We start from the raw sequence: 114,063 nt of genomic DNA, 5'->3' as shown, positions 1-114,063 counted from the left end.
TTTTTATTAGAAAAACAGATATACAGAGAGGAGAAAAGACAGAAAGATCTTCCATCCGATGATTCACTCCCCGAGTGACTGCAGTGGCTGGAGCTGAGCCGATCCTAAGCCAGGAGTCCAGAGCTTCTTCTGGGTCTCCCGCGCTGGTGCAGGGTTCCAAGTCTTTGGGCCCTCCTTGACCTTTTTCCCTGGCCATGAGCAGGGAGCCGGATGCAAAGCAGGGTTGTGGGGAATAGAACTGGCGCCCATTAGAGATCCCAGCGTGTTCAAGGTGAGGACTTTAGCCACTATGCTATTGCACCAGGCCCTGAATAAATAATTGTTAAAATATTGAATAAAGAGAAGAATAATATCCCTGAAATGTATAAGAAGATACATTTGTAACTGTAGGCAACAGCGATAAAGCATCAGAATTTTAGGCCCCGTTCCATCTTTGAGTAGGAAAACAAAATGAGTGTTGGGAGTAAGCTCTTCCCCGCACGGGTGTCAGCGTAACCTACCTAGGACTCCGCATTTCGGTTGCTATAAGGGAAAACGCGAACATGTCCAGGAAACAGAAAAATCATCTTACTCTATGCATTGCTCCAAAATGATGAATCACATTGTAGGCAGGCTTAAACTCCCCAGATTTTTATTTATTTATTGGTTTGTTTGGTACCATCTTCTCCATGATCTCATATTTCTTAGCAACTTTCTCACAAATTAAAATGCATATCTAGGGACAGCTTTTTTTCCATAATGAATAAACATGAGTGCAAATTTCTGAATACACTTGCAGAGTGATTGCAGTATAAACCTCTCCACCCTGTCCCCTGACCCTTGTCTAAAATTCCATTAGACACAGAGCCGTTTGCTTGCTCTCCTGTAATCCACAGGGACTCCTCTAAGGACTTCTTGTTTGCCTGACTTTCTGAAGGGACTTTCCTTTGACTAATTTGGCTGCCGTCAGAAACAATCCCCAGTACAAGGCTGAATTAAAGCAGGTATTCAGGTAGACTCTACAGAGATCAGAGTGGACAGACACCTGTGTTCTTCATGCCCTCATGCACTGTTTTTAGCTAGGGGGCAGGAGCTCTCTGCTGTTTCTAGAAGCACTATAAGCACTACCAATGATCTAGTGTCCTACAGACCTTTCCAGTTTGCTTTTTGGATGGAGAGGTACCACCCATACCTCACTAAACAATGCAAATGATTATGGCTAATAGATTCTAATATCCTATTTATATGTGCTTTGGTACCTTTAAAATATCTTAAAATGCGATTACATTTGCATGCAATTCTGAAAAAATATTCTTTGAGCATTGTGGCTGAGGCAATTCTGTCTCCTTTCTTAGCGGAAGTAGGTAAGGCAAATATGAAACGTATTTCAAAGGATCATCATCACATTAATTCAACCAGGTTAATCAGGCATTAGCCAAGGCCTCTGGGCCCTTGTTGCAATTGATATGTAGCACACAGAGTCATCTTCAGCAGTGGATTGAACCTCTACCTGACAAAGTCATTTTCTTATAACCACAAATCTCAATTTTTTTGAGATCATCTCAAAATGATTTTATTTGAGATAAGTGTCTTGTTGAATATGCAATTAAAAATCATTTTGCAGCAGAACTTTCTTCAACACGTACCCATATATAATTTGTTGGCTGAAGTTCATATAAATTAAATAAAAATAAAAATCCCTTGGCAGTTCCTTTACACCTAGATAGTGCTACTTATAAACCTATAAGCCTCTTATGACTTGGGGCAAATGACTTAGTCTTTGTGAAACTTGCCTGGGCTCAAGCCGTGGGACAAGTCTATCCATGTCTGAGTGTGTTCTAAGCAAGTGAATGAGAAGGAAGTGGCAGGGGCCCTGCAGGTGCCAAGGCAGGACATGTCTGCCTGGTGCCTTGCCAGAGGCTGACACCGGTACGCCGCTCACACGGCCGAGGCTGACCAACAGCTGTTCCTCCCCGGGGATGATTCAGTGTCTTGCTCACAGCAGTCTGAAACACCAAGTCTTCTTTTGTTTTCTTGTGAGTAAAAGGCAGAAGCTGGAATCAATGAGCTGCCAGGTTCTTCCCAAATGGGACATTTGTGTGATTCCAGGAACCCTCCCTCTCAAACCCCGGAAGTGTCCCATCATGCCTGTGTTCTGTTGAAGTCCCATTGCCACAGGAAGGGGACGACGTGGGTTTCAGGAACTGTTGAGCTGTTTGTCCAGAATATACAAGCTAGAGGATCCTCATGGCTCGACTCTTCAGTGAGTTTGGAAAAATGAAATGTGCCAGTGAATGGTTAACAGACAGGGGACATGCTCAAGTTCTTGTGTCTGTATAGACAGATTACTGAGTAATTCTTACTCCAGTTGCTGCACTCTAGAAGAGGAAAATTTCTCATCTGTGAATCATGATTCTAATAAAATCTCCGAGGGCTGGCGTAAATACTTTTAAAAACACTGGTGCTTATTATTTCATGAGAGTTGTTGAGAAGATAAGGCGATGTTTATAGTTACAGCAATATATGTAGGAAAATTCAACCCGCACTCCCTTCCCTTTCTCCTCAGACTCTGACGCTGGGAATATTTGTCTTGGTTAAACACGATTCCAAAATAACGACTCAGAGTTCAAGGCCTTTCACAAAGCTGTCCTCTCTGTTGGAGAACAAGAATCAAGAGGCAGATGTTCAGAAATGCCAGTTCAGGTTTTGTGTTCTGTGTTACCTGCTGTTTGTCCGGCTGGTGTGTGACTTCGACCTGTCACACACTGACTGATGGGTTTGCAAGCCTCTGAGGCCAGTGGGTGCCACATCCGGTGGGAGCCGTCAGCTGCGTGGGGACTAGCTGCATGTTCGTCATTGAATTCCTTGACTTGGGTTTGTGGGAAGTTGTGTGATTCCTAGGATGTTGTGAGGAGGAGAATGGGTACACAGCATGCAGGAAATCCAGAGCCTGTGATTCAACGGCTGGGCCTTTGACACAGTCAGCCACTGCTTGGAAATGACACGGTCAAGTTCGTAAGAGGCAAAGCAGAAGCTCCACGGTAAACTGATCATGCTGATCAGATTTTAAACATGCTGCTACCTAGAAACGGAAAACACCAAGACGGGATAGATCACAAACTACCTGTCAACCCCAGGAGTTCTTGCCTGCTCTTCTTGTGGGTGGCATAAACACAAGTCCAGTTTGGCCTATGAAGAATCAGCAAGTCCAAGAGGCTTCCTGTAGAGAATGCCTTCTCTTGTCGGCTAGCCCTGAGGTTTCTGGCCAGCAGGGTCTACCCTTGCTGGCATCCATTGCCCAGGCTCTGTGTTCTTTCACTTGGTCCCGTCTCACCCCTGGTGTGTGCTGGCACATGTGGGTCAAAGCTTCTGCCTCTTTCCTCCACTGACATACCACCAGCTAGATGCACACGAGAAGCAGCCAGCAGTGAGAGGAGGTCAGGTGTTGGGAGCAGCCTGCAAATGACACCCATGCTGGGCAGCCTCACCCTGTCCTCACTTGAACCTCAGGCCTTCTCCAACTCACAGAGGTTCCCTCACTGCCCAGGCAACCATAGCTTGGGGGTTTCCTTCCCTCACACCACACATTAAGAAATTGTGGAATTCTTCACAGGAATTCTGCCTGCAGCTTTGAAAGTCCCATTATCATTTTTTCTGCTAACTCCATCCCTGCCTGCCTGCCTGTGACTGGTGCCAGTGCTTGGCCAGCCAGGACCCTCCCATGCCTTGGAATCTATGTGAGCTTCACTCTTTGTACTCTCACAATCTGCTTGGGGGTTGACAGAGTCTGAAGATGTTTCTGGTTGGTACAGCTGGTGGCCACCTGGCAACTGTGGGTAGAGAGCAGAGCTCCTTCGAAACATCCTGTCGCATGCAGGACAGCCCTCTTGCACAGAAGCTAAAAAGAAACTTCATGGTCAAATTCTGGGCAAATTTATTTTGGGCTGTCCTCCTCTGCAAATTACCTATGGCACATCATTTCCCATCTCATTTTAAGTTTCTAGGAGGGACAGTTAAGTTCCAGGAGAACCAACAGCCCAATTACAAGGGCCATGTCGGGGTGTTTATAGTTCAGAGCCTCAAAAATATATCCCAACAGGGAAGAGAAAATGGAGGGCTGGATTTGTTTGGCTGGAAGAGAGTTGATTCCCATCTTCTGAGCTTTTACTGCATGACATGAATAGCCCTTGTAATGAAGATGCAGGAATCTCCAAAAAAGGGTCTTGTATATTTCCAAACTGAGAGCATTCACTGTTCTGAGAGATGCTGGATTTCTACACACTGGCAAAGGCACACTGGCTCTGGGACGGGTCTATGTGGAGCTGGCACTCACGGGGAAACACAGGGTCATTTCTGGATTCATTTCTCAGTCTTTCCTATATCCTGGAAACTAACTCTAGAGGATGGTTACCAGTAGGTAAGTCAATGGCCTTGCTTGAACATCTCAACCCAGGTGGCAGCTGTGTTTCAGGGTGATCCTGAGAAAAGACAAGGGAATTGTTCCCATAACCTGTATGGGTTTCTTTTCATCAGACAGTTTTGCAAGACTACCATGAGTTTAAAATAACAAAGTTCACGCTGAAAATTCACTTTATTATGTTTTGATTTCACAGAAAATGTAGACTTGTAAATAACAATAGTTCTTTGTAACAATCTGTGTGACACTTTTATTAGTTTGTGCAAGTGGGAGGCTTGGTTAAACAGGAATCCATGTGAATATCAGGAGGGGAAGAAAAAGTTAAAGCTAGAACAACTGTGATTTAGAAAAATAATGATCACGTTGGGCTCTGTAAACCACCTGTCACCTTGCTGATCCCAGAAGAATGTCAAGGGCATCTCACGGATGAGTGAGGATTGCCTGCCTAGGTAAGGAGAAGGTCAGAGCCAGCCCATTCAGCTGTCAGCTCACACCAGCAGCTTGCTTGTCAGAAATGCAGCTCACACCTGGCTGAAGCTACGGCCCAGCCTGGGATTAGGTGAGGTTTATCTGTTGACGGCAGCTCTTGCTTTTAAGATAAGGCAACCCACACTGAAGCACAGTAACGACACATGAAGGAACAGTCCTGGTTCCTGGCATCCCTTTGTGAGCCTTTATTTTGAGAGCAGGCAAGGAATGGAGCACAACAGCAGCCATTTAAAGCCAGGCTTTCCTAAGTGCAGAGGAACGCTGTCATAGAGTGTCACCTGGCAGAGCACAGACATGGTCAAGCCGATCTGGTGATGGCCCTGCTCTGGGTCTGAAAGTCCATGTGAGGTCCCTTGAGACACTGACATGACTCCCGAAAGTCAAGGGGAGATAGCACTTTCCGATTTGAGAACCACTTGCCTGGAAAGAGACATGTGACCCTGGCTTTTTTGCAAGATTTGTAATAATACCAATAAAAAAGAGTAAAGCTGTGCAATTTCGAAGCAGTTCTTGAAATTCATATTAGCCTTCTTGCATGGAACTCCACAGCCGGTGAGGAGGATCCCAGCCAGGGCCTCGCTCGCTGAGCCCTGTGGCCGCAGGAAGGAGGTGCTGGCTGGCAGGCACGGGGCAGCAGCAGCAGACAAGGTGGGGAATGCCAACAGGAGCAGTGCATCAAGCTTCCCAGCAAGGTGGCCAGGCACCTCTCAATAGCTCCTTCCTCCTCTGCCCCCTGCCACCATCTGGCCCAGTCACACTGTCCTGGTACCTGGCAGATCCTGTTCATATGCTTGCTTCCATCTGGGGTCACCCATAATAATCCCCCACGTTCTGGGGGATTATTAGCCTTGAGTCTCCCATTTCTGTCCTGAAGTCTCTGCAGCCAGGGCCATGGCACAGCCGGTGCTGACCACGGCCTGGGCACTGCGGTCTGTCGTGCTAGAGCCATTTTGCAGGGCTAAGTGGGAGTGGCCGAGGCAAGGCAGACCCTCTTCCCAGATGTGCTGGAGCCTGTCAGGGTACAGCAGCAGGAAAGCACCTCAACAGAGGCTGGTTTCAGGACACAGGCAGCTGGCAGCCAGTGCCACAAACCAAAGTGGGGAAGCAGAGCTGTTGAAGAGAGCTCCTCCCAGGCTGGTCCCTAGGCCCACGTGTGGATCACATGGTTATTGCCAAAAACTCAAGGAAATCAGACAAGATCATCTATGCCAGATGATCCTCAGATACTCAGAAAATGGATGACATTGTCTTGGGCCTTCCAAATTTCCATTTTTAACATGATTGCCATTGGAAGGGGTTGGAAGGGGATCTGACTTGAGAATTGTCCACTGTTCTTTTCTTGGATAATTTATGCCATGAGTTTCCTCAAAAGCCTCAGGTAACCAGGAGTTTAAAGGGTCGTTTAGAATCCTGGCATAAGGATCTTCTAGCAGACTCTAAAGAAAACTAGTTTGAAGTTATCGTCCCCCATTTCTAAGTTTTTCCCCAGCAGGAAGAAGTCCCTGTTTTGGAGCTCAAGGCAGAGAAAGGTATTGCATCCTCTTACTTTGTCCAGTGAGCTCCTTGGCCTCCCTGAGGTGACTGTTGTCTCCCTTAGAGATGAGACCACTGAGATGTCTGCAGGCATAGTCTTGAGCCCTGCGTCTCTAAAGGGCAGGATGTATTTTAATGGGAAAAGAAAGTCAAATATTTCCTGGATGGAAATATTTGGTATCTCTTGGGTGGTTACCTGGCTTGCAATCCACAGAGCTTAAGCTTCTCGGGGTGTGGGTCCCTGTGCTTGGAGCACTGGGCTGTTGAGAGCAAGGCCGGAGAAACTCAAGATCAAAGTATGAAAGGATGAGCAAGCCTCAGTAATCTGGCAGCAGATGCACAGGGAAATAGCCTGTTAATCTATGTAACTTGGGAATGAGGCCATATGTAGAACAAGAACCACACTGAACAAGGTGTGAAGGAAGTTTCCTGTCACCTATCTTCCAGTTCATGTAAAAAAAAAATGGGGAGGCAACCTATTTTCTCTAAATGTCATCTTTTGGCTGATGGCAGAAGCCAACCACTATTTGCATATTGACATTCCCATAATTACAGTTGCATCCCTTAAACACAGTCTCCAAGTTACGATTTGTTTGCAATATAATATAGTAGGATTACCAACGTGTAAGCAAGGCTATGTGTCATTTGCTTTAGGCAAAAGTATCACGTCATCTTCTCAGCATCAAATAAACACAATTAAAAATGACAGGTCTTTCAAATGTACTGGAAGGGTGACAGGCTCGGTTGTCGTTCCTCGGCCTACGTGGCTGACTTCTTGAGGTATCTGCCCGAAGGCTGTCCCAGGCCTGAGCTGGCTCTGGAAAGCTCTCTGTCGGCATTTGGGTTCATTGGTTCCTGTCATTCCAAGTTTTCATTCTCAAGGAGGTCTCAGTTACTACATTCCACGGGTCACACGCCTAAGCCCAGAGAGGAGTTTTATTCCCCCTCGCCTTGCGCTTCTTCACGTTTTGTCAGAATCCACTCATCATTTTCCACCACGCTCACCCAACAGTTACAGAATACGGCCAGATCACCCACTGTCTCTTCAGTTACACTTGAATCCTAAAACATCTATAGTTTCTTTGTATGGAGGAGACAGCAGTGCGAAGCAGTCGCCTTCTGAGCCTCTTGTGCCAAGATTCAAAAGTCCACACACCAAAGGACACACAGTCCCACCTTATTACATTAGACTCTGCTATAGCAATAAGTCCCTTGAAAACATGCATTTTAAACCTGAAGTTTATTGAAAGCCATCCTTCCCCAGGCAGTGACCAGTGATCACGGAGGGGGTGGGAGGAGGGGGAGGGGAGACTAAGGGTAGGGTCAGGTGGTGTATGGCAAGTACTGATTGCACAAAAGCCTTGCTTGATCTTTTCAAGAATTTAAGTTAATTCTTCCCACCCTGAGAGAGCAGTAAGTGTTTGTTGGAGGACACTGAGGAAGCTCCTTTGATATACTCACTGTCTCCTGGGCCAACTGTTCTAGAAAGAGGAAATGTGTAGAAGGGTAGAGATGCTGACCTCCGCCCTCCACCCTCCTTCCCACATCCCAACACAGCCTGTTTGCAGAGAGAACTCCCCAGGAAGAAAGGAGACCCCAGAGAACCAGAAGGTGGACAGAACAGGGCATACACTGTGTGCAGCACATGGCCGCCCGGGCTGGGGTGGCCAGGGACGGGAGGGACTTCTGTGGTGACAAAGGCCACACTCCTTAAGAACTATCCCTGCTAAGAGAGTCCAGTGTCCCCGCAGATCCAGTGGAGTCCTTGCAGGAAGGTTGTGGACGGTGTCCTTGGCTGGGGTCATGTGGGGTTCGTCCAGTCGGCACTCTTGGGAGCCTTGCACGTGTGCACGTCCAGGGACTCCAGGCAGTCCTGGCAGCGCACGGCACAGCACCAGTGGAACTTACACTCACACTTGGTCATCCGGGTGACGCGGGAGGTGTCGTAGCCTCTTCCGCAGCACATGACTTCACAGCTATCCATGCCTCGCGAAGTCAGGTTGCACACACGACCCGCTGTACCCGGGGAACCTGGAAGACAAGGCAGTGAGGTGTCACTGCAGAGGTTTGGGGCGAGGATGTAACAATGCCCGGGGAAGAGAAAGGCCACGAGGTCATCCTGCAGGACGGGCTCCCGGCTCTGCCTCTCCACCGCCAAGTGGGAACCCATGCTGTGTTCATCTCTGTGCCAGCCGCGGCAAGCGTGGTAATGCTGGGGCCGAGCTCAGGAAGGACAGACGTGAAGTGTTGCATGTGCCTTGAGCACCCTGAATCTAGCTCGCCCACTTCTGACCTGGCGACTTGTCAGATATGCCTGGGACTGATGGATCATCAAATGACTCAGGCCAGAACAGGCCTGGCTCCCTGGCTCCAGCCCTCAAACCACAGTGAGGAAACATTTAGTGCTCTCGGAATTGGCCACAGCATGGAACCCTGCCTCTCCTCAGACTCAGTGACGTGGGCTTCCTAGAAAGAGGACAGAATGCTTCTGGCTGGAGGGAGGGTGGCACCAGTTGGGGGCAGAGCCTGAGGAGCAAGGGCTCAGCCAGGCTGATTCATCACACGCAGTTTCTATCCTGCCACAGTCTAGCAGGACAGAGAACTGTGTGTGTAAGGCTGGATCCTGGGCCTTCAGTGAACAAAGCCAGCATTGAACACCTGCTGCTGACTCCCTACAGAACACTGTGGCAAACTGGTGAAGCGGCAGCCCAGATGGAAGTGTTCTGGGGAAGCATGTGGAAGAGCACCAGGGTTCTTTTACTGGGGCATCACACGATAGAACTAAGTATCATGTTGGATGTTTTAGGGGCACTTTTCTTGATTTGTAACAATCCTTGCCTCTTCTTCCTGTCCCAGAGCCCAGTGTCTGGCAGATGTTTGGCAGCACCGCCACCCTGCCCACCAGTGATTGGCGCTGGCGGGCACCTGATGCACACTGGGCCCATCAGGTGGGCTTCCCTGGAACAGATGTTCAGAGAGCGCGCGGTCCCGATCCCACACCACCGCCTCTGGATCTGCTTTTGTTTCTCCTGCAGTCCAGGCTGCACCTCCGCCTCCCTACAAGCTTGGTACATTTCTGTAGATCTTAACCTGCTCTGGTCCGTCTCACTTGCGATCCACAAGGAAAATGACAGTGACTTCGTTGATTGTCAGTCCCTCCAGCTTGGGATGAGGCCTGCCTCTCTCGTCCCCATAACCGCCTCCAGGGCCTCGTGACTCCATGTTTATCTCAGTCCACTCTGCGACCGAGTTATCTGCCTAAATGTCATGTTCTCCTGCTGTCCAGAGTGGCCAGGAAAGCAGTGAGGTTCAAGTAGGGGCATGGGGTCAAGAAAGGGAGAGGGTGGGGCAGGACTGACTGCGCGCTGGGCTGCGGAGAGCAGGAAGACAGGCAGGGAATGTCACGCGGACAGGAAGGATGGCAAAGGGCTGGGGTCGGGGTGGAGGGAGGGTCAGCCAGGGACGGCCCCATGCCTGCATCATGCTGGAGGAGCAAAGGCTTTGGAGCGGCAGCAGCTGGGCCTGCACTTGGGCAGCCCTCGGGACAGCACTCAGAATCACTGATTGTGCAAAAAGGATGCCCTGCCAAGGGCTGCCTCTTAACAGCTCACCCATTATTTCATTGAGTAAACATGTAGTGAACACAAACATGGGTAAGACACTTTGCCGGCTGCTGCGTAGGGCTGTGGAGGAAGTGGGGCGGGGGGAGGGGGGAGGTGGCAAAATAACTGGGACTCAGTTCCTCCTCTGGAGCAATCACAAACAAGAGAAGAGAAATCAAATCTGTAAAGAGAGATGTCCCCTGCTTTGGGGTAACTGTTCACTTACCAAAGACTTCAACCTTGGCAGGGTTGGGGAGTGGAAAGAGGGTTGGCAAAGAGGGGGCAAATCAGAATCCAACCCTGGCTTTTCCATGTGTAAACTGTGCAGCCTTGACCTTCATTGTGCCAGACTTGAGTTTCATCTGATACAAAGTTTGGATAAAGACAGCTCCTTCCTCACAGGGCTGGTGGCTGGGGCGAGGGAGCTATGTGCTGAGTATACGGCTCTGGGAGTTTGAACAAAGCCTGTATCCTGCCCTGTGAAATTTTCGTCCTAGCAGCTGTGAGCTATGCGTATTATAATGCTATTCCCTCATATTCATAGCTGCACCCAGGATTAGGAAGAGAGCCTGCAACAGCTCACAGGCTGAAAGGGGAGGATGAGTGGCTTTGCAGGGGAAGAGTGGGTGAAAGGCACCCCAGGCAGGAGCCAACCACTTGATAGATGTTCCAAGGGCAAGTTCACGAGAGATAGAGGTTCACTATGGCCGAAGCACAGAGGGTGTACAGGGCAAACAGCAGTGAGAAAATCGGAGCAACAGGTTCAAGCCTTGTTACCCTTTGAGCTTTATTCCTCTGTGGGTGGTGGGTCCATCCAGATCAATGGAGGCAAAAAAAAAAGTATTAAATGATGAGTCTGGAAGGGAAGCTTGGGGGTAGAGAGGTGAGGCTCCAGGCATAGCCAGGGGCAGGCGCAGTGAGTGGAGGCAGAAGGAGGTCCAATGACATGCACAGTATGCTGGAGAACAACACCTGAGAGGCTCATGTGATTCATGGAATCAAGAAGCTGGGCTGGAGGCATCCTGTCGGCAATGACAGACATGCTCATGAGCTCGGCAGCAAGGAGGGGAGCCAGGAGGACTGTGGTCTCAGGACGCTGCGGGTGGATGCAGTGGACTGAAGAGTGGATGCCAGGAGACAGCAGCAGCGAGGGGAGATCAAAGGTGGTGTGGCAGCAAGGCCTGGCATGGCCGTGGGGGTGGGTACTTCGGACAGCACCAGAGTTGTGGGATTGTTAGGCAGCAACAGGTGCCCTAGCCAGGACTTTCCTTTCAGACTAGGTTTTTGTTTATAGAACCAATCAAGGCTGCTGTAAGTCAGAGAGTCACAACTTGTCATGAGGGCAGACAGAAGGAACGGGAGAGAGGCTGACCAGGGGCACAGGTCACATGGGTGTGTTCATTTGAGAAAATGCATTGAATTGGCTGCATGCAATTTCCTCTTCCCTTCTGCCCCCTGCCCTGTGCATAGTAAGAAAAAGGGTGGTGGAGGAAGAGGAGGACGAGCACCAAGGGAAGGAGGAAGAGAGATCACAGGTGCAGTAGGTGAAGAAGACCAGAGAGATGCCCTGCAAGGCTAGAATGCAGGGCTGCCTGAGAGAGAGTGGCAAGAGAGGCGCAGGACAGGTGAGGGGAAGCTGCCTTGTGTGAGGGGTGAAGGGGCAAGAACTGTAGCTCCAGGGCAGGAGAAGGCTATTGAGGAGCCCGACCCACAAGAGGAGAATGATTGGATGTGGACTCAGTAGGGTCACTGTGAGCCTGAGCGGAGGCACAAGGCCAGAATGTGGGCCAGGGGGCCAGTGAGAGAGGCGTAGGCGGGGACAGTCATGGATGAGAGGAGTCAAGGGGCAGCCCGTCCCAGCAGGTGTTTGAGGGGATGGATGGAGAGAGGATAGGAAGTTCCGGGGGGGAAGGTTGTCGGGCTGGCTGCTCCCTGAAGCAGGGGACATGCAACAGGGCAGGCTTGATGGACAGGTAATGAGCAGAGTTTTCATACTGTGAAGTTTGCAGTGACATAGAATGTCCAGGTGAAGATTGAAAATTTGCTCTGGGACGCAGGAGAGAGGGTGGGATGTGGGAGTCTTTTGCCAAGAGGTAGCAATGATGGCAAAGCTGTGAACATGCTCTCACATGGTGCCCCAGAGTTCTGCCTTTTAGGGTTGTTTCTATTACCACGAGTTAGAAATCCTTATGGCCTTGGGGTTGGGGGTCTTTTACCACATCTGACTTGCTCGTCTTTCCCCCGTGGGCTGAAGCCTGGTGTCAGCTGAGCTTATGGTCCAACTCAGTCTCGGGCAATGGGCGTGGTGGCTTTTTATCGCAACAACACAGAAGATGGCACACCACTGTCTGAACAGAAGGCTAGCTCAATGCTGTCACAACTCAGCCAAGCAGCAGACCACACAAAGACCAGGGAGAAAGCTTAAGGCGGACGTGGCTGCAGTCAAGGAAACAAAGTTGGGACAATGAGTTGGCCGAATAGGTCAGCCTCAGTATACGCAGGAAACCACTATCCATTTGAATTTGTTTTTTTCCTGGCCACTCAAACAAGATTTTATGAGTCCCTGGGGATGAAAGGATTTTGTGAAAATTGAGACCACTGATTTTGAGAGCAGTGTTGAAGCCACAGCCTAGAGCCATAACATACTATTCTGAAGCATGGGGAGGGGAATGCCAAGCAAAGGGCCACAGCGAGGGGAAGGCGGCCCCTGCTGGGAGGACAGCATGGTGCTGCACACAACGGGCTGCACGTAGACCCTGCTTTGGTGTTTGGATCTGAGTCTGTGAAGTGGCAGACTGTGGGGCCCCAGGACTGACTGATGTCTGCTGTGATCTTAGTAGAACACAGAGCTATTTCATCAAAACTCTGCAAGAGCGGTTCTAGAGGGTAGAATCTGCAACACTGACTGGTCTTGTTTTAGAATATATTTAGGACCATGGGATTATCCTCAAAACCTGTTATTATTGATGGCGTTAGCTTTATCCTGCCTTAAGGATCTCCCATTAGTCTTTCCAACAGAGAGCATCACTGTGCCTTAAATCAAGGTTAAGACTGTGTGTGTGTGTATGTGGCGTGAGTGTGTGTGTATGTTGGGGATGATGAAAGGGAGCTACTGAGTTTCATAATCTGCTTTTTTCTTAACAAAGATTTATTTATTTTTATTGGAAAGGCAGGTATACAGAGAGGAGGAGAGACAGAGGAAGGTCTTCTGTCCATTGATTCACTCCCCAAGTGACAGCAATGGCTGGAGCTGAGCCAGTCTGAAGCCAGGAGCCAAGAGCTCTTCTAGTTTTCCCAGTGGGGGCAGGGTCCCAAGGCTTTGGGCCGTCCTCGACTACTTTCCCAGGCCACAAGCAGGGAGCTGGATGGGAAGCGGGGCTGCTGGGATTAGAACCGGTGCCCAAATGGGATCCCGGCGCGTTCAAGGTGAGGACTTTAACAGTTACGCTATCGCGCCAGGCCCTGCCTGTTTGTTTAGTTCAAAGTATTTGCAACACATGATCTTAGTCTTTTTCCCTCAAATAATATAGCAATTTCCTAACTGATGAGTCACTCTCCACAGCTTGGGCCACAGTAGAACCACTGGGAGCGCCAGCCAGTCTGCACCTGTCAGCCCCACAGAGCCGCGGTTTTGGAAGCTAGATAGAGTAGAAGGTCATGTGCCCTTTCCTCTGTGTTCTCCCTGAATTCTTCTTTTATTTTTTTCTCCTTTCCATCCACCTTTCCTACTCTCTCTCTTTTTTGAGTTCCTGATTGGAACCAATATTTACAGAAAAGCTACATGAGCTAAAGCCTGTGACAAACATTATGTCCGTGTTGCCTTATTTAATTCTCACAAGCTTTATAAGGTAGATACCATCATCATCATCAACGTGGAAACAAGGAGGTGAATATTGAGGAAGGTTAAGCTACTTACTCAAGAACACACAGCCAGCAGGTGGCAGGCTCAGAGCTGGAAACACAGTCTGCCTGCAGAGGTCAAGCTCAAGGCTGCACCTGCGGGAGCTCACCTGGGCCCTGCCAGGTGCTGGGGCAGCACTGCAGCATCTTTCCTGTTCTCTCCTTGAAATCTTTTTAAAATACATATGTATATGTTTTAACTTAAGGGCGAGTGGAGGAAGAGAGACTGAGAGAGAGTGTTCTCATCAGCTGTTCACTCCCCAATGTACCCACAATCGCCAGGCCTTGGCCAGAGCGAAGCCAGGAGCCGGGAATTTTCTGTGGGCTTCCCATGTGGGTGGCAGTGGCCCAGCTACTTGGTCCGTCACCTGCCACTACCCGGAGCATGCGTTAACAGGAAGCTGAACTTGAGAACAGAGCTGGAACTTGGACCCTGCTACTCTGATGTGGGATGCGGGAGTCTTAATCAGCGACTTAACGGCTAGACCAAATACCTGCCCCGGAAGTGTGTTATCGCATGAAGAACTTGCCAAGTTCCTATCATTTAGCTTTTGGAGAGGGAGACCTTTTTTTTTTTTTTTTCCAGCTCACAACATGCTGCAGTTAAGATGCCTCAAGTTACGTGAGGAGGGTGGGTTGGGGGAAGGCTCATTAACATGGTGTCAGCAGTTCATTCTGCATTTTTCCTGAGCAGACATTCCTACCAGATTCTTGTGCACTTTTTGAGGAGTGAGAACCGTTTCTTTGCAATGCCAGCATGCACAACTTCACATGGGCCTTTGACGTGACTTTGACATCTGTCGTGGATGTGGCCCTGGATGAAGATGTTGGCAGAACTCCTACAAGCCAGGGAAGCCAATCGCATCCATTGTTTCTCATCTAAATTCCAATCTGACAACACCGAGCCTGCTCATCTACCTCTCTAGATTTTCAGGTTCTCTGAGCCATACAGGAGCTATAATAGCATATGTGATGGCTCCAAACTATTCCACATCAGACAGTTAATCATTGCTAAGAATGGTTTGATCATTGAAATCTCCCAAGCTGACATTTTTAGAAGGATAAGCATGTTTTTGGATGCTTCACATTTAACACAGATTCACAAGGCTGTATTCCTCTGTAACAAACTTCTCTCGGTACACTTTGACCTAATTAGATAGCGCCAAGGTGCACACTTGCTTCCTTTGGTTGTGTTCAGGAAGTGTGCCTGGATGCATGGCCCTCTGTGGAGGGGATAGGAAAGGAGGGAAGGGACCCGCCCCAACCCCAGGCACAGTGTTACAGACTCAGACCCCAACCTTCTTGTCATCAGTACCCCAAACTCCTAGGAGAGTGCCTGCCCATAAATCCAGGCAGGGTCTGGAAGGTTCAACCAGCATCTGTGCTGGCCAGCAAGGCACTGCATCCAGCTGGATATACCTGTCTCCTCCCTGTGTGTACCACCCTCATCCTGCTTGGCCCAAGAGCTGGCTCAGACTTGGGGAGAAGGAAGAGGAAGAAGCAAATCTTGCGAAGATGAGATGCTGAGACCATGTGGGCAGAGGGCCGCATCGAAGGGACCATACAGGACTGAGCATCCTGTCCCCAGAGTTATAAAATGAGTACTGAAGTCTGGGTTTCCAGTATAAAAACATTTCTGTCTCCACCAACATGCATCTTCCTGACAGCAGGGAGGAGCAGGGCTTCGGTTAATAGTTCCCAGACCGCACCTCTGGTGTCTCTCTGTCTCTGTCTCTCTGTCTCCCCCACCCTGCCCCCCTTCTCCGCTCCCTCTCTCCCTCTCTCTCTGGGCCTGTGTCTCTGGAAATTCTTTGCTCTTCAGCCTGACAAAGGCCCATATGTTGACCATTAGGGTGTAAAGCAAGATTCACTTAAGCCTGTCATCCAATAGGCTGTTTCTCCTCTGGTTGACTTATACATTGTCATTAATGACATAGATTTATGGGGGGAACACAAGAATGTTGAGCAAACATGGGGGGACCGCATATTCATCTATTTGCAAGGCATACCTCTTCCTCACATTTAGGATTGCACAGCCCAAGTTCCTTAGCAAAGGCACTGTCTCCACTTAGCTCACATGACTCAAAACGTTCTCCTGAGTCAGAGCAGCCTGACTGCACAGGACAGCGATTCTCATTAAATGAGCAAATCCTACATGGGAAACAAAGTCGTTATGATGAGGCCCTGTGAGCCTTTCAACATCTGGCAGCACAGAGCCTACCCTACGTGATCTGTCACAGCCCCACCTGCACCCTCCAGCCAGACCTTCTCCCCACTCTCCCTGAACCTCCACCTGACTCTCCAGTGTCACAGCTGTGGAGACAGTCTCCACAGAGTCCCCTGTGACTCTCATATGCTCCCTCCTTCCCATCCTTGCTGACCCAGCCCTGTGCAGCATGTTCCACAGGGCACCGCGCTGCTGCATGCCTTGCTATAGGGCTCGGGAACTGCCATTTCTCAGGCATCTGGTCTGCCCAAGGGCGGGGCTTAGATCTCATCCTTTGTTCTGTACTCTATATGGTGCTCAGGTGGTCAACAGACATGCTCTGATGTCTTAAGAACAATTTCTTAGAAATTGAGATCAGTCCTCTCCTTGCTCGATGAGGGCACGCTTGCTTCTCCCTGGAGGGATGTGGGAGAGTCAGGGTGTATCTTGTAGTTATTTAAATCTCTGGGTCTATAGGGAATACACACAAGACATGTGGCCCATTTAAAAATATCAGAAACCCCAAACAACAGGAGTTCATAATTATAGGAGTTTGTGGCACAAATAACAAAATTCTATGATTCTAAAATTAGTTAATAATTCCTCCACTTATTGAATTATAGGAAACCTTGAGATTGAAGAGATGAAAACACCTATAACTGAATAAACCAGACTTTAATCTGTCTTGGCTACCGAATTAGTAGTCAGCATAAACAGCAATAGGTACAGTCTCCAGCACAAAACACTTCATTGAAAACTCAAGGCTTTCCCTAATAATTTGCCTAGCTTTGAAAAAACGATTAAGCTAGTATAAAGTAGAGTTTGTGTGAGAAAGCTTCAACAAAATAGCCAAATTCTTTCCTTTAAGTATGCCACCCTTTTGTTGTACCACATGAATATGTTAATTTGAAAAAATGAGGGTTTTTTTCTTGCTTCCAAAAAAGACTTCTATTCAGTAAATTATTTTCTGTTGGTAGTTCCAATTGTGATGAATAATTGGATATAAGAAAATGAACAACCTTCCTTTTACTGGAAAGTTGCTCAATTCAACCTGACTGGCCCGTCCATGAATTCAAAAGAGATTACATTTCAGTGACTCCTTAACATACAGTTATTCTGCTAGGTCTATATTTTGAAGAACATCACAGATTTACAGATCACACCAGCCACAGAAAACAGCACTGGTGAGATGCAGTTTACTTATGCTAACGATAACATCAGTTGGATGACCTAGTGAACCAAGAGACAGCGGCCAATGAAAAAGGACCCTCCAGCCTCAGAGAACAGGGATTGCTCATTTTCTTCCTTAAGCCGTGGCACCTCACCAACACACCTAGGAATTCAGCTGATCCGAGCAGATTTTGTGTGGTTTACAATTGGCCGTTCCAGGGCGCATGACACGTATGGTCCCAGCTATCACAGTGGCTCCAGTGGAGCTTCGTGGGGCAGACAGGTGACACAGTAACATCTAAACAAACGCACGAGGCACTGAGGCCCGTACTTTGAATGAAAGAACAGTGCAGTCTGGGTCAAGCCAGGGAAAGTAAAGATGGAAAAAAGCAGATGGGTCCTTGGTAGAGGATTTTTTTGTTTGTTTGTCTCCTCTAAATTTAAGTGTTTTTTTTTTTTTTTTTTAATTTATGAGACAGGAAGAGAGAAAAGGAGGGTAAGAAAGGAGGGAAGAAGCTCTTATTCACAGGTTCACTCCAAATGCTCTCAGTGGCTGAGACTGAGCCCGGCTGAAGCCAGAGCCAGGAACTCAATCTTGGCCTACCATATGGGTGACGGGAATCCAACCTCTTGAACTACCTGCTGCTTCACAACATGTGAGCAGGGAGCTAAACTCCAAAATGGGATATGGAGAGGATATATTTGTCTTGGCTCATTTGAGGTTATTAATTTCTATTAAGTCTCAGAGTAGAAAGAGATAAATAACTTGTTATTTACATTGCCCAAATGACAGATGTAATAACTTTTGACAGTGATGGAGCAGGGACTGGAATCCTGTTCCCTCTTCCTCATGACTGTATTCTCTGGGCTTCTCTAGTTCTGACACACAGAAAGATCTTACTAACTATTCAATGAACATGCACAGAAGAGACCCTGATGGAGTTCCGGACTCCTGACTTCAGCCAGTCCCACCGCAGGCATTTAGGGAGTAGGTAAATAGATGGAAGCTCGTTCTCATGTGCGCTTGTGCACTCGCTCGCTCTCTCTCTCTCTCTCCCTCTCCTTCTCTCTCTCTCTCCCCCTTCCCTCCTTCTCTCCCTCTCTCCCTCCCCCCTCACTGAAATGCACAAATTCTGTTAGCTGCTGTCATGTTTCCTTGATTCTAACCATCTCATGGACCACAATCAGTGTTCATGATGTCCTGCAAACTGGGTCACACTGTAGGGCCTGTCTAGAATACCAATCCCTGGCCACCACGAGAGGGACTGCAGTATAATGGGTTGTGAGTTCTGTTTGCCAAATATGGCTTATGTGGACAAAACAAGGTGATCGGAAAGTTTATATCTCATAGTCGGTTCTTATCCAGGTATCAAATGCTCAGCAGGTAACAAGTTCAGCAGCCATTGAGCTCTTTTTGGGCTGGCTGGCTTTCTTTCTTTCTTTCTTCCTTCCTTCCTTCCTTTCTTTCTTTCTTTCTTTCTTTCTTTCTTTCTTTCTTTCTTTCTTTCTTTCTTTCTTTCTTTCTTTCTTTCTTTTTTTGAACTTGACTGAAGACGTGGAAGGTGGCTTGTTTTCTGAAGTCAGAGGGGAGACCGCGGGGTGACCTCTGGCCCTGGTCAGGGGCTTTAGCATCAGAGCCGGGGAAAGTGGCCTGTGATTAGGTGCAGATGCTCGCTCTGGAGAGGAGGCAGCATTCCTTCGTGAGAGATGAACCTATCTCTTAACTGAAGGGCTCCTTTGATTTACAGATGCCTGGGGCAATGACCAGAGTAGATAACCACAGAACCACCGCCTGCTCAGCCCAGAAAGCCCAGCCTGTGAGATCTAGCCTCCGATTTGGCCTGCAGAATGTCACATGCACATCCCACGATTGCGTGGACTCTTCAGATCCCAGCTGCACGGGCGGGCATTGACAGTGGAACATCTTAGTGCTTGCTTTCTTCACTTGAAGATGAAGGGAAGAATGTATTTTTCTGTTGCTCTTGCCATAACCTAGCCAGTTTTGGGGTTTATCACTTCTTAGGAATGATGAAAGCTCAGGAGCTTCAGGGCGACCTGGAGTAAACAGGGGTGGACTCTTCATTTTATGGATGCCTCCAGTAGGTTGCTATGTCCTTGTGCTGCTGTTTATTACAAGGTCCTGCCTCTCCCACACACACACACCCCATATTGCAGGAGGTCATTGGTATGGGGAGGAAGGTCTGGGTTTTTTTTTTTTTTGCTGCTGTTTACCACTTCCAGGCCATGAATTCTTGGGTAAGTTTCGTACATTTTTCAGGGCCTCTTCTCTGTTGTGACCAGGAAGAGGCACAGTGTGTAGCCCTAGATCCAACTCTGAGTACGATCTCCATCAGTGTGGCTCCCTGTCTTGCCCTAACGAGGTCTGTCTTCACCCGGAGAACACCCTAGGTCTCTGACATTCTTGTCAGCTGCATTAATTCTAGTATCATTATTGTAGGGCCTTGCTATAGGGTTGATGTGACCCCTGTCAAGCAGATTTCAGCAAAAGCTTTGATAGCCCAAATCACTGTGATGTGTTTAATTGTAGGAAAAGAGGGGGTATGAAGGTACAGTGTGTAGGTGTGAAGGTAGAACTTCCCCCACTGAGCAAGGCTGGGTAGGGGACATTTTGGGGTGATGTTTATCTAGCACTCCTTAAATGAAGGAACTTTTTTGATTTAACGCATGCTTTCTCCTGCACACGCTGCCCAAGGAATGGTCTCCCTGGATTTTTTTCTTACCTGCTACTTAGGGGAAGCCAGAAAGCACAGACTACTGAAATCATCGCTGATTGTTCAAACTTTGATGTGCTTAAAGTTGCAAAACATAGAGAACATCAGAACAGCCCGCTGAGGCTCCCGTCCGCTCGGTGTCTGAAGGGGCACTGACTTGGAAAGCAGTGCACTAGACCTACAGACCTCCACTGCAGGGGCCTCACAGAACCAGCCAGTTACACAAACAGGAAACAGGTTGCTGACTGGCAGGAGTCTTCAGTTTCAATGACCCTTGTCTTATAGCACCCAACTCACTGACACCATGGTTTTTCCAGTATTGACAAGGAGAAAGCACCCAATAAGCTGAATATTGACTGGGCATGATGTTAAAGCAAAAAAAAAAAAAAAAAAAAAAGGCCAAAAAACAAATAACAAAAAACAAACAAAAGCAAAAAACAAACAAAAAAAAAAAAAGAAGAAAAGTGATTGCAATAAGCAGACCCTGAGTATGAGAGTATGAGATGTAACATAGGAAAGGGTAAATATCAATTTTAGAGAAAATGAAGAAGAAATTATATGAGCCTGAGTTTCACATTTTTTACTTGAGAAGCAAAGACAGGTCAAACAGGCCAGTTAAGTCCCCGTTTCCAACGCGGGCCTCCGGTCGGGCCCAGGACAGGTCAAACAGGCCAGTTAAGTCCCCGTTTCCAACGCGGGCCTCTGGTCAGGCCCAGGACAGGTCTCCCACAGGGCTGGCAGGGACCCAGCTACTTAAGCCTTCATTTGCTGCATCCCAGGGTTTACATTCGGGAGAGTTAGAAGACAGAGGTGAGAAGTGAACTCAGGTTTTATGTTGTGGGGTGTCTTAGCCATCATGCCAAATGGCCACCCCTCTTCCCTGCAAGCTTTTAGTTTATTTTGGGACCTGGCTTTCCATAGTGGCAACCCATTTTGAACATGTGAGAGTTCCACTGACCAAGAATGAGACTTTTTTCAGAGAGGGTCCCTCAGAAGAGTGCTCCACTCAGTGAGGAACCTGTGCCCATGGAGTAGTTCCTTGGGCTGGGGAACATCCAGCCAGTGGGCTATCTAAGGCTATCAAAATCATTTGAACCCTGCCACCTGGGGCTTGCAGGTATGTCCATTATGTTAGGATCCAGAAACAGAATTTTGTTCTAATAGTCAGAGAAAGCAAAGCATGCAAGAAATTACTTAATCATGTAACCAGGCGATGAGGATTAGATTCAGAATCCTTTCTGTGGGGTAAGAGAATAGTAGGGTCCTTATCTCATCGTGTATCTATGAGGGAGTAGACCTCCATAATGTATAACAGCACCACTGTGAACTCTTGCAATTCAATAAGTCAGAAATGACATGCTGAGGAAGATACAGGCCTTACGTTTGAAATAAGATGTTTGTTTCCTCATAAGGCTCTTTACACACCCACCCAGCACTGGAAAGAGAGAGAGGGGCACTGTATAATGTTAGTTAGGGTCAAAGCAAAGGCTACAGGCTCAGGTACCCACCAGCTCCTAAAAAGGTCATTCACTTCTCTGAGTTTTGCAAGGGGGAGGATGAAGTCCAGGAATGCTGACCTGACTTCAATGACTTGGATGTAAGTTTGGTTCCTGGTTGATACAGATCAAACAGGAGCCGCCGCCTTTAGGTTAGGTTGCCGCTTAGGTCACCTGCTTCCCATTCCAGAGTATGGGTTCGAATCCCAGCTATTCTGCTTCTGATATAGCTTCCTCCTAATGCACCAGGGAAGGCAGCAGATCATGGCCCAAGTACTTAAACTGTGTCACTCATGAAGGAGACCTACACAGAGTCCCAGGCTTCTGACTTTGGCCTGACCCAGTCCCAGCCTTTGTGGCCATTTGGAAGTGAACCAGTGGATAAAAGGTTAATCTCTCACTTTCTTTCTCTCTCTGCTAGGAATACCTTTCACATAATAATAATAAAAAACACTTTAAAAAGAGATTATGGGTGTAGCAGCCTGAGCCCAGTGTGCATACAAGTTATTCAACACCTAGCACCTGTAAAGGATCCAGATATCACTACCCCATATTTGGTTTGAGGAGGCTGGAGGTAAACTGCTAGCTAGTGGCAGTTAGGAAGCCAGCCATTGGGACAGTCCTGTATTGAAGTCTAGGTTTCTGGATGGTTCGGAGGAATGTTGGACATGACAGGTTGGATGAGTCCTCAGTGGTCCCCAGGCACGTTAGGAATGCATGGGAGTGCAGCATCAGGTTCTGCTCAGTGCTGCTCAGCCCACGGGCTCCACGTCCTCACTTGCTCAGAGCTGCAGAGAACACGCTTGTCACACCATGAAGGAAGGGCAGCTACTCGGGGGCAAACATGAGGCCTGCATGTTCTCCGGACACTCTGTGGTCAGCTTGCTTCTTGATCAAGCTAATGTTAGGGGCTCACGGCCATTAGCACTGTCTGAGCCCCTCTGTGGTTACTTAGTTTACAAAGTTAGAATTTGCATTTGAGGGCTACTACTTTTCTGATGAATGAATTATCTTGCATTCCACCAAGTGTGAGAAATTGGCTTGAGCCAAAGTGAGCTGTGGGTTCCTTTCAGTTGTTTCCACTCATCCTTAGTGGTTCCATACTATACAAAGAACCAGCTAAGGCTGGAGCTCAGTGTCAGCTAGGAGGGATGAGAGGTGGCCAGAGCACGTGTGTGAAACCAGATGGCGGGTATGTTCAGGACAGAGACGAGAAGGTGCCATCTGGAAGGGGTACACCTGGAAGTTTAACAAATTAGTTGCCTCAAACACAGTCCTTATCACCAGGAGAGAGGATATCAATTCTTGATTCTTTATATCTGGCAACTTCAAGCATACAGAAAAGGCACAAGGGCATGTGACGTAGGGAAAAGTTGAGAAGAGGCTCCCTGGAAAGCCTGGGAACCTCATCACGGAAGAGGGGGGTTGTAGGGTGGAAAGTCATGCGGCAAAGCTCCCACTGCTGGGCTTCAAGGTCATGGCCAGGTGGCCAGGAGGTTAGGTGGCCACCCAAAGGGTCCACGGGTCCACTCATCAGAATTCTGCTAATCTGCGTATTTGGACATTTTGGGTTCCCAATTCTCCAGAATTCACACATTATCCACCCATCTCCCAAGCTGCTCTAGAGAGCACTTTCGGTGTGAATCAGAAGGAACATGAGCCTGAGGGCCGCAGGCTGCACTTAGGGAGATGGCCCTGAAGATGCAGAACCCCACACGGACTGTGGGGGATCTCACTGTGAGGATGAGGGGCTGTGAACAGAGTGGCTTTTTTTTTTGAACTTACCTGCCTCTCGGTCCCTGATACAGTAGTCTGGAGAATTCTCGAAATACACGAGGTCGTTTTTGGTCGGCTTCTTAAACTTCTTGTTAGCCACAGTGAACCCAGTGCCATCCTGGTTCATGACGACCTGGATGGCCCCATTGTACTTCTTCCAGAGGTAATCGCCCGTCTTCCTGAAGTCAGACATGGCCAGCCAGCAGGTCCTCAGTGTACACGAGCCGCTCACACCGTGACACTTACACTCTTGCTTCAAGAAGCGCTTCACAGCCTGCCGGGGAGGGTAGGGAGAAGGTCAGTGAAGGTGGCCCCACACCTGTGGCACCTGCTACAACTCTCCTTACCACCGAATGAGTAGGATGCTGGGTCCTGGAGCTAAGGACTGGAGGGCGACGAAGACTAATCTCTTGTCACCGACAGTTCCCTTAAGCTAGGCTGTGCTACAGGCAGAGAGGGTTAGTGCTTCACTGGAAGCCCCTGGTACTCGAACAGAGGCCAGGGCTGGTCTGAAGAGTGAGGGAATGAATTAGAATAGCTTCTAAAGAAATAAAGCTTTCTGAAATTAAAAAAAAAAAAAAGAGGAACTACTAAGTGATCTTTCAATGACCAGTACAAGTGATTGGCACTGGCGAAGGGGGTGTTGTCCCTGGTGGAGGCCCTGGGCCAGGGCATTATACCCACCTTCCAAGTGACCTGTGCTCCCAGTGTGGTGCAGCTATTCTGGGATCAAGAGTTAGAGAGGTTACAGCACCTATCCAAAGCTGCACGCTCGGGGAGGGCAGCATCGGGCAGGCCCGGCAGGCTGGTCAGCAGCCCTGAGGCTGCAGCTCCGTTATTCAGAGAGCTCACACTGGTCAGTTCGAGCCCAGGCACTCAGCTTGTCTGACGGGACCGAGTTGGGCATCTCCTTAGAGAAGAAGGAAAGGAAGGGCTGTCCTGGCTGGCAGGCTTCCTCTTAGGGACGCGAGCACTGTGCACAGAGGAGGGGACAGGGCAATCATTAGAGTCATCCAGTTGGACAGTGGCAGCACCATGATATGACTCAGACATGCCCCAGCCTCGGGTCTATGTTCTTTGTATAAGCACACTTCATATCTTAATTTGCATGGTGACTTTCTGAAAATGTGAATCAGGCATCCTCTCCTTCTCTCCTTTCTCATGAGTAGGCAAGAGCTGACTGGATTAACAAGATAGCCCTGTTATGGTGGGGGTTCTTGGCAGGTGTAGAGAGAAATAATGGCATTTACATTGTGTGTTTAGAAATATCAAAATCTTACCACACAATGAGTTCACAGAATACAAAATACTAAGAGACATACACAAAAATATTCAACTTCTCTCATAGAGAAATGCAAACTTAAACAACATGATACCACGATGCTCATTTTGTCTAGCAAAGAGCCGAAATAACTGATGAAATAAGCATTTGGTACAGCAGTTAAGTCTGTGCTAGGCGTGCCCACTTTTCCTAGCTGAGTGGTCAGGTTTGCTTCCCATCCAGCTCCCTATCAGCGTGCACCTTGGGAGGCAGGAGGTGACAGTTCAAGACCTTGGGTCCCTGCCACCCACTTAGGAGACCCGGATGGAATTCTAGACTTCTGGTTTAAATATGGCTTAACTCTTGCTGTTATGAGCATCTTATCTGGGGGTGAACTAACAGGCGGTCTCTCTCTTTCTTCCTCCTGCTTTCTCTCCTTTAGTCATTCTGCCTTTCAATATAATTTTTTAATGGACAATCCTGCTAATATTTGATGTTGGTAAGAGTCCGGGGAGAGAGATGTGTTAACTACTAGGGTGCAGTATATTGCTCCACCATTTCCTCGGAGAGTACTTGTGTAATACCTGTCAAAATTTTCAATTTTGATTTCACCTGATTTCTCTCTGGAAATACCCGCACAAGTTTTGAAGGACACACATCTACTGAAGGTTCATTGCAATGTAATTAACAACAGCAAAATCTCAGCAAAAGCCCAGAAGAGATCAGCAGGAACATGATGAAGTGAACTATGGCCTACACTCCATCATGGAAGAGTATACAGTACCTGACGAATGGGGAGGGGCAAATTTACAGGCACGAAAGCAAATCAAGTGACCAAATCCTCATGCAGAGCCCTGCCCATAGCAGGCTGCCCTTTTAAAGGCCTGCAGATGCCAGCATGCAGAGGAGGAAGGGAAGAAGGGATCCCATGGGCTGGAAAGAGTGGGAAAGGAAAGGCTCACACCACTCCGTGTAGAAAAGCAACAGCAGTTTGCGATGGCTGGATTGCTTGCTGGCAAGCGGGAAGAGCAGAGCAGGGCATCGCATGCCCAGCTACACATTAAAATCACCTGGGAGTCGTTTCCAGCCTGACTAAATCAGAACATGGAGCAGGTGTAAGTCCCCAAACATTTGCTGATCCCCTAGGCAGGGCTGTGGGTGGTATAGCCAGGGCAGACAAGGGCATTGGAATCCAGCGGACGTGTGTCACAGCAGGTAAGAAAGCCCAGCCAGCGGCAGGCATGCCCCATGTGAAAGGGGCTGGAGGCTGAGAGACCTCATTTAGTGAGCTGGTGTTACATTCCTGTAAAAAAGGGGTGGGAGGAGCAGATTCTTGATTACTTCCTACCACCTGCCTTCTGAACTCCAGAAAACACCTCCCATAAGCAGCATTTTCAGCTGGAGCTGTTTGGGGGCGGGCAATGGCAGATGGGTGGAGACTGATGACCGGTGGGTGGGTGAGTGTGTGGCTGGCACGTGGGTCATGGCTGGGCGGGTTGATGAATGGTGTGTCGTGTTTGGGTGTGGGTCATGAGTCATGGGTTGTGGTTCGGCTGGTGGGTGATGGGTCATGTTTGGGTGGGTCATGGGCACTGGGTTGTGGTTGGGTTGGTGGGTGGTGGGTTGTGGGCAGCAGCAGAGAAGGAGCCTGTGCAGGGCTGTTCTTGGTGGTCTCCAGTGACTTTGGGTGAGGAGTGGTGGTTATCCTTCCTCAGCTGCTCCTGGAGGAGCTGAGGACATTTTATTTGGGTTATAAGAGGAGAAATCAAAGTGAGGACCTCTATACTGTAGTTGCTGTGAAGTCTCCCACAATTCACCCAGAAGGTAATTTTCAAAATTGAAAACGAGAGGCGTCTGTGTGCAATTTCGTCAGGCCTCAGTAACTACAGGTCCTAAATGCATGGAGCAAGTTGCAAACAGTTCTAGAAAGTTCCTAAAAGCAAAAGGACTTTGTGGCTCCCCAAGCACTGCTCTAACTCTGTGGGAAAGGCACCACGCTTGGGTACTCGCCCTTGCGGCGTGCACATCACAGATCCTGTCTCCCTCTGCCCTTGTGGTTTGGAACATTGTTGGCCTTCCACTCCAGTGTACTTAGCCCTATGCAGGTTGCACCTGTATTAGCATGCACAGATTTTTTTTTTTTGCTAGCATTCCCTGAAGAATAGGGTAAATCAGCTATTTACGTAGCGTTTACATGACAGTATTATAAGTAATGCAGAGACAATCTGAAGTGTAAGAGCAGCAGCATTCTTTGTGGTTTGATCTTTGCGGGAAGTCCAGGACCCGAGCCCCTGTGAACAACAAGGGCTTGCTGTGCTGTTAAATGCATGGCCAAGAGCTGTGCCGCGACTGCCTGGTGATCTGGTCCAATACCGCAGTCTGTGTGCAAAGGCTACTCAGGGATTTCTCATTGTTTTTACTACCGTTCACACTGACTGCACCCTCCTGTATTCCGTCCTGACAATCACTGCATCAGCCCCCAATGCCCTTTCCCTCCCCTTGTTTCCTGGTGGCCTGTGGTCCTGGGCCTTCTTCCCATCTGAGCTGGTGCTACAGCAGAGCCCCACCCTCACACCCTCCTGGATCCGCCACTGTGCTGGAAGCTCCATTTCCCTTGTTTGGTCTGTTTCTTCTTTTTGCTACAGCACATTCTTGAGTAACTCCTTCAAGGTGCACTGAGGATGCATTCTCTGAATTCTTGCGTGTCTAAGATGTGGTCATTCAGCTTTCACACTTGATTAATAGCTTGGCTGGGTATAGAATTCTGAATTGAAAAGAATTTTCCCTCGAAACATTGAAGGGCTATCTCCACAGGCTCTTGGCCTCCAGTGGTGCAGGTGGGAAAGTGTGATATCTGACTGATTTCTTTGCAAATGGGTATTTTTTTTTTGGAGGAGGGGTCTGTTTTCATTCCACTTTGTGCTTTGTTCCCTGTAAAAGCTTCTCTGATTCTCCCTTGTTCTTACTGTTCTGAGGCGTCATGGCGACAGCTTTCTCGCATGTATTCTGCCCAGCACCCAGCAGACTCCTTTCCTGTGAGCATGCATGACCTTCACCGTGAAGACATTCTCTTTTTCTCCTCTCCATTGTTTAAAAGCATTCTTTATGGCATCCTCATTGGTGGTTGATCCTCTAGGTCTCTCTTATTTTCTATCACAGTTTTTTCAACGTTGATTCCCTGGCTTCTTGAGAAATAAATTCTATCCAAGTGACACAGCCTGGCCCTCTCCATACTTTTCTTCATTTCTCCCTTGAGCAGAAGTGCCAGGTCTGGCTAGTGCATTGAGAGAGAGGAGCAGGACTTGGGGGCTGGCTTCTTTCTCCCTGGGAGACTCTGACTTATGGTCTGTACCTGCCATCCGGCAGGGGACGCACTACCGAGCCTAGGACAGGAGGAGCAGCCTGTCTGCTACACCCTGCAGTGCAGTAGGGTTTTTTGGTTGTTGTCTTCTTTCCCAGTAATGAAGGTGACATTCTTTACTCCATCTATCCGTTTTCCACTTGGTTGCAAACTCAAGTGAAAAGGGGGAGAGGGCTGTTTATGAACACCCTTAAGCTCCATTTGTCTTTTGAGCTTTTTGTTTTACTTGTGGAAGTTTTCCTTGGCTTTCTCCTCCAAGCTCATTCTTGTGCTGCAGTTGTCACTATTCCAAAGCCTCCATTCTTATTTATGAATGTGGATATCTTCTTGTATCTTTGGGAGGAGTCTAATTAGGCTCTTTTGAAATTCTCTTCTTGTCCCTACAATTACTGCTTGTTCTTCTGGAGTCATTTTCTTGCAATTCTGGGTGCTTTCCTTTCAGGCTGTTGAATTTAATCTTAACAGATGACCGTGCCTAGACCGTTTCTTCGTGCTTAAGAATGGAGTAGAAAGAAGGCAGCTCCGGCAATGTCGATGAGGCTTGGCAACCAGAGAGAGCTGCTTGCTGGTGAGAGGAGAGCATGTTGACTCCGTGTTGGGGTGGGGGTGGGGGAGTCTGGGAAGTTCAATGCCAGACTGCAAGGATCTGGGTAGGACTGAAGGAGACACAGGCCTCCGTATGCCTTTGGTTTTTCAATTAACCCCAAATTTCAGATCTATGCTTCTCTCCTGTGCTTTTTCCTGCACTGGGAAATGTTCTCAGAGAATCTTCATGCCCATGTTGGTTTCTGCCCATTCCGATCTGCCTTCTCCCCACCCGCCCACCCCATATTTATTCATCTGGATTTTGACTTCTCCAACGTGTTTTATCTGTTACACATTCTTCGTTTGCTTTCCACGTTCAGAAACTCACTGAGTGCTCTCACTTGGTTGACTAGTGTCCTTGTATTGACAGAAGCCATTTTATCCCATCACTGTCATGTCAATGTAGTTTTGGGAGGAAGAGACTTCCAGGGCACTTAAAAAAAAAAAAACAGCATCTGAGGAAATGAAATTTCAGGTATCTTGTTTTGGTGGTGGTGGGGAACTACCTTTGCAATCCATACATAGTTTTCTTCTTCTTTTTTTTTTTTTTGGTAATCTTCATTTTCCATGAACCTTTTGAGACCCCTTTGTATGCATGAATTCCAAGCATTTTGCACCAAAACATCCTTGGTTTTCATTCTATTGCCCACAAACTTTTGGAAACTCCCTTGTATGTCCTACCTGCAGCCTCGAGTCAGGTTGCTCTTTGCAAAGCTCTGAGAGTAGACAAGGATTGTGAGGAAGAAAACGTTCCCATCTTAGGCTGCACATTTTTGCACTGTCCATCTTGTTGCTTTTGTTCATATGGGCATGCAGTGTGGTTTGACAATAGGAAGAGGAAGAAGAGGAAGAAGAGGAAGAAGAATTCATTACCAGGACTTGATGTCTCTCTCCAGTGTGTAATGCTGACAGCTTTGTTCAGAACCATGCCCATGACACAGATTGCAGTTTCCTAAGCTTTTTCTAAATATCTCTTATTTTGCTTTCTTCTTCAACTCTTTAAAAAAAAATGGTTATTTTTATTGTAAAGTTGGATATACAGAGAGGAGAGGAGAGACAGAGAGGAAGATCTTCCATCCATTGATTCACTCCCCAAGCGGCTACAACAGCTGAAGAAGCCAGAAGTCGGAGCCTCTTCTGGGTCTCCCAAATGGGTGCAGGGTCCCAAGGCTTTGGGCCATCCTTGACTGCTTTCCCAGGCCACAACCTGGGAGCTGGATGGGAAGTGGGGTCGCTGGGATTAGAACCAACACCCATATGGGATCCCGGCACATGCAAGGCGAGAACTTTAGCTGTTAGGCTACCACGCTGGCCCCCCTTCTTCAATTCTTAATGCAAGTTGCTGTCAAGACTCATTTCCAGCCTTCTCTTGGGCTCTTCTCAATTCTCGCAGCCGCCATGACCCCTATGTCATTGCACTGGCCAGAACTCTTCTTACTCAGCCTGTTTCCCCTTAACATGCGCCTTCACCTTATCCAATTCTTCCTCTGTTGTGCCCTGTAAATACATTTGGCCAGAGTAGTAGCAAAGGCAAATAAATCTGATGTTTCTTAAGGACAGTGGTATTCATTCAGTGTTTAGCTTCACAGGAGCCACTTTTAGTTTAATACCTTTGCTCATTAAAATCCTTCAATAGTAGCTGGTATGGCACATTGGTTTAAGCTGCTTCCTACAATATCGGCATCCTAGATGACTGCTGGTTCAAGCCCTGGCTGCTCCACTTCTGGTCTAGCTCCCTGCTATTGCTCTTTGGGAAGAAGAGCAGATGTCCCAGGTAGTTGAGGCCCTGCCACCCATGCAGGAGTCCTGGCTGGACTCTAGGCTTCTGGCTTCTGCCTGATGCAGCCCTGACTGTTGTAACCACTTGGGGAGTGAATCAACAGATAGAAAATATCTCTCTTTGACTTTTCCTCTAACTCTGACATTTAAGTAAATACAAATAAATCTTGAAAGTTAAACAATTTTTCAGAAGGCTCTTACCTGCTTCAGTGCTAGTACCTTCTATATCTGAGCCTTCTTCCACTCTTGATTTTAACTACTTAAGCCTTCCGTCTGCACAGGACTGCTTTGTACTTTGATCATTTAAGAAACTTAAAACAAAGTTCTTTTATGAGAAGAAACTTCTAGACAATAGAAGTCTATACCACAGAGACAGAAATCTGAATGTTAAATAAAGAACTATGGAAGAACAAAATATGTGCATAAATAGGTAAGATTTTTTCCCACATTTCTCCACTCCAACTTACTAGTAGAGTATAATAATAGGGTAGAAATTTCAGCAGGTTCCTACCATGGTCAGATCATGCTAGGCTCTGTATATGAAGTTTTATTTCACCCAACTAAACATAAGTTTCTATCTACTAGGACTATTCTTATTTTATAGACAAGGTTATCAGTGCAGGAACTCACTGTGGATCTCATAGCAGCATAGACCCCAACCCTGCCTGAGATCAGGGTTTACACAGTAAATCCCTGCCTAGAGTTTCTCCTTTGCTTGGTTTGTGAATCATCAGGCTCATGTTTTCTGTACTTGATGAGTTCTATGAGTTTATATACTTAGTGTTTGCATATCTCATTAGAGACTGTAAGATTTGCTTTGCCAGTTATAAGGACAAACTTCTTCCAAGGAGGATGGGATTGTGGTTTCTTCAATCAGCTTTTTTGAAAACTGAGCTTAAGCAGCCCTTAGGGAATCCCCATGAGACTTCTTTGCAGAAAATGATAATTTGTTTTCTTACAGATACTATGTTTTGCTAAGTTTCCAATCCCTGTATGTGGCATACTGATTCTCACCCTATAGCAAAGAAGGAAATCCACTTTATGCTGTGTGAAATTCAGGCCCCCTTCATAACTAATCTTGTCCCAGAAATCCTGTGTAAGTACTACTTGAGTCCCTTCTATACTGTATTTAAGTAAATTGCTTAAACTTAAGCACTTAGGGAAATGTTAGTTCCTCACTTCATAATTGGGTGTATTCCATAAAACAGTTGACATACGTCTGGTCCTATAAGTTTCCCTGGGGGAAGCACACATTAAAAACATATTATTTAATTTCCAGGGGCTGGCTTAAAGCCAAATACATTTATTAACAGTTAGATCCTTTTTGACAGGTCCACATCTCTTAAGATGGGAGTTACTGAAAATTGAATCAACTTACACCCTTCAAACATACATGCTGTGGACTGTGAAAACAAGAAATACTTATTAGCAAACTGTGTAGCTGATTTGCTCATGCAAGCATTTATGAACTCCAATCACACGTTATGATTTTTGGGGCATTGTCATTCTTTAAAAACAGTGACTTGGGTGGGCTTAGCTAGAAAATATAAGGTGTAGAATCTATTTTTGTGGAATTCAAGAACATTACAGTTGACTAACCTCATATATAATAATTCTTATTGACTGATGAGGCAAGTCTACAAATTATTTCCCATCAATAATGTAGCTTTCCATGGAACTGTAACAATTTTATTAACGTTATTCCCTTTTTGGGGCTTTAATTTTGGCTAGCATATTATTATTATTATTATTATTATTATTATTATTATTATTATTATTATTATATTGCAAGACCTGCTAGAGTAGCATGTACATGCTATTTTGGGGTCCACCAAGACAGAAGTGAGGCTGACAGAAGTGATATTATTTTTAAAAAGTATTTAATTGTATAAACTAGGGAAGCCAATGAGAAAACAAGTGTCTGAGTTTCTACTGAGGGAAATATGTGCATCATGTAGGTGCTCAAGGTAAGGGAAGGCAGGGCCAAGATGAAGGGTTGTTCCAGGACCATGGCTTTGCAGCTCAGCTTTATTCCACTGTCTTAACTAGCCAAGTGTCCTGCTTTGTAGGAGTGTGATTTCTGTTTCATCACACCCTGGTTCTCTGAGAGCAGACCAGCTATCCATTTATTATTTATTTTAAGTTGCATCAAAGGATCTAGTCTTTGAAGTCTTTATTAGAACTTAGATTTATTTGCCTGTTAGGCTGTGCTTACATTTTGTACAGCGTCTTTATTCTGTTTACTTTGGAGGCATTTCCTGTGGATGGGAATTAGAAGTAACTGCTTTGTCCCACTGTCCCAGAAGGCCGTGCTTAGGGAGCAGGACCCAGTGCTGCTGGTAGAATGGGTTTGAGCCAAGCATATAGCAAGAAACTCTGGATTTCCTTAAACCCAGAGCTGCTCTCACACAAAGGACAGGAAGCTTCCTTACCTTTCATTTCAGATAGCTTCACTGAGCAAATGTATTTAATTGATTTGCTAATTCTCACAATCTTATTTATCTCATTATATGCAAAATAAGGGATATGTGTGTTCTAGTTTCTGTTCCGTCCTCATTAGGCAGCTTAAGATGCACTCAAATATTAGTGCTGGTCTCTTGACAGCTCTTCCCTCTACACTGCCTCAGTCAAGGTTACAAACTTAGCTAAGAACTCCTAATGAGTAAGTTGATAAGAATACTAGCCTTTAGATTAGAAACATAAATATCAGGGTAGGTATTTGGCATAGTGGTTATACTACCACTTGAGAAGCCAATGCCAGAGTGCTTGGGTTGGAGTCCTGGCTGCAATTCCAATTCCAGCTTCCTAAAAATGAGCATCCCAGCAGGTAGTAGGTGATAGCTCAAGAGTTGGGCTCCTGTCACTCTTAAGGGCTGTTTCCAAAACCCATCTTCAGTCTGACCCAGCCCTGGTTACTACAGGCACTGGGGAGGGAACTGGCAAATCTCTTTGCTTCTCATATGAAGTACATATATGAAAATTTACTTAAAAGTGTAACTATCTACTCATTACTATGTCAATTAATTCCATAATGATGTAAATTTTGCTGATGGTATGTTGGAGCTTTCAATTGACTGGGATGATACTCTGCTGGCTCTGTCATCAGACCAGAGAGGGTATACCTAAGAAGCCGTTGAACTTGACGGGACAATAAAAAAAAAAAAAAAAAAAAAAGTGTAACTATCAAAAGCTGCCAAATGCTCTTAAAAAAAAAGATCCGTTTGTTTATTTGAAATAGAAGAAACAGAGATCTTGAACTTGTTTATTTCCCAAATGCCATTAAGAGCTAGGACTAGAACCCAGCCACAGTCAAGAGCCCAGAACTCATTCTGGTTTCCCATGTGGGTAGCAGGGACCCAGGTACTTGGACAATCATCTGCTGCTTTCCCAGGTGCACTAGTGGGAAACTTGGCTGGAAGCAAAGTAGCCAGGGTTCAAACAAGTGCTCCGATAAGGAACTTGAGCGGCCTAAGTGTCAGCTTAATCCACTGTGCTACAAGACCCTCCCCTTACAAGATCACTCCTTCCATGTATATTCAAGGTTAAAAATAAAATTCAAGGAGATAGAAATTTTTCATAATTTTCCTTATTTTTTTCCTAAAGTCGTTAATTCAAACAGAAGGATTGAGCTTTGATATTTGTCACTTTTAAGCGGACTCCAGAGGCATGAAAAAATGCACAGCAACAGGACTTGGATGATTTTTCTCTTACGTAGTTGAAAGCCTTCCTCACGTTCACGGTGCCGTCTGGGTTCTGCAGGCCCAGCTCCTGTCACTCTCAGCTTCATCTTCCAACTTTACGATGTACTCTCAACTTCACGATGTACTCTCAACTTCAGTATCTGTCCCTGACTGGGAGTATCTCCTTTTGAAAGGCATTTTTCCCATTTCATCCATGGGAAATCTTTATCTCCAGCTCAAACGGCCATAAAAGTTAAGGCCCAGCCTTTATCTCCTCGGCTAAGTGGACTCTGGCTCATGTTTCTCTTACACCACTTAGCATCCACTGCTGGCATGTACTTCCGTGGGACTTTTCTCCCTCCTGGAAATCTGGTTTCCTTTGGTCAGGGACCACTTGGTCTTACTCTTGTCCACATTTGACTTGATATCCCCCAAAGTGCGCTTACCAAAGTGATTCCCAAAGAAGTTATACACTGAATCCAGTTTAGTTCAATCACACATCAAAATAGCATCCTCAGACTCAGAGCCCTGAGGAAAAATTTTGTGCAAGCCCTCACTAAAGCTTCTTCAGGTGTGCTCGCAGGGACAGTGAGCCTTTAGCATTAAGCCTGTCCTTTCCCTGCTGTCTCAAATGCGCATGCATTTCAAGGAACTTGTCAGGACACACAAGGGAAAAATCTGTTAGTAAAACATCTCCTAGGGCAACTTTTGTTTTCTTGGTTGAAAGAAAAGCTTTTCCTCAGAAATTACTTTTTTTTCCAAGATTTATTTATTTTTATTGGAAAAGCAGATTTACAGAGAGGAGGAGAGACAGAGAGATCTCTGTTTGATGTTTCCCTCCCCAAGTGGCCACAATGGCTGGAGCTGAGCCAAACTGAAGCCAGGAGCCAGGAGCCTCTTCCAGGTCTCCCACATGGGTGCAGGGTCCCAAAGCTTTGGGCCGTCCTCAACTGCTTTCCCAGGTCACAAGCAGGGAGCTGGATGAGAAGTGGGGCCACCGGGATTGGAACCAGTGCCCATATGGGATCCCGGCACATTCAAGGCAAGGACTTTGACTGCTATGCACCAGTGCCAAGCCCAGAAATTCTTAAGAGGCAATACAACAAGTGCATGTGAGTTTAAACTACCAAGGCCAGCAGTTCAGGATGACTTATTTCATCCCTCTGATGCCCAGATTCTCATATGAAAGGCAGACATAGGTGCCAGTGCACCTGGGAAAGCAGTGCATGAGGGCCCCACTTGCTCTCAGGAAAGATTGAGATGGAGTTTCTGGCTCCTGGCTTTCAACTGGTCCAGCCTTGACCACTGCAACCATTGCAGCATTTTGGGGAGTGGACCATTAGATTGCAGGTTTTTTTCTGTATGTCTCCCTTTCTCTCTCTCTCTGCCTTTCTGGTAAAAATAATTTAAAAAAATAAAGTGGGCCAACATAGTGACATACTGAGTAAAATCTCTGCCTATAAGCTGGGATCCCATAAGTATGCCAGTTAGATTTCCAGCTGCTCTACTTCTGATCCAGCTCCCTGCTGATATGCCTGGGAAGGCAACAGATGGCCCAAGTACTTGAGCCACTGCCTTCCACATGGGAGATTTACATGAAGCTCCTGGCATCAACCTGCACTAGCTCTGGCTTTTGTAGCCATTTGGAGAGTGGACTAGCAGATGGACAATCTATTTGTAACTTTGCCTTTCCAATAAATAAATAAATCTTGCAAAAACAAACAGAAATAGTAACATCATTTTTTTTATTCCTATAGGGGCTTTGGGAAGATTAAATTATAAAATACTGGACAGTAATTTGCAAATGAGAAAGCACTACCTGGTTGTAATTTGTTAGCAGAAGAGCCCATGCATTGGTGAAGCAATGAATTTGAATCCTGAGTTCAAATTGGTTTGACTCCAACTCTGTTACCTAGATTACAAACAACCTTCACCTCACCAACGGGAAAGGACTAGCTGTTTTTTTAAGTCCGTACTACATTCCAGGTTTTGTGCTATTTGCCTTACACTTGTTTTTCCCATAGTACCACAGACAGAAACAATGAAATTCAGTGAATAAAGCCACTGATACTGCAAGGTTCAAACTAAGTTGGGTCTGATCTTAAATCCAGTGTTCTTTCTTTGCTCTCTCTAGTAAGAGACTTTGTGAGAGTGTTTTTATGAAATTCCTATTATTCTTATGGAAATACTCCTGTAGAAATTTCCAGAGAGAATGAAGGGCATTATTTGATTAGATACATGGCTTATCTTGAGATAGATATTCCTTGTAGTGTTTAAAAGCCATGATGATTTCACTTTCAAGGAAAGAGTGGGCTAACTTAAGAGCCATTTACAAGCTCATGAAAAGCAACCAATAGTGCAATAGACCAGATATCTCTTGTGTGTTGTTCACTTACACCCAACTTAAGTAACAGTTTGAAAGTTCTCAGAGCATGGCTTCTTTAGACCTAAAAAGAGAGGCTGAGGGAAGCTGTGGAATTCCCTTCTTGATAGAATGTTTATTTTGAACAAAGTATGCTATCTTTTTAGGATTTGTTCATAGTCCTGTTAGAGGTAGAAAACTTGACTCTACTGGGTAAACATGAAGACGAAAGTAAATTGTGTAACTATGATTAAAATACATTATATTTCAGCAAACAGGGACCAAGATGATACTACAGTACAGAGACACATGAGGGTGCTATAACCAGCTACTATTAAAAAAGATGAGTTAAGCTGTTCAGATATTGGGGAAAATGAGGGCCTACTGTGATTGGCAGCGTTGACATCTGACTTTTAGAACTAGCTAAAACTAAATTAGCTACTGTTAGAACAGACAACTCTCTCTTAAATGTATCAATCTTGCCCTGCCTCCTCCACCAATGGTCCCCAGTTTCACAAGCAGAAGCTGTTCACATTGGACAATGTGAGAAGTACTGAAAAAGCACCAAGAAAACAAAAGGTTGTCAATCCTGAGAGGCTGCAGTTTGCTCAAGTCAGGCCGGCTGGAGGCTTAGCTCAAGAGGCTGACCTTTGAACAGCAGCCCAGCCCAGCCCAGCCCATGCACATCTTGACTGCACAGGCCTACTGAGGGTGGTAGTAGGGGGAGTGGGAAGAGGGGATCTGATGACCGCAAGGAGAGAATTAAAGACGCATGTTTATCTCAATACATTTGCTCTCATTAAAGTTCATATTCACTGACATCATACATCTCCTTGAAAAGGCCTGCCCACCCACCATTAATTAAAGCCACATTTGAAAAAGTCAGTGTGTGCACTTTTATTGCAATCAAAAGTAGCCTCCTAGGTTCTGCAGGGTAAGCAGGAGAATATCTGAGGCCTGACAGCTGTTCACCTCTGAGCAAGGAAGAATCATGTGATTTACATTAGAAGGCATGTTTATTCAGGACCTAAAATACAATGGCTAAGATCTATGATGCTGAGCAGCTGAGACGTCCAATACCTAACAGCCTACTGAGCATAAATAATTAGCATTTATTTTGATAAGTCAATGTTCTTTGGGTACAGTATATGACCATATACCTTTATCTTCCCAAATAATCAGAGAAATCTAATTATGTCCCCTGTTTGAATAATTAAGCAGCACACTCCTAACAAAGACACCACACTTTATAACTTTTACATATGATATCTATTGTCAAAACAGAGGTCAATGTAAATTTTTTTCATTCAAATCATTGCACAAACAGTAATGACCAATAGTTGTATGATTGCACAACCACATTCTATATTCTTGGCAGTGGTTACTGTAGTTTCATAAATTCATAAAAATAAGAAATGTTGACTTTTAAAGTTCAAGAAAGGTACTATTTGTAAACAGTTCAGGTCACACTCATCTTGTTTCGTTTTTCCCTTCCAACTTCCTTTAAATGATATTTGTTTTCTCCAGGAATCTACGAAAATGGTTTTCACCCAAACTAATCTTCATTCTTTTCCCTTTGAATCCCACCAGCCCTTGGAGACTTTACAATTTTATGCCGATCTTCCTTTCTATATCGCTATCCAGTACATTTCTATATTGTAGTGACAATAGGGAAACTATGGCTATCTCTTCCCATTAGTTTATTCCAGAAAAATTCTGGTCAACTGTTTCATTAACCCAGCCAATTTATTCTTTCTATGTAGAGGCATATCAGGCAGGATTCTGGTCCTGCCATCATAAAGAGATGGGTCATCAATAGATCTGAGCACTGGCACTGAAATGGTTTAATGCTAGGTCAGAAGAACTGAAACCTGAGTTCTAGCCCTTATTTTTTCTAACAACTTGCCAGGTGACATGAGGCTCTGTGGCTCCATGTTACAAATAGGTGCTAAGGGATGACTACTTGATCATAGGCCCACAGCTCAGGAAGTGAGTCAAGACTAGCAGATACGGCACCAGAGTACCCCTTGGGGGCTGTGTCTTCCCTAGGCCACTTATTCTTCCAGCATAAAACAAAACAAACAAACAAAACCCAGTTTTTATGAGTGACAACTGCATCTGGTTCTGAAAGAGCATTCCTGAATAAAGAAGCCAACAGACCATGCCTGGTGAATTTCACAAATCGTTTGTGAGAAAATGGCTCTGGGAATTGCTAACTCTTACACGCAACCATCCATTGTACCATCACTATATGGGAGGAAGCACTAGCGTAGTCCACAGACTAAATCTGCTTGAATGAACTAGGATCCAAAGGGACCATAAAACACTTGCCTCAACACAATGCCAAAAGCAATGGGTGGACTCCTCCAGCTCAGCTGTGGGAAGAAAAGTGGAGTGTGGGTGGGGATCTTCTAACCCAGCCGGTGGTATTCTTTAGAACAAACAGCCCTGTGCTGGGGGACAGTGGAAAATCTCTACAGCACTTTATCAGTATAAGGAAAGTTTTAGAGAATCTCTGCTCAAGTGATGACCAGGGCCACACGGCCTACAAAATAAGCACCACGGCATTTCCATACCTTCCTGCCAGCTCGGTTGTTATGAAGATTCATCAGGGCTCTGGCATCCTTTCCTTTTCTTTCCTTGGCATCCACAAATGCCCGGGCAAAGCGGATGCCATAGTCAATGTTGTCACTGCAGCCGCCCCAGTCAAAGGTGCCTTTGCTGTCCTTGGTGGTTCCCTTCTTCTTTGGATCACAGGAGCAGGATTTTAATTCTCCTTGGCTACAGGCCCTGGTGATGGCAAATACAACTCCGGCTGAGGAGATGGCGTAAACAAAGGCAGATTCCCGACTACCTGCAACAAAAATGCTTTTCTTAAAAGTGGTCAAGTAGCACTAGTCCTGAAGAACTCTCACACGGTGACTGTAATATTTGATCTGGCCCTGACATCCTTTGATGCTAGACAACAGGCTATGGGTATACACTAGAAGATTCCATTTCTAGAGCCAAGGTTTGTTCTTTAATATTGTCACCTAAAGAGGGTTTTGTTGGTTCAGATACCTGTAGAACAATGCTTCTCAAAGTGAGTAATAAGCGTTAAAGACAAAAAAGGCCTAGCCCAGTTCCTGGCTTTCAATCCTGGTTTCATACATGACATCCCACCTTACTTTCCTCATCTTAAAATACATGCTACAATGTGATTGTTCCATGATATTTATGGGGGGATTCACAGCTTCTGTTGGGAAAACCCCCTGAACTTCTGCACATGACCAAAGACACTCATATGCATTTAAATCATAGACACAGAAAGACTGAATTCAGAGAAAGTCAGGGGCTGAGGTGGGAAGGACAATTCCGGCAGTTACCAGCTCCTGGCGTCAACACTGAACTTTGGCTTGGCATCAACTTTCACAAGTAATTGAAAGATTGTTGAAGGCAATATGCAATATCCTTGAGTTACATACTATGTCTAACTATTAAGGTGAATTTACTCTCTTCTGGAACACCTGCACTAATCACTGCTATTGGGGAAAAGACAGTGAAAAGCTTTTCTTTGGTTGTTCTTGAAGGAAACAAATTTACCGCCTATAATTAGACTCCGGCAAGAACCCTTTTGGGGTGCTTTCTTAGAATTGTTCTTTATTAGACCAAGGCTACTTTCACTTACAGGCTGAAAGGTACATATTTCAGTGCAATAACTACATTAAATTATTTTAATAATCTGTGGTAACTCATAACGCGCTGCTTTGGTATAGTGACAGATATAAGGCTCTTTAGGGTCCTTGTGCACCTTGTTTCTCAAGTGGAGCTGTATTTCATTGTTATTAGCATGCTTTTTTATTAATGATTGCTGCAGCAAATCTATTCACAATCAAAATAGAAGCTAGACAACCTAATGCCAATGCAAGGCAGCAAACAGAGAAGCGTGGGGTGACTCAATGTGTCAAGACCAGGGCAGCTTTTGGAACTACACAGCTGGGATCACAAACCACCTTTTTGCATGGAAGCCCTGCTTGTTTCCGTTTGTCATTCATGGCTAAAATTTATTATATGTCCCTGGCAATATTTGCTCTGCTAGCCTCATTATTAAAAATCAGGAAAACATATCTACACCCTATTAAATGGCGCTTACCTCAGCCTTCAGAAAAATCGCTCTAGAAACCTCTAACCATCAAAAAATAATAATAATAAAATAAAATTTTTAAAAAGGAAGAAAAGAAAAAAGGAATCAGTCATCCCTTGTGGTCAGGTGAAATCAACTGGATGAATATTTGCTTCAGGTAGTTGGGTGTGCTCTCTTGGATAGAAATGTGATGTGTGTGGGAGCTGTCTGAAAGAGTCCCCGCTTGCATTATCAGGGACCCAGAATTCTAAACGGAATTGAGATATAAAGGAAGCTGAGAGCTTGCACATGACTTAATCAGGTAGTGGCTCTTAGATCATTAGCCTTCTAAAAAAATCTCCATTTTATAGTTTAGGAAAATATCTTTTGGATTGTTAACTCATTTTCTTACGCCTGGTTTTGGATTTGGTGCCCAGTGCCCCTGGTTAGAGATACCACAGAGAGGGGGAAGAAAAACCCTCCTAAATGCTTAACATATTGGGCACTAGTATTCTTGTTTCAGGAGAAAGAAATTTTATGAGGTGGTCATTTAGGGGAAACGTACAGAAGATGTAGGTGATGGTGTGTCAGCAGATAAGATTTTCAAACCAGCACAGGAAAAATGATCGAGGTATAGAATTCATCTTGGTGTAAGGTGTAGACAATTACTTCAACTTACTGGTTTGAAGAACAAGAGATCACAGTTGTCTACATTTCACAAGTAATATTTCAAGCAAAAATATCACCCTTCTAAATACCATTCAAACATGTTACTAAACAGCTGAGTGTTTATTTATTTAAATAAAAAACATAGCACACTGACTGGCTTTTCGTTTTACATCCAGATGTTTTGATATCACATAGATACAGCCTTAAGATGTTTTCAGTTAAGTGTTTCAGATGAATCACTAAAATGCTATGTGTGAAATAGTAGCACATTTCAAGAACTGGCAGTGCAACAAAACAAATTTTCATCTTTGGCCTCTTCTTAGAAAAATGGATCCTTTTTAGAGCCGTCACAAAATCCAAACCTAGACGATGCCATTTATGCCCCCTTATGTGTGGCTGTTGCAGTTTCTCTCAGTTTTGAATTGAAATGCAGCAGTGTCTGTGAAGTGTATAGGCATTGTTTTTGTTACCTGGGAATGCCAAACAGTAAAAGCTAGAGTTTCTTGAAGAATGTGGGTCATTCAATTCTCTTGAATTTTTTATTTTAAATACATATATTTTATACACAAATATGTATATTTATATATTATAAATATATAATTATAGTAGGTATAATTGATATATTATGTAATATATAACATACAATCATATATATACAATATATAATATATAAATATAAAACATAAGTATAATATATTGTAATTAGTAATAATTATAATACCAAAATATGTACATGTAAAATATATAATATATAAAGTATTTATATTTCTATCAAACTTAAAAAGAGGAGACCTAATCATCTGTTGATTTGCCGTTTCAAGGCTTATTCTAGAATTTTGGAGGCATATTCTTGCAAGAATATTTCTGGCAATAGTCTGCAAAGTGTGCCTGTGACCTACAAGAGTCTGCAAAGAGTCACTCAAAATGCTGGTTTGACCTGGCTCTGGCCCCCTGAGGCACACAGGCAGATGGTCACCATCTCTCTACTGACCATGCAGGCTTTTAGTAACCTGAATGTCTTCTCTGTATACGGTGTTTCTCCTTGCCTTTCCTATTAGTCTATAAGCAAATTTAGGTTTTCAAAGGAGAGTTCTTTACAACTCTCAGATATAAATTTCCCTCCAAGCAATTAATTGTGGAAAAATTTTAGATTGCCTCATTGGAATTTCCGGATTATTTTCAGGATAAGCTGCTGTACACCAAATTCAGTCCTCTCCTAACCAATACAAAGTCATTACTGATGCTCCTAGGCGTTTGTGTGTTTGGGAAGGAATTGGGCCTTGTGTGCACAAGGCAAATTGTGTAGCGTGGATGATTTAAGGTTGAAGTACATTGGCAAAGCATCCAGCTTCTTTGGGAAGGAATCTGAAGGAAATACTGGTTAAAAATCTCTTATTTACCTGGGGGGCTCAAAGTCAAACTGGTTTAGTTTCTTCTAGTTCTACCTACTTCCTTGTAGCAACTTTGCACTTCTGAAGAAGCCAACATGGCCAAGATGAAGATCCAGTGTTTTATGGAGGAGTACCTTTTCCAGATACATTAGTACTATCTGTAGGATCATTGGTTTAAATTGCTTCTTTTGATTTGTGATCTAAATAATCTGGTTCTAATAGGCTTATTTGGTAAATGAGCAATGCATCTACACTAAATCACTGGAAAATGCTTGGGAGCTCTTTGAAAAAGAAGGGTTCTGATAAATGCTGAGAGCCTGTGCATAATGTATCCGAAGATTACTTGTGCTAGATATTTGCAAGCTCCCTTTGACAAGGTCCAGCACTTTAATTGATTCACTGGTGAGCTAATCTAGGTGAAGTCTTAAAATTCCAGGCAGCTGAAATTTACTATTAACCTTTCAAAAATCTGCGATGTCATATCGAAACTCCAAAAGGAATGCAGAAGAGTATAGTTCTTAAACTGGAGAATAAAATTGCAGAATATCGCAGTAAATTAACTTTAGGAATACTCCAAGAGTGAGAGTACTACGCCCTTGGGGGATTTTAGACATTCAGTTATGCATTTGGCCTCATAAAACCCTAGGGCTGTGATGATTACATGATAGAAACACCCTCTGTTAAGCATTACCAAGTGCACAGCCTGGACAGTTTTCTTCAGAATCATGGTGGTGGGGGAGTGGGCAAAAGACAAGTGTACAGTTTCCTGTTTCTGGGGTTTGCACATCAACTATTGTGTTTTGAGACAGATATCCCCATGTCAAATAGGCGGTGTTATTTCTTGGAGAAAGCTAATAATGCCAAGTTAGTCGATGGGCATTATTTGGAAATAAAACCTGATTTCCAATGAACTTTCTCTGCAGACTAGCTAAAGAGTTACTCTGGGTATCGAAAAGTGATTTTTATCATTGGATAATGTCTAAGTCACCTTTAAAGGGTGAAGAAGTCCAGATATTCTTGATTCCTACCCCTGTCCTCCCTAACAATCTGACTCCGTGCAGTGCAGCTGCAAATCAATAGGTTGCTCACCAGAGGTTCATTCATTCAGTGGTGGTAATGAATGAATGGGGCCTGCAACATACCAGGTGCCAAGATAGGCACAAGACCGTGAGCTAGGTCCTGCCCTGACAAATGCACAACTCCTCATAGCAAGGCTCGATAGAGGGTGATTGAGGCTGAGGAGCTGAACAGAAGGTCAAAGGCATCAAGGAGACTTGCTTCTTGCTAATTTTCACTCTGTGCTTCTGTAATCATGAGAATCTTTGGCTGATAAAAAGATGGTAGTATTCTCTCTCGCTCTTCTGAAATATTTTTCTGGGAGCTTTCAGCCCTAGAAAGATAAAGTCAGAAGAGCCCTTTGACTCTTTCTTCCTGTCTCCTAGAGACAAATTCTGAGCCAGGAGGCAAGCGCTGGGTAGCAGTGATGAATAGAGCAAAGAGTGAAGATGCCAACCTCGGGCCCTATGTTCTACTCCATGACTGGCCTCTTTGATAAGACTTTAGATAAATTGCATGGTTTTCTAGTTCTCATCTTACAACCCGAGTCAGTGACACCCAGCAGCACAAAAATGGGCTGTGAAGAACCACGGAGAAGTATGAGGAGGGGTGCATCCCTGGAGCCAGGGCAAGGCAAGAGACTTACTTCGGAGCAGGACCTTGCCAAAGAGGCTGTGATCCTTGTCCATGGTGTTGCAGTTCCAACGATGCTGGCGGAACTGATGTTGACACTCTGCTGTCCATTCGGCCACACCCTGGCTTATGGCACGCATCACGTCCGGGTGTCGGTGGCACAGCTGACGCTGGCGGCTCACCAGTCCGGGCACATTGTCACACATCACCCTGGAGGAGTCACCTGTAATTTTCATCTGCCTGGGAAGGACCGACAGAGAGGAGAGAGACATGAACAAGGAGGCATGACTTGGCATTTTCTAGGAGCAAAAACACCATCCTAGCATGAGTTCTTGAACTGGTGGGTGATTCAAGACAGCAGGGGTTATTTGAGTTATAGCTCAGTGGGGAATGATCTGGTAGAAGCCACCCCCGTCCACCCCAACACACACAAGAGTGTTGCTTCTCTTAGACTTGTAGCCAGGGCCACCCAATGATTTCAGGGTGAGGAAGGCAAGGTCTGTAGCCAGAGAACTGAATGAGTAGGGAGGAGAAAATGCCTTTGGGGAGGATACATGAGGATTTTTTTGTAGAAGACTGCCATGGTAATGACACAACATGTCTGAACTTGGCTTTGGAGGAAGCCAACCTTAGGAAGACCCCGACTCGGTTTATTTAACCTAGTATCTTAAACACTGTCTGTATCCGTCTAATCAACACCTGCGGTGATTTCTTTTTATACTCTCCTCATGAGCATGGCATGCTTACTTTAAAAAAAAAATCTCTCAAATATTTTAATTTTCTAGCTGTCTTTGTCTTTTATGGAAAATCTTTTTTGGGGGGACCTTTTTCTATTGTTATGAAGGACACTCAGTGTTTGGAAGAATCAAACAATGTTATAGCTCCATACAGTACTTTTCGAAAAGAAACTTTAACAACAACAACAAAAAATTACATCATCATCCCTACCCAGATGTTCTCTATTAGTTGTGAAATGTTTAGAAAGGTACCTTTTATATAACCCAAGCTGCCATAGGTGTCTTTTGAAGCGATCAAACAGAGAGAATGTCTTTTTCTTGTATTTTCATTATTTTATATGATCATAAAATTGTTACAGCTGTGACTTCCAAAGAATATACTGAAGTGACAGCTGAGAGACAATGTGACAAAAAAGCCCAAGTAATAAATAATGTTTATACACCCATGGACACAGAAATGGGCATTTTATTGAAAAATGGTCAGTCTGATAAATCAATCTTTGATACTATGTCAGCAATGTCAAGGCTAAACGCCTTTCTGCTCAAAGCTACCTTGGGAAGGAATTGAACTCCTCTCCCCATTAGTATTCCTTGCCGTCCCTTCCCCTTCTGAGGTACTCGGTGTCTTCCTAAAAAGTTCGCTTCTCAAGGCTCTCACTTGGCCAAGAAGCCTTACTATTTCAGCGGATTCTTGACAACTTGGCTCCGGTAAGCAGTCATTCCAAGTCAGTCTTCCAGTGTCCTTTCCGGAACTCCTACAAGTGGACTTCACAACCTTTACCTCCATCTCCTTCCGACATCAGAAAGTCGGGAAACTGGAGGGAATGGGGGCAGGGTTTCTGAATGGAGAGACGCTTTGCCTTAGGGCACCGTGCTAAGACCTGCCACGGTTCGAGGTTACATCACCACGCGCAATAAATCAATAATAAGACATCAGATCAATGACTTATAAAGAACGGACGCCAATGAAGTTACTCTCACGGAGGGTGTGTGTGTTGGGGGGGGGCAGCCTTTGGACGCGGGACCTCTTAGACCTCCGCCGCTGGGGGCTGTGACTTGGCCAGTAGGCGATATTATGGACCTAGGGACAGCGGGGCGCTCTTCTGCCTCGCTGTGGGGGAAGCAATAAGAATGTGGAACGATGGGAAAACATACATTGGTGGTCTGCTAATCACGCTACAGTTTGGGGTGGAGAGAGAGGTAAAAGAGGCAGATATAGTTTTCAAGGTGGATTTACACAAACCTTGAAAGGTGGATTTACATACATGTGCGTACACACACACACACACACCCACACACCCGCATCCATCTGTGTAGATCGCTCTGGCGCGGCTCTCTACTGTATCTGAAATTGGCTTATTTTGTAGTCGTTCAGCCGAATCCAAATAATCCAAACATCCTAGCTTGCAATCCAAACGGCAAGTGATTCCCTCCCCCCCGAGTTGTCAAAACTAAAAGGGTCTTCCCCAGAAGGGGTAGGGATGGGGCAGTGCGGGTTCCAGGGGGCAGCACCAACCCCTTTCACTGGCAGGGACCCGGTGCGGTCCCTGCTCCCCTCTTTTCCCTTCTCCCAAGCGCCCCTTGCCTCTACTCCAGTTCTGGAGGTACTTACCACCATGAAGAGCTGACCTCAGGGCTGAGCCAGGTCAAGAGCAGCGGTAGCCCCAGCCAGATTCGACCGAAAGGGGCGTTCATATTAACCCCGTTGCATCTGCATCAGGTCAGACTCCGTGTGCGGGCGCCATGCGTGCGCCGAGCAGAAGCGCTCAGCGCTGGGAGCGCCTCGTCACGGCCGCTGGCGCCGCGCCCCCGCCCCCTGCTCGAGTCGGCTGCAAGTGGCGAGACTTGCTGATAAAGTTTCAAAAGACGAGCCGGCAGAGCGATAAAGGCCAGCCCGGGCCCGCCTCGCCCACAGCCCAATTCCCCCAGGCGAGAGAGCACGGGAGCTGTGCGCCCCTATCCGACCTCACCTCCGCACCCTGCTGGCCACTGCCGCAGCCAGAGAGGGGGCGCTGTGTTGTGCAGGGGCTCGGGTGGTAGGGTCCAGTGCACGAGCGGACTAGTGGATGTCCTGAAATGTCTGGGGGACATGGGGCTGGCACCTTGAGGGAAGCTCAGAGCCAAGAGCCAGTGGGCTTGGCCCCATGAACATGCGTTCCGGATAGGCGAGACTAGCCCCGGGTACATATTCACATGCACACGTCCCTAAGAAGGTGGGGATACGAGGGCAAGGGGGGCATGGTGACTGTGGGATGCAAGAATCCATTCACAGCTTGGCTTTTCTCCTGCTACTTTGGGAATTCAGAGCTGCCATGCCTCTGCAGGGCAAGGTTGCAGAGAGATAGGCAAAGCCTCCTCCGGCAAATAAAGATCTGTATACTGGGTATCTCCTTGGTGGGCTGAATCATGAAGCCCCTCCAGGAAGATCAGAGTCCCTGGGGCCTTCCCCACGGCTGTCTCAGGCAGCACGGGAGACCTTGCGCTGTCCACGTACAACCAGCCCCTCCCTAGCGCTGCGGAGCCTGGAGATCACATAGGGAGGGCCCTGGGTCAGCATCCAGGGCCGGGGTCACACCTCCCCTCTCCCCCGCAGCACTGGGGAAGCGCGACTGGTGGAGGTCCAAGGACCCTCAGCTCTGGACCTGGGTAGGGTAGAGCTTAGCCTGAGGGGCTCCAGCCCGCGGGTGGAGCATCTTAAGCCACAACTGGCGTGCCGCCCCGTGGTTTATCACCGGAAAGGAAGGAAGACCAGGAACTCGCAGCGGCCGTGAACTGTTCCATTGCTCTTTTCCTGGGGTGGAGGGACCCGTCCGCCCGCCCTAGAGTGTACGCTTGCGGAGAGAGAGAGAGAAAGAGAGAGACAGATGGGGTGGGGGCGTATTGTTTGCAAGTGGGGCAGCCAGATAGGCAGGACAGGCGCTCCCTCTGCGCTCTCACCCCTAGGTCACCAGGACCTGAGCGTCGACCCTCCCTGAGCGCAGTGAGGGTCTGGACGAGGCAAAGTGCAGGGACGCCAAAAACCTGAAAGATGCTGTCATCACCACCACTTCCCCCCAAACGCCGGTCCCTGGCAGGTCCGTCCCTTCCCAAGCTGACCCAGATACATCCCCATTGGGGTCCGGAAAGGGAGTGGAGGGAAACAAGCACTGAGCCACCCACGACTCGGGAAGAGCAGGGCTCTGCGCCAGGGCAGCTCCGTGCGGTATCGCCCGCCCCGACCCAGGGGGTGGGGTGGGGTGGGGAGTAGTTCTGCTGTTTCTTGCACTGGGGCACGCAGGGCAGCTGTGGAGGGTGCCCGCTTCTGCCTGCCTGGAGAGGGCGTGTGCAGGGTGCCCTGGTGCCTCTGTGCTTAAATGCCCCCACAGGGAACAGAGGCGGATGCTAAACTTCACTTTCTCCCTCCCCCTCCTCTGTCGGGCCTTTTTTTTTTTTTTTTTTTTTTTTTTTTTTTAAGGTGAATCTGCTACTTTGGGACTCATAGAAGAGATGATTGTCCTTAGAGGAACCTTAACTTGTGGAGCAAGTTGGGGAGGCGGTGTGTGTGTTGGGAAAGGTAGGCAGTAGTGTGAGCATGGAAGCCACCTGACACTCCAAGTGCCAGCCATCTGGGCACATGGTATCCTCATGGCTAATGGGTTTCTGAAATATGTGGAGTATACCTCCTGTCCAGGAGACCTGCCCTACACTCGATAGTTGAAGCCAATGGAGTGATCTAAACCTGAGAAGGACCTCCTAGAAAAAGGCAAGAACCATCCTCAAAGTGAAAGGGGAACCTTCTCCGAAGGACTACCTCAGTGGAGGGCTGCAGGAAGCACTGTCCCCTGCAGGGAAGAAATGGGTTTGGGTGCAATGTAAAAGACTGAGTAGACTCAGGACAAGCAAAGTCCAGATCTGAATGAAGGTCCGCCCAGACACCGCTGCCTGAGCTGTCTGGAGGCCTCTGGCGCAGACCACTGGTTCCCTTCCAGATCTATGACTGTTCCACTGCCGTCCTCCACCCCTGTGCACCAAGGACCCAGCCCTCAGTCCGTGCAGCAACCCTTCCTTGCACATGTCTTTACTCCCCCCATCTTGGCTCTACTTAATTCTCTTGATAGGACCTCCAACCTGCAGACAGGAGAGGTAGTAAAGACTTGAGAAACGTCAGGGAGAAAGAAGGGCACAGCCTCGTTTCTCTGGCAATCAGAACTACCACCGTAAAGAACAGTTAGTAGTAGATAATGAAGTGAATTGCACATGACATCAGCCTAACCATAGCAGATGATGAGGTAAGGAAAGACTGGGTTCAGCGTGTCTTTACATCTAAATTTTAACATCTGATTTCTTTTTAATTTAACAAGAAATCTCGGATGACTGTAAAATTCATTTACAGTACACAGGATCCAGTTCTCTTCTTAGAGAGGAACTGAAGTTACTTGTAACTTCAGTATAGCCTTGAAGCCAAGTGAGTCAGTCTATTTTTCTAGTTAGATCCATTGTTTGTCTAATCTCCCAGGGCACAGAAAGAGAACTAATTTACTACCAAAGCATCTCCACCCTTTAGAAGTGGAGAGTTACTTAAACCCAATAGGCATTTGTCTTTCCATCTGAATAGGCTGCTTCCGAAGGCAGTGACTTGTACTATAGCCACTTGTTAGCAAAATGGGAAGTTCTAATACCAGTCAAGTAAATCTTACTGTGTATTTAAAAAAAACTATTTATTTAAAAGGTATAATTACAAAAAAGTGAGTGAGGGAGAGATCTTTCATCTGCTGGTTCACTCCACAAGTGGCTGCAAAAGCTAGGGCTGGGCCAGGTGGAAGCCAGAAGTTGGAAACTTTGCTTCTTTTGGGTCTCCTAGGTAGATGGCAGAGACCCCAGGCACTCACCTAGGGCCATCTGCTGCTGCTTTGCCCAGGTACATCAGCAGGGAGCAGAAGTGAAGAGGCAGGGACTCAAACCGATACCCATATGTGATGCCTTTGTCATGTGGGGTGGCATTCCACTATGTCCGCTCAATGTATACATTAATGTGACTGAAGATGCTTGCATTCAGTCTTGACAAGGTAATAGATACATGACCTCTCCAACAGGGAAACAAGGCGGACAACAGGAAGGTGATTTACCAAACCAAAGTTAACACCCATGGAAGAAAGACAACATCATACCCACAATGTAATCTCATCAACAACAAAAACCCTAGGGGCCTGCAGTATGTTGGTATATCGGGCTGATCAGGATGCACTAGCTTCCTACATGGGCCCTGGATTAGGCCTTTTCACTTCCAATCTGCTAATAGTCCAGGAGAGTAGCAGAAGATGGCTCAAGTCCTTGAGACGTTGCACCCATGTGGGGGACCCAGACGCTCCTGGATCCCAGCTGCAGACTAGCCCAGCTCTGGCCTTTGCGATTTTTTGAAGGTAGTGAACCAGCAGAGAGAAGATTTCTCTCTGTGTCTCTCCTCTCTCTCTCCCTGTCTCTCTGAAACCCTGACTTTCAAATAAAAGAAATATATCTTAAATAAGAAAGCTAATAAACAAACAAAAAACCCCCAAAGGAGCCCCATTCACATGAGAAGGCAACCAATGGAAACTGACCCCTGAGCAGGTCTAGATGTAGGAATTATCAAGAACGAAATTTTAAAGTCATTCTTATAAGCGATCTAATGTTTGAAGAAAATTGTGGTCACAATGAACAAATAGTTGAAGAAACTCTATAGAGAAACTGAAGCCATAAGGAATAAGTACAAATGCTAGAAGTGAAAAGTCCAGTTCCTTTTAAGTAACTTTTTATCCTTCCCCCCAAAGCTTTAGCATCTGGAAATTTGTTAACATTTTAGAATTCATGTTGTCCTAGAGAGGCTCTTTTCAAACTGATGTCTTATTTTTCTTAGTTACTCATAAGAACACATCTGAACAACCAGTTAGAAAGAGCTTATTTGGATGTAAAAACCTGAAATTCATGCAAACTTTTTCATAACACATATACATAAACTTTTTGAAAATTACTTGTAGAGAAAAAAGTTGTCTCTCCATCTCTTGTTCTCTGTGTGTGTATGTATGACACAGTGAAAAGGTTTTAATTATAATTGGAGATCTACAAGAAGAGAGAATGGGACTACAGAGATGTCTGGAGAATTGACAACTAAGCATCTTTCAAAATTGATGTAAGATCACACACAGACACACACACACACACACACACACACACACACACACAGAGCCTGAAAACTCACAGTGGGATAGACACAGAGAAACCCAACTCATGCTTAGCAACTTAAGTTGCTGACAAAGACAAGGACAAAAATGTAAAAGGTAACACAGAAAAGAAACACATTAGGTTCAAGGGAGAAATTATGATTGACTTTTCATCATAACGAATGATATGTTTAAAAAATCGAGGGGGAGGGACACTTTGAATTCTCTGTTTGTTGTTAAGACCCTCCAAAAATAAGACAAAAATACACTGAAATAAAAGTTAAGAAAATCCATTATACTATAGTACTGAGGATAAACATTAGGCTAATTCTTTAGGTTAAAGAAAAATGGTCCCAGGTAGAATTATGGAATTGCAAGAAGGTACAACAGAACAAACAAAACAAAACAGGGAAAGATAAATACATGGAAAAAACAAGCAAACAAAATACCTACCTTACAGTTAAAATGTTGATTATAATCTATTTTGAAGTTTAAAATGTGCAGAAGAAAAATTTGTGACGTCACGAGCACAAAAAAGCAGCAGGGTACTTTGATTTGGGGTAAAATGCAGTAAATTCTATCCTGTCTTTCCCATTTAAAATAGCTGTATATTTTAGACAGAATGCATAGAGAAAGTATTGGAATACTCTAAAACTGAATGGTGGCAGCTGAATTTGGAAAGACTGAGAGTTTAGTTACTACTAAATGGTGGTGGGTTCCCCAGGTCATTTTTCCTTTGAGTTTTTCTGTTTAGACACAGAATAGCCAAAACCTTTAAGTGGGAACCTGACATTGACGGAGAGGCAAGTCTAGAGAAGCTATGTAGTCTGAGGACTAGGAAAGGGATTTCTACCACGCACTGAGTTCAAGTTCTCTAATGTTCTACATCCCTTGTGAAGTCCTGGACTGGCAGTTGGCAGTGGCAGCACTGCTGGAGCATCCCCCAGGTGCCTAAAACTCTTGAGTGAAGGGAAAATTCATCTCTGGGGGCGGGAAGGGGGGCGGTGTGCGAACAAGGAAGTGGGATAAAATTCCATGGCCTTTAAATTTTTTTTTTCTTTCCACCATGTGGCTCCAGACAAGTGGATAGTCATAGGAAGTATATGGAAAAATAAGATAACTGAAGCCACAAGTTGTGTTCAGAGCACAAAAATGTATGTTCTTAAGAAACATAAAGTCCTGGGGAAGTTTCAGAGAGTGAGGAGCCTGGGAAAGCAATTCCTTTAAATTATATGTGAACTGCTGTGCATATCCCCTAAACTGTGTACTTGTGGGTCTGCCCCTGAAGGTCACACCAAAGATCTTGAGATTGCATAGATCACCACCTAGTTTCCACAGAAACCCTTCGGTTGTACTCATATGACATCAACAGGTATAGTATCTCCAAACCTTTGAGAATGGATCTACCATCTGAACTAGAACCCACAGAAGGCTGGCCAGAATTTATAGCTTGAACCCCACTGAGTTTATTGTATGCTGAAACAAGAATATCAAGATTCTGAAAATACAGAATTTATATAAAACTCAAATTCTCTTAACAGTTTATTTCAATTGTCCAGTACAGTCAAAATTACTTGAGAATTAAAGAACCAGGAAAATCCCAGCTTCAATAGGAAAAGATAACCAGGAGACACTGCTATCACATGGCTCAGATGTTTATCAGACAAAGCCTCTAGAGCAGCTATCATAAAAATGCTCCAAAAAGTGAAGGTTATATTCTTGAAACAAACAGGCAATAGAAAGTCCTAGCAAAGACATGGAAAATGGAGAGAGGAGCCACATACAAGTTTGGGCACATTCATTTGCCAGGCACAAGGTAAAATATAGATGATGAAAGAAAATATGATTGAGTTTGAAGATAGAGAAACTATCTAATTTTAATAACACAGAAAAAGATTGAAACAGATCAAAAGGCACCTCTTGAACTACAGCACAACATATAATATTGTGTCATTTGAATCCTTGACAATTGGGAGAACAGTTTATTCAGGAAAGACTTTGTAAAAATAATGGCTGAAAACTTTCTAACCTTGGCCAAAGACACAAATAGATTCAAAAATCTCAAAAGACTTTAAACAGGATAAGCCCAAAGAAATTTATGCCAAATATATAGTTGCTTCAAAATAAAGGAAAGAAAACAGCTTGTTAACAAAAACAAATGCATTGCTTATTGAGAACAAAGGAAAAAAACAAGATTCCCCAAAGTACATTTTTCATTATACATTAAGAAGGCAAAAGAACCACCAGCTCAAAACTCTGCAAATAACCCTGAGCAGCGAAATAAAGAAACAGTTTCAAGTGAAGAAAATAGAGTTCATTGTCATCAGATGTGTTCTAAAAGAGCAGTTAAAGGAAATTCTTCAAGAATGGGAATTTAACAGCAGTCAAAAAAAAATCTGGAAGATGGGAGGACAAGGAAATGCCCAATATCAGTGCACGTACCTTGTAGGCCCTCCCCAGTTCTTCAAGCAGTGCTTGAGATTGAACTTGTCTGATAGGGATTCATATCATGCAGAGAGGTAAAACATAAACTATAAAAAACATGGGAGGGTGAAGGGACTTACCTGATGACAACATTCTATCCTTCTGCTGAAGTGGTGTAATGTTAATTCCAAGTATACTCTAGAAGGTTACCGAGGCACAATTTAAACCTAACAGTGTTCACTTGAAAAAGCTGTAGAAATAGTTATAGCAGAATAACATGGGAGACTAAAGTATTAAATGTTTAAATAGTGCAAAAGAAACCAAGAAAGGAGAAACAGAGGAACCAAAAACCGAGAGAACAAAGAGGAAGCAAATAATAAACCAGTAGATTTAAATTCCAACATATCAATAATTATACATAACACATGAATCCAACAGAGTGACTTACAAATAGATGATATGAATGGATTAAAAAAACCCACGAGACCTAACTACATGTCTTCCAATACAATAACACTGAAGACAGAAATTGTCTTTAAATACAATAAGGCTGGTAGGAGAAAGAGAAGGATGGAAAAGAATAAATGACACTAATGACAACTTTAAAAAGCAAGAGATCTATTAGAATGAATTAAATAATCAAAAAATGTGTACAGGGACAGGTAATAAAAAATTCAATTCACCAAGAAGACATCTAGTCATACATGTGCAGGAGGCAAACAACAGATCTTCAAACTGTGTGAAGCAAAAATTGATAAAACTGAAAGAAAACAGACCAATGTACAACTCTAATTGGAGATGTCAATAATTATTTTGTAGTAATTAACACAAAATGGACAGAAAAATCAGCAAGATCCAAAAGAACTCAACAATACCATCAAAAATTAGATTGACCTAGGGCCCAGCGCTGTGGCCTAGCGGCTAAAGTTCTCGCCTTGGGCACCCCGGGATCCCATATGGACGCCGGTTCTAATCCCGGCAGCTCCACTTCCCATCCAGCTCCCTGCCTGTGGCCTGGGAAAGCAGTCGAGGACGGCCCAAAGCTTTGGGACCCTGCACCTGTGTGGGAGACCTGGAAGAGGTTTCTGGTACCCAGCTTCAGATCGGCGCAGCACTGGCCGTTGTGGTCACTTGGGGAGTGAATCATTGGACAGAAGATCTTCCTCTCTGTCTCTCCTCCTCTCTGTATATCTGCCTTTCCAATAAAAATAATAAATTAATCTTTAAAAAAAGTTAGATTGACCTGATGTTCACAGAATGCTTCATTCTACAAGAGAGTTCATGTTTTTTTCAACTGCATGTGATATGTTCACTAAGACAGATCATATTCTGTATAACAAACCTTCACAAACTAACAGTGTATATAAATGTCAGTATAATTCAATATATAAATAGTATGAAAAAATGATGACTATCCCAAAGTATGTACAAAAATACATGCAGCTAGCCCTGAAGGAGCAAATCAAGTTACCACTAGCATGACCGGCATTCCACGTGATTGCCGGTTCGTGTCCTGGCTGCACCACCTCTGGTCCACTCCCTGCTACTGCACCTGGGAAAGCAGTGGAAGATGGTCCAAACACCTAGGCCCCCATGAGGGAGACCCTGATAAGGCTCCTGGTTCCTGGCCTTTGCCCGGCCCAGCCCTTGTTGTAGTAGTCATTTGGGGAATGAGCCAGCAGGTTGAAGATCTTGTTTTCGCAGCCTCTGCTGCCTCCTCTCTGTAACTCTGTATTCCAAATAAATAAAATAAATGTTAAATTCAGCAGCTGACACGAATTATAGGCTTAAACATCTTTTTACACAGAAACACTAAGAAAATCTATATAGATAACATTCAAGTACCGGTGGACAAAACCATAAGAATGAAGAGAATTTAGCAAAGTCAGGGGATTCAAGATCAAATAAAGTAACTTACCTTCCTAAGCCATCAATTAGTGATTTAAGCCTAATTCTAAATAACTGTTGAGGTGCTAAATATTAAAATACATCATAAAATCTTGGTATTTAAAATATGGTGTTGGCAACAAATAAGTACATGAAATACAATGTGAAATTTAGAAGTACCATCTAAGTACATTAGAAATTAGGTGTACAAAATGGACACCATTTCAAACCAAAAGGATGAAGATGGAAAACTGAATCACAGTCAATGTTTTTGTTTCAATATTTCATATGCAATACAAAATAATTTTCAGACGTATTAAGCACAATAATAAGAAAAGCAAAACTTTAAAGCCAGAGGTGTTTGAAAGGCAAAAGAGGAGCAGGAGAAAGAAGATATTTCAATATGTGCAATCTACAAGGGATTAATGTTTCAAATGATTCATGATCTAAAGGCATGTAGTGGTGGAGACACTGAGATGCCTACATCAGAGTGTCTGGCTCATGTCTGGCTCTGTTCTTTTCCAGCCTCTTGATCGTACAGGTCTCCGGGGCACCAGGTGATGGCTCAGGTACTGGGTCCCTACCACCCAAGTGGAGGACTCCTATTGAGTTATTGGCTCCTGGCGTTGGCCAGGCCCAGTTCTGGCTATGGTGGGTACTTGGGAAATTAGCCAGCAAATGAGTTTTCTGTCTCTGAAATGAAAATAGATAAACAAACATTAAGGAACTAGTAGACCAAAAAGTACAGTTGATAAATCAGGAAATGATAGTGATTAGGGAGAAATGACCTATGAACAGAAAGAGCTACTTAGTGGTCATCAGAAGAGCACAAATAAAACAAATGAAAAACTGATTTTAAGAAATCCAGTTAGTGTCCAATTTCCTTTGATTAACGCTAAGCACGGGCATGGTGAGGAGGGGAGTTAACACTCTCCATGGAGGCCTGTGCATTCATTCAGGCTCCTCCAAGGGCTACAGAGCAGTTATGGTTTTGGTCTTTCCCCTAGAAACAGATGGCAGGATAATACAAGGAGGCTTGATTTACAGAGAGACTATTTATGAAGGTGTGAGAAGAGGAGCTGTTGCCACCCCAGGATCCAAAGGGATGAGAGGAAGAGGACAACAGTTCCTGCAATCTGAGAGAAGCACATCTTGTAGCAACTCCTACAGAGGGACACTGCCTTTCAGTTGAGGGACCCAGGAAAGCTATGAAATCTAGTCAAGATAGAAGCGGGTGAATACACACTCACATTTCATTCTCCCTCTGATATTCTGCTGGAGCTCCTCATTGGATAGATCCAAGCTGGGACTGAAGGCCCACTGAAGTGCTCATAGAATTGGCCTCCCAGCATGGGGACGGTGGACAGAGGTTTTGCAGAGGCAAGCCCCAAATCCCATCTTTGGCAGCATCAGTAGTTGATGAATTAAAGACATTTGAGCCCTTAAAGCTAGCTACTCCACTGCTATATATAGAAAAGAAGCTATCATACATACACACACACACACAAGGACATGCGTGGAAAATGAAATTAAAGTATGCATTTTTCCATATACTTTTTCGTATACAAGATTGTTGAGGAGACAAAGTCAAAATCACTCAAAATTCGATCACTGAGGCAATAGGTAGGTAAAATGTGGCATGGACATGATAACAAACTATTAGGGCAGTGGAATTCATTACAGCTTCGCTTTTTAACATAGACACATTTAAGAGAGTGTTGATGGAAAAAGTAAACAGCAGAATGAGGCAACGTAAGCATAACCCTGTATTAGCTGGGAGTGCCACTGGCACTATGGATGGAAAACCCAACCACAGTGACTTAGTCAAAGAGGGGTTTATTTCCTTACACTGCAAGGAGTGGTCCCGAAATAGACCAACCAGAGCTGTTCCACGATATAGACAAAAGGAGTTCTTTCAACCTCACTGTCCTTCAGCTGTTTAGCACTACCCCAAATTTTGTGCTTAAAATGGAATCACTTCAGTTTTTTAGCAAGTCTGTTAACACGGGCTTTTCCACATCTCAGTTTTCAAGTTGACTTTAGATAGGAAATATTTAACAATCAGATGCATTTGATGAACAAAAGCTGAGACAAAAAGGGGTGGGTATTCGATATAACCATGAACACACCACTTAGAATGCCTACTTTGCAAATCAGAGTGTCTGCTCAACCTCAGAATCTACTCCAGATCCCAGATCCCCACTAATGTGTACCCTGGGATGCAATAGGTGATGGTCTGAGTAGCTGCACCCCAGCCACTTCTTGGGGGACTGGAACTGACTTGGTCCAGCCCATGCTGTTGTGGGTATGAGGAAGTAAACCAGTGGTTGAGAGATAGGTCTCTTGCATTCAAATCACTCAGGAAATAGAAATATAAGGGGAAAAAGCTGAGAAAATGGTTCTATTTATGTTGCTAAATTCTAGTGCCCACAAGAGTACATGACACATTTCAGGAAGATGAGATGAGGTTGCCCCTGTGACTTTGGTAGGCAAAAGTGTATGTAGACATTAGAATGAATGCCAAACAGACACACTGAACGAGACTGAATCACCTATCCACACCACCACCCATCTTCATCCATGGAATGATGACAATGTTGATTTTAGTTCTCTCCATATTGAAGAAGGATTTAGTAGGTTTAGCTTAATTGACAAGTAGTTGATCTACAGTTGGTCATCTTTGCATTTATATAAGGTACAATGTGTTGAAAGGGGGAAGGAGAGTTAGAGTAGTCTTACTGGGTAATTTATTCTTTGACCTATAATTTGTTGTCTTGTAGATTCTGGAAGTCTTTGAGTTTAGAGAACTTTAAGGTTTTGGAGGAGTCTTAAAAAATCAAAACAAAAAGAAGAAATTGGATGGATTTCAAAATTTTTATGTCAAAATAACTGGTCTTTTAAATTTTTTAATTTTGTTTTTAACATTGTTACATAGTTGAGAGGGTTGCATGCCCAGGTGAGGCTCCAATAACGGTGGGGGAGGTAGAGGCATAGAGGAAGGTGCGTGAGATAAATGTTTCCACTCTTTTCTTCTTGCAACTTCAATGGTTTTAGTCATGTCATTACATTTCACAACTATTTCTCCTAAAAGTATGAAACCAGAAATTCAAAAAACCTGCCTACTTATGCAGAGTATCATTTTTGGTACAAGACACCTAAACAAATGCTTTATGATGAAAGAAACAGTAGAAATTATACTGGCTTCCACTAATTCAGTGCATGCTAAGAATCCGGTAGTACGGAGAATCTTTTATGTGTCTTAGCTCATCTAATCTCTCCAATAACTGGGTAGGTCTTGCTAAGTATATTTATTAAAACATAGGTTTTATTAAGTGCCTCATGAGTAGTAAATGCCATGATTATTATGTTTATTCTCCTTTTTTATGGATGACAAAGCAGGGACACCGAGGGCTTAGCTCTACAGTTAGCTTATCTCATTCTGCCTCTGCATTCATGATAAAACTCTGCCATCTTATTTATGTCATTGTATGTAATACTCTAATGACAGCTAGTTCAGGATAATGCTTCTCAGATTAGGAGACCAAGTTTCATCGAGGAGAGTTATTCACAATGATTATGTATGTCATGACTAATGCAGGGTTACTACTAGCAGCGACAAGAATTGAGTTCCTTGGGAAGCAAATACTCACGGAGATTCCATATAGGGCATCTGTTAGGAAGCGCTCTGGAATGCAACACATGTGTAAGGGAAGGGAAGGGGGAGTGGGATTAGGCAAAGATGGGTTATGATGCTGTCTCAATGAGTGCCCCAGGGAGGAAATATGTACATTTCCTTGGGAGCTGAGTGGTGGGCTGGTCTTTCAAAGTTTTCTGGAATTCTAAGGAGATTTGATTAGTCATGCCTGGGATTAGATCACAGTTTGGGAAATTCAGCTGTCTTTAGAAGACAAAATTTGTGAAGAGGTTTGGTGGCTAAGTGCCCTGTGGTGGCTATATCCCAAATATCTTAGGACTTCAGTCCTGTATTCCTAAAAGGTGATTTGTGAGTTTCACCACACATCCATTTCAGGATATAAAATTTACTGGTAAAATCCGTGCACTTTCTTTCATTGTATACTGCTGTTTTTGTTTAGAAGATGAGTTTTAGAACTTTGCTTAATAACTAAACTTTTGTTTCCATGTTTTAAGTTCAATCTTGGTATGCCACAGCTAACCAGATTGGCTAACCATATTATCAGTAACATGACTAACCTTGCACTATTACTACTAACTTGCTACCTAATTGTAATATTATCACTGAAAATTCCAGGTATCTTTTTTTGGAGGGGGATTTATTTATTTAAAAGGCAGAGGAACAGAGGGAGAAAGAGGAGGAAAAAATAGGGAGGGAGGACACAAGAACAAAAGACTCAATCTACTTAACCTATATCACACTACTGACTCCTAGGTTTCTTATTTTAAAGTCTTGCTTTGGAGTCAAGGAAAATTATAGACACAGAGCTATAAAAATTGGATTATTCACATGAGTAATTGAAGATATAAATTGCCTTTAAAACTGCACTAAATCTGTTCTAAAACATTTCACACATGGGGCATTTGCTGATTTTTCCTTTGTAACTGCTTTCTGTTGGTGGGCAGGTTTTGTGGGTTTATTTTTAGGTTCCTATGGGTAAGGCAAATGAATGTATCTGTTATTATACTATAGACACTTAAAGGATAAAAGCATACTTAAAAAAATCCCTCAACTAGATCTCCTATGAAATAGTATTACAAAATGGCTCCATTTTAAAAAACAAATTTGCACTTATTTGAAAAACACAGTGCTGGAGAGATAAAAATGGTTTTCTATCCATTGGCTCACCCTCTCAAGCATCCACAATGACCAGGACTGGGGGCCAGGCTAAAACTAGCAGCCAGGAACTCTTTGTGAGTGACAGGGACCCAAATAGTTAACCCCATTATGCTGTACTTCTCAGAGTGCATGTTAGCAAGAAGCTGGATTTAAAGCAGAGGTATATGTCTCCATGTACTCAGATGTGGGGTATAGGCATACCCAGCTGTGACTTAATTTTTTTTACCTCAGAGTGGCAGAGCTCATTAAAAATAAGCATTAACCATGTATTTAGGTGTGGTGCTATATATACTAAGCATTTTATAATTTTATTTAAAAGGTAAGGAGAATCTAGCCTTTATTTTAAAATTATTGTCTTTGAAAGGCTGAGAAAAAGAGAGAGATCTCCTATCTGTTGGTTCACTTTTCAAATACCTTCAAAAACTAATTGAGTGAGGTCAAAGCCAGGAGCTGGGAACTCAGCTGGAGTTTCCCACAAGGATAGCAAGGAACCAGATTCTTTAGCTATCATCTGTTGCATCCCAGGGTAGGCATTAGCTGGAACCTGGGGCTCAAACCTGTGCTTTCCAACATGGGATTCAGCGTCCGAAGCTATGTCTGAATTGCTGCACAAACATCTTCTTCAAAAATGTTTTGTCCATTGACTGACTGACTGATCAAGTTCCATAGGTTCTGAGATTTCTCCCAACCCCCTCCTCAAATCCCCCTTCCCTCTGATTTTCCTTATTATAATAGTATAGTCTTTCAGCACAGTCACAAGGGCACCATTCCATTATTTAAGTGTATCATGACATTGTAGGTATAGACAATGGTAGAAAAATCCAGCATCCTACTGTCAAGATACATTAAACAGTTTCATTGGGAGTCCATGTTTGATTTGGAAGTAGAGAACATTAACAATGCTGAATAATAACCACATACTGATGGGGTGCAATGTAACATTTTAATAGGTGTATATAGCGTGCACTGAAGAACCCAGGGCAATGAATGCTTCCCTCTTCCTGTCATTGCTTCACAATTGGAGCCTCAGAGCACTTTTCTTACACTTACTCAGAAAATACATACTAAGTTTATTGTGAACTATACTAACCTTATAGTGCTGTGCAACATCAGGAAGTTACTCTAACTCTGGTATCTGTAATCCAGCCACCTCACATTCAACCCACCTTTCTCAGACTCTGGGAGCTACTATTCTAAATTCTGAGTTTTCTATTTATTTATTTTCTTTTTCTTTGGCGTGGGGGGCTGCATATACAAGAACATGTGGCACTTGTTGAATTTCACTTAACACAATCCTCTCCAGTTCCATTCATTTTGTTGCAAATGACAGGGTTCATACATTTTTTTTAAGGCTGAATAATATTCCATCCTGGTATATGCCACATTTTATTTATCCATTCATTTTGTGATGAACACTGATTCTGTATGTTGGCTATCGTGGATAGTTCTTCAGTAAACATGGTGGTACAGGCATCTCTGACACCTTGATTTTGTGTCTCTTGGATATATACCCCGTAGTGAGATTGCTGGGGCATATCAAGTTCTATTTCTAGTATTTAAAGGACTCTCCATACCATTTTCCATAAATTATTATACTAATATTTATGTTCTTACCAACAGTGCATAAGAATTCTGCTTTCTCCATATCTTGTCCAGATTAGTTACTTTTTGTCTTTTTGATCAAGGTATTCTTCTTTTTAAGATTTTAGATGTTTTAACATTTGTTTTCACAGAAAGATCTTCCATCTGTTGGTTCACTCTACAAATGGTTGCAATTGCCAAAGTTGAGTTAAATTGAAGCCAGGAACCAGGAGCTTCTCTGCTCCTTTCTAAGACCAGAAATAGGGAGTTGTATCAAAAGTGGAGCATCTGGGACATGAACCCATGTGGGATGCTAGTATCACAAGTGAAAGCTTAACATACTATGCCACAGCACCAACCCTAAAACTAGGAATTCTAATTGGAGTGGTGTGAGACCTTGTTGTTTTGATTTGCCTTTCCATGAGTGCTAGCAGTATTGAGTTATTTGCATTTCCACAATAGTGATATTGAGCAATTTTTCGTATATTTGTTGGCCACCTGTATTTCTTGATAAAATGTCTCTTAAGGCCATTTGCCTTATTTTAAAATTAAAAAAAAATTGAAAAGCAAAAACAGAGTGGCGTGGGTACTGAAAGAAAGTGTACCGTTCTCTGGTTCACTCCTCAAAGGACTTCAATGGCCTGGGCTGGGTCAGCCAGTGCCAACAACTTGAACTCTACTTGAGTCTGCCAGGCATGTAGTAGGCACCCAAGCCCTTGGACCATCCTCTGATGCTTTCCCAGGTGTACTAGCAGGGAACTGGATCAGAAGTGGATTGGTCATGATTCAAACTGGTACTCAGATGAGATGTGGCATTGCAGGCAGGAGCTTAATCCATGGTGCTGTAAGTGGTACGTACCCACTTCCCATTTCTTAATGAGGTTGTTTTTTTGCTGCTGAGTTTTTATATTTCTTACGTGTTCTGGACACTAATGCTTTATTGGATATGAAGCTTGCAAATATTTTGTCCCTTTGGGCATCATTTCACATTTAGCTTTGCTGTGCAGAAGCTTTTTAGTTGGATATATTCCCATCGGTCTAGTTTTACTTTTACTGTGAATACCTTTGGGAGTCTTATTAAAAAAAAAAAATCATTGGCTACACAAATGTTATGTAGTATTTCTCCCACATTTCATTCCAGTAGTTTCAGTTTGGTTTTGATCCATCTTCAGTTTGTTTTCTCATTATATGGTGAGACGTAGGGATCTATTTCATTTTTCCATATATGAATACCCAGTTTTGACTGCTCCATTTATTGATGAGATGATTTCTCTTACATATGATCTTGACACTTTTTACCAAAAGCCTGTTGACTATTTCTGCATTAGTTGCTGGGTTCTTTATCCTGTTCCACTACCTATGTGCCAGTTCTTATGCCAGTCCAATGCTGTTTTAAGCACTATCAGTTTATAGCATGCTTTGAAGTCAAGTATTGGATGCCCTCCCCCCAGCTACTTTTGTTTTGCTCAGAATAATTTTGGCTATTTTGGATCTTTTGTCATTCCATATGAGTTTCACATTTTTTCCTATTTCTGCTATTGGTATTATGACGCAGTCTGCATTGAATATGCAGATTGCTCTGTGCAGTGTGCATATTTTAGCAACATTAATTCTTTCAAAGGAACAAAGATCTATTTTTGTATTCTTTATGGTTTTCCAGTGCTCTATTATTTTCATTGTAGAGCTCTTTCACGCTAAATTTATTCCTAAATAAATACTTTTTTATAGTCAATGTGAATGGGACTTTTTTCTTGATTTCCCTTTTAACAAGATCATTGTAGCTTTACAAATATGTTGCCACTTTTGATAGGTTCATTTTGTATCCTGAGACTTTAGTGGACTGCTTGATCAGTTCTAACAGATTTTGGTCGGGTCTCTGGGTTTCTCTGTATAAATCCATACAGTCTACAAGCATGTATATTAGACTTTTTTTTTAAAATTTGGATGCCTCTTTTATCATTGTCTCTGATCTTACAAAGATACTTAACAATATACTGAATAACAATGACAAAAGTAGGTACCATTTACTTGCTCCAGATCTTAGAGCAAATGCTTTCAGCTTTTCCTCATTTTTTTGTTGGTTTTTCATATGTAACCTTTATTATCTCAAGATTTTTTTTTATAATAAAGGTTGAAATTTACCAAATGCTTTTCTTGCACTATGGGGGTGATTTTTTTTTCATTCTGTTTTTGTGTTTCATTATATTTACTGACTTCTGCCTAACCATCCTTGCCTTCCTGGAATACACTGTACTTTTCATGGTGTATGATTTTTTTGATGTATTGTTTGATTTGTTTTGGTAATGTTTTATTAATGATTTTTAAATTTCTGTTCATCTAGGATATTGATCTATAACTTTCCTTTGATGCATCTTTGGTGTTCTAAGAGTAATGCTGACCTAATAATGAGTGTTTGGCAGAGATCTATCATATTAGTAATTGGAATAGGTTGAGAGATTATTGGAGTTACTCATTTAAGTATTTTTTTATTGTGTAGATGCACATTTTATTTTTTTAAAAAACCAGCATTCCAGTTTTTAAAATTTCAATTTCACCGATTTTTGCCCTAATTCCTATTATTTCTTGCCTATTATCACTTTTGGGTTTGATTTCTTCTAGATTTTTGAGGTGCATCCTTGAATGCTTTGACATTTCTCTCTTCAATATTATGTATTAATTGTCATATACACCTCTATTCTTACTGCTAAAAATCAGTATCCCTGATTTTTATGTTGTTTTCCTCTTATTTTTGAACTTTTTAATTTCTTCAATGATAATCATTTAGAAGCATGTTGACAATTTCTAGTGATTTTTCAGTTTTCCAATATTAATTTACTATTCTGAGAAGCTAAATGGTGTGATTTGAACTTTAAACAATTTATTGAGGCTTGATTTGTGACCTCAGGTATGGCATATCCTGGAAAAGGCTTTATGGGTTGATAAGAACAATATTTATTGCAAAGCTCTTGAATGAAATGTTCTGTACTTGCCCATTAGGCTATTTGTTCTAGATTATGGCTCAACTTTCTAATGTCTTTGCTGTTTTTATTTTGGTATTATTTATCCATTGATGACAGTGTGGTATTGAAATCCCCAACTATTATCTGTTGTAATCTGTCCCTCCCTTTAAATCTAATATTTGTTTCATGTATTTGAGTGGCCTGATGTTGGGTGCACATATATTTACAGTTGTATCTTCTTGCCTAATAGAAGTCAATATACATTTTATAAATATGTAATAAGTATCTCTTTATTTTCTTTAAACCTGAATGTAGTTATTCCTGCTCAGTGTTAATTTTAATAGGGTACTTTTTTTCTCACCCTTCACTTTTATTCTGTGTGTGTCTGCCTGTTAGGTGAGTTTGTTGTAGGCAGTTTTTTCTTTTTCATTCTATCTGTGTCTTTTGACCTATATATTATATTTAAAATATTTTGACGGAAAAATTTAATCCATTTGCATTCAAGGTTAATATTGATAAGAACTGACCCTTGAAATTTTGTTAATTGCTTATTGACTTATTCATTCTTTGTTTCTGCTGCTCATTTGCTGTTTCTACATTTTGGTAGCTGTCTGCTTTATGGTTTATTTTCTTTCTCTTTTGGGTATCTGCTCTGTTATTCAATCTTATATTTCTGAGTGTTTTCATTGTGATTGTTATGATCCTTTCAATTCCAACATAATACTGCTTTAAGGATTTATTGTTGGTTTGGCCTGGTGGTGATGAATTTTATTTTTCTTCTTCTAGGAAAGAACACTTCCTTTCTTTTTTTTTTTTAAAGATTTATTTTTATTACAAAGTCAGATATACAGATAGAGGAGGAGAGACAGAGAGGAAGATCTTCCATCTGATGTTTTACTCCCCAAGTGAGCCGCAAGGGGCCTGTGTTGCGCCAAGCCGAAGCCGGGAACCAGGAACCTCTTCCAGGTCTCCCACGCGGGTGCAGGGTCCCAAAGCTTTGGGCCGTCCTCGACTGCTTTCCCAGGCCACAAGCAGGGAGCTGGATGGGAATTGGAGCTGCCGGGATTAGAACCGGGCCCACATGGGATCCCAGGGCGTTCAAGTTGAGGACTTTAGCCGCTAGGCCACGCCGCCGGGACCAGAACACTTCCTTTCTTTGTCACTCCAACAGGAGAGTTTTGCTGGCTATAGCATCCTGGCTGGCAGCTTTGTTTCCCTTCTTTTTCCATTCTCTTCTGAGCTGTAAGGTTTCTGTTAAAAAATCTGCGGTTAGTCTAATGGAGTTTTCTTTTATATGTTACTTGATGTTTTCCTGTCTTTAGGCTTCTTTCCTTGTCATTAACTTTTGGTCATTTGAGTGTGACAAGCTTTGGAGGAGGTTTTTTGAGTGAGTTTAACTGGGGTCCTTAGAGCTGCCTGTAAGTAGATACAAAAAAAAAAACCTCAAGGCTTGGGAAGTTTACAGCTTTTATTACAATAAAGAGGTTCTCAATGACCGTTTTCTTGTTTTTAGGTGCCCCCATAAAGTGAATATTTATTTACTTCCTGGTATTTTGCATGTCTCACAGGTTTTCTTAAAAAATTTAATTTCATTTTGCCATTTCATTTTGTCAGGGTTATTCAAACGACTTGGTCTCAAATTCAAAAGTTCTTTATTCTGGGTTGTGCATCTGTTGTAGCTCTTAATTTTAACTTGTATTTCATCAACTGAGCTTTTAGTTCCAAATTTTCTGATTCTTTTCAATTGCTCTTATTGAATTTTTCATTCAGATCATGCATTTTTTTCATTTCTTTAAATTGTTTATTTTCTTTTGCATATCAGTGAGTTTCTGTACGACCAGAATTTTGAATTATTTTGCAGGCATTTAATAAATTTCCTCTGAATCAGGTGTGTTTCTTTAAAGGTGTTATGCTTCCTTCTTCATATTACCTGCGTATCTATATTGATATCTGCACTTTTCTTGTAAAAAGTGCTTTCTTATGGAAAGGCTTAATTAGGAAACACTTTCTTTTTGTTTAACTGCAATATGGGGTGCCATCTCAGAAGTTGCTTTTCTTTGGGTCTAGGTGACCCCTGAAATGTAACCGCTATGTTCATTTCTTCAGGGGCATTCCATGTCAGCAATGTCAATGCATTCAGTAATTATTTGAGTTAAGATGTCATCACAAATAAGATTCAAAAACAGAGAATAGTGAAAACAACAAAATATTAAGAACAATTCTTTGAATGTGAGGTTAACAAACAAACCACTTATAAGCAGCCCAGCTTGTATAAGCATTGGTTCTCCTAAAAAAGAAAAAACCCTTTAATGGTTTTATTTTAGTTTTGGAATTCCATATTACAAGCACAGCATTAATCTGATTCATCTAGTCTGAGAGATCATCTGAACTGCAGATGAAGCAACCAAGACCAAAAAGTGCACGTCAATGACAGTAGCGATGGACACTTGGACAACTACAACCCTGCTTCATTGCCAATGTGAAGACAAAGCAGGAGAGACTGAGAGGAGGAGAAGCATGCAACAGGATCAAAAGCTCAAAATGAAACAAATTACAACAAAGTGAAAGGAAGGAATTAGTAAGAAAAATCATATAAACAATCATGAAAGATCAACTAAGAAAAAGTGAAAAATACTATATTCTGCTAAGATTTGCGGTAGCCCTTGAAAATGTCTTCACTGACTGCCCTGTCAAGTACTACACAGAATTTAAAACTTGTTCATTTTGTTAGGATACTGATTAGATAATTTCCACTTACAGGTAAAGAAACACAATAAGAATTTTGCCCCAAGAGTTTAGAATTGATTTCTTAAATAACAAATGTGTCACATAAACCCAGTATAACATTTTTATTGGCACTTGCAATAAATGTATTACTCACTAGTGAATGTGCCAAAAGGAAAATCCCCACCCTATTTCCACCCCCACAGAGCTATGAACGATTATTTATTGTGCAGTGACAGAGGGACTTGGAGTGCAAAACAGAAGTCATCATAGTTATCTGGGTTCTTGAAGATTAACTTTTGTCACAGAATTAACATTACAAAAAAAAGTTGCCCTTAGGAAAGGTTTACAAGCTTTACATAAAAAAAAAAAAGAAGCCTCAGTTTGGATCCTGGTGGAATTATGACTGGCTTCTACTTTGAGCAATGCTTTCAAATATCTTGTTTTCCATATTTAGTAAGTTCAATTAATTAGATAGTTTTTTAAAAAATTTCTTTGAGTTAAAGGAGAGAGGGAGGGGAGAGAAGAGGGAGAAGCAGAGATGGGGGGAGAGAGGGAGATGGAAAGGGAGATCTTACATTGCTTGTGCACTTTTCAGGTGGCCACAAAGGCCAGGGCTCTGATCAGGCTGAAGGCTAACAACCAGGAGCCTCACCTGGGTCTCCTACAGTGTAGCAGAGCACAAACACTGGGGTCACCTTCTGCTTTTTCCAGGTCATTAGGAGGGATCTGGACTGGAAGTGGAGTGGCTGGTACATGAACTAGTGTTCACATGGGGTGATGGTGTTGCAAATGGTGGCTCAATCTACTGCACCACAACACCAGTTCTTAGACTAGTTATTAGCTGAAATTTATTCCATGAGAACGTTTTTGAAAGTGGAAACGTAGATGTATGTCTTGCATCATTTATCTAAGCTTGAAGTACCCCAGCTAATCCTGGTCTTTACCTTTGCTTTCAGTAAATTGTAGTGGTTCTTTGACTTTTCAGCACCCTACCATATTAATCCAAAGCTAAAATTTTAGTATTGTATAGCATTAACTTGTGCTTTTGTCACTTCTTTTACACTGTTTCTCACTTTTTGAAAAGGATCTTGTGTGCTTTTCTGGGTCAAACACTGTCCTAGAGACAGAGCAGATATCCCCCAAATAGTGGCTCAGGAGTGTCAGTATCGGGATAGGAGAATGAGGAGCTTTATGGTCAGCTCCCCAGAGAAGCAGGCAAAGTGAGAGCAAAGTCAAGATGCAACCACTTCAATCTCTGGAAAGTAGTCTAATGGCACAAAACAAATGCAGAAACACTTATTCAAGAAAGACTACTAAACATCAGTAAGAAAAGTAAGGCCATAGTATTTGAGACATGAGCCATCCCCTCCCTCATTATACTGCCCTCGTAAGACAGCTCGCCTTGGCAGTAGCTCCACTACAGTGACACATGGCCAAGTGTGAGTGTGTGCCTGGATAACCCCTCTGAGGAGCAGTATCAGGAGATTCATACTTGTGGGGAATATTCTTCACTTAAGCAGTCAACATGAACTCCTTAAGAAAGTCTGCAAACAAGTTTTCGTTGAGATGAAGGGTGAAATCAGTATCCAGAGTTGCTAAATATTCTTGAAGACAACCAGTTTTCAACAAAAAATGATGAATGTGCAAGAAAACAGGAAAATGTGACCCATTTACACAGCAGAAAAAAACAGGCAACAGAAAATGTGAGAACATCCAAATACAATGTTTAACAATGACAAAAAAAGCTATATATGTTCAAAGAACTCAAGGAAACCATGTTTGAAGAGGTATGAGGAAAATCTTTCATCATAGAGAATATCAATATAGAGACAAAAATAATAATAAGAGCCAGAAAGAAATTCTAAAGTACAACAGCAACAACAAAAATGCACTACTGTGGCTTGAGAACAATTCTGAACTGGCAGGAAAAAAATAACAGTGAATGTCAAGATAAGTGGATAAAGATGACGCAATTTGAAAAGATACAGCAAAGAAAAATGAACAGAACTGCAGAAAAATATGGAAAACTCATGGATACACTGACATTAGGGTATTAGGAGGATGGAAAGTGAAGATACAGGAAGAGAAAAAAATACATTCTAAGGAATAGCAAAAAGACAGACACTGTAGCATAGCAGTTTAAGCTGCTACCTGAGTTAGCATCCCAAAAATCAGAAAATGAAAGAAGACATTATTATCAAGAAATTAGCGAGTACTAGGAACTACATACAAACGATTTAGATTATCTATTTATTTAAACTTCATTTTTATAAGATAGGCAGATTTACAGAGAAGAGATGCAGAGAGAGATCGTCTATGTACTGGTTCACTGCTGAAATGGCTGCAATGGCCAGGGCTGAGCCAGTCCGAAGCCAAGTCTCCCACACAAGTGCAGGGTCCCAAGGCCTTGGGTTGTCCTCTGCTGCCTTTCCTGGCCACAAGCCAGGAGCTGGGTGGGAAAGAGAAGCAGCCAGTATATGAACTGGTGACCATATAGGATCCTGATGTGTGCAAGGCGAGGATTTAGCCATTGAGCCATTGTCCCAGGCCCGATTTAGGTAATTTAGATGATATGGAAAAACCTCCAGAAATACATAATACTGAGACTGACTCAGCAAGAACCCAAAATTTCAAAAGACATACTATGACAAATGAAGAAACTTAACTAGTAATCATGAACAGATTTCTTACCTGGTGGATTCTACCCAATGTTCAAAGAATACCAATGCCTCACAAACTCTAACAATCAGGAAAACATTTGTTTACTCATTGTATGAATTTTTACCCCAATATCAAAACCAGATAAAGACATCAGAAGAAAAAAGGACTAATATACATTAAGAATGTTGATGGAAAAATGATCAACACTGGCAAATCAAATCCAGCAATATTTTAAAAAAGATTGTACATCATGACCAAGTGGGACTTAGTCCAAGAATGTCAGATTGGTAACACATACCACATGAATATAGTAAGCCAGAACTATTGCATTATAAGCCGTAGATGCAAAAACAGCATTTGGCAAAATTCAACAACTGTCCAAAATGAAAGCACTCAAAAAACTAGAAACAGAATTCAACTTTGTTAGGTTTATAAAGCATACTGATGAAAACCTTAAAGGGATCATCACACTCGATAATGAAAGAGTGAGTACTTTCCCCCTAGGAAGAGAAGAAAAGCTTGTCTGTTTTTACTACTTCTATTTAGCATTGTATGGAAGGTTCCAGCCAGGCAATCATTCAAAGTACAATAAAATGCATGAAGATGACAGAGGAAGAAGTAAAATTGTATCTGTTTGCAGACAACATGAGCTTGCGTACAGAAAATCTTAAAAAACATGCTGAAGCACCATTACAAATAATAAATTTAGGGGGTGGTGTTGTGTTGCAATAGTAGGTTAAGCCACTATTTGAGACATGGGCATCCTATATGCAATTCTTCATTCAAGAAACAGCTGCTCCACTTCTGATCAAGCTCCTGGCTAATTAACCTAGGAAAGCGCAGAGCAGGAACCCAAATGCTTGGGCCCCTGCTACCCATGGGGAAGACCCTGCCAGAGTTACACGCTCTTGGCTTCAACCTGGTCCAGTCCTGGCCATTGTAGCCATCTGGAGTTTGAATCAGTGGATGGAAACACGTGCTATCTATCTATCTATCTATCTATCTATCTATCTATCTATCTATCTATCTCCTCTATAACTCTACTATACAAATAAATAAACTTTTTAAGAAAAAATAAAATATTTAGTTCAGGGCTGCAGGAGCAAATATCAATATGTACATTTTATTGTTTCAGTAAGCAATGAGCAAACTGAAAATGAAATTAAGAAAACAATATTTTAAAGCATGTTCAGATATATACTAATCAAAACAACAGCAAAATATATCAAACTACAAAAAACATTCAGGAGTAATTAAAATAAATATAAAAACATCCATTTTCATAGATCAAAGTATTTAATATTGCTGATTAAACACTAATACCAAAATTGATAAAAAAAAACCCCCACATGTATGGTTTACTGAACCTCAATAAAGGGTGTAAAAGTAAGTTATTGGAAGAAAATAGTTTTATTCAATATACGATGCTGAGACAACAGTACACTAGAGTAGAAAAGAATGAAATCGGTTTGTTACAATATACAAAAAATGAGCTCAAAATGGATCAGCAAGCTAACCACGTGTTCCAACTACAAAAATCTCAGACAAAACAGCATAAATGTTCATGATTTTGATCTGGCAATGGATTATTTGATTCATAGAAGCTCACACAACAGGAGAAAATACGTAAACTAGATTTCACCAGAAGTTAAAGCTTACATGCACCAAAGATATTTCTAAGAAAGTTCTAAGGACAGCTTACAGAAAGGACGAAAATATTTATGAATTATCTATCTAATAAGGACCTAATATCTACTGTAAAGAACTCTTAATCTGAGTAGTCCTATTAAACTGACAGCCCTATTTTTTAAAATGGACAATGGATTCTAACAGACCACAAATGGCCAATAAACATGAGAAAAAAACGCTCAAAATCATTAGCCACCAGGGAAGTGGAAAACAAGATCATAATGTGAATTTATGTCTGATAAGGAAAGAGACAAAGTGTTTAAAGGAGGTGAGACAAGGACCTTAGCAGGTAGGAACTGAAGATACTGAACAGCTACTTTGGTAAGCAGTCTAGCAGTTTCTCATATAGCTAAATATTGAGCTACCATCTAGTTCAAGGGAAATGAAAACATGTCCATAGCCAAATATACAACCCCCAATGTTCATCCATCAATGAATAGACAGATAAATGTAGTAAATGAAATGCAGCACTGATACATCATAAAACAGGGAAGAAAGTTGAAAACATGTTAAAGCAGGTAGTCACAAAGGACTGCTGCTGTATGGCCCACTGACAAAATGGTCTGAATAGACAAGTTAACACAGAATACATCAGGGCTTGCACAGGGCTCCATGAGGTGTTGTCATTCTACTTATTGAATTGTATACTTTAAATGGGTGACTTACCACAAGAAAACGGTCTTAAAAATATCAGTGAAATGAACAAAGTCAAGCATACAGTTTATAAAACTTTTAATATTTTAATTTGGAAAACCTGATGAAGTATCCTTTATCCTTATACTTCATAACTTTGGATTCTTAAAATCAGTTATGTGTGCCAGCCCGGCACAGTAGCCTAGCAGCTAGGGTCCTTGCCTTGAACACTCTGGGATCCCATATGGGTGCTGGTTCGTGTCCCTGCTGCCCTGCTTCCCATCCAGCTCCCTGCTTGTGGCCTGGGAATGCAGCAGAGGATGGCCCAAAGCCCTGGGACACTACACCCATGTGGAAGACCAGGGAAAGGCTCCAGGCTTCTGGCTTCGGATTGGTTCAGTCCAGCTGTTGTGGCCACTTAAAAGTGAATTATTATTATTACTATTGAGTGAATTATCGGATGGAAGATCTTTCTCTGGCTCTTTCCCTCTCTGTATATCTGACTTTCCAATAAAAATAAATAAATGCTTTTAAAAAATCAGTATGTGTTAAAGTTCTTATTGTTCTTCTAGTTCCATCCCACTTAGACTACCTAGAGAAACTAAAATTGTCAAAATTCTTTATATTTTATGTAAGGCAGAGTTACAGAGTGAGAGAGGGAGAGGTAAGAGAATCTTCCATCTGCTGGTTCACTCCCCAACTGGCTGTAATAGCTGGAGTTGGGCCAATCTAAAGTCAGAAACTAGGAGCTAGGAGCTTCTTTCGGGTCTCTCATGTGTGTTAGGACCCAACTCTTCAAGCCATCTTCTGGTATCCTAAGTCATTAGCAGGAGCTGGTTCAGATGTGGAGCAGCTAGGACATCAACCGGTGGCCAGAGAGGGTGCTGTTCCACAGGCAGTGGCTTTATGTGCTCAAAATCCTTGAACACCAACGCAGCGCTGCTTTTAAGAACACATACATTTGAAACATGACTGTTTTCAAACTTAGGATGTACTCTCTCTTTAAAGCAAAGTGAGAGCTTCCATATTGCTGTTTTGTTCACCATGGGTACTGGGCTAGACCAAAGCTGAAGCCAGGAATTCAGTGTTAAGAGACCCAAGCATGTGAACTAACACCTGCCGCCTCCCAGGCCTGACATCAGCTGTTGGAATCGGCAGTGCAGCAAGGATCTGGGAAAGCATACCAACCAATATTTCAAGTAGCATGTCCATATGCTGAACCAAGAAAGCCTTCCAGTTTTTTCCTAACCCATTTTTGTTAACATACTCAGTTGTTTATTTTTTAACTTCATGAAGTCTTACAATTTCAGAGCTTAGAATATGTGCATCACTCAAATTATACATACGTTTCTATGTACTCTTCAACCAGGTACTTGATATTCAGTACACAGAATCCTTGTTTCCCTTCTAATCAATTCCTACCCTCTCAACATATTCACTTACATAAATGTTTTTCCCATTTTTGAACTTATATAAATGGATTGATCACCCAGTATGGATGCTTTTGGATGACTTGCTGCAAGATCCATCCATATTTGTAGTTTGGTATTACCATGCAGCATTCCTTTACATATTCTCTTTAGCCATTCTGTTGGACATACTGGTTGTTCGCAGTTTGGATTGGTTAGTAAGCCTACTGTGTACCTTCAGATACACGTCTTCCTGGGGATGTGTGTTCTTGTTTCTCTAAGGGCATGTATTTAGAACTGTTGAGTGATAAGGTAATTTGTAATTTTAGTAGAGAACTTCAGTTTACAAAATGGGCTCTACAAATGCGTGAGTTTTAATGATTATACCTCCCTACTATCACCTAGTCTGATTCTTCTGAAGTCCCTTTTCTCTGGCGGGAGTGCAGTGATACCTCACTGTGGTTTCAATCCACATTGCCCTGACGACGAGTTCCGGTAACCGCTTGTTTCACTGAATTTGACCTATCATTTGGAGGTTGCTGACCCCTGCTCTTACCTAACATTTTCAGCTGCCTTCTTCAGTTTCTTTTCCTGATTCTTCCTTTCTCTGAATGTTGATGCTTTAGAGTTCAGCAGCCTTGTCTGGTCTTCTGTCTGGGTCTCTTCCCTGCATTTCAAATGTAGTTCATTATTCACTCAAAACCTCTCCTTTCCCCCACCCTTATCGCCCTGGTCTTCCCAGAGATGGCCTAATCTCAGAAAATGGCAATCCCATCCTTTTGATTACTCAGGGGAAATAACAACAACAACAACAACAACAAAACTGAAGCTATCTTTTATTTTCTTAATGTTTATTTTCAACTACTTGAAAGGCCAAGTGAGAGAATAAGAGTGAAATTGAGAGACAGGTGATTATTTTGCATCTTACCTTTCCAGCACCCACAGAGCTAGGGCCTGGTCAGGCCAAAGGCAAGAGCCAGGAATTCTATCCATCCAGGTCTCTATCTAGGGTGTCAGGGACTCAAGTATTTCAGCCATCATCTGCTGCCTCCCAGGATGCTTTAGAAGGGAGCTGGATTATAAACGGAGCAGCCAGGACTTAATCTGGCACTCTGCAATGATATGGTGATGTCCCAAGTGATGGTTTAACCCGAGGGGCCATAATGCTTGTGCTCTTAAGCTATCTCTGACTTGTTTCTGGTAAGAATTAACTTCTTATCTATAGGTCAGTCCTACTGCCTTGAATCCAACTCATTTCCACATTTCCATTGCTAACTTAAGTTACCACTAATCTGTACTACACTGGGTTCACAGCTTCCACATGTGTGCCTCCTTTTCCAAAGAGAAGTAGCAGAGACCCTTTCAATGTTAAGTGATCATGCTCCTTCTCAGCCACAATGTTCTCTCATGGTTTTTTAGATCACAAAGCGCAAAATCTCGTTAGGCCCAAATAATCCAGTCACCTGTTACTTGTGTTCCATTTGACTCTGTCATTCACTTTGCCCTAGATATAGTTTTTAGTTTCTAGAACATTCTAGCGCAGTGGTGATGCCTCAGCTTTTGTTTCTGAACAGTTTGCCCTCCTTGCTCCCAGGTATCTGCATGGAGAGTCTGTCTTTTTTTTTTTTTAACATAAGACTGAAGCTTGGAAGGCCTTCCTTATCTAGAATATCATCTCCCTGGCAGCCATTTGGCATACTGGCTGTCTTTGGATGGGATACCCACACTGCACATGGAGCACTTGGTGAAGACCTTGCTACTTGCTAATGCATGCTCTGGGAGCAGCACACAGTGGCCCAAGTACTAGGATCCTTGTCACCCTGTGGGAGACCTGGACTCACGGCTTTTGCATGGTTTGGCTATTGTGGAAGTTCGGGGAGTGAACAAGCAGATGGAAAATGTCTTGCCATCTCTCTGACTTTAAAATAAAGTGAAAATAAATATAATACTATCACCACCCTTCACTTCCACCCTTGTTTTATTTTTCTGCATCAACACTTACAATGTCTGATGTCTTTATACTTTATTTGTTGTTTTATTTCCACTATAAAAATAAATTCTATAAGGCAGGGATCATCAATTGTCCAACAGCTAGAAAAACGTCTGGCACTTGATAAGTGATCAGTAAATATTTGAATAAATGAATGCTGGAAAGAGGATGGAATTTGAAATGAAACAGATTGGACTAAATTTTTATTAGCAATGTGAATTTCAACAATTTACTTCAACAGTCTCTAACTCAATTTCTGTAAAAGAAATATCACAGTGGCCTATGAATTAAATGAGGTACAATTGCCATAAATTAGGTGTTCAAATTTTGTCTACCCTAGTTTCTGTCCATCTCCCACAAAAACCTCTAGCATTGCTGTATAGGATAGTTAATCTTTCAGTATAAAACTTTTACATTTTCCAAATAAAAAATTATAGAAATGTAAATCTGGAATGACTAGATTAAAATGTCAAACACCAAATCATGCTTTCCAATGAGTATATTCTCAGAAAAATAAAGATGATTCAAGCCTCACTATTTTGGTGTGACAGTAAGATTATAAATTATACTTCCTTATATAATTCTTCCTTTCCAAAGTTCTTTCCCTTTGCATCATGTTTATTCCTCAAGTCCTAATAGACCAACTGCATCTATTTAAGTACGGCAGGAAGTTAAGCAAGATTTAAATAGTATATTCTTGGCTAAATGGGACCTTCCCTGTTATTAACTTCACTTTTAAAATGTGAATATAGATATTTTACTTTAAAAAGTAATCTTATTTATATTACTTCTTTAGATATGAGAAGTTATCTGGCAAATGCTGTTCGTTTTCGTAAAAGTCCTGTTATATACAACACAAGTCATATGCTCCCCAAAACATTTTACATAAAAATTTCTAATGTACTTTGTGATTTCTACACTATTCCCTAGTTTTCAGGCTTTTTATTTTGCATCTAAAATATTTTTTCCTAAAATATTTAGTGTGCACTTTAAAATCTTTATATCTTATCCTTCAGGCTTTTCTGGAATAACTATAAAATTAATGATGTCCTTATTATGTAATATAAATAAAAAGATCCACTAAGGAATTTCTTATTACATAATAATGAGAAGAGGGAAAACATAAGAAAGTTACTGACTTATGAACTCTCCACAAATTCTGCAAAATTCAGCATGGGAATGGAACACACCTTTATAAATGTCAAGGAATATTAGGTAAAACTTTTATTTTGAATGTGATTACAGTCATGCTCAATATAATTACTTACACTTTACTACTTGATCAAAATTAACATGAAAATATAGCAAATTATAAACAATTTTTCAAAGAAAAACTGTGCTTTGGATTATCACAGTGTTTCCTATGGAGTATCAACAAAGAGAAGTAATGTGTCACAAATGGTTAAAAGCAATGTTTGTGGGTAGTGTGAATAAGATGTACTATCTAAGTTAAAACAAACATTAAGGTTATTTTCTCAGGAAAGTTAGCTTGCAAATGAAAAGAAGAAATCCAAATCCGCATACTGTAATGGCTGTCCTCTTCAAAATTTTACTATTCCACGTAGATACTTCTTCCATTAGTGGTATATGAGTTGGATCATTTTCCCGTTCATTTTGCAACTAATATTGTATGGAAAAGGAAAAAAGTTAATATAAAATATACTAAAAACAGAAGCACAATACAATATGCAGACTAACTGTCTTTATATGTAGGCAACTCAAGATTTTCAGGGCAGGTTTAAAGTGAACACAGGAAACAACATTTCCATCAGCAGGAGTCCATGATCACAAATGATCAGTTTTATATTAAAGGTAAATGCTTTATTATATTATCACATTTAAAATTTTGTTTTTATGTCATGGGATAAAGTTCCTCTAATTTTTAAGTTTCCATTTGATTACACATGGGAAGATGCACAACTGGTGTTTCCTTCCTGATCTGAAGATCAATTAATATCTCACCTAACAGAAAGCACTCTCACAGCATATTTACAGTAGGTGAAATTTAGCAAAAAGTGGAAGACCAGATGCTAATGCCAGAAATTTATCATTTAGCTCTAACAGCAGGAACAAATTTCAGCAAAAACCTATGCAGCTCTTTTATAGCTTCTTAGCAATTAAAGTACATCACTCAGTTTCCAAATTCCCCAAAATACGTATGTGAAAACCTCCCCTTCTTGCGTCCTGCAAGTGCCCGTGTGTGTATGTGTGCATGAAACAGACAGACAGACAGACAAGGCAGTAGGGCAAGAGGGAGAAGAAGCAGAAACCAAAAAAGATCCTTGAAAGATAATCAGGCACATTTATAGAGTGCTAATTACTGGAAACATCCTGTGCTGGACTAGTGATATAAATACTTCTCAACATCACCAGGACTAATGACTTCTAAATTCTCAGTGTAAATATTTAATTAAAAAAGCCTACAAAATTAATTAAATTTACAGCAAAAAAAGAGACCCAATGCTAGTCCCATTAACACTGTATTCTTCGTCTAACTTCCAAATGGCTTCATTCAGTAACAGATTCCTTTTTGACACTGATGCTCTAGTGATTGAATCCTGAGCCAGTCATTCCTTTTATTAACCAATTACTCGGAATGACCCTTTCTGACAGCAGCCTGTCAGTGTGTTGGTTTGAAAGAGAGTGATGTGGTGTTAACGTCTACCCTTGACCTTTCCCACCCGCCCTCGTTTTTCCCAACATACACTGATCTGCGATAACTCATGTTTGATTTTAAAAATCCCCTTAAACTATTATTGGTAAATTCTAAAATATCATAAGTGAAACAGGCCTGATAAAAGATTCTCAAATCCAGATGCCTTTGCAAGTTCCATGTACCAAATTTCCTTATTTACTTGTGTTTAATTTATAAAAAAGGATTCACCATGTTTCTTTAAAATTAAGACTCTCTTGCACAAAGAACTACTCTATCATTGATTAACAAATGTATTTCCAGGGTTAGTTTTTATACAATTCCAGGTAGAGAAGCTCACAGAAAAAAGTCTATTATAGATGAAAATTTCTTTATAGGTACATATTAGTAAAATAGATAATTATGGTACCTGAGTGGACTGCTTATCTCTAAATTTCATCTTCGTTCTCCTCATGCACTTCCTATCACCCTTATAGTTTTTAGTTCATCATACAGAAACAATCAGTAACTAACCCCAAGGTAAATACGTCTCAAGGAATTTTGTGCAATAAGAATTAACAGTTGATGTTTTGCACAAATCCTTACACATTTTTCTTGGATTCCTGTGAAAAAGCAAGCGAAATCAATACCACTTTCTTTCAATTCTGCACGAGACAGAAGTAGTGCAGATGAACCATGTCAAGTCTGTTGTGCTGTCAGCAGGCTCAGAGTTTAACTAGCTGATATGTGGCAGGCATTCGTGCTTGTTGAATGAATAAATGTCAAATAATACAAATCCTAAGATACCTGTTTCTCTGCAAAAATTTTAAAATATATTGCTTATTTCCCCATTTGGATGGGGAAATTAGAGTCTGGGCAATAGAGGGAATTTTCAAACCCATAATCCTATTCCACTAACAGAGCTAATATTTCATTTTGGTATTTTTCAACAGTATAGATACATGTAGCAATTAATGTATAATTTTCTACATTTAGTCAAATGATTGACTTTCATTGTTAACTGCTACAAATTACTAAATAGGAATAACATCATTCATTTAATTATTCTAGTATAGGACACTTCTAGTATATACAATGTTAGAATAAACTGTTGAAAGAGAAATATTTTGCAATCCTTAGTATATCATGGCAAACTGTTTTTGGAAGTGGCTGGGTCACTAGTTCTGCAAGAAAATAGGAACAGTGATGTATTTTCCTTTAAAAAGACATAATCATCTTTATACATGTGTTTCTTTACTACCCAACCTTCTTTGCTTCCTACATATATTTCTTTGGAAACTGTCCTTTTCCCATTTTTCTAAGTGTTCCACTTGTTGCTCTTATCAGAGCCCTCTTACTACCTCGTAACTTCTGTGTAATAATACGGCACAGATCCCTTTCACTTTAATACTAATTAAATACCTTCTGAATTAAATCTTTTAATTTGCAGACTTCTTCATTCAAATCTTCAACATTACGAACCAGCTCTTCACAAACTGAAGTAAAATTCTGCGGAGAAGCCCATTCTAACACTATCTGTTAACATTTTGAAAAGTTAAATTTTAAATAACGAAGGTAACTTTTTGTAACTTTATACTCACAAATATGATACAATATAAACATCAAATTATATAACTTAAAAACATCTCTGAGGTCAGGATAAATCCTGACACCAAAAATATAAATTTGTCTCATCCTGCTGTATTAATTTCTTAAATATATTCACATATAATTTTCTATATGGAGACTAATGTTGGTAATATTAATTCATTAAGGCTTTAAAAATGACACAACTCCCACATGAATCATATAAAACCATAGGGAAAAAACGTACATTAAAATTTTTCACTGTAAATTAAAACCCAAATCACATGAAGAACTATAAAATCAATTTGCTTTTGCAGATCACTCATACTCTATTTAAAATGTCATTCATTAAAAATCTTGTACTGATACAATCTTTAATAAAACTCAGCACACTGTTTTGTTTCAACTTTCACTTGAGTCTCCTGTCAGTATTTTAAAAAATTAAATCCCATTGCAGAACGAATGATAAGTTCAATGCATGGATAAGTTTAATTTTTGGTCTGTTTTGAGGGCCAAAACAGAAAATTTCAATTAATTAGCATATAGGGGAGTAATATTACACAAAATAACTTATTTATATCTGATGCGATTTTTTCCAAATAATGTTACTGTATCACTAATGTCAATTGACTGATATGAACTTATCTGGATTGTTCTTCAGCATCCATACTTTTACTCACTTAGTAACTTTTTTAGAATACCTTGTGCGAATTTACAGGTAACTCAGTAATGATATTTTGTACAGCTGTTATTAAATGGCCACACTGTTTGTTTAATTTCAGAAGAAAATTGAGGAACTCATCACCACTAAAGAAAGGAAACAAACAAGGATTCAGAAATCATTAATTTGAGCAACTTACTTCACTGTACTGGACTAGGTATCAAACATCTAGTCATAAAATGAAGTTCTTGCAAAAATATTCATGAAATAATTAGTATATATCAGGAATGGAAATAGCCATCAAATGTAATAATCTTCATCACCAACATCATCTTGAGCATCTTAAAGAGTCCAAGATGACATGCAGATACAACCGTAATATTATTCATAGGTAAAAATGAAGGAGGAAAATGAAAGTATGATGCAGCTACACTACATTCTGTATTTTCTTTTCAATTCTCCCCAACAACTCTATTAACACTGGTTTACAGTTGGGATATCCAAAAACTCAGGAAAAAAATATGTAATTAAAAGTGCTTCATGGAAATGATACTTGAGTCTGAGGGTGAAGAGTGAGTCATCTAGGTAGAAATGGACTCTAGATAGGCACCTAGCAGGTGTAAAATTATAAAGGTAAGAGGTAACTAAGATATAATTAGAGCAAATTATGAGAAAGTGGAAAAGTGTGGATGTAATCACTTATTAGAGAATGATTATATTTTTGTGAATGTAGAGTTACTGAAGAATTTTGGGCAGGAAACTAATAAGATTTTAGTATGCAAACGTTTATTTGGAAAATGGTATAGATTAAAAGAACACAAAATGTGGGGATCTGGTAGAGGCACTTTCATTGTAGGAAGAATGCAGAATGGTGGCTTAGAAAACCCTCAGGGGAATAAACTGAAGAACTTGATGATGGATTGTGTGTGTGTGTGTGTGTGTGTGTGTGTGTGTGTGTGTGTATATATATATATATATATATATATATATATGTAAAAGGAAGAATATAGGATGATTTTCAGATTTTTGGCTTATGGAAGAAAATGCCACCAATCATGGAAATGAACCTGGGTGGATGACAGAGTAGGAGACCGAGAAAACCCTCTGGTGTTTAGAGTGAAGGGTCAATCTGAGTGGGGATTATGGACTTAGGTGAAGTTAATCTTGAGCCAAATGTTTTCTTATTTCTACAATGGAGATAACAGGAGGGCGGATCAAGGTCTAGCACTGCGTCTAGCACAGAGCTGGCATTCATACAAGCTAAATTATGACAGTAATCTCAGTGACGATGAGTTATGCAGATGGCAATGACCAGTGAGCAATAGAAAATGCAGGTCTTGCAGGAGTATTTATCCTGGGAGCCTACAGACTCAGGAGACTTGCTTCGATCCAGGGACTGAGTGAAGCTCAATGGAGGAAAAAAAATCACATTTTATTTTTTTTTATTTGCTATCTCAAAGTCTTTCCTTCTGTAAATGTAGGCATAGGCTGCAGTAGTATTGGAAATGTTTTATTTGGTCGCAAACAGATATCAAAAAGGAAACCACAGAGGTTAAAAAACAGACATATTGTGAAGAAGACAGAGTAACCAGGCAAGAAGCAAACAAAAGCCAAGAAAAAAAAATAGAGCATGAGAAATACAAGAAAGTCAGAAGTTTGGGGTAATTGTCAATGGCAATGGAGAACAACTCAGGAGGAAAAGGTTAATAAGCACATTAAGTAAGAAAGATCAGTCTACTGATTTTAGCAATGTGAAGACTTAATGAGACTTCTAAGTGTGATTCCACTGTGATCACAGAAAACACTGTATGATTTCAAAATTTCAACAGCTGCATGTTATGAGGCTTAATGTAGTGACACAGCCAATTTACAGCAGAAACTACAAAGAAACTTACATAACAGTAATGTTAACCGAGAATATTAAAATTAATTCAAAGAGAAAAGACAAAATCTTAGAGGTTAATAATTAAAGAAATAAAGTAAGCAGATAATACTATAGTCTGTATTCTAACAATGACCTGAAATATTGAGGGCTGACAAGTGTCCAAGAAGACATTTTTGGAGAGTCCTTTTAACAGTTTCTATGAAATAAACAAGGGTTTGGGGCTGGCACTCTGGCATTTTAAAATTATATTAATTCTACAAACATTCTAAGGCAAATGTGTGCATAAGCTTTTTTTTTAAGCAGGGATGATTTAGAAAATCTGACATAGAAGAAAAGTATCTTAAAATAAATCAGTAGCTAAATTTCTGAAGTCACATTACCAGGAGATTATAATCAATCAGTTCAACTTTTCCTGCTGTTAGTTTTCTTATGACTTAATGACTAATTTCTTCTTTAAAGAATGACTTTGAACAAATGGGAAGTAAAACCTTTTCCATAACAGCATGTAAACAAAGTCTCTGATTTAATAACAAGGTCAAATTCCTGGAATATATGCCTGCCAGTTTTTATTTTTAAAAAATTCAGCAGTTTTAATAAGTGAACCATTTAGGATTCTGTACATTCTTTACGTTTATTAAAATACCACAAAGCAAACTCATAAGGCAACTCAAAACATTTCACAAACGTTATATTGAACTTTTTAACTTGCAAAGACAATCATGTAAATTTAAGATATGTAAATAATGATGTAAATAATGATGAAAAATGTAAATATAATGAACAAAGGTATTTTTAAAAGTTTTGGTGATTTTTAGAGCTGCAGTGTTATTTTAAAGTAACAAGGCATCATTTTGAATACTGATATTCTTGCTATAAGGAGATATATTAAGAATGAGGAATGTCTACAATGTAAACTTTGTAATATAGTTTCTAGGAAATCTATCTAAATTATTTTCTGGAAGATTTCTTTACACAGTGTGAAGATCTATTATTCAAGTACTAACTTATTAGAGTTATCAATGTTTTTAGTCAAGTTACACTAATGATATACTTTAATTTTTAAGTCCTATATTTTATAGGATATAATAATTAATTGACTTATCTAGCACTTTATTTTAAAAATTGTACTTGGTTATATCCCAAGTAGTAGAGGAAATGGCTAACGTGGCCACTCTGAAAATGTGGCATGGGCACTACGGTTTATAGTGCAGGGCTACAAGCAATATTAACACAGAACCCAAGTGTCCAGAGATGTGTGTTTCTTTCACTTTAGATGTATAATGCTCATTTAGAATTTCTTGATTGAATCAAACTGGAATATTCTAATGTAAAAATAGTACCAGTGATATCATTGGAAATACCATACTTTAAGATCAATTAAAAATGAAAAGTTAGAAAACATACTAAGCTGTTACTGAAAGTAAGATGAACCTAAGGGAGCTGAAGGCTAGTTTAGAGTCCACACACACACACTCTGAGAATCTAAGGAAAAAATACTCTCTACAGGAATATTACAATGACTACATTTTGATCCACATGAAATTAAAAGGAGAGAGCTGCTTAAGCATTAACAGAACAAGTAGTATAAATGAAGGACCAGAAGCTTATGTAAACAAAAGAAATGTAACCAGTTTAATTAGGTGTAATGAGAAGCAGAGTGTCAGGTGAAACATATTTGGTGTACAGATAATTAAAAGAGAAAGCAAGGCATTGTAAAAATTAATTTCATAGGTTAGTTATTAGGTGGCATTGATAAATAGAATATGTTCAAAACTATCTAGCTAGTAGAAAAAAAAATGATTATCATGGGTTCTTAAGGTTACCAAAATCTACACTTTATTATGAATTAGGTCTCTATATAGAAGAGAGTTAATGATGTACTTGAAAAGGCAGCAGAGATCTCACAGGCTTTCTGTGCTAACATTTACATTCATGATGAGGTCCATGCTGTGGGACGGCAAGTTCAGCTGCACCTGTGACACTGGCATCCCATGTAAGAGCAAGGGTCTGAGTCTCTTGTATTGCTTCTGACCAGCACTCTACCAAAGTGCCTGGGAAAACAGCTGGAGAGGCCTTGATGACTTGGGCCCTTGCCAAATGTGTGTGAAAGCCAGATGGCCTTCTGGGCTCCTGCCTGTGACCTGGACCAACCTTATCTGTCGCAGAAATTTGGGGAGTTAACCAGAGGATAAAAGAACTTCTCTCCTTCTATATTACTCTACTTTTCTAAATAAATAACCAAATAAATAGACAACTAGATCTTAAACAATTTTATAAACAAAAAAGCTCCCTGTGTATTATGTACAGTGAAACTATTACCTTATTTTGTATATTACACTGGACTACCAACTGGGATTTGAACAGCGCTCCTAACGGATGCTGGTGTTACAGGTGTAGGCTTTTAAACTAGGAGCCACAATACCAGCTCCTTAGCTGTCCTTTACATTTTCCATAGTAAATTTAATCCTAAGTTTTGGGAAATCTTCAGCCCACCCAAGTCTCCATTATTGTGATTCTCTGGTCTCCATCTAATATGTACACATCATATGTAGCTACTGAGATTTTGAAATCATACCAATGTTTTAGTTTGATCACAGTGGAATCACACTTAGAAACAGCAGGAGAGACAACAGGAACATACCCAAACACATGGCAGCCAAATAACATTTCTCAGTAATCCCTGGGTCAGAGAGGAAGTCTCAAAGGAAATAAAAATATACACAGGAGAGAAATAGACAACACAATATACCAAAGACTGTGGAATGCAAGTAACACAGTGCTGAAAGGGAACTGTAAATGGCTAATTGCTTATATAAAAAAGAAAACTTCTAATAATTTGTACTTACACTTTCAGAATAAGGAAAAAAATGAATTCCAAACAAGCCAAAAGAAATAAGTGTAACAGCAGATATCAATAAAATTGAAAACTAAAGCAACAGAGAAGTTAATGAAACAAAAAGTAAGTTCTTTGAAAATAAATCTAATAAAACTAACAGATAAAAATAATACAGAAACCATGGGTTTTGTAGGACATTACTTGTCGACAGATCCTGTTGTTGTCAATAATTGCAGGTGCAATTAATTGTAGGTCTGAAAATTTGAGCACTTAGAAGAAATGAGTAAAGTTTTTGAAAACTGCAAATTACTAAAACTCAGCCCAGACGAAACAGATACATAGGTCTAATCACTGATAAAGAAACTGAGTTTGTCATTTCAAAGACCCAAAAAGAAATCACTAGATCCAAAAAGTTTCACTGGAGAATCCCATGAAAGATTAACACCAGTTCTATACAATCTTTTATAAAAATTCATATAAAATTTTATAAAAATGAAAACCAATAAATCTTCTATAAAATAGGCCAGATTTGTTTATCAAAAAGCACACACAGATGGCAAGACAGATGAAAACCTGTTCAACACCCTTGGCCATGCTAAAATGAATTATCAAAATTATCAGAATGGGTAACACAAATTAGAAGTAAAACTCTGCTGAGAATTCAGAAAAAATGGATCACTCATATATTGTAGGAAATGCAAAATGATAGTACCATTGTAAAAAGTAGTTTTTTTTTTTAAATTTAAACCAAACATGTAAATATCAAACAACCAAACGCCTACTTAGGCATTTATTCCTGAAAATATGAAAACTTACTTTTAATACACTCTTGTGCATCAATCTTCAAAGCAGATTTATTTGGAATTATCCAAACTCAAATCTACTCAAATGGCTAAATTTGGGTTGGTAAAATATACCTGAATGTATGAATTTCCATTTTTTGCACTTTTTAAAAATTCCATTTTCCAAAAACTTTCTGAAATACCTTCATGTATTTCAAAATTAAAAAATCTTTTGCCTCTATATTAATATATTTCAAAATAGCTTTACTAATAAGTTCTTGACAAGTTCATAACATTGACAATGAAATTTATAAACTGATTATATAATTTCTCACATATCAAAGCTGAAAACAGAACTGACTTATATAAAAAATGCTCTTACTGTACTACATAAAAACATTACTACAAAAATTTTCAAGTTGACTTCTAAAATGATTTTAAAAAGTAAGCACTACACTATGTAAGTTAAATTAACAGGATGCAATAAAAAAAAAATCGCCTAGCACAGTAACCTAGTGGCTGAAGTCCTTGCCTTGCACATGCTGGGATCCCATTTGGGCGCCGGTTCTAATTCCAGCAGCCCCGCTTCCCATCCAGCTCCCTGCTTGTAGCCTGGGAAACCAGTTGAGGATGGTCTAAAGCCTTGGGACCATGCACTCATATAGGAGACCCAAAGAGGCTCCTGGTTCCTGGCTTCGGACTGGCGCAGTTCCAGGGATTGTGGCCACTTAGGGAGTAAATCAGTGGACGGAATATCTGTCTGTCTCTCCACCTCTCTGTATATTTGCCTTTCCAATAAAAAATAAATAAATCTGTAAAAAATACAAAAATTAAAACATTTCTATGTGAATAAACAAGATAAATTCCCTTTTTCATAAAAAACCAAAATAACTTCAGAAAATACATCCCATTTCAGAAAACAGTATATTTCAACATCTATTCCCCTAGGAAAAGAATATCAACTAAAATGACTTAAACATGATCAGAGCCGAACTTACAAAAAAAAAGTTGCTTCTAAACAACTGTAGAGTAAGCCAGGAAGTCATCTTTACCTGATTTCCAACTTTGCTACCTCAGGCAACTCTCCAAATTTTATCTCTTCCACTTCTAGTTCTTTTAGAGCAGCCAGAATTTTCTGCTGGTCTTTACTGTTAATCCCATTCTAGGCAGAAATAATTTAAAGGTACAATAAGATGGCAGTATTCAAATAATAATATTAAAATTTTGAATAGGTTTCGTGTTGATTATCTTAATTCTCAAGTATATACACTATACACTAGTACACTAGAATGATTATGTGGTTTGCATGTAATTGTGACTGACAAGATTAGTTATTAAAATATTGAGATGGTGAGCAATTTTAATAGCTATAATGACCCCAAAATTACACAATTTTAACAGACAGCCAAAGATTAAAACAAAACCATTTTCCTTCAAAATATTATTTAAAATAATACCCATGATAAGTTAGAACTAGTCTTTTTGTCTGGATTCTTCTTTTGTGTTAAATTTTCTTAGATTTAGCTAAGTATTTTGAGTACTGATTATATTAAATATTTCAAGCTCCCAATGAACTCTTGTAGAAAGATCACTGCTTTTCATACTCTACATATCAAGGTACTTCTCATTCTTCCCACAATTTTTTAAAAAAATTATTAATAATACCAGATGGCCAAAAAAAGTCTCCACAGCTTTGAGAACCTAGCAGAAAACACTTTATTTGGAAGGCACGTGTTCATACCCACATACATGCTAAAACTACTTATTCCTCTGTAGCCTGTCTTATAAATCTATCCCACATCTGGAAATGAAGCATCAGTTTTAACTGAAATGTGTAATAGCAATTTGAAAGAAAAAAAATAGACAGATACAAACTACCACTACAAGTCTTTAAATGTCCTTCAAATAATTTCATGCTGAACTGAGGTCTTAGGTATGGTTATCTGTAAGCATATTTAATCAAAAAGCTAGGAAGACATTAGAATTATAGCTCTATGATTTTAAAAATATAAAACAAGAATTCACTACTTGAACAGCATTAGAGAAAATTAAAAGAAAAACATAATAAACTTCTGAAACCAACACTAACCTGAGTAAACTCATCCTTCCTCATGGTCAAAAGGTGTCTTAAAGTTATATCCCTTTCCTGAAGAGAAAAGGTGGGAGCAGTCACTTTTCAATATAAATAAAACAGAAGGAGGGATCAGTAGATGTCAGCTTTCTATACGTTCTGCTCCTAAACCACTGTCAACTTTGGACACTGGACAGAAGGCTCTATTGGGTAGACAGTAACAAGTATCACAATGCCTGTGTGCACCTGCAAGGTAATAAGCACACCTAATGTTCTAGAATAAAATAAAGATCATCATTCACAGCTCCTAACATAGATAGGAAAGCTTTTTAAATGTAATTTGGCACAAATTATGTTTCATAAATATTTGAAAATTTCTGACTATCTCAAAGCATATATCATGTGTATTTCTACTCAAGATTCTTCCAAATGGGTACAGGTTTTCAGAATATATGGTGAAACCCAAGTGTGAAATATCTGAAGAGAAGGTGCATGTACTCTAGCGGGTGATGAGTCGTAAAATGGGCTGCTACTTCAGAATCCCCATGTAGCTGATGACAACTGTCACCCACTCAAATCACAATGCATGCTTTAAGCTTGCCATGTGAGCTAACTGAACCTTCAAGATGAGCCCATACTGGCTATTAGCATCTTTATTCAAAATAGAGGAGCCGTCAAAAAGTTCATGGAAAATGCACATTATGAAAATGTGTAGCATTTCCTATCATGGATTTCAATTTTTTTCTACCAAACTAACTTACTTTTTATTTCCATTTTTCCATAAAGTTTTGAAGTAGCCAAGTACTATGGTTAATCATTCCAAGAAAATCTGATACTAAATTTCTCTGGTTTAACACCATGCTTCTAATAATTTCATACAAGAAAGATCAACAACAACAGAAAGAACAGCTAAGTGTGTGAGTGTATACAGGGCATGAGGCAGTGAGTAAAAGTTGTCTATTCCAACCAGATTTTAATTTATGACAGTAACTACAGGAAAATATTTTTGAAATGCTTGTCACAGTTTTTAAAAATTATTTATTTTCATTGGAAAGGTAGATACACAAAGAGAAGCAGAGACAGAACAATTCTTCATATACTGGTCCACTCTCTAAGTGGCTGTGATGGCTGGAGCGGGTCTATCTGAAGCCAGGAGCCAGGATCCTCCTAAAGGTCTTCTATGCGGGTACAGGCGCACAAGGCCCTGGGACATATCCACCGCCTTCCTAGACCATAAGCAGCGAGCTGGATAGAAAGTGGAGCGACTGGGACATGAACTAGTGCCCTGGCGGATCCCAATGCTTGCAAGGTTAGGATTTTAGGCAAAAGAGCCTAAAATAAAATGGCAGGCCCTAATAAAAATTTAAAATGGGATATGATACAAACTACTGGGAAAAGAGAACTGGTATTTATTCATAGATGAGTATGCTTTCATGTATGTTAACCAACAACTCAACAGAAACATATAACTGAAATCTTACCTTTAATATATCTGTCATGTGTTCAAGTCCAAGACCATGTAAAAATACTTCCAGATCTCCAAATGCTGTATATGAACTACACATATTTACAAGTATGTCAATTTCAGAGCAGAATATAAGTGCATAACTACATATTTCTTTATATTTCAAAGAGAGTGCTAATAAACAAATGAATCTATGTACAGCATATTTGCAAATTATTCAGCAGAGCCATGTAATATCAAAAGAATAAGCAAAAGGTTTCTCGAGTGAAAATGTGAGATAGTGATGGAAAAACAGAATTTATCTTTCCAAAGATAAATTCCAAGACATTCCTTGTTAATTATTTTTACATGAAAATTTCTTACAGTGAAGACTTAGAGGTTATCTATATGATTATATATTTCAACAAGTGAAATTAAATCATTTCAAATGGCTTGCACCAAAGTATTGATTGAGTAACAGGGTTCAGAGAAAAGAAGCTGAATTTTTAATTTTAACCTATAAAATTAGAAATATTACAAAGATTTAGAAAGCAAGATATACTACAATTTCTAAATTTTTATTACTGATATTGTACTCAAAGTTTACTTTTAAAATCAAAGTTATCAGTACTAGTAAACATAAACAAAACTTTTCTAAAATCTTGGAGAGCAAAGCACTTAAATCCAGACATTTGAAAGTGACATTTAGAAATACTTGCAAAAGTTTAAAATATCACATAATGTAAATGTCATAACATTTACTAAAATAAAAACATACACAATTAATATTAACTTATAGGCATGTTGAACTAAAACATACTATGTTACCTAAACATGTGATCCTTTTCTTGATCAGAATCAGTTGTCAGAAGCTTACAAATAGTTTCTTCTTTGGTTAGCTGCTGCAGCCTTCCTTCCATTGGATTTAAAGTCAAAGAAAGTAAGTTGAAGATCTGAAAAGTTCACAGATCATTCAAATTTAATCATTACATATTACCACACTTAACTTATGATAATTTTTAAGTCTATGAAGGAAATTTTAGGAAGCTAGGGGACAGAACTGAGCATAAATTTTTATAACCAAGTAAATGTTTCCTAGAGCTGAAATAATAATCAAAAAACAAACAGCACTTATAATTCAAAATATTCAAATTAAAGGGAGATGGTAACCTGTATTATTAGTAAGATATAAAGTAAAAGTGAAACTTTCATTTTGATAAATAACAGAATGACTAGGTGCTAAGTTACACTAGATATTACTAAATGATGAAAAAAACACAAGCATGACTAAATGTATTTAAATCCCAAACACATACTTCATAACTATGTGGAGAAACTCCTTAATTTAAAAATATAACTCCTTAGGAAGCCAAGGTAATGTCATGCAATCAGGCAAAATGGCAGATCAAATCTCATTATAATGATTTATGATGTAAAATAACATTTGAGCTTCATAAACTTTATATGTTATGCACCCTAAATTAAACAAAACACTAAGCTAATTTTAAGTTTGCAAATTACCAAATCTTAAAAGAAAATGTGCAAATTTACTCAGTTTTAAAACTGTAGTATTAGCATTTGCTTTAGAATAATTTTGGAAATGTAGTTTTTTTTTTTTTTTTTTTTTTAGAAATCGTAGGCACATTTTCACATTGCATAAAATACTATCAAAAGGATTTTACATGCAGTAACAGTTGCATGGACTGGTGATTAAATGAAGGAGCTTTGGAATTTTACATACTTTAAAATTCAGAAACTCAATATAGAACTATCAAACTAGATAATTTAGTTTTACAATTACACCTCTTTTAATACTTGGTGTAAATTACAGACATCTGGCTAAAGATTAAAATTCAAACTAACTTTCTGCAAATCAAGTTATTTAACACATAGCAAACAGTTACTATTGAACTTAACATCTGAATGACAGAAGATCATATACACAAACGTTTTCACTGTATCATAAATCTTATATAAGTATAAGGAAGTATATTATAAAGGATTTAATAATAAAATGATCTAGAACCTATTAAAATTACAGAATAGTAAATTACATGATCCAATTCTGACAGCTTACTGGTTTTCTCAATATACTAAATACTTTTTAAAAAGCTGAACCAGCAGCCCAGCGCAGTAGCCTAGTGGCTAAGGTCCTCGCTTTACAGGCACTGGATCCCATAGGGGCCCAGGGTTCTAATTTTTACAGCTCTGTTTCCCATCCAGCTCCCTGCTTGTGGCCTGGGAAAGCAGTCAAGGATGGCCCAAAGTCTTGGGACCCTGCACCCCTGTGGGAGAGCTGGAGGAGGACCTGGGCTCCTGGCTTCAGATCAACACAGCTCTGGCCACTGTGGCCACTTGGGGAGTGAATCAGCAGATGCAACATCTTCCTCTCTGTCTCTCCTCCTCTCTGTATATCTGCCTTTCCAATAGCAAAAAATAAATCTTAAAAAAAATCAGAACTAACCTGAAATTTTCAAATAGTAATTACATGAGAGCCAGAACAGATTTTATTGTCAATTTAATTATCATCTATAAATATCTCTTGTTTAGTAGAAAGCTAGTATGACAATAAAAATTTTTACTTAGTTGGAGGAAAAATATATATCTAAACATTTAGCAGTAGCAGATATAGTATGATTACACTGTGAATCCTAACAAAATCATAGTTACACAAGTGACAACATGGCTTCTACAGAAAAATTAGCTTAACATATAGAATGATACCTCAAGATGTTTATTTCTTTTTGCAATCTCACTCGGTGTCTTTCCATCTCTGGTTTGCAGCATTTTATTAGCTCCAAGTTCAAGCAACTTCAAAACTACATTTTTATGTCCCTGACGTGCTGCCCAGGTTAAAGCCTTTAGGTGGGAAAGGAAGCATTGCAAGAGAAGACTGAGCGCATCTGAGACAGGAGATGTTTTCTACTGTATTTATAGCATAACAGAAAGAATATGGCTAACTAATGGGATGATAGAACCCCTTAGTTTCATTATATAAGGTAAACATATTTCCAGAGCTATGGTTGCAAGGCAGACAGCAATGCTCAGTGACTTGGTAAGAGCAGGCAGATGTTCTACACAGTGAAATTATGAAGGGAATAAAATGATTTGCTTATCATTGAAGTGTTTTCTACACAAAAGAATTGTTAGGTTTGTTACAGCCCACACTCTTGGAGTTTTACAACTTCTTTTTTTCAGGAATGAGTAATGAGTTAGGTCATCTTCACTCATTTCAGCTATTTGCTTTCAGCTTTTTTGCCCACCAAATACTGATTTTATCCCAGCCCTTCTGTAATTATTTTATTTTTCTCAATACATAAGCCAATTAAGTCATTTACTATCAAGCCTTATGTTCTATACTAACTAGATATGCTGCATTTTCAGTGATTGGTATTGTAGTAGTTCTGCTTATACCAGTATTGCCACAAAATATAATGTGCTTTGTGGTCTTGTCACTAAATCATTTATTAATTTCTTCACTGACTGGAACATCATTATGTAGTACATGTCTGCATTTTCTTCCTTTTTAAGAATGGAAGCACCCTTCAGTAATTATTACTTCCTAAATATCTTTGCAGAGGATGGTTAATAACAAAAATTTATCCATTTTATAAGCACAAGGAGCATTGTGAAAGTATTTCTCACAGTGTAACCATTCTCATCCTGGATGTTAACTTCTGCCCCATGAGCGACCAGCAGAGCGACAACCTGAGGGTGGCCGTCCCGAGCGGCGTACATGATCGGAGTCATGAGTCTCCTGAGGAGCAGCAGAAAAATACTTTTGTTGATGTTGCCACTGACAACCACTCAATTCCTTGAAATTAATCATACGCAGGAAAATAAACTAATTAGTTAAAAATCCTCTCCTAAAAAATATGTAATAAAGATAACTTTAAAAGTACTGAATGCTTACACAGCACCCTCTCGCGAAGAAACTTGCTTTTTTTAAAAATCACTAAATATGCCACGCTTTCCAATGTAAGCTTCATTAGCTGACATACACATCAGAAAATTACTGATACCCACACTATGTTTACATTGGGAATTTAGTGAGGGATGATGCGAGACTACTGCCCTCACAGGATATATTCAACTATAATTTTAGAACTTTCTTTCTTTCTTTTTTTTTTAAAAGATTTATTCATTTTATTACAACCAGATATAGAGAGGAGGAGAGACAGAGAGGAAGATCCTCCGTCCGATGATTCACTCCCCAAGTGAGCCGCAACGGGCCGATGCGCGCCGATCCGATGCCGGGAACCCGGAACCTCCTCCGTGTCACCCACGCGGGTGCAGTGTCCCAATGCCTTGGGCCGTCCTCGACTGCCCTCCCAGGCCACAAGAAGGGAGCTGGATGGGAAGTGGAGCTGCCGGGATTAGAACCGGGGCTTTCAAGGCGAGGACCTCAGCCGCTAGGCCACGGTGCCGGGCCCAGAACTTTATTTCTTAATGTACATCATTATGATTCTACTTTAGTTTCGGGCTGAAAGGATTTTATGCTGACTTGGAGACTTTGTATAATAAAGAAAGGAATCAATTCACTGGTTCAACCAGCTTACGATTTTCTAAGACTATTTTCTGGGAGGGCACAAAGGTTCCTCTCTAGTTTAACATTTCCTCTATACCCGGAACTTAGTTTCTTAGCCTATTGCAAAGGATAGCAGAAATATCCAATCAGTTCTGTCTGGCTGAATTTAGCATCACAGTTTGTTTTAAAGGATGGCTGAGATTTGGGCCCTTATCTTCCCAAATTGATCTGCCATTCAGATTTACATACACAGAACTTCAGACAAGAACTATAAAATAATGGCAGAATTCTAGATTTTGATCTCACTAAGGAAGTTCATGTTGCCTACTCATATAAGGCTTGTTAATAATATAAGTTACATCTTGAATATTATCACTTTACACAATGTCATTAGCATAAAACAATTCACAAATTTACCTGTTTCCTCTATTTTCTAACATATTGCAATTTGAATGTTTTATTTGAAATTATACGTTAAGATAGTTGTAGAACATTTTCTTTTCTACTCTGAATATCTCCTACATTAGACAATCTTTACAAAGTGAGGATCAAATTTCCTGGATAATATAAGCAAACATAAAAAAACAATCAATTCAAAACCTTTACCATATCTGTATCATATTTCTTTGTGTCTCTTCTCTGCCTCTTTACACATCTCCTTTCAATTTTTCCTAGAGCATGAAGCCACAATCAACCCACCACCCGTCTCAGCGTTGGCATCATTCATGGCTCCTTTCAATCACTCCTATCAGGTACCACTACTTTCATAATATATTCTTATATCCAAATTTAATGTAGATTTAATCTAATGTGGACACTCTAAATTCCACCTGTCATGGTGAAGTGCCAGTTTGTGTCTTGACTCCTGCTTCCAATCCAGCTTCCTGCTGTTGTACCTGGGAAGGTAGTGAACAACAGCCCAACTGTTTGGCCTTCTATCACTCAAGTGGGAAACTTGGATGGTGATTCAGGCTCCTGGCTTTGGCCTGGCCTAGCCTTGCTGTGGTCAATATTTGGGGAGTGAATCAGCAGATCAAATATCTACTTCTGTCTCTCCCCTCTTTCACTCTTATCAATTTTACATCTATCTATCTATCTATCTATCTATCTATCTATCTATCTATCTATCTATCTAGATGTTACATCCATATAAATAACATAAGTGTTAGAAAAGGTATGAGACCATTATAAACAAATTCATGCCAACAAATTTTGACAGTTCAGATGAAATAAACATTTTTTTAAAAAGGCACAAATTAATCAGTAATATGAATTGCTATTTTAACATATCACAAGAAACAAGCCTACACCAGCTAAGCTGATGAATTCTATCAATCAATTGATGACTTAATACCATTTCTATACAAACTCTCCCAGAAAACTGAAGAGAGGACAGTGTTTTCCAACTCACTCTTTAAGGTAAAAACTGCTTCAATATAGCACAGACATTGCAAGGAAATAAAGATATCCCAGTAATTTTCACTGCATATACATGCAATAGTTCTGAACAAATTTTGACAAAGAATACACAAACACACAAGGATTATACATTACTCACAGTTATCCTAGGAATGCAAGACTGGTTTATTTGATATTTGAAAACTCGATCATTGTAACATATTAACAAATGAAAAAAACAACTCAATAACTTCAAATGCTGAACAAATTTCTTATAAAATCCAACAAGTACTTCTAATAAAAAACTCCCAGCAATATAAAAATGGTGACTTTCTTAACTTCATAAGGGCATTTATGAAAAGCTTTACATCTGACATCATACATAATGATTAAAAAGGGAACGCTTTCCATGTAAGATCAAAAATGGGAGGAGAGGGGAGGGGAGGGGAGGGGAGGGGAGAGAAGCGAAGAGAAGGGAAGGAAGGTGTCCTAATACAAAATACAAAATACAAAATACAAAGTTTCTTTGGAGATCTCCCCAATCGAACTGCTGGACTCAGAACCCTAGCCAAGAAAAGACAGAGGACAGAATCAATCAATCAACCACCTCAGCTATATGTTGGGCAGCGAAATACTGGGCAAATGAAGACTCTATGATGGACTGTGACAATCAGTAGATTCTTCAATGACCTCACCGAGCTGGGAGTGGTGAGACTGGCAGCGATCCATAACTGGAGAACTATTAAAACCATTTGAGCGAGTATCTCAGAGCATGCCCCACATCCGGGACTTTGGGCGGGTGGGAAACTGGGTGGGGCTTCTCCCTCAATATCCCCCTTTACCTCAGATACATGAAGGAAACAATATGGACATAAAAGTCTTACCCACTTCCCTATAGCCCCTGAACCTTTATACCGTAATTAACTATGTAAAGAGTAAAAAAAAAAGAAAATACAAAATTAAAGGCAGAATGATCTGGCTATATAGAACAGTTAGCAGGATTATAAAAAATATACTCAAACTAGTAAATAAATTTACCAGTATTGTAATATAAAAGATCAATAATAAAAACTGTATTTCTATATACTATTAATGAATAACATGAAATAGAAATCTTAAGAATATCTTTTATAATAGTAGTAAAATATGAAAACAGAGACCTCTACTGCTATTGATTGGAAATACACCTGGCAGTTCCATACACACACCAAACACATGGATAGGTCTGCATATATATTACAGGCATTATCTCACTGACAATTGGGACCCAAAATCTCTAGCCTAACTACAGGTATTCAGAACTTGATTACAAGAGAGAATGTAGACTGTGGTTAAAAGCATGGACCCTGGAATCAAAACACATGATTTTAAATTTTAGCTCTACTATTTACTAGTTGTGACAATTAGCAAATTACTGTATATGACTCAGCTACTGTAATAACCCTGTAAATTAGGATTATAGTGTACAATTCAAAAAGTTTTATTAGGAGAATTAATATATGTGAAAAGCTTCACATATAAATGTTAGTTACCATTCACTTATTTAAAACACATTTGTTAAGCATTTACACATGTAACATACTATTCTAAGTGTCTGAGGTCCAGCATTATACAAGACCCAGTCACTGCCAAAACTGAGATTACATTGCAGTAAGAGCTGCTACTGATGCTTCAAGTAATCCAACTGTAGAACAGGTGTATTCCAAAGGTAGTTGAACTTGAAGATTATCTGCATGAACTAGACATTTTAGGAATTGTTTCAATGTAAGTCCCAATCAATGAAGTTTACAAAGATTTCATTAGTTAAAAGACTTCTAAAATTCTGTTTCCAGATCCCAAGGTATTTTTAGCTTAAAACATTTTTCTGAACAAATTTTTCAGTAACAGAAGCATAATCTCTCAATTTACTTACATCCTGCCAAGAACTCAGAGTAACATATTTTTCCATCCTGAGTAGAATACCATTTCTCTGTTAACAGAAATAGTGATTCAAAACAAGTTTAGTAAAATTCAATGTCTTTTATGCTTTAGTTTTAGATTAATCTGCTAAATCCCTAAATGATATTTATTTGTGGATTAGTTTGGAGAGGCAGAGAATGTTCCCATCGTCTGGTCCACTTCCCCAGTACCCACAACTGTTGGTGTTGGGCCAGGGAAGACAGGCAAAAACTCAGTCTGGGTCCTCCACGTGGGTGTCATGAACTGGAATAATCCTACTGCCTTCCAGGGTACACATCAGCAGGAAACTGAAACAGGAAGCAGAGCTGGATTTGAAGCAAAGCACTCTGACAGAAAAAGCAGTTATGACAATAGGCTTATCAAATGTGATATTTGTTGGGATTATTTCACTTAATGGCTTCCAGTTCCATCTGTTTTTCTGTAACGACAGGGTTTCATTCATTTTCATGGATGAGTCCCATTCCATGGTGCACACATACTGCATTTTTAATTCGATCATCTAATGATCAACACCTTGGTTGAAACCAGGAACCTGGAACTCCATCCATGTCTCCCACATGTGTGCAAGAGCGCAAGGGCTTAGGCCACCATCCAGTCTTCCCAGGCATGCTAGCAGGGATCTAGAGCCAAAGAAGGATGGACAGGACCTGAACTGGTGCCCAAATGGGAATTTGCAAGCAGTGGCTTACCCTGCTTTGCCACAATGTTGCCACTGTAGTATGTCTTGAAATCTGGTATTGATGTGTCTGGTTTACTTTTCAGATTTATGTATTATTATTTGAAAGGCAAATTTACACAGAGAGAAAAGAGGAGAGAGAAAAGAGGAGAGAGAGAGACAGAGAGAGAGAGAGAGACAGCTCTCTGGGCTCTCTGGGCCTATTCAAAGCCAGCAATCTGGAGTTTTTTCCAGGTCTCCCACAAGGGTGCAGTGTCCCAAGGCCTTGGGCCGTCTCCTACTACTTTCCCAGGCTCATCAGCAGGGAGCTGGACCAGAAATGGAGCATCTGGGGTTTGAGCCAGCACTCACATGGGACGTTGGCACTGCAGGGAGAGGCTTAACTTACTATTCCATGGTGCCTACCTCAGGCTTTATTTTCATTGTTTAAGACTGCTTTGGCTATTTGGGGTCTTGTGTGTCCTTACAAATTTTGAGGTTCTTTTCTAGATATGAGAACATCATTGGCATTTGACTGGGATCACACTGAACATGTGAATAGCTTTGGGTAGTAGGGGTACTGATATTAATCTTCCATTCCACAAACATGGAAAATTTTTCCATTTTTTTGTTTTCTATTTCACCAATATTTAAAAATTTTCACTATAGAGATTTTTACACCCCTGGTTACATTTATCCCAAGGTTTAAAAATTTTTTATAGCTATTAGAAAGTGGATCCTATAAAAAAAATAACCAGTATTGATAAACCACTGGCCCAACAAACCTAGAAAAAAGGTGGGGGGAAGACCAAAATTAATAAAATGAAAGATAAAGTAGATGTTTCAAATGGTGTGATTAAAGTAATAATAACTAGGGATTGTTACAAATAGTTTTATGCCAGTAAATTGGAAAATCTATAAGAAATGAATAGATTGCTGGATGCATACAATTTACTAGAAAGGAGGCATGAACACAGAATAGAATTAAGGTAATGCTTACTCCATTTCTTCTTAATCTATTCAAAATAATGGGAAGTCAGGGAATCCTCCCAAACCCCTCCGAGGGCAACATCACCTTAATTCCCAAACTAGAAAGTAATGGAACAAAAAGAACTATACGCTAATATCACTAATGAACAGATATGAAAAAAAAAAAAACCCTCATCAAAATTCTAAAATTGGGGCCTGGCATGCAGGCTCAGCGACTAGATCATCTCCTTGCACACGCCAGGATCCCTAGGGTGCTAGTTCTAATAGCTGTTCTATTTCATATCCAGCTCCCTTCTTGCTGCCTGGGAAAGCAAAAGAGTAGGGACCAAAGCCTTGCGACCCTGCACCCATGTGGAGACCTAGAAGAAGCTCCTGGCTTCGCATCGGCTCAGGTCTGGCTGTTGTAGCCAGTTGGGGAATGAATCAGAGGAGCCAAGATCCTTCTCTGTAAAGCTGCCTTTCCAATAAAAATAAATAAAACTTTTTTAAAAATTCTAAATTTGAACTCATTAAGACATCAGAAACACCTGGACCAAGTACAATTTATCCCATTAATGTAGGGATAGCTCAACATATACAGATCAACATGATGCATAAGATTAACCTAAGAAAACCACATGCTTTCCTTGTAAATGTAGAGACAGCATTAGAAAAATACAACTTTCTTTTTCATGTTTATCTTTCTTATTGTTATTATTATTTAATGATACAGTTTCACAGGCTCTGGGATTTTCCTGACACCCTCCCCAAATCCCCTACCCTCCACCCACACTGATTTCCCATTTCCCCTGTATTATTACAATAGTATAGTTTTTCATTTTTAGCCATAAGTTCATCATGGGCATGGACAATGGATAATGTCAGAGAGTCCAGCATCCTATTGTCAAGATAAATTTTAACAGTTTCATTGGATGCAATTCCACTAAGATCTGGAACCATGAAAAAGATGTTCACTCTCATCATCATTATTTAATACAGTTCTGAAATTTTTAGCCAGAGTCATTTAAGAAGAAATAAAATGATACAAATGAAAAATAAGGAAGTAAAATTAGGCCTGCTTGCAGATAACATGAGCCTTTATGTAGAGCAGCCAGGAGACACTACTGATAGAATACAGGGACTTTTAAAGAGAATTCAATAATGTTGCAAAATATTAAATAAACACAAATTAATATTCATATATACCATCAATGAATGCTAACATTGGAAAAAACTCATAAGATCAACTACATTCATAAATACCCATCTAACCAGGGTGAACCACTAGCTAATTACGACTTTAATTTTCACTTCTGTGATGGCCAGAGATATTTTTTCATATATTTGTTGGCCATTTGTATCTGAGAAATTTTTATTCAGGTCCTTTGCTCATTTCTCAACCAGGATAGTTTTCGTGTTGGGTTTTCTCATTTCCCTATATATTCTGGATACTAATCTATCAGAAAAATAGCTTGTAAATATTTCCTGTCATTTTATCTGCTGTCTCCTCATGGCTGATTGCTTCTTTGCTGTGTAGACACCTCTTAATTTGGCATAATAATCCCATCCTTCCAGTTTGTTTTTCCCCTCATTGTTCAAGTTTTTATTATTAAAAAGAATAGATTTTATAGATAAAATTCTGATAATCATATTCCCTCCCTTCTTCCTTTATTTTTTCCATTAATATTCTTTTTACATTATAGTCACAGGATTTAACGTAATACTAACCATAACGTTCCACAGGAATATAGACAAGATTATACACAACAACCAAATCGTAAGATGTTTCAGCTATACATTTTTTTCTGTGCTCTATATTAACTCTCATATGTCAGGGAAAACATATTTTCTTCTTGGGACTAGCTTATTTCACTAAGCATAATGGTATCCGGTAACATTAACCTTGTTCCAAAAGGCTAATATTCAATCACATATGTGCATGCTGTATTTTCTTTATCCTAAGTCATCAGTTAATGGATATGTCGTTTGATGACTTTCATTAGCTATTATGAATTGAGCTGTTATAAACATGGGGGGGTGCAAATAACTCTTTCAAATACTGCTTACTGTTTTTGTTTTTGCCTACACCAGTGCTGTAAAGCGTTTCCCGTAAGTTTTCTTTTTAAAAAACTTACCTGAAGTTATCAGCTTCCCAAAAAAACACATACTGTCATTATTTATCTTGCTAAACAGCATCACATCCTTATATTACCCGATCCAGAAACCTGAATCTATTCATGACTCCAGGCTATGCCTTCATGTCTAATAAATCAGCACTCTATTAATTTTATCATCTACTTCCTGATTTCATGTAGTCAGGTCTTAATCACTGCCGACACAGATTACTGTGACATCACCTGTAACAGATCCCTTTATTTCCCATCTATCTCACACCAATCCACTGCCTAAAATCGTCAAGGCTGTAACTGTTAACAGTCACTCTACTGCTCCTGCCATTCTACTTCATTTTAATTATCAGACTTAACAGAATTTATGTCATTAACCCCAAGATTTCTCTCCTCTGGATAGTCTTTTTATTCTAAAGATAGCTACATAACTTTGCAAAAATTTTAACAGGAACTTTTTATGAAGAGAATTTTAAATAAAAGTGTAGTCTTTATAAAATCATAATATGTTCATTGTCCTTAGAGTTTTCAATAGTCTTCCAAATTTAATTTATACTTTCAGTGCTCAGCACAGGGGTTACTAACTAGTAACTACCCAATGAGGACCCAGTTCCTCATTTGGTGGCTCCATGTTTACAGTGACGTTATGTACAACTGCCTGTGCCTGAAGCAGTCCCTCTCAGGCTTACCTGGCTGCACGCGCATCTACATCGACAGTGAATACTGACTCTACCTTCTTCACTTGGCCAAGTGACTGCAATGACCGGAGCTGAGCCAATCCAAAGCCAGGAGCCAGCTCGTTCGGGTCTCCCACGCGGGTGCAGGGTCCCAAGACTTTGGGCTGTCCTCGACTGCTTTCCCAGGCAACAAGCAGGGAGCTGGATGGGTAGTGCAGCTGCCGGGAATTAGAACTGGTGCCCATATGGGATCCTGGCGGGTTCAAGGCAAGGTTTTAGCCACTAGGCCACCGTGCCGGATCCCTTCTCCACCACTTTTAATCTTTCTATGCTGTAAGTGCCCTGTAGTCTGAGCTCTTTCAATACACTGTCTAATTCTTAAGGCAGGGACTGGGCCTTCCATATTCTACCTCTTTATTCTTAGCACATATTAAGTATTACATAGTTGAATTCACTAATGGTAAGTGGGATTTTTTCCTCATCTACCAGACTTGATCCTATCCTAATTTATGATAGTGAAGAGTGGGTTAAAATGATGAAATGTATGTATATTATGTAGCTGTAATTACTTTTCCCCCCAGACTGATACTGACCCTTTAATTTTCAATTTCTGACTATTCATTTCAACAAAATTTCCACTAGAGGGCACATGAAGAAAAGAAGAAACAATTCTCCATCTGCGATGGGAAAGAAAAGCAAAACAATCCATAGATTTCCACACTGATTTATTTATAACTTCTCTGCACCAGGGGTAAAACTGTTAGTTTGTTTTCATGTCATAGTGTTGTATAAACTCAGCATTATCTACTCTGCTTTACATCTCAAAACAATCAGTGTACAGCTGGGAGATTAGTGAAGCAAAAATAAGGTGAGTCAGACAATGGTGAAACTCCAGGAATTAGATAATCAGCTCTAGTGACCAGAGCCGTTTAATTTGATCAACCCTTCCAACAGGAAAAGTCTATAAAAGATGATAGAAATGGAAAACATTTGAAGGCACATGAAAAAACCAAAACTGCCAGACATGAAAGGCAAAAATTTTTAGAAGAAACATTTGTTGAATTCAGGCCAATGTTCTCTTCTGCTTTTTCCCTTGAGGCTTATGCCAACTTTTGGGCAGCGCTACTAGAAAGACATAACTTTAAACTTTCCCTTAGTGCTAACAAAACAAAAACTTCACAAAGAAAACATCAAGGATTATGTTTTTGAATATTTATACATTGCTTGAACTATGTGTGTATTCTGAGGGACTACATGTGAGCTACTCACAGCAAGTTCGGCATCCCCCAAAAGATGAAAAAAAATCAAAACTGGCTTTCAAGACCCTCAAACAGAATGTCTCAGGCAAACACTGCAACTCTGAGTTCATTGAAGGGACATGTGGGAAAAAGACTAATTCTGAAACCCAGCCTTCAAGCCCACCCACCCCTGATTAGATCAAGTGATGTTTCCTTGTTCTACAGCAAGAAAAGCAATTTCTGGAATCAAGTGGACCTGTACAAAGGTTCACATGTAATATCCAGGATTCATTCAACAGTCACTAGGTATTCTAATAGAACCAGTGACACAGAACAAAAATAGGTAATAAAAATAAAACTTTAGATGATATACGATTATATTAATGTCATTATTTCAAAAAATGGATTGTTTCTTGACCTTCTGGCTAAGAAGAAGTGTAGTATTTCAAAAAAGGGAGTGATAAAAGAAAAATAAGCAGACCTGCACTTTAGGGGAGAAGAGGTAATTAGAAACTGAAAAACTGAACGGGAGCAGTGAAGTTAGGAAGCTAACAGATTGGATACGGAAGACTGCTGACTAGGAAGACGGGCAAAGTGAATATACCCCATGTAAAACCCAGGAAGGCATGAACAAGTTCAAGAAAACAAGGAATATGAGTGCAGTGGTTTCAATTCCAACTTGAGAGAATAAGGCAAAAATAATAGCTTATTGCCTGAACAATTTCTCAAACAAAATACAGTGAACAATAGATTTTAAGTGGTATAATTCAACAAAAATACAGACTGCCTGGTCTGCATTGTTCAAACCCATTTGTACTACAGAGAATTTATGCTTTATGCTAACAGAGTGTGGAAGAAGAGAGCTGGTACCATGAAAGTACCAGTACCGTGGGTCAGCGCAGAGGTTCCGCCTACGCATTTGTTTCAATAATGACAGAAGCTGAAGAAGAAAAGAATTCAAGGAATAGGTGGGATGGTGGGAGAGTGCAGGAGGTACCAGGAAACAGAATAGGAATCACTGTTTACTTTTTTTTTTTTAAGATTTATTTATTTTATTTGAAAGGCAGATTTATATATAGAGAGACAGAGAAATCTTTCATCACCTGCTGGTTCACTCCCCAAACGACCACAGGGTTGGAGCTAGAAGCTTCTTCAGGTCTCCCATGTGGACACAGGGCCCAAGGATTTGGCCATCCCTGCTGCTTTCCCAGACCAAGCTCTTGCAGCCATCCAGGAAGGAAACTAGTGGGTCTCTCTCACTCCTCTGTAACTCTGCCTTTCAGTGTTTTTTGAATGAAATATAGAAAAATTACATGTAAATATTAGACCAGAAGTAACAACTATCAGTTTTGTATATGGCATGATTATAACCTTGGAAATCTATGTTAACTAAGAATTACTAAAAGTACTGAGTTTAGATGCAAGGCAGACTCTAAAGACTAAAAAAATGCAAATGGAGTAATATTACAATAGAAATGACTACCAATCAACTTGGATTTTAAAAAGAGAACTATACATTGCTTCTTTAAAAACACATAAAGGGGCCCGGCAGCATGGCCTAGCAGCTAAAGTCCTCGCCTTGAAAGCCCCGGGATCCCATATGGGCGCCGGTTCTAATCCCGGCAGCTCCACTTCCCATCCAGCTCCCTGCTTGTGGCCTGGGAAAGCAGTCGAGGACGGCCCAAAGATTTGGGACCCTGCACCCGCGTGGCAGGCCCGGAAGAGGTTCCTGGTCCCGGCATCGGATCGGCGCGTACCGGCCCACTGCGGCTCACTTGGGGAGTGAGACATCAGATGAAAGATCTTCCTCTCTGTCTGTCCTCCTCTTTGTATATCCGGCTTTCCAATAACAATAAATCTTTAAAAAAAATATAAACACACATAAAGGTTAAAGCAAAAGGATAGGAAGCAAAGCATTACACAAATGCTACCAAAGAAAGATTATATAGCTACTTTAGTATTTGACAAATATGGCACAATGATAGGCACTGCTAAATATACAAGAGGCATGACCCATAAAAGTAAAAAGTCAATGCATCAGGAATATGATGGGGTTCCATGTGAGCAAAAGGTGACCAAAATACAAGCAGAACAGGTCAGGAGATGCAAACAAAAGTCAGAAACGTGGCTAATTAACACACATAGCTTCACTACTTTTGACCCAAATGTGTATGGTTTGTTTTCCCATTGCTAACAAACTATTCAGCAGTTGAAACCTTATATTCAGTTCAACTATAATAATACTTACACGGAGTTAGTACCATATCCCACAGTTTTTAAGTTCAGTCTCACAAAACTCCCTCACTTTGGATGTCAACCACAAATTCTGGGCCTTATACTTCTGACGAACTAGGTAGAAATCTGAGACCTATGACCATCTATGTGCTTTAACTTTGATACACTGGCTCACAATGTTAGGAAAAAAGTGTATTTATTATTACTAATTCATTACAAAGGATAGAATGCAAGAATTATCATCACACTGTTGAGAACCAATTATTAAAGATAGATAATTTATAAATAGGAAATTATAAACTCATCAAAGAGTTTCCTGTTATTTGCTGTTTTTATTTCAGGAAAATTTTCTAAAGTTTACTCATTATCTTATTAGAAAAACTTCTATCTTGAAAGCAATTCTTTCAGTGGCCTATGAAAGTTTTGATCAACGCACAATGTGTTTTAATTTTCTTCTGAAAGATTCAAGAGGGAGAAAGAATCACATCTTTAAAGTAAGCAGTTTTTCACTTCAAATTTAGAAATTAAACTACATTAAGACAATAAAACTATCAATGAACTCCTCCCACAGACAGCAGAATAATAACCTAACAGGCATATGGAATGTATTTTTATAATCAAGAGTCATCAAAATATATTTAGTGGAGAATTAAGCTTACTTTTAAACTAGAATTTTCTTACCGTATACCAGACACTAACAAGATGAAGTGAGGTCAGAAGTTACACATCTTTTAAATTTACACATCTTTTAAATTGAGATAGACGTACTACATGCTGACAATATACCATAGACATTTCCAAGTGAGAAGAGGTGTGTGTACGTATTAGTCTACACTTTTTAAAATAAAAAAGCATTAAAGATATTCATCAAATCACATTGGTTTTTAAAAAACAGATCTTAAAAGACTAGGAGAAAATAACAAAATAAATAATTTCTACTGATATTTTTTGAATAAGCTCTTCCATTCTTTCTGAAAGAATATTTTTGTGACTTCAGCTTACATTTTCAGAACAAAGATATATCACATTTTTATCTAAGACCAGAAAAAAAGTTAATACTGTACATCACAATTACATCTGAATCTATCAACTTGCTCTAGTGACATTTATAACTAAATTTATATTTGGGGAAACAAAGCAACATTTTTCCCAAGCTATGTTCAGCTTATTAAAACATGCAGTAACATTCAACAAGTTAACAATCACACAAGGATTACGTCAAAACCTTGGGAATTAGTTAATGTGTGCTGTCTTATCAATGGTAATAAAACGTCTATTGAAATTAAAATGCCACCTCATTTACAAAACCTGTATCTTATGACTGAGCAACCTGAATATAACAGACTCCTTTATCAGAAAAACTGCCCTTTAAGTAAATATTTCAGTCCATTTTAAAAATAAGCGAAAAAATTAAGTTTTCAGCAAACTGGTATAATTTCTAAAAAAAGAAATGTTATTTACATAAAAGAGTACTTTAAAAAGTTCACGGACATGCAAACTATGAAAAAGCTAAACCTGAATTCCACATTTGTTTTTTAGCTAAATAAGTTTATCTTTCCACAGACTTTCTGAAGCAGCCCTATATTTTTATTCTTTTTAAAATTTTTTTGTTCATTTTTCCTTTTTTGCATTTGCTTTTGCCCCGATATTTTTAGAGGTTTATTATTATTCTAATATGAAATCAAAATGTGTAAGGCTGAATTAAAGAAAGCTTCAATTTTTCTCATGTATCCAATAATCTAATACAGAACTTGTATATCTTACTAATTTATAACATTATTTTTATTGAATTATCAATTAAAGAGAAAATAAGGAATGGTAAATTCTTTCCACAGCACAAATGCTACTAAAATTAATTTGATGGCTATTCATTTCCAGCTTTTTAGTTGTTTCCCCATTGTAGCAAACAAACTAAACAACACCAGCTCCCAGTACAAACTTTAGGGCCAAAAGAAACAAAAACAGTATGAAATTTTCATACTGCCAGACTACACTGTTACTTCAAAGTTAGTTCACTAGCAAGATCCACGAGAAACATAATTTAATTATTTATTATTTAAATCTATTAAGTAGTGTTATTTTACTATTAAATTACATATTTTTAATTAATTATCATTTGCATCCTTGAAGGTACATCTAAATCTGGTTTTCAATGTGTCTGCTATTTACCATTAGAAGGGGTAAAAAGGAGACTAAAAGAAAAAATAAGAAAATGTAATACAAATACCAGGTAGAGCTGTTTGTACCAACATGGAAAGCTGTCCATGAAATGTTAAATAAATTCTACTTCCGAAGCTATTTTAAGCAGTGATTTTAAAAATAAACCTGCATGGAAAAGAATCACAAAGCAGACATAAAAAGAATGATTAAAAAAATACTTTAGAAGATGTTGATTTCTGGTTCTAGTAAAGGCAGCCTGGATAATTTCTGCCAAAACCATGAAATCATCTAAGAGTTGAGTAAAAAATTGTTAATTTCTGAAAAATCTAAAAAATTAAGATGTCAAGGAATCACTGAACCAAAATCTAAGTGGCAGGGAAGCTAAAGACTTTGCTACCTGTAATACTTCATAGAAACATTTTTTAAAAAATGTAAAAGGACTACACTAAACACAACTTTCCATTAAACCCAGAAGTGAGTCTTATCTGAAGCCACTCTAAGGGTACTAATCCAAACTGCAGTACACATGTAAGTTTGCATCAGCTAATTGTCCTGAAGTACCCATCCAACTTCTAGCAGCAATCAGATCCATTGTTAAGCAGGTAGTATACCATATATGACAGAATAAAAATTCTTGTGAAATGACGTGCTAAAAATTTTCATGCAATTTTTACAACTTCTTGTTTAGTTGTTTAAATATTGATTACTCACTTTATAAGCCTATCCTTTCATATTGGATCAGGTTCCCACACCATGGCATTCCTGATATTTTTGGACTAGCAATTTTGAAGGGTGTCCTTTCCACTGTGTAATGTTTTACAGCATCACTGATCTTGATCCACTAAAACCTAGTAGCAAGACACTGCCAAATATCCCCTGGGAGGTAGAACAGACCTTTTCCAAGAAGCTAATCTTGTAGATGCTAGATCAAAATAATTTTTTTTTAATCTCAGCAAATATCTGCAAACTACCCAAAGCCATTTAGTACCTTCTAAGACTGTCACAGAAACTAAACAGCAAAAAGTACCTCGAATCAAGTATAGCTATTTCTATGTATCAGGCACGAGGATCACTATTATCTGAACCAATGAATATGAATAATAATTGTATTCACATCAGACATTTGTTACATAGGCTACCTGTGTTTTCATTTAGAAGACTAAAACATAAAGAAATGTATTTAGTAAGAAGATATCAAAGTAAACACAGCCAGATGAAAAAGATGTCAACAATTTAATTCAATTTTACTGACAATCCAATAACTAAAACATTTCCTGATTGTTTTCTATGTATTTAACACTACTACAAATGTTATTTTATAATTAGTGAGAACTTACGAAAAGGGAAACATTTTGGCAATATCAGTCATTATGTGTGAAACTGCTTAGCTGACAAGTGCTTGAGAGAGATACTGGATTCCCAAGCCTTACTGCTGTGACTCCATCCTCACAGCCCCTTCCGGTATGACTCACAGGAAATGATGGCTGACTGGCTTTCTTCACCCTCACTGCAAATGTTTACGACAGTTCACAAATATAAAGATTTGCAAGTTTAGCTTCATGATATCCCCTTTCTTTGATATTATAAACATGGGAAACATGATCTTATAAGCGATTTTTATGCATCAACTATTTGGCCAAAATAGGCATTACTTATGATTTTTAATAAATAATATGGTCAAATGTTTAACAGGAGATAAAATATCTTCAACACTTTTTTTTTTAAACAGATAATAAGGTTCTTACCTACAAGCAACATTTGGGTCAGCATTTCTTGAGAGTAGTAGTTCTACACACTTCAAAAGCTGTTCCTCTGAGCCACGAGCAGAACATGCAGTTATCAAAATAGTCTGCTTGTCTATGACAGAAAGGTGAGTAAGAACGTCCACATTTCTTTACCATTCAAAACATGCTACCTATTTTTGCACTCTAAAATTTACCCCAAGCATCTCACTCTTTGTAGTTTTGTCTTCCATCATCAAAACATAATTAGAAATGTACAATTCATTTCTTAACTTCCTTCTTCTATTCCTATTTCTTTAAGAAAACAAAACATGGCTAAAAAGATTCAGTGTGAACAGTTTTTGGCTGACCTGATTAGAACTTGTCTTACTGAACTCATCCTTACAAAATGATGATTTATATTGACTTCTTTTATTTCATGTATTCAACAGCACAGAGACAGCTCTAATTGCCAAATCACTGGCAGTCCATTTGAGTTGGTCTCTCCCGAACACATTCCATACCCCACACTCTTCTCGTCTCGGCTTCTATGGCACCAGCAGAGATCAGGGTAAATTAAAACAAAAAAAAAAAATGCCTCTTAACTGAGAATTAGGAATGCAAAATAGATCCCAGCCATAACTGACAGAGGAAGGCAGATTTTACTTCTGGTTGTGCCACTGAGAAGTAGGCCTCAAGCGATACCGTAACATGATATTATCCAAATGTTACAGATATGAAGATATACCTACTGCCCTTAAGTGACAGTTCTATCACATACTGATCTATTATGAGATCAATAACAGAAGCTAAATGCACATTCTGTGGAAAAAAAAAAAAACAGAGTGTTTATCACTGCAGAGTTTATAATTGGAAGTATTCCTCTAATTACAAGGAGGGAGAAGTACCAAAAGGAACCATAATTTTTTAGTAGAATTTTATAATCTTTCAAAATGATCATTCCTAAGTATAGCTTTCATTGGGTAGTGGTCTTAAACGACATAATAAAAAGAAAACCTAGTACAGCAGAATGAACACAGAACTGTTACGGCAAAAATTTACGTAACTGAGAAAAAGTAAAAATAGTTCGCAAATATCATGCTTTGTATATAATCACTGTGAAAATTAATTTTAAAATGAAACCAATACCTGAGTTAGGAAGTCAATTTAATTGTCTGTTAAAAATATATCTAAAATAAGCAATAAATCAATACAAAAATTAGATTTTCATAGACTCATGTTCTTCAAAAGCATTCAAAGCACTACTTTTTAGAAATTAATAAAAAACAAACATGGAATTAACAAGCTATTTTTCAAACAATTTTGAGTGATATAATTCAGAGTTGAGTTTAAAATTTCACAGGTTAGTTTTCAAGCAATTTTCTACAAAATGAGCAGCTTTCAGATATTATGCTCAATGCCTTTTTCCTTTAGAAATAACCAAAGCCCAGCACAGAAGTTCAAGGTACAGAATAATATAGCCAGTTATAAACATAAATTGGAGTCTACCTTTTTTGGCAAGAGAATTTTTCAAAATACATATGGTTTCAAATTTGATATTGTACCCTACTTACATTATACAACGAATACAATTTTTTTTTCCAAACAACTGTTTTTTTCCTCATAGCTTTGGAATGGCAGTAAGCATAAATCAGTTGGTTGCCTCAAAAACTTACCCTTCTCAAAGCTCGCATTAGCACCTCTGTCCAAAAGGACCCGAACCAGCTCTACGTTGGCGACACTAGCTGCATACATAAGGGGAGTCCATCCATATCGAAAACTGGAATCTACACTAATACCTGAAAATAAAGAAAACAAGCTTTTAAAAGTCCCACTACCACTACCATGAAGAAATCCCCCATCACATCCACTTAAGGCATATGGCCAGTAAGATATTACCTTGTCCTTTATTCTGGGAAGGGAATTTCTTGGTATTATGAATAAAGACAAATAGAAAATAAGTTGGACTTCACTTTGTTTCCACATAGTTACTTCATTCCTAAGGAACTCACCTAACCAATGTTTTATCACATAATAAATAAAAGCTCTATATTATGATAGGCATTTACATGCTATTATCTTCTTCCTACGGGAATTGGGAAAGGACTCAAAGGGACAGAATGTCTTTTAAATTAGATTATTACTCCTGCAATAATGTTATAGATCTGGACAGTTGCAAATATAGGTTGAATTTCCCTTATCTGAAAGCTTAAGATCAGAAGTGTTTCAGATACTAGATGTTTTTAAAATCTTTACAATAGTGTGTGTGTGTATATATACATACATATATATATATACATACATATATATATATATGCATAATATGACATCTTGGGGATGAGACCCTAACATAAACACGAAATTCATTTGTTTCCCATACACCTTATCCACAAAGGCTGAAAGCTCTTTCACACAATACTGTTAGTACAGCTGCATTCTGACATTCAGTAAAGGCGTGAAAATTTCCACTTGTAGCATCCTGATGGTGTTCAAAAACTTTTTGAATTTTGTAGCATTTCAGATTTTAGAAATTAATATTTCTTTTGTGTTACACTGTTTTCCATATATTATGAGGAAATTTTCATCAAAATTTCAGTGCATTTTCAGTAAATGTCGAGAAGTACTGTTCGATGCTGTCAGTCTTTAATTACCTGGCAGGCTATAAGACTAGGCCAGATATCCACAGGGATCCCTAAGTGTGGCCTTACGCCACCAAATGAAAACAAAATTAAAAATAAATAAAACAGCAGGGTGAAAGAACATAACGAAATCTACACAATTAGAAATGATGTTTGATCAACATTTTACACTATAGGCAAGTAAATACTAAAAATATGAAAAACGGTCATGGCAGGATAAGATTGGATCTCCTGCCTGCCACGGAAGAACTGATTTGGAAGTTAAGTAGGGTGATCTTTCAAATACGAGAAAAATAAGGCTGGCTGAACCCAGATATTATCCGAGTACTTTTTAAAATAAAGAGTTCCTGCAAACTTAGACAACTGAGTTGAACTAGCCCACATCGCTCACCAGAGTCTAGGAGTTCCTTCACTAGAGAAATATCTCCAGCCGTCAATGCTTTCTTAAATGTTTCACTCTTCTCTTCGATGGGTAATGGCCCCTTTAATCTCTAAAAAGAGAAAAAGTTTTTGTTTAAAAAAAAAATCTTACATATATTTGCTCCTGGCCACTGCAAGGAAACAATAATATTTGGTTAAGCACACAGAGGTTTTGTGTTTTTGCCCAGCAAAGTTTGTCAAGAATTCACGACCAAAACTATATTTAAAGGTAACTGATGGTGACTGGTCCAAATCCAAGGAAAGAACTACCTGGCCCTACGCACAGAACCCAAAGTTGGAGAACAATATGTCCATTTTAAGGGCTTGCCAAAACACAAATATCCACATTTCCACAGGTGAGAAAGTAGGGTTTTCTAAGTGTGGGTCCCCCCACCCTAGACAGCCAGGGGCTTCCGCCATTACCTGAGGTGTTCGGTCGAGATAGCCAATCTCCCAGCCGTCGTCCTCGCTGTCGCTGCTCTCCCCTCCGCCAGCCACAGCCAGGCCGCGGAGGGAGCCCGTCGCCGAGCCCGTCGCCATGCCCGCCTCGCAGGCTCCTCGGCCGCGTCGCGCCCGCTGGTCTCGGCGCCTGCGCACTGCCGAGGCGCGTCGCAGGCGCGGGAAGCGTGGCACGGGGAAGGGGGCGTCGCGTGGACTCTCCTGCGCAGGCGCGTCGCCGCGCACGGCAGCCCCTGTGGCTTGTCACGCGCGGATGTCTGAGGAGAACTTGGCGTGTTTGAAAGGGCCCAAGCGGGTTGCCAAAGCGCCCGCCACGAGCTCCTACCAAGGACTTTATGAAGTTTGTTTTAGGTACTTTTTCTTCGATTCTTTTACAACTGTTTTTGCTTGCCAAGGAGTGCCGAAACCGTGGCAGGAATACAAAGACCAGGACAAGGCTTTTGGAGCCATTTCTCAAATGCCAAACCTATTATTCAAGGTTTGCCCTCCTGGAGAAGGATTCCAGTTGGCCATAAGAAACGCACCCAGGACGTCAATGTGGCCTTGCATCCCTGCTGCTGTCCTGTTTATTGAGCTCTCTGCTGATGGCATGGAAGGTGGCGGGGGTGGCCTGAGCACCCTATGCATTAACGCAGAAGACTTGGAGACAGGAAACCGGACCTAAACGTTAAAAACCCGTAGTCAGATGCGAGCTGACAAAAGTCTGTTGGAAATGCATGAAGGAATGTTTCTGTATGTATTATGATTGCTGACCTCGGATTTACAAACTTAAGATCAAGGAACTTTTTTTGCTTATGATGTGTGGTATCCTGGACAGAGAACTCAGCCGTGAAGTGAGAGAGGTGGAGGAACAATGTATTGCAAGAGCTTGGAAGAATGAAATGCCCGCTTAAAGGTCCAGAAAGCAAGGGATACAAACAATGGTAGGTGGAAGAGGTTAATGTTAAGCTCCCCTCTCTGCCAACCTTCTCTGGAGGGAATGCTGATAAAATGGTGGATGCTGTTTGCCGCCAGTATGTAGTTACTGCAAGGAATAGGGTACTCTAACGTAACTCATGATGGTTTAAAAGGAAAGTAGTCATGCACTACTTGTACGTTTTTGAAATATTTTTAAG

The 114,063-nt window shown here is 40.7% G+C and overlaps 2 protein-coding genes across 3 annotated transcripts; both read right to left on the bottom strand.

Annotated features, from left to right (window-relative positions):
• Positions 1-7,645: 7,645 nt before the first annotated feature.
• Positions 7,646-47,096, bottom strand: WNT2 (Wnt family member 2). Its single transcript, XM_004592476.2, has 5 exons — positions 46,529-47,096; positions 44,193-44,419; positions 38,905-39,182; positions 23,310-23,574; positions 7,646-8,449 (listed from the first exon to the last, which is right to left on the bottom strand). The coding sequence occupies exons 1-5, from the start codon at positions 46,609-46,611 to the stop codon at positions 8,220-8,222; spliced, it is 1,083 nt and encodes a 360-aa protein (XP_004592533.1). The 5' UTR covers positions 46,612-47,096; the 3' UTR covers positions 7,646-8,219.
• A 7,883-nt stretch (positions 47,097-54,979) lies between these two features.
• Positions 54,980-113,041, bottom strand: ASZ1 (ankyrin repeat, SAM and basic leucine zipper domain containing 1). Of its 2 annotated transcripts, XR_009247634.1 has the most exons (14): positions 112,461-112,554; positions 111,107-111,229; positions 109,455-109,566; positions 93,410-93,521; positions 92,489-92,623; positions 90,593-90,717; positions 89,802-89,877; positions 88,339-88,395; positions 87,302-87,411; positions 80,787-80,892; positions 79,921-80,034; positions 77,391-77,486; positions 74,433-74,543; positions 54,980-55,245 (listed from the first exon to the last, which is right to left on the bottom strand). XR_009247634.1 is itself a non-coding variant. In XM_004592477.3 (13 exons), exons 1-13 carry the CDS (start codon positions 113,027-113,029, stop codon positions 77,334-77,336), a joined length of 1,440 nt encoding a protein of 479 aa, XP_004592534.2. In that variant the 5' UTR covers positions 113,030-113,041; the 3' UTR covers positions 77,082-77,333. The 2 variants fall into 2 exon arrangements, 1 of the variants encoding a protein (XP_004592534.2); XM_004592477.3 differs by lacking the exons at positions 54,980-55,245; positions 74,433-74,543 and adding an exon at positions 112,913-113,041 and having other exon boundaries at positions 77,082-77,486; positions 112,461-112,560.
• Between the last annotated feature and the right edge of the window lie 1,022 nt (positions 113,042-114,063).

Source organism: Ochotona princeps, chromosome 25, assembly GCF_030435755.1.
Source record: "Ochotona princeps isolate mOchPri1 chromosome 25, mOchPri1.hap1, whole genome shotgun sequence".
Lineage (NCBI taxonomy): Eukaryota > Metazoa > Chordata > Mammalia > Lagomorpha > Ochotonidae > Ochotona > Ochotona princeps.
The sequence above is the reverse complement of the archived record's forward strand: the minus strand, read 5'-3'. Positions and strand labels throughout refer to the sequence as shown.

Bases quoted from the DNA above. Each gene is read 5' to 3' on its own strand.
- WNT2 (XM_004592476.2), bottom strand. From the start codon at position 46,611: ATGAACGCCCCTTTCGGTCGAATCTGGCTGGGGCTACCGCTGCTCTTG. The intron at 23,575-38,904 runs GTATGGAAATGC...CCTCCCCGGCAG, and splicing joins ACAACCGAGCTGGCAGGAAG to GCTGTGAAGCGCTTCTTGAA. The intron at 8,450-23,309 runs GTAAGTTCAAAA...CTTGTCTTCCAG, and splicing joins TATCAGGGACCGAGAGGCAG to GTTCCCCGGGTACAGCGGGT.
- ASZ1 (XM_004592477.3), bottom strand. From the start codon at position 113,029: ATGGCGACGGGCTCGGCGACGGGCTCCCTCCGCGGCCTGGCTGTGGCT. The intron at 93,522-109,454 runs GTAAGAACCTTA...GCTGCTCCTCAG, and splicing joins GACCCAAATGTTGCTTGTAG to GAGACTCATGACTCCGATCA. The intron at 87,412-88,338 runs GTTAGTGTTGGT...ATTTCTGCCTAG, and splicing joins GGAAGGATGAGTTTACTCAG to AATGGGATTAACAGTAAAGA.